This window comes from Adiantum capillus-veneris, chromosome 7 (assembly GCF_014529385.1).
Source record: "Adiantum capillus-veneris isolate H3 chromosome 7, ASM1452938v2, whole genome shotgun sequence".
Taxonomy (NCBI): domain Eukaryota; kingdom Viridiplantae; phylum Streptophyta; class Polypodiopsida; order Polypodiales; family Pteridaceae; genus Adiantum; species Adiantum capillus-veneris.
Window position 1 is genome coordinate 17,642,779 of NC_140937.1, and position 144,179 is coordinate 17,786,957.

Sequence of the window (144,179 nt, forward strand, 5' to 3'; positions counted from 1 at the left end):
CCAACATGGTGCTCCAGCCAGAGGAGACTTTTGTAGAACTCATGACTAAAACCAAGTCTCTGGTTGCCAAGCTTCCCAAGCAACCCGGTGAATTTATGGTTAAGAAGTGGGTGGAGAAGGCTCTTCCCAAAACTTCTCAGCAAAAACTCCGAGAGAGTCCCCAGACGCCACTCTGAAGGAGTTTGTCGCGGCTGCTAATAGGATAGAGGGAGCTAGAAAGCTGTTCACCAACTCTCCTCAGGTAGAGACCCCTTCACTGGTTTTGGAAAGTCCTTCTGATCCTTTAACTTCTTTATGCAGGGAACTGGAGGCCCTAAAGTTACAGCGAGCTCTTCAGGAGGAGAGGTCCTTCTCTTTTAGACAGGAGAAGCCTCCACATCACGAGGATTGGAATAGATCAAGCGCGAGCTAGAAGAGCTCAAGTCTCAGCAGGAGACTAAGGCTATGGTTTGGTGTAGTTCATGCCGCTCTCCTGGGCACCCTCCACAAGAATTCCCCCTTCGGGTTTACTGCCACTTCTCTGAAAAGTCTGGACACGAGGACAAGGATTGCTACTACCTCAAGGGATTGCGACAAATACAACAAAGTCTTGGTCCTACTCTTCAACAAGGGCCAGCACCTACATCCAACATGGTTTCTCCATGTGGCCATCCACACCATATGCTACCTTTGCTGATAGCCCTTCCTATACAAGGTATGAAAAGTACTTTTCCCTCTTAGAGATTTTATCATACCCATGCTCCCCCATCACCTCAAAACTTCTATGCCTCCACCTCCAACTCCATGCACCAGGAGCAAGGACCACCTCGCCCTTCGACTCGCCCATTGAATCGGCCCATTTTGTGCTACAGATGCGGGGAATATGGTCATTACCAAAGAAAATGCCCTCTGCCTGAAGGGTCCACTCCCTGTCGTCATTGCCCTGAAATGAAGGATCACTACAGTAAGGATTGCCCTAAAATTCGTGCATCCACAGCTTCGAACCCAAGTCAAATCCATAACGAGTTTGCCTTTCCCAAGCTCAATTTGATAGCAGTTAGCACCGTTCCTCAGTCGCCCCCTTCTACCCACCTGGTTACCCCTCAAAATAAGTTGCAATTGGTAGAGGAGCCATCACGTGTCCTCACTCGGGCCTAGAGAGCCGCTCTCGATCTTAGCATTCCAACAAGTTCAACTCCCCCACACATTCTCACACCAGTGGATACCCTGCCTTCAGCTTTTGACAAGCCATCCCCCAGTGCCATGAAAGAATCCAAATCTTTGCTCTTTGATAATGATGAAGCTTTCTAGGAAGCAGTTTCTGATCTACAGAAGATCAAGGTACCAGAGAAACCACTAGTAATACAAGAAAAGCTTAGAGCAGAGAGAGTCTTGAAGAACACCTTCCAACAAGTGTCCCTCTATGACATGCTGCGACTAGATGCGAGTTTTAGAAGCGACACCCTTGCTGTTATTCAGTCACTTTACCCCAGAGAAAGTCCTAGTGGCAGGCACCTCCCACTGCGACCACCAGAGTCCTATATGATATCCAATCCCGCTGCTCCCCTCACTGATTATAGAAGCCCTCACCTGACAGTGTCCGTCTTGGGGCAACAATTTTCAGGAGTAATTGTGGATGGTGGATCTGGCATCAATATGATGCCTAAGTTCACTATGACGGCTTTAGGCCTGCAGCCTACTCAACCTGCCCCTTCATAGCAACATTGGCCGACCAGAGGACAGTATACCTTGTGGGAATAGTGGAAAAGGTGCCTCTGTAGGCACAAGATTTCACTTTTAGTCTGGATTTTGTTGTGATTCGTCTTCCACAGGTGGAGGGCGGGTTTCCCTTTCTCCTTGGAAGACCATGGATGTGACACACTAAAGCACTTCATGATTGGGGAAACGATGCCATGTGGATGCATACTCCTGGCTCCCCTATGCAACCAATTCGCCTAGAAGGAGGCATGGATCCCATCGTGCAACATAGTTCTTTGTCCCTAGCAACCAGCCTTGAATTGGAACAGACTACTCCACCTGACGGGTCAGATGAGGATATGTTGGAGTGGTTGGATGCTACCAAATCTATGCCCAATTTTGGAGTTTCGAGTCACTCTTTGTCTGAAGGTACACCCTCTTCCAATGTTTCCACAATAACTAAACCTAATGAGCCACCTGAGCCAGCTCAAAATTCGGGGTCACAAAAGCTACTCCTGATGCGCCCTTGGTGGAAACCTTTGAATTTGGTGAGCCTATAAAGAATCATAGAAGCGGGAAGAAATCACCTCTACAAGGGTTCACCCCCCTTCAAACATCAGCCTCAACGGTGTCTGCTTCTCCGACCAGAACAAAGCTCTCCTCTGTGTCTAGCGAACTCCCTTCACAGAGCAGTCCTGCTGGATGAATTCCCTGCTCATGATAGTTCTCTTGCTCATGGTACCTCCTCATGCTCTCCATCAATTTCCGCGCTCTGTAGCATCTCCTCCTCAGCCAGTGGACCATGGAATTCATCTGCAATGGAACACGAAGTATTTCCGGCCACCCCCTCACACCCTCTTGCCCCCATCTACCCCCTACACCCTACACTCCCCCTCACACCACCTCACCCCACCGACCCCCTCCCTGACCCTATTCCCCCTACCCCCCTCGCCCCTACCCACCCCCTCCTTTCCCCCAGTCTCCCTACCTCCCTCGCCTCTACCCACCCCCTCTTTCCCTCGCCCCTATGCACCCCCTACTCGCCCCTACCCACCCCCTCCCTGCCCTCGCCCCCTACCCACCCCCTCTCTTGCCCTCACCCCCTCCCTTTACCCTCGCCCCTACCCAACTCCAACTCGCCCATACCAACCCCTCTCTTGCCCTCCCTACCCTTGCCCCTATCTAGTGCCAATTTGCACCCCCCCCCCCCCCCCCCCCCCCAACCCCCCAACCCCCACTGTCTATCCTCTTCTCTCTCTCCTGCGAGGAAATGGAGACCTCCTGTAATTTAAAATCAAGCGACCCTCTGGCTTTGTTTCCTTCTTCACGAGAGATGGGTAGAGACACAAAGGGGGAGAGCAATTTTTTGTAATCCTATCACAACAACAAGCTTAAGAGCCTTTTTGGTTGTTTCCTTATGGATTTCAAGCATTCACCTGGTTGCCATCACAATGTTGTTAATGATTTTTGTTCTGCCATCACGATGGAGCTTAACCTTTATTGCCGTATTATTCGAGCTTCTGGTCATCCCTCTTTTCGACAACTTCATCTGCAAGCGTGGACCAGGTCATTTTCCTCTCACTATGGTTATGAAGGATAAGGATGCGCTGGATCCAAACCGAGCATATCTCTTTGCTGTGGAGCCTCAGTCTGTTTTTCCAATTGGGATTCTTGGACTATGCAATCATATTGGGTTCTTGCCTATTCAAAGGCTTAAGGTGTTGCAAGCAGTGCAATGTTTTTTACTCCACTTTTGAGGCATGTAAGGTCATGGTTGGGCCTAGCACCTGCTTCAAGAAACGTACAAATGCAGTACCTAGTGGTTTTCTTCCAAGTTTTTTTAAGTATTTCCTCTCACTTGGATGGTGAGCGGTCTTGTGGCGGGCAACCTGTAGCAGGCTACAATGTCACTTTCACAAGACACATAGTTAGTACAGTTGGTCTGGTCTAGTTCACACTGGATGGACTCTTTGGGCTGGGCAGTGAAACACGTGGCAGGGATACTATGGTGGTTCTAGTGGACATCGTGGCCAGGTCACCACCACCACTCAGTCTAGAGATAGACTTAGATGGCTGACATTTATGAGCCGTTGGTGGCTCTTTATGGTGGGACATGAGTAGTAGTTGTTGGGTCATAGAGATCATCTTCTGCATATATGGTCCAGCGTCGTCATCTTGAGGAGCGAGTCTATATACACAGCACGTCTTCACCATCCCGGCACATCTGAGCCTCAACACCCCATTGTACTTGTGAGTCCTGGGCTGGAGCTGAGTGTGCTGCCACGCCAGAGTCTGTATCAGTTCTTTGAGATAGTAAAGTCATATGTTCTGGTCTGCTATTGTGTCTCTGTGAGCTCAGTTGTTCAGTTGTTGTCTATTGTTCCTTTGTTTTCAGTCTGTTTTGAGTGACATTGTCAGGCACATTGCACTGAGGAGCACCCACTGTCAAGAGCACGACACACTATCCGTGCTACATCGTAATAGTCCAACAGAAAGCACATTGTCTGTAAAGCGTGAGGGTGATGTACTTCTCATTGTCATTCTCTATGTGGATGCTTTGCTGGTCACTGGACCAAATGAAAGACATATTTCTGAATTCAAGCCTGATTAGAATGCTACTTTCAAGATGAAAAATTTGGGGCTATTGCATCATTACTTGGGCATATAGTTTAAGCAATGTGAGGGTGGCATTGGCTTGTGTCAGACAAGTTACATAGAGACATTGTTATGTTAGTTTGGTCTTAAGGATTGCAAACCTATTGCCTCCCATGGAAATAGGTTTGAGAATGAGTCTTCATGATGCTGGTGAAATTGTCGATGTCACTGTTTACCAAACTATTGTTGGATGCCGCATTTATGTATGCAACACGTGGCCAAATATTTAGTTTGCAGTCTCATAGATCAGTAGATTTATGCATAGACCAAGGTCTAAGCATTGGCAAACTATCAAGCAGATCTTTTGCTACTTGAGTGGCACTTTACATATTGTCTTGTTTTATCCCAAGGGGGGATCATTACGGCCAAATCTACATGCTTTTTCAGACTCAGATTGGGCTAGTTTTTTTGACGCACGAGTGTCCACAAGTGGTTTTTGTTTCATGCTTGGCAGTTCATGTATCTCATGGTTGAGCAAAAAGAAACCTAATGTGGCCACTTCTAGTTGTTGAGGCTGAGTACAAGATAGTCTTCATAGCTACGATTGAGTGTATATGGCTTAGACACCTTATGAATGATTCGAGTGTTGGACATGACATTGATAATACCATCTACACTAACACTCAGAGCGCATTGGCAGTTGCGAGGAACCCAGTTTTTCATGCTTACACAAAGCACATTGAGGTGCATTACCACTATGTCAAGGAGAGGCTCTCAGCAGGAGAGATCATCTTGGCTTATGTGCCAACACAAGATAACCTTGCAGATCTTTTCACAAAGGCATTGTCTCGTGAGAAGCTCAAAGCTTTCCACAAAGATTTGGGCTTACTCCCCTTTGTGGATTGATCATGTCCTTAGGGCAAAACACTTCCCTATACTCTATGTGCCAGCTCTCGTTCATCGCATCACTCCGAGGGGGGATTTGTTACCATATACATGTGGTAGTGATGTGTGTGAACACACTTAGAACTAACGGGGCATTTTTTCCCTCATTAGGAGGTTTTTTCCCTTGTGAATTGTATATACACCCATCACTTCAGGACTATAAATCTTTCCATTGCACGCTAAGTAAAATACTCTTTGTTGTGTGCCTTCAGCTTCCTTCATCTTCTCCAAGCTCTGTGGGCTTCCTTGCAACCCTAATTACAATAGGCAAAAGGGATTGTGATAGCTTCACTGATGCTTTGAAAAGAGATCTTGCTACAATTAATAGCATAGAGGGACCTGTAAAAAGACAAAAAATAGCATACTACATGCCATAAAACAATAGATCTCCATACCTGACAAATCCCACAAGCACATAACCGAAGCTCACGATTTGAGAGAGACAAAGAGTGGGAGAGAATAGGAGAGCATATGCAAGTGCACCACCTAGAGTGGAGTGCTGGGAAGGACACAAACATTGTGCGCAATGTTCCTCCGTGCAAGATTGAGCATTTTTTTGTTGCACATATTTATTGATATATTTCTTGAATGCTCAAATGAATACAAACTGTCCGCTCGGATATAAAATGGCCATAGCTCGAAAAGAGCACTTTAATAATAAAATGTCCAGAAATGTGGTATCCTTTTGCGTAGTTCAAAGCCCACTCATGCTTTTACCACGTAATCTACAATAAACAAATGAGTTTTTATTTCCATTACATACCTCCGTTAGAGAGCAATTGTTCTCAATTGCAAAGATACGAATCTGCAAACCATACTTGTTAGAAAGAATAATTACAATTATGTGTAAAAAATAAAATACTTAAATTCAAAGAAATGAATTTACTTATATCTATTGCCATCCACATACTGTATATTCTAGTATCCCATACCATGATAATAAGCAGTATATGTCATATCCTAATGTATCAGAATCATTGATCGCACTCATTGTTCAATAAATCAATTCTCATAGATGTCAAGTTTAATTCGAAACAGAGTTTCAACAATCAGTCATCATAAACCAAAGTCCAAATCCAAGTCCACTTTCATATCCAAAATCAATTCCATTATATACCGAGGTAAAAAAATTATACTAAAGATAGTGGTGGCTTTGCCACTACAGCATGCTTTTGTGATCGATGTTGCCTAAATCCTCAAATCAACACCAATGAGTTGTGATGCCTAAATCGACAAATCTACACTTGTGTTGTCTAGATCAACAAATTTGTACAAAATAATGTTTAAGAAAGTGAATCTATAGTTTTTTGGTGTGCTACGTAAATGAGAAAATTTGCATGCTTAATTAGTGTTTCTTAAATGGAAAAATCTACACCAAGATGAGCATTTACACACTACCTAAATCGGAAAATCTCTGTGCACGTGTGCACGTGATCAATGGACTAAACAAGGAATAAAAGATAAAACATTTATTAGCTATTTGACACCAAATTGGAGTAGGTTAGAGTTCTAAAGCATGTAAATATCTTCACGATCATCCCAAATCACTCGACCTCATGTAAGTGACTGCAGAACTTAATTATAAAGCTTCTCCATTAAAAATATCATTTAGAGAAAGTACAAGACATGATGATAGAATCGGTTGATTTCATAACAATCATGCAAATAAGTAAAAGAGCCATGCCTTGTCTGGCGGTATTCTATATTGTTGCAAAATTACTTGAGTGTAGCTTGCGAGGTGTATCTACAAAGAAATTAAATAAAATGAACATTTATCAGACAGGATATTAAAATGGAGGATTGTTGTATAATAATGTTGTAATAGGTGGTGCAAAATTTAGAGATCTTAAGATAAAGAAAGAAGTAGAATAAGCACTATAAAGTACATTATAGATGGCATGTAGGCCTATAGATACATAAACATCATGGATAATTCAAATGATCTTGGTAGATGTATATTATTAAAGTGCATCAAGAAATTTCATACCTAGAGGTTTGCTTATATAATAGCATTGTACTTAGCTTTATCTGCAAAAGTGATTCTCAAAGGCAAAAGCACTAAAGATGATTTCTTGTTAAATTCAATCGACAATTTAAAGACACACTAAATACATTAACACTTTGATAGCACTTAATGACAAGATTGGTGATAAGTTGGGGTTGTTTACTAGTAATAATAGTAATAATAATAATGAAAGTAAGAAAATTTGAGTACAGAAAAACGAATAATGAAGGTGCTATTATAAATTTACAAAATGGTTTGCAAAGCTAGAACAACCTGTGGATATCAATCTTGCATTAAAGCGATACTAGGCTAATCAATAATTCCAAATAAAAAACTAGTGTAAATACTCAATTTGACAACATAATTAAGTATGACTTTGCAAATTCATAATCTTATACTCGGTAAAGAGGCATAAGAGAGATAGCCAAAGCATGAAGCTAACCTACAAGGTTAACTAAGCTCAAGAAAAACACAAATATATAATGAGCAACTATTTGGATATGCTAAAGAATGGCTCTAGTTACAAAGGTTTTTTATATCCATTTATGGCATAAGAGTGAGTATTTACCGTGAGGTGTAATGGTGAAGCTAATGGCAGAGAAGAAGAACTATAAATCCCATTACACTGCATTACTAGTGATAGATATAACTATACATTATCGAGGCGATGGCTCCTGGAGAAAGGCTAGCAAAAAAATGAGTAGATGGAAATTTTTTTTCTTTTTTAGTAGGAAACAGCTTGCTAGTTGTATCTGCATTCTAGGAATCGAGATAACGATTATCATACATAGTAGGGAGAGTATAGAGATATTTTTTTTGGGTAGCACGAGCTTATGTCGTTATAGCCAATATGTTGGATTTGAAGTAGACATTCTCCTCGTGAAGAATAGAGGGAAGTTGGATGAGTTTTCTTAGCAATACATACCAATTGTAGATTCATGGCATGTCTAAAATACTATAATTACAGTGGAAGCGTTGGAAGATCTAGTTATGTACATGGTAATAAATGAAGGTGATATACCCTGAGAACCTGTGTGTTTTGCCTTGAAGTAGTGTCTCTAAACATGATTAAAACATGGTTATTATGGGCTATTTTAATTAGTTGATATTTCAACTTGTAAATGAGAATACAACTTTTAGTTTGTAAATGAGAATATTTCGTTTGTATTGTTATTATATAGATAGATTTGATTGTAGGTCGAAGGTTGGTGCCATATGAAATTCATCCTACTTTCACTATAGGTAGCAAGCTCTACAGTATGATAAAGATACTTTGTGGGTTACACTCCCAAGGGCGGTGCAGATTGTGTCATTACAGCTCTCTAAAATGAACCATCAAGATTTTGTAAGGGGAGAGAAAGCGAGAGATGACAAAAACTGCACATGTGCTAAAGGGGGAGAAAGAGGGGTAGAGAGATTGTCTCATTGAGAGGGACCTTCAAATTAGCACCATTTTCAAAAAGAAATGGAGAGAAAGGAAGGAATTCCATCAAGGAGCTGATCATCTCATATGTTGTTTTCTTATTCTTCTTTGTTGTAAGAGCTTCTCCTTACTTTTCTTGAAGGGATTCAATATCATGAGTTTGTGTGGGGCATGACACTACTCGCTAGGCATGGCTAGGGGCAATAGACTAAAGACTCCCTCCAACTACACATGTAGTTAGTAAGGTGGCAATGTGAGCTCATAGAAGCTCATGATATTTAACACTATAGGGAAAAACAAGAGACAAGGGACTTATTTACCATGAGGTGATATTGTCAAAAAACTTTCTAGCATTTTTTGAGAGTGGATGTTATGGTTGATAATGTAACCTCAAAGTGAAGACTTTGCAAGAAAATAAACATAAAAATGCATACTGATAAAGGATGCGGTGACCATTTTGAAAAGACCCACGAAATGCAAAGAAGAGGTATAGGGTGTTAAGATGAGAGACAAAGATGCAGAGGCATATGCAAGAAGGTGATATGAAACACTTGTGTTGATCTACAAGTGTAATTCTACATAGAACTTTAGGGGATGTTACAACTAGTTACAAGAGTCACATGACAATCAAGAAAATGCAATCTGTTTAGCATATACTGATGATGACATAGATGGATAAAATGGATTATCATTCCAACATGCCCTAGAGACACATCTTCCATACCGAGGCATGTGTATGTATGCAATGTCATATGAAATCTACATGCTTTGGGTAAATACAAACGTGCTTAGGGAATTAGGTTGTTTGTTGATAGTTTATAGGTGTGTTTAACAAGGTCTTGAACTGGAATCAAGGTTCTACTTAATGAAGAATGCAAGCAGCTCTTATCATTGCTCTACACAAGTTTTGAAAGACTTCAATGTCAAATTTGTGGCATACATGCTTTCATGAGGTTGAATACTACATATTCCCCCCTGCAAGAAAAATGATAGCACGCATCCTTCTTTAGGGGTTTGAAGTGTTGTCGAGGATAAGGTACACCAACCGTGGAATAGATTGTAGAGGCCTATTGTACCATAATGGGGATGGGTAGGACAAAGGTGGTGAGGCAAGCAAACCATTGTAGGTTGTAGAGTAGTGGTATTAGCAGCACGCGAACATGGTTAGGTGGAAGCCTCAAGGGAGTTGCCAATGAGAATTGGTATGCACTTGAAGCTTGCACAGAGAGGCTTCGCCACCAAGATCAAAGGGAGCACAAGCAAGTGTGAAAAGGTAGTGGATAGTTAGAGGTCAAGAGGAGAGAAGACAGTCAAATTGAAGAAAAAATGGTAAGATTGATGTAGATCTTCTAAGAACTTCTCATCCACTAGTACGAGAGCTGAGAGACCAATGAGCATCGGTTGATGTTGGACCAGCAAATGGGTTCTCAAAGGAGACTGTGTATTGTAACCTTTCTATGTCACCTAGACACACCAAGAGCACCAAGGGAAATGAAGAGTGGGTCGTAGTTATGAGAGAAGAGAGAGAGAGAGAGAGAGAGTGTTTGTGTGTGTGTTTGATCGGTCTGCATGCCCTCCGTGTGTGTGTGTGTGTGTGTGTGTGTGTGTGTGTGTGTGTGTGTGTGTGTGTGTGTGTGTGTGTGTGTGTGTGTGGCTGGTAAAAGAGGTGGGCAAGATAAGTCAGGTAAGTATGTATACATAGTGGACAATCAACATTGGATGTCTGGCCCTAGGAAAAAGGTGCAACGTCTTTATCCCAACAATCTCCCACTTAAAGAAGATGCACCGATGAGTGGGACATTCTAGCTAAAACTACTAGTATGTACAACAAAACAGATGAGAGACTCTCAACCTACGCCCACTAGTTCGCTCAGTCGATCTATATGCAACCGTATTGGCCTCGTATCGACTCTAGTGATAGGAGAGCGTGTGTATCCATGCTAGAGCTTCCATGCAAATCCTTTAGACAATTGTGTATGGTCTGCAAAACTCCACAATGCATCATGCTAGTGTCCATCATTGTATGGCTGACAATCCTTGCTGCAAATGCTTCCACTACAGCTGCTAGGTCGAGCCTTGACACCAATAGGTCATACAGGAGACGCCCAAACACTAACAAAATCTGTAAAAACCTGGTTGTACTAGCCTCTCCTGCGCTATTTGCATATCCTTCATCATCAAGACTATCCATCATGTATGGATGTGTCATCGTTGACACTGGGATGGCTAAGTCTCTCTCACCCATAGGCGGAACCATGTGTCTTGGCATCAACTCATCAGCTTGCAGCATGAGCATATCAAAGAACTCCATGCCCATCATCTTTGTGTGCGTCTCTAGGGAGCAAACGTGCTCCACCTCTGCCTGCACAAACTTCGATTGCACCTGCTATGTCTCACTAGAGCACTATCACTCTACCTCTATCTCTACAAAGTCTACTGGCATGTCCTACATAGTTGAATACTCTATCTCATGAGCATGGTGGAGAGACATGTCTCGTCTCTCCTTGAACGCATGCCAGCAAATCCATTGAGACTGCAACGTCTCGTATCTAATCCACATGCATAGGGTAAACCATGCCATCCCTGGCGCCTCTCGCAAGGACCAATGAACCCAAATGCATCATAAAAGATCTCTCTCAAAGCAAAGTATGGCATCCACAATCGTTGAGCTGACCAATTGAGATCAAACTCAATGTCATGTTTGTCACATGAGGCACATGTCTAAGAACATATGATGCGTCACTCGCTTATGAAAGTCTCACCTCTCCTGCACCAACTATGTCATGCATTGAACCATTAGTCAAGTGTACACTGCCAAGCATCTCCCTAGAATAGCTACAAAACCAGTCACGGTGTGGAGTGGCATGAAATGTAGCATCCACATCTAGAAACCATTTTGAAGGAAGTGCACAATTTATAGACATAAGAGCATCAAGAGAAAAAGATGAAGCAAATGTGACATCCTTGTCACTCATGTACTCAAACACTGCATCTACTCTTGCAACTGTCAAACCAACTGAGCTAACAGCATCAACAACGTCTTGAAGACAACCATGTCTGATGTGCTATCTCATATGAGGAAAATAACACCGTTTGACATGTCCTAAATGACCACAATGCCAACACATAACCTGTCAACGTGGACGTAAACGCCTCTGTCTCATTTTGGATTTATCAAGTGCACGATTCCCCCTACGGCTCAATTCCCATATCCCCCTTTTGCTCTCTACTATTCGCTCTTCTGTTGTCGATGCCGGGGTGTGTGAGTTTCCCCGAGCCGTTCTTTTGTGTGGTGCAAAGAGTGGACGAGAGAGAAGTGTGTGGTGTAGGTGTGTGCGATTGAAGTTGTGTGGGTGTTGTGTGGTTTGTGGTTCTCCAAAGTGCAAATAGGCTCGTTGATAGAGTAATGTAGAGATTGTGTGGTGGAAATTGTGTCATTTTTGAAGAGATTTTGAGTGGATGGGGGTGTTGTGATCATCGTGGGCATATAGAGAGGCAATCTGTTAGTGTTTTTGGGTGTGTTTGCATTCCCCTTTCCAATGTTCCATATGTTTTGCAAATTCCTATATATTCCAAAGATAAAGACACTTATCATATGCACTAGTTGTGAAATTATAGCCAGAGGAATATTGTACCATGTCTTCTTTCCAACCCTTTTGTCTATGTCTGATTGCATCTAACTGTATACAACGCATATGAGCTTATCCATTACGGCTTCTTTAAAAGCTAGACCCATTGTTCGCACCATCTACAACATGTCTGTGTATGAGGTTTCCATGCAGCCCATGTCGTTTAATCTACGATTGGGTGGATATTTTTTAAAAAAAGTCAAATTTACTTTCTTAATGGAAAAGAGTGCATCTACATTACTTGTTTATGTGCATCACAATACTCAGCATATATGTCTCATTTGTTGAGTCCACTATCACTAGCTCACCTCGAACTATGGAGTGTACATTAATGTTTGTCTCGTACGGTGTAGTGCAAGCGCTATTAGAGGATTTTATCGACTGACATTCTAATCATAAGGTATTGCAAAATACGAAAACATACTATCTTTCAAGACCCCCATTCAAGCAGCCAATTTGTGCTTTCAATCCTAGGTGTATAGCATTTTCCCAAAAAAATCGAACCATCAAGTCGTTGATGTCTGCGTTTCAAACTCATTATTCAATTCTTTCTATAAAAGGTCCCATTTCTGTGTGATCTCATCATCGACATCAATGGATGGATACCCTGGTGCATTTAGCAAACAAATAAAGGATTCCTTGGGCTCGTTATACCCTTCGAGCAAGAATGTGTCTACAAATGGTTTAGGGTTTTAGGGTTTAGGGTTTAGGGTTTAGGGTTTGGGGTCCCAATTCACTTGCCCTGTTTTCTCTAGCTTTGTCGATTGACATAGAGGAACCAAAGGCAATGGAGTATTTCCATCCTCCTACATGTTTTGCATTGTTCAATTGACAAATGGGATCAATTAAGGGGTTGCTATACATATGAGAGAGATTGATACTGCTATTCTTGCAAAATCGCATGACATCATTGGAGGACAAGCTACTTTGCTCTCTTATGAGGGGTGGTGGCCTCTCTTGGCACCTTCTGGACAGCCGATTGTCGCTTGCCATGAGACGCTTGTTTTTGAGGTTGCTCGGGTTGGTCATCATGGATGTCACGGGAGGCTTATCTTTCCAAGTGTACCACTTGATTAGCGTCTAGATGTTCACTGGTAGCCTAATCAAGTAGTGGGATCTCTCCAGAGGCGGCGTTGTGTTGATCCTATTTTCCCCACTGAAGAGGCAACACTCTAGAGACTAAGGATTTGGGAGGGCCGTCCCCTAGCAGAGGGATCTTGGTGAGTGGCATTGACCAACGGTGCAGACTAATGGGAAGCTCGTCTCTTTCTTCGAGTACATTGAAAGGCAGATCTTGATGAGGATGCAACAATGTTCACACCATCCACGTCAATCACATATTTGCCTGAGCAGCCCATCTCTCATGCCTCGACTTTAGTTTGGTCATGCCATCTCTCATGCCTCGGCTTTAGTTTGGAGCCTCATAGTCAACCGCCGGATATGTCATTTCATGGTAGACGATTGTACACGTAAGATTAACTGTAGAGACTTCAGCTAAATGCGATGTCCATGGACCAACATGTTAGTGATGCACTATAAAAAAGGAGTCCTTGTGCCATTGTTTTTGGGTTTGCCCTTCTGCAAAGATTTAGAGGGCGGTATGTTGTTTGCTTACCTCTTGGTGATTAGTACCGTGCATCCCCAAAGGTCTCTTGTACACAGTATGCAACACCTAGAGAGAGAGAGAGAGAGAGAGAGAGGAGCCTCTCTATCCTTTTTCAAGTACGTAGTCTCCCTTGGGAGGAAGCTTCTTTTGCGAACCTGACATCCACCTCACCATCCACAACAGTCAGAGGTGTGGCAGGATGAGCGCATCCTCCAAGATTTCCAGTGATAGTTTTGCTCATGCATTTGGACCCTCTGGAGCAGCCGCAAGATATGTTTTTTCATGTGGATGATAGCTCATGCTACTTTTCCTGTAGGCACTTGGTCAGCAGTCACTGGCCATGATCCAACTTGTCAAAAATGCACTTTGGAGCTCGAGTCTTGGAGGCACTATTTTTGGGTTTGTCCATATGCGCAGCCAATGTGGATGGCAGTTCGTTGTTTGTTGATTAGAGTAGGCATCCATGATGGGTTTGTGACATGGGGGTAGTTGCAAGGCTTTTGGAATTTTTGGGGTCTCACACCTTTTTTTCAGGACTTACCAACAGATCCGATCTTCCTGCTAACTCCCTTGGGATATAGACCAGGCACTCTATAGATGATGTAACAAGGGGGACGGGCATGTAACAAACTTGGACACTCCAAGTCAAGAATCAATCACGACAGCACCAAATAACCACTTCAAAACAATTCACAGATCACAATAGATTTGCGCTGGCCCGACGGAGTTCCGTACCTAGAGATATTGGCCCCAAAGACTGGCGCCCCTTTCGATATTTCTTTATGTATTTATCAATGTCAAAGTACAAGAGAGCGGTTAGGGTTTCACTCTCAAACTCTGCGTCCAGATGCTCTGCAGAGTGAGCCCAAAACCGCGTATTTAAAGTTTTACAAGGGATGCCAAAAGCAAAGCCCCAAAAGCTTCCAGTCAAAAGCAAACTGTTCCTCTCACAAGCCCTCTTTAATCAAAATAAAGCAATGGAGCTCTCTCTCTCTATCTCTCTGGCTCAAATTGCGTAGAAGAAAAACAGTCAAATTGCGTCGCTGAAAGGCTGAAAATCAACGCAAAATCCAAGTTGCTTTTTTTTCCGTACGGTGCCATGTCAGCATGCCAATGCATTATCCGAAAATTCTGTCCTGCTGCCTAGGGTTAGGGTTAGGGTTTAGGACAAGTTTTAGGGTTAGGGTTAGGGTTAGGGTTTCTGGTTGATTTTAGGGTTTGCAAGTTTTAGGGTTGGGATTTGCAGAATTAGGGTTTTTAGCAGCAGTCCCGCATGCTCTTGAGCAGACACGTCATCACTTTGTGACATACCGCCCTCTTGAAAGCGTTGTAATCGCCCTCGATTACGACTGCAAAACAGACAGATGCCATAAACCATCTTAGCAGACACTGATTGTTAGTACCTACGTACTAGGAACACACATCTAGCACATGTACCAAATCGACAGTCACATCACACGACATCACATGACATTCAACATTCATTCGGATGTTAGACCATGATCTATCGGCAATGTAGCTAGCAATCGCATCTAGATCCAATCGGGACCTCATCGATGTCCGATTGACTAACCCCTATTGCAACCATGTCTATTCGAGATCAATCAGACCAAAATGCTGCAGTCATTTCGTCTATCGGTTCATGCACTTAAAAGAAGTCAAGAACAAATCAGTATCATAATCAAGAATTCCATTTCATAAAGTCATACAGCGGAATACTGTCAGCTTTTAGTATTCCTGAAGCTCAAAGAGATATCAGTGACTAGTATCTAAATCAAGGCATCTATCTAAATCAAGACATCTGTTGACAAAGGAGCGGAGTGACTCCCCTCTTGTGCATCCCACTGCACCAGATCTCTGGCCAAGCTAAATTTTGGGTTCCATTTGGAGTAGACTATGCTAAACCAAAAGCGTTGAGGTAAAGTTTCACAATCTGAGGAGTATCTGCTAGGTCCTCCTCCTCCATCCACTTCGCATCCAATGCAGGATAGTTCTTGAACTTAACCAAGAACCGCCTTCGGACTTTACCTTTATTCTTTGTATCCTTATGTGTCAAAATCTGTTCAGGAACAAGGATCTCCTCGTTTTCTTCCACTTCGGGTTGCTCATCAGGCTCCCCATCATCAGGCACATAACCTTTAAAAGGTTTCAAGAGACTCGCATGAAATGCATTGTGAATTCTCCAAGTATCAGACAGTTTCAGTTGGAAGGAGACATCATTTATCTTTTCAGTGATCTGGAAAGGTCCGTAGTATCGCATACTAAGCTTTGGAAAAAGCCTCTCCTTTCTCTTTTTCTTTCTTAGGCGTGCCTTCTCAAAACGTAAGAGCACCCAATCATCCTCCTTCAATTTCAAGTCGCGACGATGACGATCCGCTGCCTTTTCTGTCGTTCTTGAGACTTCTGCAAAGTCTCGCGAACCTTGGCAAAAGCCGTAGCTAAGTCTCGCGTATATGCATCTGCTTCAAAGATCGTATCTTTCATGCTTAAGAAGAGTGGAACCTTCGCAACACCTTCAACAATCTCAAATGGCGCCTTCCCCGTCGAAGAGTGTATCATGTTATTGTAGGCAAATTCCACCAAAGGTAGGTACTATTCCCATTGAGTCTTCTGATATGAGATATAAGACTTCAATAAATCTAGAACCACTGAATTTGCAATCTCAGATTGCCCATCAGTCTGCAGGTGGAACAATGACGAGAACTGCAACCGCGTGCCAATGTTCTCCCAAATTGCCTTCCAAAACAAACTCGTAAATATGGGGTCTTGTCAGAGACAATCGTCTCAGGTATGCCATGTAATCTGAAGATCTGGGCCACAAACAGTCTCGCTAAGTGATCCGGCTTGACTGTCTTCTTCACTGGAATGAAATGAGCCTGTTTGCTAAATCTGTCAATAACAGTCCAGATACCATCGTGACCACTCTATGTTCTAGGGAGATCAAAAATGAAATCCATTGCAATACTTTCCCAGGGGCGGGTGGGTATGGGTAAAGGCTGTAACAATCCCTGTGCTTTATGCCTATCAAACTTGACCTTCTGGCATACTAAGCAACCGCGCACAAACTCTTCCACATCCTTTTTGAGTCTTGGCCAAAAGAAGTATCTCTCTACCCCTTTCATGGTGATAGCAATGCCGCGGTGACCCGTAAAAGGTGGACAGTGGCATTCAGTCATAACCTTTTCCCTCAACGGCTGTGTAACGCACAACATGGTTTTCTCATCAAGTAGCCTTCCCGAATGGAGTATCCCGCTATTGTCTCCCTATCCCGTATCCATGTGAAAACGTCTGCAAAATCTGTATCTGTGGCATACTGGTCAACCATATCCTCGAAGCTCCTATGATGTATCGCGGAAATAGCCAAAACCAACGGCTTCCGAGACAAAGCATCTGCCACCACATTCTTCCACCCCTGCACATGGACAATTTGGAAGTGAAACTGTGACAAGATGTTCGCCCACCGCATCTGTTTTTCCGAAAGCTGCTTCTGTGACAAGAAGTAGCGCAAACTCTGATGTTCTCTAAAGATAGTAAAATCCGCTCCGAGTAGGTAATGCGGCCACTGAGTAAGAGCATGGATAACCGCCAAAAGCTCTTTCTCATAAATCTGTGCTGTCATCTCCGGCCTTGAGAACAATCGGCTCTCATAAGCAATGACATGGCCTTCTTGCATTAAGACCGCACCCAGACTACGACCACAAGCATCACAATATACTTCAAATGACTAGTGCAAGTCCAGCAAAGTCAAAACTGGTCCTGTAGTCAATTTCTCTTTCAATGTCTGAAAGGCAATCACCTCTGTGGATCCCCACGAGAAAGGAACTCCTTTCTGTGTCAAGATATACAAAGGGGAAGCAACCTCTGCAAACTTTTGAATGAACCGCCTGTAGTACAAACACAGTCCCAAGAAGCTTCTAACTTCATGGACATTCTTCAAATCGGGCCAATCACGGATAGTTTGTATCTTGGCCAGATCCATTTGCACTCCTGCTGCTGACACAATGTGTCCCAAAAAGTGTATCTCTGCTAAAAAATTTCACTTTTCTTCGCATTAATCACTAATTTGTGATCTCGTATGCCTGAAAGACCTGAAGCATATGATCTCTGTGTTCTGCCTCATTCTTAGAGAAAACAATGATGTCGTCAAAGAAAGTGCCAACAAATAGCCTGTACTCTCAAAAAATCGTATCCATCATCTGGTTAAATGTCGCAGGAGCATTGGTTAAGCCAAAAGGCATCACCAAAAACTCAAGTAACCCAAAAGTCGTCTGAAAAGCCGTCTTGTAGACGTCTCCCGACGCGAATCTGATATGATGATATCCACTCTTCAGATCAATCCTGCTAAAGCACGAGGATCCCTATAATCTGTCGAGTATATCATCGATCCTAGGAATCGGAAATCTGTTCTTGATGGTGATTTTGTTGAGAGCTCTATAATCAATGCACATTCTCCAAGATCCATCTTTCTTCAAAACCAACAACACTGGAGAGCAATACGATGAAGTACTAGGCTCGACAAGACCCTTTTCCAAGAGCTCTTTCACTTGATTCATAATCTCTTCATTTTGTGCTCGGCTCACACGGTAAGGTGGCCGGTTCGGTGGTGTGCTTCTAGGTATAGATCAATGGTATGATCTTCAGGACGAGCAGGTGGTAACTCGCCTGGTAGACCCTCTGAGAAGCAATCGGCGTGAGAGTGGAGAAAATCTCGGCGTTCTTTATCAAGTTTAGACATATTTGTCCTATCCTTATCGCTCAATTATTTCATAAAGATCGACTAAACAAACAGACTGGATTTCATTAATTTAGAAATGGCCGAAGCCGATACAATAGGGACAAACTCGCTCTTCAGTTTAATATCAAGTACAATTTTTATGCCCTTCTCTGTAGTCAATGTCGCTTTCCTCGCCCGATAATCGACCACGGCGTTGTTCTTGTAGTACTAGGGAATCCCTAAGAGAACATCACAACCCTCCAAAGGCATTATGAAAAAGTCCTCATGCCCCAAATACCCCTAACAATGCAACCGAAGTTTGCCAATGACAGGTGTAATGGCTACGTCCCTATCGGGTGCCGCTAGAACTACCTCCGCAAGTGGTCCCATCCGATCGGGAGTGATCTCGAGCCGCGCCGCCAATTCCGGTGAAATGAAGTTGGCCTTGGCTCCTCCATCAAAGAAGATCAGGGCTCTTGATCTTTCACTTTGCCCCAAGCTCGGCAAAGCTGTGTACTCTCGTCCATGGTGTTGGGATCGGTACCCACACAATCTGGAACCAGTCCTCTCTTCATCTTGCCTTTTCGTCCACGTTCCTCAGCTACTCTCGAATTCTCAAGCCTGTCGTCGTCCTTATCATTCTGTTCTTTCTGTGCCTTTTTAGGGCACTTCCCGGAGATATGTCCATGTTCCCCGCATCCAAAGCACTTCCCCTCCCTGACAAAGCGAGGTTGCTCCTGAGGAGTAAGCTTGGGTCATGCATCCTTCTTCTCTGGGTTTCTCTCTCTCTTTCTACTTTCATTCTAGAAGTCTATTCAGCTCGTTGTGTCATGGCCTCATCGGTGGGCTAGGTCAGACTGCCAGAGTGAATGGCAAAGCCCCGCTTCACATGACTCGTCAACTCCTGAATAGAAGCTAACTTCTGCTCCAAGCAGTGATCTTGGATCTAGGTAGGTAGACCCAAGGTGAACCACTCAATCTGTTCTCTGAACGAGATCTTCTTGAATGAAGAGGCGGATAGAAAAGAGCTCCAGAATCTCTCACGGTAAGCATTCACTGTATCTCTCTCGGTCATCCGAAGATGGTTCCAAGCAGATCGTATATCGCGTTCATACTCTTGTCAACCAAGAAGAAATAAAAAGCTTCTTAAATTTCAGTCATTTAACTGGCGCAGTCTTGTTTAAAGAAACGTGGACCACCAAGTGCGAGCATTCCCCTTAAAGTAAGAGGCAGCTCTCCGAATCTTGGAGTGCTCTGAGTAGCGTCCTCCCGCGAAAGCAATGTCAAACTACTGTATAAAAGACAAAGCCTTCGAAGCATCTTGGTATGCTGTCAAATTTGATCGACTGCCCACCTTCCTTAAACTCTCGGACTTTCTTGCTTTTATCTTCCACAAAGTCATACTGGTTGGCTTTGTAAAAATTCTTCTTGTTCGCATAAAAGTTTCCGTCATCGGAGTCTGAACTGTCTGTAGACGAGTCCTCTGTAAAACTGTCAGTCACTGTGCGAGATTTAGACTTCTTTGCCTTTCTCTTGCCCTTTCCGAAGCGTTGTTTCTTGCTTCGCTTTTTGCCTTTTCTGTCTTCTTCGCTCGAATCTGAAGAGCTAGAAGAACTGTCAGAAGAAGAAGAAGAAGAAGAAGAAGAACTGGGTACTCCTTCAAATTGAACACGCTTCTTCTGTTTCTTTGCTTTGTCAAATGTCGACTGACGACCCAAATACCCCGAGAAGTCAGTGCCTTTCTTCTGCTTTTTGCCGTGCTTTTGTCTTTCTTCTGCGCGTCAAAAAGTTGAGCAATCCGTGCATCAACCACCTCTTCTAATTCCTTCTCTGAATATTGCTTGTGATCAGAAGGTTTCTTGAGAGCGGGTTTCGGGGGTGGTGTAGTGGTTTTCTGCCACTGCGCATGCACTTCCTGAAAAGAAGTCTCGCTCATATATTTTGCCAACTTCGGGTCCTTCGCAAAATTGAGCATCATCTTTGTTGCATCGCCGATCAATTGACGACGCTTCATCTCTCTTTGCTCCGCCTGAGTAGGCCGAGGCGGGCTATACTCTCTGCCGGAATCTTCGTTGTGATCCTTGTCCGCATCTCCAGATGCAGAGGGAGTCGACTGATCCTTGCGTGAAGCCATAGGTGCCGCGAAAAAATAAATTGGGGATCGGATTTCTCGTAGAAGAGAAATCGGTCGTGCTCTGATACCACTGTAACAGACTTGGACACTCCAAGTCAAGAATCAATCATGGCAGCACCAAATAACCACTTCAAAACAATTGACAGATCACAATAGATTTGCATTGGCCCGACGGAGTTCCGTGCCTAGAGATATTGGCCCCAAAGACTAGCGCCCCTTTCGGTATTTCTTTATGTATTAATCAATGTCAAAGTACAAGAGAGCGGTTAGGGTTTCACTCTCAGACTCTGTGTCCAGACGCTTTGCAGAGTGAGCCCAAAACCGCGTATTTAAAGTTTTACAAGGGATGCCAAAAGAAGAGCCCCAAAAGCTTCCAGTCAAAAGCAAATTGTTTCTCTCACAAGCCCTCTTTAGGACTTTAATCAAAATAAAGCAATGGAACTCTCTCTCTATCTCTCTAGCTCAAATTGCGTAGAAGGAAAAACAGTCAAATTGCGTCGCTGAAAGGTTGAAAATCAGTGCAAAATCCAGGTTGCTTTTTTTCCGTACGGTGCCACGTCAGCATGCCAGCGCATTATCCGAAAATTTTGTCCTTGTGCCTAGGGTTAGGGTTAGGGTCTAGGACAATTTTAGGGTTAGGGTTAGGGTTAGGTAGGGTTTCTGGCAGATTTTAGGGTTTGCAGGTTTTAGGGTTAGGGTTTGCAGAATTAGGGTTTTCAGCAGCAGTCCCGCATGCTCTCGGCAGACACGTCATCACTTCTCTCTCTCTCTCTCTCTCTCTCTCTCTCTCTCTCTCTCTCTCTCTCTCTCTCTCTCTCTCTCTCTCTCTCTCTCTCTCTCTCTCTCTCTCTCTCTCTCTCTCTCTCTCTCTCTCTCTCTTAAGAGCTGGCAAGAAAGGAATCGATGAGAAGGGAAGCGTTAAGAATAGGGCACTTATTCTCCGCTTCCCGAATATAGAAATAAGGAAAGAATTTCTAAAGAAGAGGCCAACTCTTAAGAAAACCAGTATTTTCCTGGGAGATGACCTTACATTGGCACAAGTGGCACACATGCAAGAGTTGATGCCAGAGATCAGGGCAACAAGAGAAAAGGGGAAAATCGCCTTTTATAGAGGAGGAAAAGTAGTGGTTCTGGAAAAGCGCTCAGCATGACGGTGCGAGACCTATGGGGCGACGCTTCGGATAGCCGCGTGGAATTGTAATGGATCATATAGGCTAGATGTAGGTGCCTTTGAAGACAGCTTTAGGGACAGAGACATAGTTTTCTACTTAGAGACACACCAGATACCAGGACAGCGTATGCCGCATGTGAAGGGTTATTTATGGGAAACAGCCGGTCGACCAGACAAGAGATCTCTACGGGGTAGCCGGGGTTCAGGAAGAGTAGCAGTCTTATTTAAAGAGGAGCTGAAACCACTACTACAGATTATCAGGAAAGATGAGCAAGCAAGGTATTTGTGGGTGAGAATGAGAACCGAGACAGGTAGATTTCTATATATCGTTATATGCTACTTCCCTCCAAGTACCTCAGTCTACTCCTCACCTAAAGGACAGTCCCCTTTCTCCATATTGAATAATGAAATATGGGAGCTCTCTAGAGATGGAGACATCGTTCTCTTAGGAGACTTTAATGCCAGAACGGCCAACTCTCAAGCAGTATTCTATGATACTTCTGAGGAAATGCTCAGAGAAGTGGATTTATCACAGAGGGGGCTTACTAGAAACTCACAGGATAAAGAACACACTGAATACGGGAGACATCTCATGGAGATGGCAACTATACATGGTTTGGCCATACTTAATGGTCTAGAGAATTTCCCTTCATCTGGGGGATTCACATGCTTCCCGCACAAGCATGGGGCCACTACAATGGATTATGTCATGACTTCACCAAGCTTTATTTCTAGTACCGAGGACTTTAAGGTGGGACCCAGACCGGTTGGGATTGCAGTGGATCATGCTCTCTTGACCTTATCAATCTCCTTCCAATCCAATGCCTCTCAAGTACAAAGGAAGAAGACACACACAAGATATACTTTCATGCCAGAGACTGATTCAGTCTATGTGGAAAAGATCTATAATAGGATGTGGGCAGCCGAGCCAGTATATACTGTAGAGGAGATTACTTCTCAGTTAACAAAGATACTACATGGAGCAGCACAAGAGGCATACCCACATACTCAACCTGATCAGAAGAGAGGAGCTGGGAACATGCCTCAAAACAGTTGGTATGACGAGGAATGCAGAGAGACGAGAACCCAGGTCTAGAAAGAGCTTACACTTGGGATCATCACATATAAGCAGTCTCGGATTGCTCTTCGATGTATAGTACGTCGCAAGAAAAGGGCATTTTTAGCCAAATTGGAGAAGGATTTATATCAGCTCTTCTTGAGTCAGGACTCACATGAGGCCTGACGCTTATTTCACGAGCACTCACCGCCTCCGACGATTACTTCTCCTAAGATTTGGGATCAATATGTAACATCATTATATATGGTATCTGGACAGCCTCCATTACCAGATCCGCTAGAGCCATGCCCTGCTACTAGTACTTTCTTTACTACGGAAATGGTGAAAACAGCCATTGATAAGATGAAGACAAGAAGAGCATATGATCAGGATGGTTTAGTAGCAGAACGTCTGATCCATGCCAGGGATCTACTTTCAGAAGTCCTTGCTCGTCTGTTTAATCGGGTCATGTGCGAAGGATTACCTGAATCTTGGAAATTATCTACTATCGTACCTATTTTCAAGTCAGGGGATCCTATGATACCCGGGAACTACCGTACCATTATGGTAGGTCACACATTGACCCGACTGTACGCATCCATTCTTGAACAAAAATTGAGTAGATGGGCAAAGAATGAGGGCATAAGGGCAACAGGACAAGCTGGATTCAGAAGGGGTTATTCCACTTTAGATCATATTCTTACGCTCAGAGCCATTATTGAGGAAGGAAGAGCAAACGGGAGAAGGATGTATTGTTGCTTTGTGGATTTTCGGAAAGCTTTCGATACAGTACTAAGGGCCAGATTGATGCGCAGGATGCAAGAGTTAGGGGTCCCCAAAGAGATTATTTGGGGGATCATGGCCTTATACGGTCAGTAACTGGTTATGTACGTACTCCAGAAGGGGATTCCGACATTGTTCATTCCACCGTTGGAGTAAAGCAGGGATGCCCACTGTCCCCTACTATGTACATAGATGAGGTATCAGATTACATTGATAGAGAGGGTGACAGAGGTGCTCAACTTGCAGGGTCATGGATCCCTTTGTTGTTGTATGCAGATGATATTGTATTGATAGCAGAATCACCAGATGGAATGCAGAGGCAGCTAGATGCATTACATAAATTCGCGGAGGACAGTGGACTGTCGATAAACTTGGGTAAAACCAAAGTTATGGTGTTTAACACCACACCGCAGTGGGTTAGGAGATCGGCACCTACATTTGCATATGGCCAAGATACAGTAGAGTACACAGATGCATACACATACCTTGGTGTGGTATTTGCAAGACCGAAGTTTACTCTTAAGAAAGCAGCGGATGCTAGATTATCCAGAGCCTCTGCGGCCTTGGGAGGGTTGGAGAGGATGTGTTCACAAGTGCAATTTCAGGAACCACGAACAAAACTTTGGCTCTTTGATACTGTGGTGGCTTCGGCTATGCTTTATGGGGTCCAGATTTGGGGACCATCTGTGGATCAGGATAATTGGAAGTCATGGAGAGACCTTTGGTATCTATGATTTCCCGAATGATTAGAGCCAAGGCCTCCGTACCACACGCGATTACCGCGTGGAACTAGCTGCCCCTCCGATAGAAATTGAAGCTCTTACCAGATCAGTGTCCTTTATACATGGTTTGTGGGATACAAATAATTGCCGATATGCTAGATTGGCCCTCGAATCCTCTCGACAATTAGCAATGAAAGGGGATACATCATGCTGGTATGCGCAACTGTCCTCATGGTTTCAGAGACCTGGGTTCAGTATGGAAAGATTAACCCCTTCCAATACTCTCTTGAGGCTCCATCACTGGCAATTACACGAACGGAGATTAATAAAATCATCCGACAGGATCTTATACAGTTGGATACTAAGAGGACATGGGTAGACCCTACACAAGAATTGGGCACGAAGATGGCCAACTACAAAGGAAACTTCCTACAGCTATCTGAAGATGGATTTGTGATTCGCCCGAGCTACATGGATACCCACCTGTCTCATGGTTTGAGATGTGCTATTGGTCAGATTCGTGCATCCTCACACCAGTTGGAAATTGAATTTGGCAGATTTAGGGGAATCCCACCCGAGAGCAGAATTTGCAAGTTATGCGGAATGGAGCCGGAGACAGAATTACACTACATATGCCACTGCACCGTATACTATGAGATACGTGGGCATTTCCATTGCCTATTTAAAGAAGGCTTTGGACCTCTAGATAGAATCATGCAATACCAAGATCAAAGATGCTTAGGCTTGTACCTACTGGAACTACATCGGCACAGGGATAATCTAATGAGAAGACAAAGAGCACTACAGCCTCAAAGGCAGATCACAGATTTCTTCGGATCGAGAGAAGCAGGAGTGGAAGGAGAAGCAAGAGGCCAGCAGCCAGCACAAAGGAGTACCCACATTCATACCAAAGGCACCCTAATTGACAGAGCGATTGAGCTTAGGAAATCGAGCCGACCATGACCAAGATGCAAAAGCACACTTCACCGGAGGAGACTACAACAAAGGATTAGAAGCATTCTAGCCAGACACCCAGAATGCTCCTAAGAAGTTTATTTAATACTTTCTATTTAGTTTTTCACATTTATTTTCACACTTTCACACTTTTCACACTTAGTACTTTAGTACTAAGGTACCCAGACATTGTAACAGATTCACCACTTTTGTATCAGTTTGGTCTCATAGGTCATTATGGCCTTTTGAAGACGTTAATATAACATTTCATTTCATTTCTCTCTCTCTCTCTCTCTCTCTCTCTCTCTCTCTCTCTCTCTCTCTCTCCATCCAGAGTGCAGATGAGGATGGATCCTCACCATTTCTTCCATCTTTGTTTCACACACTGTTACATCCAGTTTACCGGGTACCTATTGTATCAGCTGCTACACCCACGTAGTTTTAGATTGTAGTAGTAGTAGTAGTATTTTGTTCCACTTCTAGTTCTTTTCTAGTTCTTTTGTACCCAGACATGGTATTAGATTCACTATTTTGTAACTGATTGGTCTCATAGGTCATTTTGGCCTTTTGAAGACGTTAATATAACATTTCATTTCATTTCATTTCTCTCTCTCTCTCTCTCTCAGTTTAATTTATTTTGTTAATCTGACTTTATATCATGTAACTTCATGGTCTCATAGGTCACTTTGGCCGTTTGAAGATGTTAATATGACATTTCATTTCATTTCTCTCTCTCTCTCTCTCTCTCTCTCTCTCTCTCTCTCTCTCTCTCTCTCTCTCTCTCTCTCTCTCTCTCTCTCTCTCTCTCTCTCTCTCTCTCTCGCTCTAGTAGTAGTAGTAGTAGTATCATTGTTCTAGTTCGTTTTGCACCCTTCTTTTTTGTACCCAGACATGGTATCAGATTCACTATTTTGTAACAGTTTGGTCTCATAGGTCATTTTGGCCTTTTGAAGATGTTAATATAACATTCCATTTCATTTCATGTCTCTCTCTCTCTCTCAGGAGCCCTACTCGATGTCGCTGTATCTCCATCAAATATAGACCAAGGCATCTTTGGTCGCAAAATCACATGAGTCAAGATAGAGGCCCAAACCCCTCTCTGAAGAGGCAATGGAAGCGGCCACGAATCTCATAGTAGGCTGTACACTGGCATGTGTAATGAAGCTCTGTCTCTGGCTCTCTCTGACATAGCTGACAGAGTCTGTCTTCCGCTGGGATGCCTCTAAATCTACCTCTCTCGACCTCCAACTGATGAGATGATGTGTGGATCTTTTCAATCCCACACCGTAATCCATGTGACAAGTGGGAATCCATGTAATCTAGTTTGGTCAGAAATCCATCCTATGTGAGCTGTAGAAGATGCTCTCTGTAGAAAGCCATCTTTCTACCTAGCTCCTGTGTCGGCTGAATCCATGTCCTTTGAGTGTCGAGCTGGAATATATTCTTTTGTGTAACTCTGCTAATCTCCCGCTATGTCAAGGAGAGGGAGGAGGCATCCATGGAATCGTGAAAAGGAGGAAGCCTATCCATAGAGAAACCATGTAACGCAAACCATGATGCCATCTGTGCATACCAACATGATGTGTCTCCCCGAGTTGTGAGCTTTTGAGAGGACTCCAGAGCAAGCCAAGCGTAACGCTCCTGTGGTAGCTCCCATAGGCTATGTAAGAAAGATACTGATCTCGTGAGTGCCTCTACTACTAGTGGGGGTGCGGCCATCTCTGCTCTAATAATCTCATGTGGAACTGTGGCCTTAGCCCTAATCATCCTAGATATCATGGAGATGAGTGGCCTCTCCATGCCTCGTTATCCATCAGTGCGCCCATGCTGACGGCTCTTATGGTCCACCGAAGGTCCCCATATCTGTACTCCATAAAGCACGGTTTAGGCAACCAAAGTATCAAATAGCCATAGCTTGGTGCGAGGTTCCTGGAACTGAACCTGTGAACACATCCTCTCAAGTCCTCCCAAAGCTGCATATGCTCTAGTCAATTAAGTCTCTGCTGCTTGTCTCATAGAGGTCGGGCCACTAAAGACCACCCCAAGATAAGTGTACATGTCTGTATACTCTACCCTCTCCTGTCTATATGTAAAGATGGGTGTTGATCATCTGACGCATTGCTCTGTAGTATTAAATATCATAACCCTGGTCTTCCCAAGGTTAATAGACATACCAGTATCTTGCGCAAAAGTGTGTAAATCATCCAGATGGCCTCTGGTGAATCTGAAATGAGCACAATATCATCTGCATATTACAGTAAGGGTATCCATGTACCTGATAGCTGCCCACCTCTGTCACCCTCCCTCTCAACATAGTCTGAAACCTCATCTACATACATACCAAAAAGTATGAGAGATAATGACCAACCCTGTTTCACCCCAATGGTGGAGTAAATGGTGTTTGACATCCCCTGAGGTGTACATACTTGTCTTGTAACTCTCCTGTATAATGCCATGATGCCCCAAATGATCTCTATAGGCACTCCCAATCTCTACATAAGTCTACCTCTCAGCATTGTATCAAAATCTTTGCGGAAATCCACAAAGCTGCATTAGATCCTCCTCCCCTGGAATTTGCCCTCCTCAATAATAGCTCGAAGTGTGAGAATGTGATCAAGATGAGAGAAACCTCTCCTTAAAACCATCCTGGCCCAACGCACTAATGCCCTCCCTCTCAACCCATCTGCTAAGCTCATGCTCAATGAGGGATGCATATAATCTGGCTAGTGTATGTCCAATCATGATAGTACGATAATTCCCTGGCATTATAGGGTCTCCAAATTTGAAGATGGATACAATAGTCGGCATGCTCCAAGTATCAGGGAAGCCCTCACACATAGCTCTATTAAACATCCATGCAAGAAACTCAGCCAGCATACCTTTCGCATGTATAAAATGCTCAATGAGGGATGCATATAATGTAAGGTGCAGCGGAATGAATGTTGTATTTTCTCAAGATTAGTGATCTATATTTGCTCAAGGTTCCTTTTAGTTCTTAGGGAAGGAGAGAGCCTTCCATCTTTATGGAGAGTGCTATGATCACGAACAAAGGATATTGTGCGTGCAAGTGAATGAGACTGAGAGAAGGAGAGAAAAGAGATACGACACCCGAGAGGTTGTAAAACCCTCCTCCGAAGGCCCCACTCTCGTCGGCGAGAGTGATCTACTTTGATTGCACAAAGGTGTACAATGCGTATGCAATGGACTGATGCAAAGGGGTGACTATGTCGATGACGACGATGAAGACTTTAGGGCTGATTTGGGTCTTCTTGTATCTGCTGTCCACAAGGGCTTAAGGGTTGAGAATTGGGGTGATCTTGGTGGCTGAAAATCCCTGTTTTGTCGATGTTTCTAGGCTGAAATAAAACGCTGAGATCAATGGTCCAGGCTGCGTTTTTGAATACTGCTTCCGGCTGAAAACGCTGAGGAATTGCTGCGTTTTTCAAGGGCTGAGACTGATGGTAAAAACGCTGAGGTTGCTTCAGTCAAGGCTGTGTTTTAATGGCTGAAAAGCTGAGGCAAAAACGCTGCAGCCTGCTGATGGTTTAGCGATCCAGAAAAGGCTGGCTTTGGGAGGCTTTGAAGGGGGAAAACGCCAAGCAATGGTGTTGGGATGGCGATAGCTGAATCTGGAAAAACGCCAAGGGGATGGATCCTTATGGCGATGCTGAAAACACTGATGGCTGCAGGTGACGGGGCCTCACCAAGATGGCTTGGAGAGGGTCTCGCTGAGAGAGGGAGGGAACATCTGTTGCTTGGTAGCCTGCTATGCTCCTTGGCTCATCTGCCAATTTGTGCTAACTTGGGTTTGCTTATATATTAACTTACCCAATTTGCCCTACTGAGTACCCAAACAAAAGTCACTTAATAAATAAGTGAAAAATGTTAAATATAAGGAAAAATAGGCTAAAGTCACTTGAAAAAATCCCCAAACTGACTCTGATGGAATCTGATGGAAATGCTTATGCTTATGCGGTGTGCAACCAAAGGATATGCATCTACACTAAGTGATTGGGCATGCACGGTCTACGAATAGACTCACAAAAGTGCCAGATCACTTCTAATCTAAACTGACTGGACTGGCGAGAACCCTACTATGGTGTAGCTTGTCCACGGACACATAGGGTTGGATGTGTCACGTGACATATAATCTGGCTAGTGTATCATGATAATACGATAATTCCCCGGCATCATAGGGTCTCCAGATTTGAAGATGGGTACAATAGTCGACATGCTCCAAGTATCAAGCAAGCCCTGACACATAGCTCTATTAAACATCCATGCAAGAAACTCAGCCAGCATACCTCTTGCATGTATAAAATGCTCGGCTACTAAGCCATCATGATCACATGTACTCCCTGTCTTCATCTTGAAATGGCTTTCTTTACCCTCTCCTTAGTAAAGAAAGTCCTTAGTAAAGAAAGTACAAGGCTATGGGCATGCCTCCAATGGGTGCGGCAATGAACTCTGGTTAGGGACTTTATAAAAGCGAGGTAGCATACTCACTCCATGTATCTGTAGATGTAGTGGTTGGTGCCGGGGAGTGCTCATGAAACAATCTCCAAGCCTCACTTGAGTCATGACCCAAGAAAAGCTGGTATAAATCTCTCTCCAACTGGGCTAAGTAGGCTCGCTTCTTTTGTTGCACAAGGGGCCGAGAGGTGATGCGTGACTGCCTATGAGTTATAGCACCTATGAGCACCTCCCTATGTAGAGTAGCTCTCGTCTCTCTGCACTGTTCATCATACCAACTGTTCTGGGACATCCTCCTACTACGAGATCTCCATGAAGGGTGGCTATGTGGAAATGCCTGTACCACTACCAAATGTATGTCTCTTTGAAAATCTATGTTGCTACCTCAATCCATTCCTCCACCTCATCTACCTTCTTTTGTGTTTTCGTGACTACTTCAGCCTATGAAGACGTTTCCGACTTGTTATGTTCTTCCTCGGTTCTAATCGTCTTTACCTTCTCTTTGATGTTGTCAATTTCTTCCCTCAAAGGGGGCTGGAATTCCCCCTCTTCAAGTCCGCTTTTTGACCGTGGTTCCGCCACCTCTTTGTGGAGATCCAAAACGCTACTCTCCAATGTGGCAATCTTGTTAAGGAGGTGATCCTTCTCATCCTTCCACCTCTTCTCCTTTTTTTCATTCCCTTGGAGGAAAATAATTTTCGCATTCCTCCAATCCTCCATCTCTTTTCTCCATGCATTCATTTGCAATCCAATGGCGGAAATTCTTTTGGAGTGAAGCATATCTTTGAGTTTGCTTGCCATAGGTGAAGTTGGGGATGACATGAGAATAAAGCTCAAAACCTCTTTTTCCTCAGTTATGTACAGAGAAATGAAATGTTATATTAACGCCTTCTAAAGGCCATATTGAGACCAAAGAGTTACATCATGGTGAATTTGATACAAGAAAATGAAATGAAATGATATATTAACGTCTTTAAAAGGCCAAAATGACCTATGAGACCAATCCGTTACAAACTAGCAACAATACCATGTTTGAGTACAGAAAAAGAGATACTAAAATGAATCTAGAAGTGCTACTATCCACACATACACACACACACACACACACACACAAGAGGAGGAAGAAGAGAGTTTTACCGTCGTAGGAAACTATCCCAAGAAACCTTAAAGATCTAGCCAACGAGGAGAGTTGAACTCAAGACCTGTTATTCAAGAGGAAAATGGCATAACCAATCTACCACACTTGGGTGATAGAAAGGTTATACCAGTTTCCTCTTTTTATTAGCGCACACACACACACACACACACGAGAAGAAGAGAGTTTTAACGTCCTAGGAAACTATCCCAAGAGACCTTAAAGATCTAGCCGACGAAGAGAGTTGAACTCAAGACCTGTTATTCAAGAGGGAAATGGCATAACCAATCTACTACACTTGGGTGATAGAAAGGTTATACCAGTTTCCTCTTTATATTAGCGCACACACACCCGAGAAGAAGAGAGTTTTAATGTCGTAGGAGACTATCCCAAGAGACCTTAAAGATCTAGCCTACGAGGAGAGTCGAACTCAAGAACTGTTATTCAAGAGGGAAATGTCATAACCAATCTACCACACTTGGGTGATAGAAAGGTTATACCAGTTTCCTTTTTTTATTAGCACGCACACGCACACGCACACACACACACACACACACAAGAGAAGAACAGAGTTTTAACGTCGTAGGAAACATTCCCAAGAGACCTTAAAGATCTAGCCGACAAGGAGAGTTGAACTCAAGACCTGTTATTCAAGAGGGAAATGGCATAACCAATCTACCACACTTGAGTGATCGAAAGGTTATACCAGTATCCTCTTTTTATTAGCACGCGCGCACACACACACACACACGAAAAGAAAAGAGAGAGAGAGAGAAAGAGAGAGAGAGAGAGAGAGAGAGAGAGAGAGAGAGAGAGAGAGAGAGAGAGAGAGAGAGAGAAATGAAACGAAATGAAATGAAATGTTATATTAACAACTTCAAAAGGCCAAAGTGACCTATGAGACCAGAAAGTTACAATGCGGTGTATCTGATACAAAGTCAGATTAACAAAATAAATTAAACTAGGATAACAAGATATAAATACTGAGAGAGAGAGAGAGAGAGAAATGAAATGAAATGAAATGAAATGTTATATTAACGTCTTCAAAAGGCCAAAGTGACCTATGAGACCAGAAAGTTACAATGCGGTGTATCTGATACAAAGTCAAATTAACAAAATAAATTAAACTAGGATAACAAAATATAAATACTGCGGGATCCTAAACTAAGCAGTACAATGTGAAGACAATCTGGGAGGGGAGTAGAGATCCATCTTCATCTGCACTTTGGACGACGAAAGAGTATGGTTTGAATCCTTTGCCATAGCCTCCTTCGAAATTGTGTAGCTCCTCTCCTCCCTCGGGATCGTCTAGATCTCCCTAGCTCCAATGCTCGGTCTATGAGAATGCCAGTAGTGCGGGTAGACCTCTCCACCATCGCTGGTTGCTCCTGTCTGTTCTTCTGGGTGTACAGTATCTAGTGTAAAGAAATCTGTGATCTGTCTCTGGGAATGTCTCTCTTCACCTCTCCTCAGTAAGGTTTCTCTATGCTTGTGTAACTCAAGTAGATAAAGCCCAAGACATCTTTGATCCTCATGACTCATGACCCTAGATAGAGGCCCAAAACCTTCTCTGAATAGACAGTGAAAACGACCTCATATCTCATAGTACACTGTGCAATGACATATGTAATGTACTAATGTCTCTGGCTCTAGATGGCATAAGCGGCATATTCTGTTATTTGCTGGTGTCCCTCTGAATCTGCCAGTCTCAATCTCGAGCTGATGTGAGGACGTGCGTATCTGGCCAATGGCACAACGCAAACCATGCGAAAGATGTGTGTCCATATAGCTAGGTCGAATTACAAACCCATCCCCCGTGAGGTGGAGAAGATGCTCTCTATAGAAAGCCATCTTTGTTCCCAACTCCTGTAATGGCTCTATCCATGTCTTTCTCGTGTCCAGAGAGAGAGAGAGAGAGAGAGAGAGAGAGAGAGAGAGAGAGAGAGAGAAATGAAACGAAATGAAATGTTATATTAACGTCTTCAAAAGGCCAAAGTGACCTATGAGACCAGAAAGTTACAATGTGGTAGATCTAATACAAAGTCAGAGTAACAAGATGACAGAATGACAAAATAAAATACTATGGAATCCTAAACTGCTAGGTGTGAACTAAGCAGCTAGCTGGGATAGCTAGATCACAAGAGATCCAGCATCAGTCGCTAGCAGATCTCATCAATCTCCTCCATGGTCAGTAGTCTGACCGGGCGTCGTGCATGTCGAGCCAAAGTGATCTGAATCCTCTGATGCAGCCTCCGTCGATGTTGTGTAGTCGTGAGCGTCTGAATCTCCCCAACTCAGTCGCTCGGTCGATCAGTGTGCTTCTGGTGTGAGGCGACAAGCTCTGCTATAGTAGTAACTCCTCCGGGTGTTCGATGGCAGCTCTAAAGAAGTCTGTGATCTATCTCTGAGACTGGCTAGCCTCTCCTCTCATCAGGCTCTCTCTGTGTCTGCGCAGCTCGAGCAAAAACAAACCCAGGCATCTCTGATCCTCATACCGCATGACTCTGGAGAATGGCCCAAAGCCCTCTCTGAACAAGCAATGGAAGCGGCCTTGTATCTCGTAGTAGACGGGGCAGTGGCATGTGTAGTGCAACTCTATCTCAGGCTCGATGTCACACAGGGGGCATGTCCTAGCCTCTGCTGTATCTCCCAGTCTCGATCTGCAGCTTGTGTGAAGATGTGCGTATCTGGCCAATAGCACATCCTATCTCATGAGACAAGTGGGTGTCCATGTATCTGGGCCTCGTCACAAAACCATCCTCCGTAAGCTGGAGGAGATGCTCTCTGTAGAAAGCCATCTTCGTGCCCAGCTCTTGTGCTGGCTGTATCCATGTCCTCCTCCTGTCTAGCTGAGTCAAGTCCTGGCGGATGAGCCTGGTGATCTCGGACTGTGTAAGAGTCAGAGAGGGTGCATCTAGTGAGTACTGGAAGGGAGGCAATTTGTCTATGCTGAACCCATGCGCCTGAAACCATGATGTCATCTCCCCATACCAGCATGCTGTATCTCCCTGCATGGCTAACTCTCGAGAGGACTCAAGTGCAAGGTGGGCATATTCGTCTCTGGGAAGTTCCCACATGTGGTGTATGAAGGAGACAAATCTGGTGAGCACCTCAACCACTAGTGGGGGGGTGGCAAGCTAGCTCTTCTCAGACAATAACACGTGGTATGAAGCCCTGGCTCTAATGAGCCGCGAGATCATAGAGACCAGAGGCTTCTCTATGTCCCCCCATCCATCATTGCGGCCTGTCCTCCCGTGATGATCCAATGAAGGTCCCCAAATCTCAGTTCCATAAAGCAATGCAGAAGCCACCAAAGTGTCAAACTGCCAGAGCTTCATCAGAGGCTCCTAAAGCTGAACCTGCGAACACATCCTTTCCAATCTACCCAATGCTGCATGGGCTCTGGTCAATCTAGTCTCTGCTACCCTCCTCAATGAAAATGCTGGCCCACTAAAAACCACTCCAAGGTAAGTGTAAGCATCTGTATACTCCACTGTCTCCTGGCCGTATGTGAATGCGGGCACTGACCTCCTGATGCACTGTGGGGTGAGAGAGAGAGAGATGAAAATGAAATGTTATATTATGAAATGCTATATTAATGTCTACAAAAGGCCAAAATGACCTCTTGGACTCGTGCACGCGCGAGAGAGAGAAATGAAATGAAATGAAATGTTATATTAACGTCTTCAAAAGGCCAAAGTGACCTATGAGACCAGAAAGTTACAATGTGGTGGATCTGATACAAAGTCAGAGTAACAAGATGACAAAAATGACAAAATAAAATAAAATAGCTAGGTGTGAACTAAGCAGCTAAACAGCTAGCTGGGATAGCTAGATCACAGGAGATCCAGCATCGGTCGCTAGCGGATCTCATCAATCTTCTCCATGGTCAGTAGTCTGACCGGGCGTCGTGCATGTCGAGCCAAAGTGATCCGAATCCTCTGATGCAGCCTCCGTCGATGTTGTGTAGTTCTCCGCAGTCGTGGGCATCTGGATCTCCCCAGCTCAGTCGCTTGGTCGATCAGTGTGCCTCTGGTGCGAGGCACGAGCTCTACTGTGGTAGTAACTCCTCCGAGTGTCCAGTGGCAGCTCTAAAGAAGTCTGTGATCTGTCTCTGAGACTGGCTAGCCTCTCCTCTCATCAGGCTCTCTCTGTGTCTGCGCAGCTTGAGCAAAAACAAACCCAGGCATCTCTGATCCTCGTACCGCATGACTCTAGAGAATGGTCCAAAGCCCTCTCTGAACAAGCAATGGAAGAAACCTCGTATCTCATAGCAGACAGGGCAGTGGCATGTGTAGTGAAACTCTGTCTCAGGCTCGATGTCACACAGGAGGCATGTCCTGGCCTCTGCTGTATCTCCCAGTCTCGATCCGCAGCTGGTGAGAAATGCAATGAAATGATATATTAACGTCTACAAAAGGCCAAAATGACCTATGAGACCAACTGATTACAATGATGAGTCTAGTACCAAGTCTGGGTACAAACAAAGAAAACTACAAACAAAGAACTGATCTAGGAGTGCTACCGACTCCTATGGTATCATGCCACAATGGTACAGAATGGGGATAAGTGTCACCATGATATAATATGCAGTAGCATGAGGCCTATCCTGATCGACACTCTGGGTGTCGTGCTAGAATCCTATGGATCCTCTGTCGCAATCTCCGTCGGTGCTGCGTGGCTCCCCTCCTCAGTCACGGTCGTCTCAATCTCCCCAACTCTATAGCTCGGTCAATGAGAGTACCGTTGGTGTGTGTATGGGTGGGAACCGAGCTCTGTGATGGTGGTGTCCCCTCTAGCTCTGTGGTACTCAGACTGAAGAAATCTAAGAGAGAGAGAGAGACAGAGAGAAATGGAATGAAATGAAATGTTATATTAACGTCTTCAAAAGGCCAAAGTGACCTATGAGACCAGAAAGTTACAATGCGGTGTATCTGATACAAGGTCAGATTAACAAAATAAATTAAACTAGGATAACAAAATATAAATACTGCGGGATCCTAAACTAAGCAGTACAATGTAAAGACAAACTAAGAGAGAAATAAAATGAAATGAAATGTTATATTAACGTCTTCAAAAGGCCAAAGTGACCTATGAGACCAGAAAGTTACAATGCGGTGTATCTGATACAAAGTCAGATTAACTAAACTAGGATAACAAAATATAAATACTGCGGGATCCTAAACTAAGCAGTACAATGTGAAGACAATATGGGAGGGAAGTAGAGATCCATCTTCATCTGCACTCTGGATGACGAAAGAGTATGGCTTGAATCTTTTGCCATAGCCTCCTTCGAAATTGTGTAGCTCCTCTCCTCCCTCGGGGTCGTCTAGATCTCCCTAGCTCCAATGCTCGGTCTATGAGAATGCCAGTAGTGCAGGTAGACCTCTCCACCGTCGCTGGTTGCTCCTCTGTCTGTTCTTCCGGGTGTACAGTATCTAGTGTAAAGAAATCTGTGATCTGTCTCTGGGGATGTCTCTCTTCACCTCTCCTAAACTAAGCAGTACAATGTGAAGACAAACTAAGAGAGAAATGAAATGAAATGAAATGTTATATTAACGTCTTCAAAAGGCCAAAGTGACCTATGAGACCAGAAAGTTACAATGCGGTGTATCTGATACAAAGTCAGATTAACTAAACTAGGATAACAAAATATAAATATTGCGGGATCCTAAACTAAGCAGTACAATGTGAAGACAAGATGGGAGGGGAGTAGAGATCCATCTTCATCTGCACTCTGGACAACGAAAGAGTATGGCTTGAATCTTTTGCCATAGCCTCCTTCGAAACTGTGTAGCTCCTCTCCTCCCTCCGGGTCGTCTAGATCTCCCTAGCTCCAATGCTCGGTCTATGACAATGCCAGTAGTGCGGGTAGACCTCTCCATCGTCGCTGGTTGCTCCTCTGTCTGTTCTTCTGGGTGTACAGTATCTAGTGTAAAGAAATCTGTGATCTGTCTCTGGGGATGTCTCTCTTCACCTCTCCTCAGTAAGGTTTCTCTATGCTTGTGTAACTCAAGTAGATAAAGCCCAAGACATCTTTGATCCTCATATCTCATGACCCTAGATAGAGGCCCAAAACCTTCTCTGAATAGACTGTGAAAACGGCCTTGTATCTCATAGTACACTGTGCAATGACATATGTAATGTACTTCTGTCTCTGGCTCTAGATGGCATAAGCGGCATATTCTGTTATTTGCAGGTGTCCCTCTGAATCTACCAGTCTCAATCTCGAGCTGATGTGAGGACGTGCGTATCTGGCCAATGGCACAACGCAAACCATGCGAAAGATGTGTCCATATAGCTAGGTCGAATTACAAACCCATCCCCGGTGAGGTGGAGAAGATGCTCTCTATAGAAAGCCATCTTTGTGCCCAACTCTTGTAACGGCTCTATCCATGTCCTCCTCATGTCCAACTGGATCAAATCCTGACACGAGAGAGAGAGAGAGAGAGAGAGAGAGAGAGAGAGAGAGAGAAAATGAAATGAAATGTTATATTAACGTCTTCAAAAGGCCAAAATGACCTATGAGACCAATCAGTTACAAAATAGTGAATCTAATACCATGTCTGGGTACAAAAGAACTAGAAAAGAACTAGAAGTGGAACAAAATACTACTACTACTACTACAATCTAAAACTACGTGGGTGTAGCAGCTGATACAATAGGTACCCGGTAAACTGGATGTAACAGTGTGTGAAACAAAGATGGAAGAAATGGTGAGGATCCATCCTCATCTGCACTCTGGATGTCGAGAGAGTATGGCTCGAATCTTCTGTTGTAGTCTCCGTCGATGCTGTGTAGCTCCTCTCCTCAGCCGCGGTCGTCTGTATCTCTGTAGCTCCAATGCTCGGTCGATGAGAGTGCCAGTAGTGGTCGAATGAGTGTGGGACGAGCTCTGCAGTGGTGGCTGCTCCTCTGGCTGTCCCATATCTAGTGAAAAGAAATCTGTAATGTGTCTCTGGGACTGCCTCTCTCTAGCTCTCCCCAGTAAAGTGTCTCTATACCTGTGTAACTCAAGTAGATATAGTCCAAGACATCTCTGATCCTCATAACTCATGACCCTAGATAGAGGACCAAAACCCTCTCTGAATAAGCAGTGGAAACGCCCCCGTATCTCATAGAACACTGTGCAATGAGATATGTAGTGCAACTCTGTCTCTGGCTCTCTCTGGCATAATCGGCATATCCTGCTGTCTGCTGGTATCCCTCTGAATCTACCAGTCTCAATCTCGAGCTGATGTGAGGATGTGCGTATCTGACCAATGGCACAACGCAAACCATGAGACATATGTGTGTCCATGTAGCTGGGTCGAATCACAAACCCATCTCCTGTGAGGTGGAGAAGATGCTCTCTATAGAAAGCCATCTTCGTGCTCAACTCCTGAGGCGGCTCTATCCATGTCCTCCTGGTGTCGAGCTGGATCAGGTCCTGACGAATGAGTCTAGTGATCTCCACCCGTGTAAGAGACAGCGAGGGTGCCTGAAGAGAATACTGGAAAGGGGGCAACCTGTCCATGGTGAAGCCATGCGTCTGAAACCATGAAGTCATCTGTGCATACCAGCATGAAGTGTCCCCCTGTAGAGCTAACTGTCTGGAAGACTCAAGGGCCAGTCTAGCATATCTGTCTCTAGTAGTATCCCATAGGCTGTGCACAAAGGACACTGATCTGGTAAGCGCCTCAATCTCCATGGGGGGGGCAGCTAGCTCTGCTCGAATGATCGCGTGAGGTACGGAGGCCTTGGCTCTAATCAATCGGGAGATCATAGATACCAAGGGCCTCTCCATACGTCTCCAACCATCCTGGCCTACAGAAGGTCCCCATACCTGTACCCCATACATCATAGCTGAGGCTACTAAAGTATCAAAGAGCCATAACTTTGTCCGAGGTTCCTGGAACTGAACCTGCGAACACATCCTCTCCAAGCCTCCCAAGGCCGCATAAGCTCTGGTCAGTCTAGTCTCTGCTGCTCTCCCCAAAGAAAACCTCGGCCCAGTGAAGACTATCCCAAGGTAAGTGTATGCATCTGTATACTCCACAATCTCTTGACCATACGTGAAGGTCGGTGCCGATCTCCTGATCCACTGCGGTGTGGTGTTAAACACCATGACCTTGGTTTTACCAAGGTTTACAGACAATCCACTATCCTCTGCAAAACTGTGTAATGCATCCAACTGTCGCTGCATACCCTCTGGTGAGTCAGAGATCAAGACAATATCATCAGCATATAACAACAATGGGATCCATGTCCCTGCCAGCTGGGCACCTCTATCACCCTCTCTATCAATGTAATCAGACACCTCATCAACATACATACCAAATAGAGTAGGAGACAATGGGCAACCCTGTTTCACCCCGATAGTGGAGTGAACTAAGTCAGATATCCCCTCTGGGGTGCGTACATGTCCCATCACTGATCTGTATAAAGCCATAATCCCCCAAATCAACACTGTGGGCACCCCCATCTCCTGCAGTCTGCGCATCAGTCGAGCTCTCGGTACCATGTCAAATGCTTTGCGGAAATCCACAAAGCTACAATAAATCCGTCTCCCATGTGACCTGCCCTCCTCAATGATAGCTCTGAGTGTCAGAATATGGTCAAGAGTGGAGAAACCCCTCCTGAAACCTGCCTGTCCCTTTGCCCGTACACCCTCACCCTCTGCCCAGTTACTCAACTGCTGCTCAATAATGGATGCATACAATCGTGCCAGTGTGTGTCCAACCATAATAGTGCGGTAATTTCCAGGCTCTGTAGGAGAGAGAGAGAGAGAGAGAGAGAGAGAGAGAGAGAGAGAGAGAGAGCATTGAAACAAAAATGATGCCTTGGAAATTAACAAATCCTTGGCTTGAGCCAGGATTTCCAAACTCAATACACATGAAGTGTAATGTCAGTGAAAATGAACTTGAACTATGTATAGATACAAGGTTTCACTGATAGTTTCCATCTCAAGGTGTGATGGTTGTAACTGTGGCTTTTCTTGCGATAGATTGAAGAAATATCTGGAAACAACCTTGCAATCTTCACCTCAAGTTATGGTTAGTATACTCCATGGCTTCTTGAAATGGATTAAAGGAATGTTTGAAAATAAACTTGCATTCCAAGACTCCATCCTCAGGTAGATCAGTGCAATGAACACCATTTTTCACCTGCAAAGAAGCCAAAAACATGTGTCTCAAAAGACCCTTCCCACTTGAAACATTCATTTCTTTTCTCTTGTTCAAAAAGAACCACACCTTATTGATGCCAAATTTTGCCCTTAAGGTGTGAGGCCGGACGATACGGCATGCTTGTGAATCAGGTGGCCCGCAAAATTCTCGGAATGAAGTTACAGGATTCCCTTGAGCATCTTTATTGCATATCTCCATAGCTATGAAAGGACCTGAAGCTAGCTCATGTACCATGGCCTACAAAGACAGATTATTCTTGTTAAAATCTCGAAGAACCTAGCCAATCTGTTAAAGACGATACTTTGAGCAGACAATTGCTGAAAAAATGAAAGACGTTCAGGTTATATTACTCTCCGAGACCAGCAAGTGATATCATGTCTAAGGACACTAAGCAGGTAACAAACACAAACTTGCAAGAAGCCTTCCTGAAAACCTAATTGTGGGTCTGTCGGGCTGAGAGATGAGACTGACGTTGTTTTGTGAGAACATAGAAGGTGACAATTAAGGGACAAAGCATCAGCATGAAACCCCATTGTCAAGAAAAGGATAACCTGCTAATTTACACATAGAATATATCAGAGCAATACATGGAAATCTGGAAGAACTCCTTTGTAGATCTCGTAAAATTCAGCAGCATTTGGTTGACTGAAAACAACCATTTCCATTGCAGTTACGTCAAACTTTTTTCTAATGAGATCGATCACCTGTCCTGCTACTCCTGTTATTTGCTCAAACCAAAGTAAAATGATTCTCCATCAGCAAAAATTAAATTCATAACTTCAAACCAGACTCATTGTCATTGAAATGGAATGCAATGAGAATGAGTTCATGAACAGAAGTATGAGAGTGTCAGTTTAGCTTGAAGTTTGCAGCAGAGTTTTCAAAGGGCTAAGCAGACACGGAAAATGTGCTAGGAGAGAACTGTTTAGAGAAAAAGCAAGCTCGAGAAGACATCAAGTTTAGAGAGGAAATCGACACTTTTGAGTCTCAAAAAACAACTGTTAAAATTCAACTGAGCCAGTTAAAGCAACTCATTACAAAGCAGCTCACGTGGAGTTCTCAAAAAGCATCAGCATTGACAAATTCCCCCTCAAAAACAGTCTATGGACTGTCCACCCGTCTACCACACCAGCAGGCCATAGTGCCACACCATTCTATCCTTCCAGATTTTTCCGTGCTACATCATCAGCACCGTCGGAGCACATCTTACACACGAGTATCACCATCACTGCAGAGGGAGCTGCATTAGCTGGCACGGCCTGCCTGTCATTTTGCGATAGCTGGCTCACAGTTGTTTCGTGTCACTATGCGAGCATGGTCCTTACAGATTTTTCCGTGCTACATCATCCTGTTGCATTTGAGGCAGAGAAAACAGGTTCTTTCAAGGGAAGGGGATGCTGGGAATACCCAGCACCCGCTGCTCGCAGCCACAGCCTCGCCCTACCCTCGTGCATCTTCATTCTTCCGTGCATTCGCCTGCTGCCGCTAACCTCACCCTGCCCACAGCCGTTTTCTGTTTCTCAGCATCCACAGCCCCGCTGTCCAGCCCTAAGCCCTGTTTGAGCTGCTTCCCCTCCTCCCGCGCCACTTTACCCCTCGGCCAACCCTCACCTGCTCTCTCTGCCCTCCTTCCTTCATGCTGACCCTCGTCCTTGCCTCAGCCCACACTGCCACTTTGTCCCATTGCCGTACAGCCCGCCATCACTTACCCTCAGCCAGTACAACAAGCACCAATGACAGCCTTCCCGCCTATCCACAACCGGTTCGCTCACCGCCTTAGCCTTCCCAAGTAGCGATCCCTCCAAGGTGCCCTGTCTTCAGTACTATTAGGGCATGTCATTGTGATGCCAGAGCATTGCTGGAATTCCCCAAACTTGCAAAGCCCCGGCCCACGAATGTTAGGTGCAAAGGAGCTAATTGATGGTGATAGCTCAGGATGAGTGCTTAGTACGTACACAAGGTTCCTTTTACTTTAATGAGAGAGATGTGCAATAGACAAAGAGAGAAAGAAGAGAGAATGATACTCTGAGTGAAGGTTCTGTGAGTGATAGAGAGAGAAAGAAGACTTAACACTAGATGGGATCCCAAACCCCCCTCCAATTTCCTTTAGATGGCACAAATCCTGATACAACGGATCTGGATGCTGAGATGCCGATGTAAAAATGCAATGGATGCTTGGACTAGAGGGTACGGAGAGGCTAAGGGCTGAAATCTGAAAATGCTAGGGCTCATCTGGCTTCAATATGCAAGGAACTGAGAGGGCTACGTCTGAAATCTGAAAACGCTGATGGTCCTGACTTGGATCTACAACGGCGAGACGAGGTAATGGGTTGAAAATTGCTAACGCTAGAGGATTTGAAGGCTGGAATCTGCAACTGCTGATCTTATTCCAAAAACGCTAAGGGGACTACTAGCGATGAGGCTAGATCTGTAAACGTTCATGAGGGAAAGCTGTTGTAGGTGAAAACGCTAGAAGGGTTTTGCTGCTTTGAGGGCATTGTAAGCCCATGAAGATATCGACTTATGGATGAGGTGTGAGCCCCAAAGCCGACTTATATACTATACGTAGGGTACCCCACGACTTATAACCACAAGGTCCTTATTAGTAATGTCCACAGTATTTAGTAAGATGCGATTCATACGCTGATAACTACCTAGGCTAGATGTTAATTCTAGGGTCAACACTCCCCAGTGCCTACACCTAGCAGACACTGGCGGTGCTCATGTGCAATTATAGAGTATGCAACTAATCTAAAGTGCCTGGATATGCACATCCTACAAACAGACTCACAAGGGTGCCAAAACCTAGGTTTTTCTAAACCCTAGAAGTCAGGTTACAGCTTGTCAACATGCAGTTGTGCACGTGACATCCCCCCCTTCTTAAGATGTGGTACTCATACCGAGCTGCATGGCTTATTTGTAGTCCACCAACAACTCCGGGCAATCTGCAAAGAAATCTTCATTTATCTTTTTAATGACTGGAAATAGACCATACATGTTAAAAGACACTGGATAAAATGCAAATGAAAAATTTAGTTGAGTGCCCAAATTGTCAAAGAGTGCTTGCCAAAAATGTGATGTAAACTTAACTTCTCTATCTGACACAATTAACTTTGGCAAACCGCAAAGGGGATACCAATGCTTAATGAACAAACGTATACATCACGTGCTATGACTGTGGCATTCCAAGGAATGAGCATGCAAAACTTACTGACATGACCAACAACGGTGAAATGCTTTGTATTCCTAGAATGCAATCTTTCTACTTGTTCTAAAATAGTATTCATGCCTCTATACTCACCCATGAGTGCATCATGTGCATCGTGCAATATGGTATTCTATGAGAAGATAACACACACATAAACGGTGACAAAAATACAAGAGAGAATCACAAATGAGATAATTGTTGGGCCTTTGAGAAGCAAGAGCCTACAACCATTGCTTACCAAACTTCGAATCTAAATACTGATTTTTTATGCTATCAATAATACTTCTTTCAGGGAGATTGTGGACCTTGACTCGAGAGCCAAGATCTGTTTTCTGCGACTTAATGTATCTGCAACTACGCTAGCTTTTCCTAGAACATATTCAATCAAACCACCAAATTGCTCAACAAACTGGGGCTATCTAGCTTGACGGTCACTTGAAAAAGCACTAGGCATAGACTCAAGTCACTTGTGGGCTTGATGGTCAATACGAACAATAAAATCTCTACCATACAAAAAATGCATCGCATGATTTGGAGAATGAATGACAGAGTTATCATCCACCGATGATTCCGTTTTGCACTGTTTAACTTCCTGCTGAGAAATGCAACTGGACGGTGCGTCTTAACCCCTTCTAAAACATGACAAACTAGTGGCAAAGAAGAAATGCTCTACTCATTGCAAATGACCACGGAAGAGGCACCCTTGGGAAGAGAGTGAGCATATTATCTTTCCAACTGACTTATGGATCAAGCTCATGAAACCACTTAATGCCTAGAATCATGTCACAGGAGGCACAATAAATTTGGGATGAAAAGTTATATTTTAAGTTGAGGCTTGTAGATTAGGACATTTATGCGTGATTGAAAAGTGCATGCCAGGAGCAAATCTAGAGACCACAATGGGATCCGTTGGAATAGCTTCTAAACGTGCCTTCTTCACAAGCGAATCACTAATCACATCATGCACACTGCCAGAATCAAACAAGATCACAATGCACTAACCATTCACATGACCATAACATTCCACGAGAGATTTATCAAGATCATTAGAAACTTGGGGCATATTCCTTTGCTCATGCATGGCACTAACAAAAGATGTGGGTTCTGTAGGTTCTTTCTTAGGTGATTCTTTAGGACAATCTCTTTCATGTGACGTTTATGTGACACTTAAAACATCGTCCTTCTTTTTCATAAGAGGTTCTTTCTTCAAGACTTAATCATCCTCCAGCTATCCCTTTAGAAGATTTTTCATCAAGAGTCAACTCAGGGCTTTCCTAAGTTTTACCTTTTAACTTTTACTTTTAACTTGGATTTTGTTGTGGTTCGTCTTCCTCCTCAGGTTGAAGGCGGATTTCCCTTGCTCATTGGTAGACCATGGCTGCGACACACTGAAGCACTTCATGATTGGGGAAACAATGCCATATGGACACATGCTCCTGGCTCTCCGGTGCAACCCATAAGCTTAGAAGGAGGTAAGGATCCCTTGGTGCAGTAAGTTTCTTTGTCAATGGAAACCAACCCTGAACAACAACAGCCTACTACACCTGAAGGGTCAGAAGAAGATCTGCTAGAGTGGTTGGAAGCTACCAAGTCTACGCCTTGTTATGGGCTATCTATTCAACCTTTGCCTGAGGTCACACCCTTTTGCTGTGTTCCTACCGTAGCTAAGCCCAATGAGCCACTTAAGCCAACGACTAGTGTACAAGTCACAGAAGTTGATTGCGCAGTTGACACTTTACTAAAAGCATTCACACTGGGTAAGCTCGCAAAGGAGCGTAGTAGGAGGACCACTGCCAGTATAACTCAGGTGGTATCTGCTAGGTTAACGTTGAATCTGTATCTGCTTTTGATCTGCTGTTTCCCACCCATCTCTTATACACCTCCCCACACCCCCACCCTATACACTTCTCTATTGCCCTCGCCCTACCCACCCCCTCACACTCCCTCGCCCCTACCCACCATTTTTCCCTCTCTCCCCCTCATCCCTGCCCACTCACCCTCGTCCCCCTACCCACTCACCCTCGCCCCCCCTACTCATCCCTCGTCCCCTTACCCACCCACCCCTCACCCCCTTGCCCACTCACCCTCGTCTCCCTATCCACTCAACCTCGCCTCCCCCTACTCATCCCCCGTCCCCTTACCCACCCACCCCTCGCCCCTGCACTCTCTCCCTCGCCCCCCCTACCCAACCCTCGCCCCTACACACCCACCCCCTCTCTCTCCCTCGTCCCCCTACCCACCCCCTCTCTCTCCCTCGCCCCTACCTTCCCCTTCACACCCCCTCGCCCCCCCCCTCTACTAACTTTACCAGCCCCCCCCCCCCCCCCCCCCCCCCCCCCCCCCCCCACCCACCCACCCACCCACCCTTGCCCCCTACCCACCTGGCCTCGCCCCCTACCCAGGCCACGCCACCCCTCCCAGCCTCAGCCTCAGCCTCAACGTGATCTTCCCCAACCCCGCTGATCCGCATTGCTTGTGTTTTCTAACTCCGGCAAAACGAATGCAGGGCATCAGCTTGTTGCTTCTCAAGCATGCCCTTCCCAAGAATCAGCTCAGAAAGAACCAACTCCAAGTCTCTAAGATGAGTAGTCTGCATTCCAGGAACCTGCAATAGAACATCATTTGTATTTACATGGCCAGATGCCCTCTGCAACAGCAGATCTTTGCCTAAGGAGAAGGCATTTAGGTGCAAGCGGAGTTCTTCCATCTCTGAATTAGCCTGGGTCAGCAGTCTCTCAGAAGTTGCCTTTTCTTCATGCAAATGAGCAGTCTCTACCAACAACAATGCAAGTTTTTCTTTGAGGTGCGTTTCAGTATCTTCAAAAAGCTTGCATTGTGACTCAAGACGCTGGGAATCAGCAAGCTTTGCATTTGGATCCCCAGTTCATCTCTGTCTGTTTTCAAGCTTTGCTTTGTGTGCCTGAACAACCCTTGCAATCTCCTCTAACACCAAAACCTTCCCATTTATTTTTTTTGAGCCATCTGCTCAATTAACTGCTGCTTGCTGCCTTCAGTAGCCTCAAGCTCCCTTTGCAACCCAAGAATTCTCGACAAGAAGGTAGACCTCTCAAACTCGAGTGCATCTTTTGACTCCTTGCATATGACCAAGTCTTGCTCTAACTGTTTTTTGACATAAGCTACCTCTGTTCAATCTCTTGAACTTTCAAAGTCTGCGTTTCAATCTGCTTCTTGAACCCTTCATTCTCTTCCTCAACAACTACGACTCGCCTCTACAACTCCTTGAGGAGCCTCTCATATGCCTCCTTTAGAGCAACTACACTTCTTTGGTTTCAGCTCGAGAAGTGCCAAGAGTTTGCTGCAGCTCTTCACACTCTACTTGGAACTTCCTAGAATTCTCTTGAACTGTCATCATCTCTGCATGAGAATCCGCCATCCTGTGTTCGAGCAGAAAAACCTCCTCCTCCAAGTGTCGAATTCTCTCGCCTTGCAGTCCGTGGTCTCGAGCTTCAATGAGTTGATTTTTCTCTTCCTTGCAAGTAATCAATCCACTTTTGAGGCATGTAAGGTCATGTTGGGCCTAGAACCTGCTTCAAGAAATTTCAGATGCGGTACTTAGTGGTTTTCTTTCACAGTTTTTCACAATTTCCTCTCACCAAGACGGTGAGCGGTCTTGTGGCGGGCAACCTGTTAGCAGGCTACAGTGTCACTTTCATAGGACACACAGTTAGCACAGTTGGTCTGGTCTGGTTCACACTCGACGGACTCTCTGGGCTTGGCAGTGACACGTGGCAAGAATACAGATGGTGGTCTAGTGGACATCGTGGCCAGGTCACCACCACCACTCAGTTTGGAGATAGACATAGATGACTGACGTTAATTACACACAGCACGTCTGCACCTTCCCTACACATCTGAGCCTCGACACCCCCATTGTACCCGTGAGTTCTGGGTTGGAGCTGATTGTGCTGCCACGCCAAAGTCTGTATCGGTTCCTTTGAGATAGTCGAGTCCATATGTTCTGGTCTATTGGTGTGTCTCTGTGTTGATTTGCTATTTCTATTGTTTCCTGTGTTTTCATTCCGTTTGAGTGAGATGTCACGCACATTGCTGTCACGTGACACATCCCAACCCTATGTGTCCGTGGACAAGCTACACCACAGCAAGGTTCAATCAGTCCGACAAGTTAGATTAGCAGTGATCTGACACTTTTGTGAGTCTATTCGTAGACCGTGCATGCCCAGTCACTTAACATAGATGCATATCCTCCGGTTGCACACAGCATGATCATCGGAATTCCCATCAGAATCCATTAGCATCAGTTCGGGAAATTTTCCAGTGCATTCAGCCTATTTTCCTATTTATTGGTTATTTTCACTTATTATTTTTAAGTGACTTTCCAACAAAAGTAGGTAGGGCAATTTTGCTAAGTTAATATATAAGCAAACCCAAGTTAGCACTTTCTGGCAGAAGAGGCAGCAGGAGCACCTTGCTCAACAGGCAACTTCTCAGCAAGACCAACCCCCGCGACTACTCATGCGTTTTCTCCACAGAAGACCTAGCATTTTTGCATCAGATCAACCTTGGCGATTTGTGCACAGCAGATCAGCCCCGGCGTCATCACGACACAGCAGATCAGCCTAGCGTTTTTGCATTTGCAGAACCCCGGCGACAGAAGGACCAATTTCAGCCCCTGGCGTTTTTGGATTTCAACAGCAAATTAAGACCGGCATTATTCACCTAAAGTGTAGCAGATTCAGCCCGTAAAGACCATCAGTTTTCAGCCCTAAGAAACCTCATTTTTCAGCCAAGAAAACGCAGCCAAAACAGTCATTTTCAGCCACCGAAACAGTCCCGAAATTCAGCGATTAGAAGATCTCAGATTTCAGCCGTCATCGTCGTCGTCGTCGTCGTCGTCGTCGTCGTCATCGTCATCGTCGTCGTCATCGGCATAGACCAAGTTGCATAGTCCATTGCATACGCATTGTACACCTTTGTGCAATCAAAGAATAGACCACTCTCGCCGACGAGAGTGGGGCCTTCGGAGGAGGGTTTTTACAACCTCTCGGTGTCGTAACTTTCTCTCTCCTTCTCTCAGTCTCATTCACTTGCACGCACTAGATCCACTCACTTTGTTCGTGATCACCGCACTCTCTATAAGACGGAAAGCTCTCTCTTTCCCTAAGAACTAAAAGGAACCTTGAGTAGTAAAGATCACTAATCTTGAGAAAATACAACATTCATTCCGCTGCACCTAACATTGGTATCAGAGCTTTGGAAGTGTTCTGCATTACTCAAGGAAAGAACCACAAGAATTTTTTTTGCTTGTTGCGATCGCACGATCCCAAGTTTACTTGGGCGTGGCAATTCCTAATCGTGTATTGTTGAAGAGTGACAGGAATCCCAAGAAAGAAGGGCTTGTCTAGCCTCCCCTTGTGTCTCTTTTCACTCATTGAGAGCGGACCGTGCACTTAGCGGCCGGCCAATCGACGTGAGGTGGGAAAAAGCAACCTTAGTGTGAGTGCAAGGCCGCCAAGGGGTGCGCCCGCAGAAAGGAGTAGAACTCGGGTGAAGAGAAGATCCTTCTCCAACGCGACTTGCAAGCGAAAGAAAACCTCAAGAACCCCAAGAACCCAAGACCCTCAAGACTCAAGAACTCAAGAACCTCAAGAATCCTAGATTCTCACGAATCAAGGACCTCAAGAACCCAAGACCCCCAAGAACCCAAGTTCCTCGTGAACTTAAAAAACCACAAGAACCCGCAAGAACCCACGACTTCAGAATGATCATCACTCGAAGCGGAATGGATACTTCGCTTGGAGGTGATGAGCATGAGAGAGGCGAAGAAGAATTTTCCCCACCAAGAGGTTTTTCTGACCCTTCCCCATCTACGACAAGGATTGCACTAACTCCTATGGAGGCTTTCGACAAGAGGATGATAGACAGGAAGTTAGAAAGCGAAGAAAGAATAGCAACCATAGAGCGTAAGTACCAAGAAAGAATGGCAGTCATAGCCCGTGCGAGCGAGCAAGCCCGCTTGGAAGCCAAAGTAAGAAAAGCAGAAATGGATCGCAGACACGCAGAAGACAAAGCAGAAAGAAAAGCAATACAAGAACAGAGCGACCGACAAAACAAAGAGTTCTGGCGACTCTATTCTCAAGTTCAGGCACAGATGCAACAGATTTGGGGAAAGGAGAGTCTCTCAGTCTCTTCTTCTCCAACGCATGATACACAGGATTTGCATGATTGTGTGAAGCATGATGATGAATTGAATGACAACGATTTGCATGATGATTTGAATGACAAGCATGATGATTTGGATGACAAAGATAAGCATGATGATTTGAATGATATTGCTAAGCATGATGATTTGGATGCCAATGACAAGCATGATGATTTGCATGATCAAGATGTGATTTCTCACGAGCATGATGATTTGCATGATCAAGATGTGATTTCTCACGAGCATGATGAGTTGCATGAAGAAGATGTGATTGTTCACAAGGATGATGTGTTAGTTGATGCTTTTTCTAGCGAAGCTAACCTCGTTGTAGATTCGATCAATCACGAAAAAGCGATCTTGGCTTTCGAGTCGAGGTCCAAAGAACCCCCACAGGACGATTCGATCATTCAGGACGAACCGATCTTGGCTCTCGAGCCTTGGTCCAAAGAACCATCACAGGAAGTATTATGTGTTCGCATGATTGATATGCACGCATTGTTCGAGTGTTTCATTCGTGACAGTTTCCTGTATTTTAGTCAGCATCGTTATGTGATCCCTTTTACTAGGCATGACATATTGTATATTGAGCACGTTTCTCTCATGGATGAGCACGAATGTATGCGGATTGTTCATGAAAAGCTAAAAAGTTTGTATGTCAGGAAGTCACATTCCATGTTTCTTCCGTGGCATGACACAGTTTCCGAAAGAGCACATGATAGTATGAGCACCAAGCATGGGCATTTCCATTGGGATCTGCCACAGTTGATTGATTTCGATCAAACAGAAAAGATTCAAGCGCATTGTTTGCATGTGTTTGATGAACGGGTTGTCACTCCGTCTATATGTTCATCTACATTGCATCCACAGTCTTTCGAGAAGACACGGTTTTTTTCCTTCACTTTACATGGAATAGGTACGTTCATGGTTTTGTGTTGGAGATGGTTTCAAGAATTTTCAGCCATGGAGATTCTTGAAGACGAAAGATTCTTGAAGACGAAAGAAGCAGGACTCGAGACGAAGTTGAAGCATCAAAGGAGCCATAGAAGACTTTGAGTCGCTTTCGGCGCGGCCCAAAGAAGAAAGCGTTACAGACCTTTATGAAGTTCAAGTACCGCACGACCCACACATCAGAGTGGGCCAGCGAAGAGTCCCTTCCAGGATTCCGAATGCTGTTGGCGATCTCCTTCGACGCCATACAGTTCGGTACCAGTACCTCACTTTGAAAAGGAGGGGATGTCACGTGACACATCCCAACCCTATGTGTCCGTGGACAAGCTACACCACAGCAGGGTTCAATCAGTCCGATCAAGTTAGATTAGCAATGATCTGGCACTTTTGTGAGTCTATTCGTAGACCGTGCATGCCCAGTCACTTAGCATAGATGCATATCCTCCGGTTGCACACAGCATGATCATCGGAATTCCCATCAGAATCCATTAGCATCAGTTAGGGGAATTTTCCAGTGCATTTAGCCTATTTTCCTATTTATTGGTTATTTTCACTTATTATTTTTAAGTGACTTTCCAACAAAAGTAGGTAGGGCAATTTTGCTAAGTTAATATATAAGCAAACCCAAGTTAGCACTTTCTGACAGAAGAGGCAGCAGGAGCACCTTGCTCAACACATAGTAACAGGGAATGGCCATTTCCAGGTCTCCGTTCCCCGTTCCCATCCTATGTTCCCGTTCTGAATCCCTATTCCGTGTTTCAAACGTGAGTACCCGTAACAAGGAATGGTGTTTTGTGGCAGTTCCCGTTCCACGTTCCCCATTCCGGTTTCCCGTTCTTGGTAACTATGGCTCAACAGGCAACTTCTCAGCAAGACCAACCCCTGCGACTACTCTGGCGTTTTCTCCACAGAAGACCTAGCGTTTTTGCATCAGATCAGCCTTGGCGATTTGTGCACAGCAGATCAGCCCCGGCGTCATCACGACACAACAGATCAGCCTAGTGTTTTTGCATTTGTAGAACCCCGGCGACAGAAGGACCAATTTCAGCCCCTGGCGTTTTTGGATTTCAGCAGCAAATTAAGACCGGCATTATTCACCTAAAGTGTAGCAGATTCAGCCCGTAAAGACCATCAGTTTTCAGCCCTAAGAAACCTCATTTTTCAGCCAAGAAAACGCAGCCAAAACAGTCATTTTCAGCCACCGAAACAGTCCCGAAATTCAGCAATTAGAAGATCTCAGATTTCAGTCGTCATCGTCGTCGTCACCGTCGTCGTCATCGGCATAGACCAAGTTGCATAGTCCATTGCATACGCATTGTACACTTTTGTGCAATCAAAGAAAAGACCACTCTCGCTGACGAGAGTGGGGCCTTCAGAGGAGGGTTTTTACAACCTCTCGGCGTCGTAACTTTCTCTCTCCTTCTCTGTCTCATTCACTTGCACGCACTAGATCCACTCACTTTGTTCGTGATCACCGCACTCTCTATAAGACGGAAAGCTCTCTCTTTCCCTAAGAACTAAAAGGAACCTTGAGCAGTAAAGATCACTAATCTTGAGAAAATACAACATTCCTTTCGCTGCACCTAACAATTGCACTGAGGAGCACCCACTGTAGAGAGCACGACACACTATCTGCGCTATAGTGTGTGTGCAAGCTGATCCAGAGAGGTCCCAGATGGTAGCACTACTTGCTTATAAGGCCTAGCGTAGGATTTTTCCATGCCAGATGGCACCAGAGGGAGAGAGAAGGCTCGCAAACCTGCCAACGCTGGTCTTTTCTAAAAACTCGCGTTGTTTGCTGTATTACTTTAATGTTATTAAATTTGGCCGCGTTCAGATTGGCCCGACCACCCACTTTTAAAAATTTTAAACCTTACACTTAAAAAACGAGTGTTAAAACCCAGGTTTTTGACCAATCTTGAGCATTTATAACTCTATTGTTTTCATACCTCGCTCGACTCAATCTGCCGGCTCCCGCCGAGACGTATTTTCATTGTGTTCTGTTGGCCACTTTCTTCGGCGGCCACCGTAAAAATATTGAATTATAACTTTTATGAACGAACTGGGGACACCATCTTATTCGTGTGCTTGTTCTGAACTATTTTGCATTGCCTCCGGCTACTGTTCTACTTATCATACTATCCGGACACAGATAAATCTCCAAATGGCACATTGAACCGAAAAATTTACCCGTTCATTAAATTATTAATTAGTACCAACAAATTCATAAATCATTTGTGTGCACAAAAATCATTTTCATTTATATGTAGCCGCAGCTTAAAATATTACAGCTCTCTTTACATGCCAAGACAACATCAGGCAAGAAGCATCAAGACACAAATTACCACAGACCCATCCACCTTCGTCCTTCACAGAGAGCAAGGAGGGCATGGACACTCAAGGCCAGCAGGGAACAGAGAGCACTTTGGTGTTCGACACCTCTCTTGTTAGCGAGAGATGGCACATATCAGAGACCGACTCCACTCAGATTGCTAAGTGGCTCAACTCATATGAGATCCAAGCATATTCTTTCGGAGCTAGTATATCCCCCTCATTGATGTGTACCATACTACCCCCAGTAGGATACACGATGGAGCTAGCTAGATTGCATAGCATGCTTGTATACCCTATGCATATAGTCTTGCATTACCAGCCCTTAGCAATACAGGTCATCCCCCATCCATCATGGTCATCACCCACAGTACCATCCCACCACTCAATGTATTTTCTAGATTGAGTCCTAGCATCAGCTTATCTATTAGCCATAGTCTTTCATTCTGAGTTCAGCTTGTCCTTCTTTGGGATGACAGACGATGTATGACACATGTACCTTGATTTGTCTCATGTGCAAAGTTCAGCTTTTTGAAGATGTTAATAAATCTTTCTTTCTTTCTCTCTCTCCGATCTCCTCCGTACAGTGAGGTAGTACCACGTGACATCCTAACCCTCATGGTCGTCTCCAAGGTGAATCCTCTAATAGTCATTTATTAAAAACCCATCTCCACTGCCATAGTAGCTGGCGCTTGTGCGTGACCATGTAATCCTCCTCAAGCACAGTCGTAAGGATTGCAAGGGTCCCCTTGAAATCTTCTGTGAGGCTGTAAGATTGAGGCTGAGCTCACCATACAAAGCCTCCACTCCTCAACATCACAAGTCCTCTTGCAGTCCAAGGCCACAAACGGATGAAAAAGACTTGAGTCAACCAAGCATCATTGTACTGTATTTAAAACTCTTATGCAGAACCCCTAACACATACGAAAGCATCTCTACTGTTCAAACTTCTACTCATTCCAGCCCCCTTGCTCTCATTGACAAATCCTCTCTGATCCTGCAGGCCTGCCAATGTCCATCAAAAGCCTCTAAATCTCCTCCAATAATCCAAGCATCCATATCAAGCAAGGTACCTGTGATACATGCAGCCTTCCCATGTCCAATTCCCCTTTTGCAAGTTTCAAGTTATACAAGTTCTCTAGACTACAAAATAAACAATGAATGACAACAAGAATTGAATTGATTTAACTACTCAATCAAGCAACTCTAGAGACGTGCAAATAATATTACCAAAGAAAAAGAAACTAGAAAAAGGGATACTAAAACTAATTTTCTATATCCATCCTTGCGATTCGTTTATCTACTCCATGCCGCTTGCAAGCCTCCTTTCACCGTCGTTTAATGCAGCTTGCAAGCTGGCACCAGAATATAAGAACAAAGATACAAGTGCACACTGCTACAATGTATTTCACAGCCCACTTAACAAATTTTGGTATAAACATTACAACTTACAAGATACTTTTTTTGCATAAAGGAGAATAAAACGAGAGCTAAGAATACCATCAAAAACTAAATGAGGCTTGATTATGCAAAGCGTACAGTTTTCCAGTCGTGCACAGCTGCCAAAGTTCCGATCCCGAAAAAAAAAGGCAGATTCCTGAAACAAGACATCATGAAATTAACTCTCACAAGACTATGTTGCAAAACTCGGTGCATATTTTAAAGTGGGAATATTTGCAGCTAAAATCAAACCTGTATTGTTTGGTTCAAACACGTTTTAGGATGTGATAAATAATCCAATGTTCAGAAAGCTCCACTTGAGAATTGGTATAACTGGGAGTACTGACGGGAAAATTTATCACTACCAAAAAATATAGATACCTATGGAATAAGTCGGGCACAAGGGATGACGAACCTGACACAAGAACTAGTTATCACAATAAAACAAACACCACCTCTTGCTCGAATGTTTAGCTACTTCGTTCTTTTCCTACTTAGTGAGAGGAGAGAGATTGACACCACAATGGGGACTCAAGCAACCCTCTCAAGGGTCCCCAACCCCAAACCGGAGCGGTATTCCTTTGTATTGCAAAAACGAGGTGTATAAGGATCGTACCTTGACGCTCATGCAATGACGGTAACTTCGTGAAGATCTAACAAGTGGGTGACTTTGCTTCAAATGTCCGCTCCTTGAATGATCGAATTTATTTATTTTTTTTGGGCCACAAAAAGTGGCTTTATTCTGTGTACAAAGAGACCGCTGGGGATGCTCAAAGGCCTGTCACCCAAGGGATGTACAAGACGGAAAGTACAAAGAGAGTGCTACGTGTATATCAAGGTGGCATGTATGAAGAATGCAAAATGAACCACTCAAGAGGTGTGATGTGTCCATGGCCCAAACTGAAAAGAACTGAAAGATCTTCTCCATGTCCTGAGGAAAGAGTATCTATGCCTCTCCCCTGCGCTGGAGGAGGCCGCTGAAGTATCCCACTGGTTGCGAAGAATATGCAGCAACTCAACCTAAATAGCTGTCAAAGTGGTCGATGTTGAGGCAGACTGTGAGCCTAGAATGTGAGCACAACAAGCCTTCCACATGATCCATAAAGTGAATGTTACAGATCGTAGTAAAAATTGCATCCTTCTAAGAGTGGTCCTAGGCAGCAGTTCTTGGCAACTGAGATGCTGAGAGGCTGGGTGCTTATATTGAGGGAAGGCAGATCTGCCCTCTGCTGATGAAAATGCTGAGGCTGAGTGGGCTTCAGCTATGCAGGGCAATAGCAGATCTAGGAGGTTGGTAAGTAGTCTCCAAAAATGCTAGATCTGTCAGGTGAGAAGGGCCCCTGAGCTGATGCTACTACTTCTGAGCTGAATAATTAAGGAGTGACCGTAGAATCAATTATACAGAACTCTGAAGTGAAGTCACCCGAGACAATGACAGGTTGACTTTGAATTATCCATGTGATCAACCCAAAGGCTTTGTAAGTGAGGTTTGTTATGCACAATCAAGATAGAGGTGGAAGAAGAGAGATTGGAATGATCAAACCCCTTCGAATTTACTTGGCTGGCTGCAATTAGGTACTGGTACTATTGAACGTGTACTTACCAATGGAGTGTCCTTGAGAACACCTATCGAGTGTGTCTAAGGTTGCTTGTGAGGGACAAATATTGCAACATCACAAAGGACTGATTTGGTCTCATGCTGCAACTCTCTATCCTGCAAAGAAGACATAATGTGCGAGGTAGGTCCATAAATGCTTTTCGAATCACAATTGGCGCACGCAGAGGAGGGCTGGCAGCAGGTTCATGGTCAGCGTCGACAGGGGCCGGCACCTGTCAGCTTGGCCCACGGGGTGGTCGCCAGGCTCCAGGCCAATAGCAATGAGTTCCCATAGGGAACCATTTCGACCCTCTTTAGCAAGACGAGGTCCCAACTCCACCCTCCACCTCAGTCTCACCTTTAACAACCCCTCCTATAACCGGCCTGTACAACGTAGAGGGCGGTACTATTTCAATTACCTGTTAACTTTACACAGAGCACTGAGAAGGGAAGAGAACACAGTTGCGTCCAGCGACTAGAATGTCACTGCGCACACGAGACCGACACCCTGTAGGCCCCAAAGACTAGCACCCCTTTCGGTATTTCTTTATTCAAATTAAGGTAGACGATCCGACCACTTCGCACAAGCTTTCACAAAGCTGTCCAAACCTGGCGAGGGCTGAAAACGCAGGTTTTCGACCTGATTATGGCAACATAACGGCGCAAAAACCCCTGTAGGTCAAAAGCACTTGTCTAGGACGGATTCCCTCGCTATTTGGAAGCTTTCTGGTGAGCTGTCACAGAAATTCAGCGGACTGTAATTCCCTGTTTTTCACTGTCGGGTGTCCAAAAGCCTGTACACGCATCCCAAGGCTCTCACGAGGCTCCCCCGGTGTTCCCTTGCAGTTTAGGTGCGAAACCCTAAACCTGCAGAAAAACACAGCAGGCTGTAATTCACTGTTTCGGATCGGTTTTAGCGGAGCGAACACGCCTACGCGTGTCCCAAGGGCTCCCGCACGCAATGGGACAGTTCCCCTGTGAATTGGACGAGTTTTCACGCGAGAAAACTCTCCGAACTCGCAATCTTTCGCGATGGAACTTTGCGTACCTGTGGGGGATTAGCAATTAGCTAATCCGGTTCCTATTCAGAAGGCTCTTGCCTTGGCAAACGCGCATAAACCCCCAGAACTGTACATGTTCAACTGAGTAGCCCAACTAGTGGGGCATTACCATATGTGCCAAAGGGGAGAGAGAGATGCACGAGAGCAAATCATCGCGCTACATGAGACAGAGGAGAAGGCAAGCTTTCCATTAAAGCTGTAGACCTGCACCCACTACTCACACACACACTGTAGGTCACTTATGAGTCAAATCAGCCTCCTCTCTCAAATTGGGCCCCCCTCTTGCTGATGGAAGTGGAAAACTGCACCAGGAGCTGCCATGTGTCCAGTTTGCCCCTTTTGAGTTAATTCTCTAGTTCCCACTGACTTATAAAGTTGTAAGTGACTTTCCGAGTGGCCCAGATTTCATTTGGCGCACACAGGCTTCCGCACTCATCAGAGTTCAGTGCTAACTGGCCCGACCAGTCCCAGACTCCTGCTATGAGAAACCTATTCGGCCGCAGCCGTTTTACACTGGCCATGCAATGTCCACTTGCACCTTTTCAAGGGTTCCGGGGAAAACAAGTAAAAATAAAAATAAATAAAAATATCTAGTACTTATTTACGGAAGGCAACAGGAAAATACACCTCCTGGTGACACACCCCACCCTTGAAATACTGCAAGCGACCTCGCTTGCATGCCAATAATACATGCAATATCTCCTGATATCACATATATTCTATGATGGGAATCCAAGATATACATGCTTCCGGAAATGTAGCGTTGGACGATTAAACAATCCCACCAACCTGGCTACGACACATATATCAAGCATAGAAGCCTTCTAGTGTACTCTAAACACAAACTTCTCTAGCTAAATTCTGTATGGAAAGAGTAGATACAATTGCTTAACTAGTCTCTTGAGCATCATGAACCATGCTCTTGCCTTGCTCCGAAAAGGCTACATCAAGTCACTGTGGGTTCCATCTGAAAGGCTTCAAGATACAATTGCAATAGCTGAGGTGAATCAAGCAATTCAGACTCTTCCATCCATTTGGCATCCAATGATGGATAGTTCTTGAACTTCACCAAATAGCGTCTTGCAACCTTTCCTCTAACCTTTCTTTCTTTATGTGCCAATATTTGTTCAGGAACAAGGATTTCATCCAATTCTTCCACTTCGGGTTGTTCCTCATCAAGCATATTCTCTGGCACATCACCAACAAAGGGTCTTAGAAGGCTGACATGAAAAGCATTATGTATTTTCCAGCCTTCGAGTAGCTTCAACCTATAAGCTACATCGCTCATCTTTTCTGAAATCTGAAAAGGACCATAATATCGCATACTGAGCTTAGGAAACAAGCGTTCCTTGCCTTTCCTTTTCCTTAACCTGGCCTTTTCAAAGCGCAAAAGCACCCAATCACCAAGGGAAAATACAAGTTCACGACGGTGACGATCAGCAGCTTTCTTTTGCTTAGCCTGAGTCTTCTCAAGAGCAATCTTTATCTTCCTGTATGTTTCATCCATATCTTGCACATACTTGTCTGCCTCAAAAATCTTGTCCTTAGTCTGCAAAATGGGCGGGACTTTCTTCTCTCCTTCCACTATCTCAAATGGTGCCTTACCTGTTGACGTATGCACAGTGTTATTGTAAGCATATTCAACCAATGGAAGATGGTGTTCCCAAGTTGCCTTGTGCTCTGACACATAACATTTGAGCAGGTCCAAAACAGTAGAATTTCCTCTTCTGACTGTCCATCAGTTTGCGGATGAAACGAAGAAGAGAACTTTAGCGTAGTGCCATGTTCTCAAACAATGCCTTCCAAAAAAGACTCGTCATACGTGGATCCCTGTCACTGACAATTGACTGAGGCATCTTGTGGTATTTAAAGATATTGCTCATGAATATCTTGACCATGTGTTCTGGCTTTATCTTCTTCCTCACACGAATGAAATGGGCCTGCTTACTGAACCTACGAATAATAGTCTAAATCCCATCATTGCCAGTTTGCGTCCTTGGAAGATCAAAGATAAAGTCCATTGCTATGCTTTCCCATGGCCTATCTGGGATCGGCAATGGCTGCAACAATCCCGGTTGCTTTTGTCTGTCAAATTTGACTTTTTGGCATACTAAGCATGATCTTACAAATGTGTCAACATCTTGACGTAAAGTTGGCCAATAGAAGAATGCCTCAACCCCTTTCACTGTCGCATCAATTCCACGATGCCCAGCATAAGGTGGAGCGTGACTTTCCATCAAAATCTTTGGCCGTAACTGTTTAGTAACGCATAACTTTCCATGCATCATGAGAAAGTCATTCTTAAGCATATAGTGCTCATGATGTTGCCCATCAACAAGCTGGTCATAGATCCTTGCAAAATCTGAATCTTCAGCATATTGTGTCTTCATTTCGTCTAGTTCACAATGGTACGGAATTGACACTACTGAAATTTGGGGCTTTCGTAACAACGCATCAGCCACCACATTCTTTTTCCCTTGCACATGCACAATCTGAAAATGGAACATTGACAAGATGTTTGCCCATCGCATGTGCTTCTCAGACAACTTCGTCTGTATGAGAAAATATCGCAAGGTTTGATGATCCGTTTGGACAACAAAATCAGCCCCTAGCAGATAGTGTTTCCAACTAGTGAGAGCATGAATTACTGCCAGCAATTCTTTCTCATAGACTTCAAGTTCCTTTCAGTCTTCAAAAGAATTCTGCTCTCATATGCGACTACTCGGCCATTCTGCATTAGAACTGCACCAAGACTATGGCCACACGCATCACACTGAACCACAAAAGGTTTTGAAAGATCTGGCAAAATGATTACCGGATCTCAAGTCAGCTTCTCTTTCAAGTGTTTGAACGCTAAAATTTCCTTGGCTGTCCACTTGAAAGTAACTCCTTTTCCTTGTAGTGCATGGAGTGGAGAAGCAATCTCAGCAAAATTTCGGATGAACCTCCTGTAGTAGGAACATAAGCCTAGAAAGCTTCGAATGTCATGTACGGACTTCAAGTCTGGCCATGATCTAATTGCTTCCACTTTAGCAGGATCCATGCGTACCCCATCCTTTGAAACAATGTGCCCAAGGAAGTGAATTTCTTGCAAAAAGAATTCACTCTTCTTCGCATTAATGAGTAGCCTGTTCTTACGTAACTCATTGAAAACTGCAGTCAAGTGATCCCTATGCTCCTCTTCAGACTTCGAATAGACAATCATGTCATCAAAGAAGGTACCCACGAAGTTTCTATGTGGTCTAAAAATTATGTCTATCATTCTATTAAACGTGGCAGGAGCATTTGTGAGACCAAATGGCATGACAAGAAACTCATAGAGACCAAATGTTGTCCTGAACGCAGTCTTATGGACATCTTCTGGCCTAATGCGTATCTGATGGTACCCACTCTTTAGGTCTATTCTTGTAAACAATGACGTTCCCTCAAGCCGATCAAGAATGTCATCTATCCTCGGTATGGGGAACCTGTTCTTGATAGTATTCTTATTCAAGGCGCGATAGTCAATGCACATGCGCCATGAACCATCCTTCTTCTGCACTAAGAGTACAGGCGAACAAAAAGGGGATGAACTGGGCTAAATCAGCCCCTTCTCTGAAAGCTCGTTGACCTGACTCATAATCTCTTTCTGCTGGGCTACACTAACCCTGTATGGTGGTCTATTCGGTGGACTAGAACCTGGCACAAGATCTATAGTATGATCCTCAGGTCTCTCAGGAGGTAACTCCCCTGGCAAAGAGTCCGAAAAACAATCACTGAAACCACTCAAAAAATTTGACCTGTCTTTATCTAAGGTAGACAAATTAGATACAACTTGAGGTACTTCTTTTGCAAAGATCAAGTACGCAGAAAGATGATTCTTTATTACAGATGAAATAGCAGCAGCAGAAACAACTGGAACAGACTCGCCTTTAAGCTTTACATCAAGGACATGAGTCTTTCCTCTATGTACAAGGGTAATCTTTTTGTTGTAAGTATCCACCATAGCATGCAACCTGTAACACCATGGGATACCCAGTAACACATCACAGCCCTCAAGTGGCATAATATGAAATTCTTCCGCATCCACATAGCTCTGAATGTGCAGACGAAGCTTTCCCAAAATGGGAGTAACGGGCTCTGAATGACCTAGGCATGCCAAACCTGCTTCCCTTGTCATACCCATCTCCTCTGCACGAATGCCCAACTTTGATGCCAATTCTGGTGATATGAAATTTGCACGGGCTCCTGCATCAAAGAAAACCAGCACTGTCTAGTCTCTAACTTTGTCCCAAGCTCTGCACAGCTCCGTGGCATCTGTGTTTGGCTGGTCTCCAACCAAATCTGGAACAAGTCCTGCACTTGGCTTTGGATTCTTCCCTTTATGGTCTGACTTGTCATCCTTATCTTGTGACTTCTTCTGTGGGTATTCATTTGCAAAATGTCCTTCCTGTTCACAAATGTAGCATTTCTTGGCCTCCCTAAGAGCTTTCCTTTCTTCAAAGGTTTTGCCAGAAAAATGCCTTTTTTGTCCTTGTCCTCGTCCCGAAAAAGACTTAGACTGCTTCTTGGACGTATCACCTTCTTCAGTGGAGGGCTTCTTTGTGGGAGGCTCAGAAGGCTTTGCTGCAACATTGCCCTTGGCTGAAAACTGTTTGCCTTGGGACCCTTTCTTGTGGCTATTAAATCCCTCGGAATCTCCTTTCGACAGATTGCTGGCCACTCTTGCATTCTCTATCAACTGAAACATATTCATGACAGTAGTCTTTGTGCAGTAGTCCCTGATTTTCTTGGGCAATCCGCAACAGTACTTCTCAATCTGTTCTGACAATGGCACAAACCTGTTAAGAGGTGACTGGCAACAGCGCGGCCCAAAACTTTTTATTGTACTCTTCCAAGTTCGCACACTGTTTAGCATTCAACTCATGCCATTCTGTCATCACATCCACTTCAAAAGTGTTCGTCAACCATGCAGACGCAAAAAGCTGTTTGAATTGGACCCACGTTGTTGAGCTTGACCCTGGTTCAACAATGCGGTCCACCATTGAAGCGCATTCCCTTTCAAGAAAGTGGCAGCCTTGCGTATCTTTGAAGATTCCGTGAAGTTTCCTCCAGCATAAGCTGCATCGAACTGTTGTATGAAGGTCAAAGCCTTCAATTGATCCTCAGTTCCTCTGAAAGTTTTAAACTTCACTCCCTGCCCACCTTCCTTGTAATCCTTAAGCTGACTCAAAGGAGCCACATTATCATAAACGCGTGCCTCTAACAGGGGTGCTCCACGATTGTTCATTCCAGCACTCGCATCAACTGTTTTACCTATGGTATCTGCATTTGGTACGTATGGCTACGATAAACCAGCCATACCAAATTGTGTTCCAGGCACTCGAAACTGGCCATAGGCACCCTGAAAACCTGGTTGGACACCCATGTTCGCGTACATAGGATTACCCATGCCTGTTTGCATTGTCCCGAACACATTCCCTGGCATATAACCTGTGGAAGGTCCAGCCATAGCTTGAAACACTGAACCACCTCCAAAATAACCAGGATAAGTATTAGGTAATGGAAGTGTCTGACGCATAGCGTGTTCATTACTCCCTTGACCATTCACAAACGGTTCCTGTCCAGCTAAAGCAAGTTGCTTTGGATCATTGGACACCGCTAGTTGCTCAACCACATGGGCTTTCCCTGGAGCATTATGAGTCCTCTGCGCATTGGAAATCTCCATTTCCTGCAACGGCTCAGTCGTGCCCTGTGTAGGAGGCTGAAAACCCTGTGTTGGAGCCTGTAAGAACTCCTGCATCCTTGGGTTGTTAGCCAACTGCTAAAACATGTCCATGCAACAACGCAGTTGAGTTCTAAACAACCTGTCCTCTTCTTGAAGAGTTGAAGGAACTTTCTCCGTGCCATGTGAGGAAGATCCCTCTTCAGGTACTTGGTCTCTCTTCTCTGCCATATCGACAAGCTCTGTGTTGCTTTCACCCACAACAATCCACGCTGCACTTTTTGAAGAAAAAGTGACTATCCCGTCAATGGAACCATATAACCGGCCTGTACAACGTAGAGGGCAGTACTATTTCAATTACCTGTTAACTTTACACAGAGCACTGAGAAGGGAAGAGAACACAGTTGCGTCCAGCGACTAGAATGTCACTGCGCACACGAGACCGACACCCTGTAGGCCCCAAAGACTGGCGCCCCTTTTGGTATTTCTTTATTCAAATTAAGGTAGACGATCCGACCACTTCGCACAAGCTTTCACAAAGCTGTCCAAACCTGGCGAGGGCTGAAAACGCAGGTTTTCGACTTGATTATGGCAGCATAACGGCGCAAAAACCCCTATAGGTCAAAAGCACTTGTCTAGGACGGATTCCCTCGCTATCTAGAAGCTTTCTGGTGAGCTGTCACAGAAATTCAGCGGGCTGTAATTCCCTGTTTTTCACTGCCGGGTGTCCAAAAGCCTGTACACGCATCCCAAGGCTCTCACGAGGCTCCCCCGGTGTTCCCTTGCAGTTTAGGTGCGGAACCCTAAACCTGCAGAAAAACACAGCAGGCTGTAATTCGCTGTTTCGGATCGTTTTTAGCGGAGCGAACACGCCTACGCATGTCCCAAGGGTTCCCGCACGCAATGGGACAATTCCCCTGTGAATTGGACGAGTTTTCACGCGAGAAAACTCTCTGAACTCGCAATCTTTTGCGATGGAACTGTGCGTACCTGTGGGGGATTAGCAATTAGCTAATCCGGTTCCTGTTTAGAAGGCTCTTGCCTTGGCAAACGCGCATAAACCCCCAGAACTGTACATGTTCAACTGAGTAGCCCAACTAGTGGGACATTACCATATGTGCCAAAGGGAAGAGAGAGATGCACGAGAGCAAATCATCGCGCTACATGAGACAGAGGAGAAGGCAAGCTTTCCATTAAAGCTGTAGACCTGCACCCACTACTCACACACACACTGTAGGTCACTTATGAGTCAAATCAACCTCCTCTCTCAAATTGGGCGCCCCCTCTTGCTGATGGAAGTGGAAAACTGCACCAGGAGCCGCCATGTGTCCAGTCTGCCCCTTTTGAGTTAATTCTCTAGTTCCCATTGACTTATAAAGTTGTAAGTGACTTTCCGAGTGGCCCAGATTTCATTTGGCGCACACAGGCTTCCATACTCATCAGAATTCAATGCTAACTGGCCCGACCAGTCCCAGACTGACCAACCCAGACTCTCGCTGTGAGAAACCTATTCGGCCGCAGCCGTTTCACACTGGCCATGCAATGTCCACTAGCACCTTTTCAAGGGTTCCGGTGAAAACAAGTAAAAATTAAAAATAAATAAAAATATCTAGTTCTTATTTACGGAAGGCAACAGGAAAAATACACCGCCTGGTAACACCTCCTCCCCCCGAGTTCTCCTCCGCCCCTCCCCCCCACTCCTCCATCCCCCACTAGCCCCCCTACTTCCACATCTCCTCCCGTTCCTACCCCACTGCCGTCCCATGGGGGGGACCTTCCTCGGCTGCTAGGAGATCTCTTGGCAGCACTTTTGCCACGAGTCGAGAGAGGGAGTCTTTCTTGCGAGCCCCCCTTCTGGTGCAGACGTCTCCCTTTGCAACAGTTCCTTGTGGACTGACGAGCTTCGACATTTGTCGTAGGTGGGACTTCTTCACCTACAACACACACCGTTTCTCGGAGACCCTTCACCAGACTTTGAGACAGCTTGTTTCAGAGTTCATGTATTATTCCTTGCAGCTAGAGGGATAGAGGCCCTGAACACAGCGGTTGGCTTCTCTTTTCCCTTATGTGGCAGGGACCAGTGTGAGTGGACTCTGGACTCAGTGATGGAGTGGCTGCAGGCACACGCCCTCGAGTTCTCTCACCACACGGGAGACTTGGGGGTTACAGACCTGGTATAGACTTTGTGGCCGTTGGCCAAGTTCTCAGTGACACCTCCGAACTCAGCAGGATGTACACACATTGTGATACTCTTCTTTGCTGACACACAGAGCCGACCAAGCTATGTATACATACATGAGGTCCTGGACAAAGGAGGTTGCCCTGCGTACGGCACACTCTTCTTGGGCCTGGGCTAGACATTCTTTGCAGTCACGTCTATCTCAAGGACGCTCAGATACGGATTATTCCCCATCCAAGCCAGCCTCGAAGTTAGCACGGTTAGCTGCTGTTGCAACATCGGTTGTTTCTCGTTCTCCATGAGGATTGTCTCATGGAATGTGCACGGATTAATTGGGGCCCAGTTTCAGCGCCAGCAGGTTCGATTGCGTCAGGAGCTTCAGCGATGCCTTGTGGGCGGAGAGATTGATCTTCTATGCTGCAGGAGCATCATCTTTGTGAGAGCCGCATTAGACGATGTGGTAAGCTTTTGCGTCGTCGATATGAGACATTTTAGTCAGCTACATTTGGACCTCGTGGTATCCAGGGAGGGGTATGTATGACTATTGCGGACTCTTGGCAGCAGGCCATTGTGGGCAGAGGTATCATTGTGCCTGGCAAGGCTCAGTGGATTACTATGCAGGTTCAAGGCTGCCTTTTGGGCTTCCTGAACATCTATGCGCCCAATGTGGCAAGTGCACATGCAGAGTTTTGGTCTCACATTGTAGTCTCTCTGCCGCATGCAGAGCAATGGTGCATTGGGGGTGACTTCAACATGTTGGAGGACCCCTCTGACAGGATTGGAAGTAGCCATGCTACTGTGCACGGGGCTGAGTTGGCAGCTTGAGAGAGGCTATGTATGACTTTGAGGGTTTCAGATGTTTTGCATCATTCTAGCTTTTGAGGCCCCCAGACAGCTTGGCCTTCTCTCGCTCGAACCGCAGAGTGGGAGGAGTGAATCTATCTCAAATAGATCACTTCTATGCCAGTGACCACATCTGTGACTTGGGTGAGTCAGTTTGCATTTTGGCTGGGACATCTTTTTCAGACCATACAGTGATCCTCACTATGACAGATAGACATAGGAGGGGGAGACGCTACTACGCATCCCTGAGAGGATCTTGTTGCACTTAGAGCTCAGAGAGTGGGTGGTGTCTCTTTGGACAGAGGACTTGGACACGCAGGACTCCCCTGCTCACAAAGTGGCCTTTGGACTTGCTCAGCTTAGTCGCTTCTTTCTCCAGGAGTCTACAGCTTGGCCTGGCTGCCGTGAGGGAGGAGGAGCAACATCTCCGACGGGGCGTTGCTTTCTTGCAGAGGATGCAGGAGCAACACCCAGACAGTCCTTGGTTGGAGCAGTTGCAGCAGGCTCGCCAAGATCTTGCCAGCATAGAGGAGAGGCGCCATGAGTGACCCCGTCATGCACACACCAGTGTCATCCAGTTGAGAAGACCTGACGGGTCAGTTGCTTCAGAGCCAGAGGATATGCGGACAGTTGCTACTGTCTTTTACCGTGGCCTGCAGTCAGCAGAGCCTCAGTCAGAGCGTCAGGATGCATGCAAAGAGCAGGTTTGGGCACAAATGCCTTGTCTTGTGACTGAGGAGATGCGCCAGAGGCTTGAGCTGCCTCTTCAGCTAGAGGAGCTTCATGAGGCCCTCAGAGCACTTCCCCGAAGTAGTTGTCCCGATGAGGATGGTTTGACTCCCAGTTTTTTCTTGGAGTACTGGGACTTGCTTGGCTCAGACCTTTGCAGCACTTTTCAGTACATCTTGCACACAGGAGAGATGCCTGACAGCATGATACCAGCTGTGTAGCATCGCCCTTTGTGCTCATCCATCATCTAAGCCAGGCTCTCATCAAGAAGTTCTCTCAGGTATCATGATCATATGGCTCACCTCTCTTGCTCCCTCCTCAATAACAACAATCGACTTTGTAGTATCACCCTCTTTTCTCATCATTGCCTACCATATCTAGTCCAAGCTAAGCTCTTGTCAAACAGTATTCACTCACATTTCCTGAGCATCAAGCTCACCTCCCTCACCACCTCGTCGGTAACAAGCACAATCGATGTTGTACACATGATCTGAGGAGGAGCAACCTACTAAAATCGTGTGGAGCCGCTTCTGCCAAAGGAAGAATCATTCAATAGGGCGAAAGGTTGTTACCCTAAACATGATGACTGGATCGGACTCCGAAGTTTTGTGTTGGGTAATGCACAAAGTCTTAAGGTGCCAAACGTTGACATACATAATCTTGATTCTTTCCCAGGCTGCCAGCAGCTTAAAGGCAAGCAGAGTAATGTGGCTCCCACCAATCCTATCAGAGGGGTCCTCAAGCATGTTGACGTCACCCCCAACACATTATTGTTCAACCATGGGAAAGGCATACGCAGTCATAATCCAGAACTTTGCTCTCACACTTGGATGATTGGGGGCATAACATTCAACAAGCCAATACTCTATCCATGGAAATGCATCGCAAGCCATTGAGCCCATCCGGGGACAATGGCTCCTCTAACCACAATGGCATGCCACCAAGAGTCCACAATTGAAAAACATGAGCCACCTTGGGCTACAAAGCAACAGACCAGAAGTCTCATACCACTTGCCAAGCAAATTGACCACAATGCTCTCACAAAGATGATGCTCTTGTATCATCATAAGATCAATGCATCTCCCAACTACGCATCTCTAAATCTTGTGCTACAAATGACCCTGATATTGTGCAGATTAGGGGCTTGATGAGACGATCCTCATAAGAAACTCAAGAAAATAGACAGCAGAAAAACACACAATCTTCGCAAGCAGCTTAGATGGCGAATAGTCCGCATCCATAGCGGCTACGAGGCTGTGACGATAAGCTTCGAAGGCTACACAACCATAGCCCAAGTCCCCCATGCAACACTCGATGTCTATGCCTCTAGCCAAGAATCCTCATAAGCAAAGGAGACAACGTGTGTCCACAATCAACAATATAACTATATGCTGAAATTATGTGCCCTCCGCTACTAATAAACACAAGTGCGTTTCTTCAGCAAGTTTTTCAGACCCACATCACTCAGATGATGAGAGAAATCCAAAAACTCGGTTGATATGCACCCAACAACACTCCCAGTGGTCTAGTCCCGCTGGCTCGCCCCACATAATTGAAAAGAAGAGCACACAGATTTACCAACAGCCTCGTCAGACCTCACTGGTACCAAGAAGACGTGACCTCTCAAACAAGTTGTTGGAGCATCTGTATCTATATCCCGAATCCTCAAGATGTCTCATGAAAGCATAGTCAAAACATTGTCCTGGATGGCCAACATCAAAGCTAACCAGTGTTCCAAGCATAGTGAATCAGGGAGAGAGCAAAACCTTCACCACTAAGGGAGCCAGGTCTCACACTGGAGTGCTCTGCCTAAAATAATCAAATAGAATTGACACGAGTGACTGTAGTGGGAAAGGGTGTCGGAGCGGGATGCACATGTACACAAGTTGGTGGCCCTTAACTGGCAATATCAACACCCAAGTTGGGCATTTGTTTGTTGATTCAGAGATGGTTGGTACAATTGTTAAAGGTTTGCTCTCTAGAATCGGTGCTCATGCAACCCACCATACAAAGAAACCATGCTTGTATTCCCCAGAAGTAGAAACAAGGGGACCTTTATAGCTTTCCAGGGGATGGCCTAAATAGAGGTAAATTCCCTCTGTAAAGCAAAACACATGCACACATACTCCTGGCATAAGAAACAACCAACAAAGAAAAAAGCACACCCCCCTGCCCTTCGAAAACTTAAGTAAGATTTTAAGGTCTAAGATGGGTAGCTTTTTGTTAAAGATTTTAAAAGAGGGATTTTAGAAATCCATAAATTAAGACAATGACACTCAGTTTTAGAGAGAAAATTGCATCTTAAAGAGAGAAAATCATCTCTCTCTAGAGTGAGAAGAGAATTTAGAAAGAGAAACTCACTATGCTGCATTGGACCCTTGACCTTTCCTAAAAGTTGGGAATGGACCACCCTTCAAGAGAAAGAGTATCTACGACTGCGATACGGACACAACAATCAGTTCCATTTTTACCTCAACAATTTTGATGACGACTTAGGTCACTAGGACGCAGAGAAAGTCACTCTGAGGTGGATAGGCTGATCCTTTAGCCGTGTCTGCAGCGGCAGATGGAGAAGAGAGTGCAGAAGAGTGCTTACAATGCGAGTAAGGTAATGCATGTGTGTAAAGGTGCAAAGACCTGTGTGCAGGGGTGAAAGCCAGAGTGGGTGTGCGTCTATATGTAAAATAGCAGCTGAGCTGAGTGGACGAAGGGCAAGAGGCCGAAGCGGGTGGGGGGATAAAGCATTATAGCGCAATGAAGCTACAAAACATTGCACAATTTTGGAGCAGGAGCCTGCAAGAAGGGCGACAAGGGGACAACAGGCAATGAGCCTGTCCAATTCTTACACACTCTTGCAAAGATATTGTTTAATGATATGTTTCAACAGCTAGAAACTACAATCCAAGATAGCATGAAAGCGCTCTGAATTTCCTCTAATCAAGAAAAGCTTGCCCACTTCTTGTCTTCTTGATCAGCTTTTTGGTGAAGAATCCTGAGTTTGATTGTTCTAATACAATAGAGTACAAAGGCAATTCTGTTCTTTACAGATTTGGATATTTTTTATTGTACATGAGAAGACAATGTCGACTTACAAGAAAGTTAAGACTTGAAGATGATTACATTGAAGCATTCTCGATAACATTGAGGAAAATCTACCTTTTTAGCATTCTCTAGAGAATCAGAACCATGACAAGCATTATGTGTGTTGTTTGTTCCAAATAAAGCTCTTATTGAGCTAGGATCCCTGTCTCTTGCCTCTTCACTATTTGTAGGGCCTGGTAGCAGCAACATAGAAGACTAAGCTCTCTATCAACAAGATTTAAAATGCTTTACCAAAAAAATATTGTTTCTGAATAAATCAAGGACACAAGAATGCCACTTTAGAAATAAAGAGAGGTTACAAAATAAAGAGATAACTCTTCAAGATATTTTTTAAAACACCACTACGGGGTCATGTTTGACATTTTGTTTAGTAATTTGATAACATCAAAAGATTTCCTGAAGTTGGCAAAACTCATTCTTATATGCAAGCAACATGGTTAAATTTGAGTGTTAACTTGCTCAATGAGCTACAAAATTTTGAGCTAAGGGACAATGCCTTGGGGTAGTCACAGATTTCATGTCTTGGCTTAAACGTCTTCAACTGGTTTAATGTCAGGAGAATTTTGGCAAGTCGGTCAACCTAAACATAGTTCTAATTATTTAAACAAAAAACCCTCACGTTCAACCAACAATATCTTACTCTTGGTAAACCAAGATGAAGGCCCTACACTGACCAAATGCGTATACATTTGGCATGAAAAACGAAAAAAAATCGTAGTTACCTAAGAGTGTCCTCCACCTTTTGACTGCATTCTCAGCTACCAAATCCATTGCAACACATAATCCATTTGCCATAAACTGAGTCAGAGCTCTGTGACAAAGTATGAAACATAACTTACATTTCCAAAATCCAACAACTTGTACATGTTTCTTGGTTCAGGTTTCCTCATTAAGATTTTGTGATCGAAACCCTTGTGATTAAGAGAGGGCTGCATCAACTTTCCCATTTGACAAAATCTTTAACATATCTCTCTGTTTCTTGATAGATGAGGAATTGTGACAAACAATGTGTTGAAAACTTACTCGTAAAATGGTTTCCCTGCATGTGCTTTATAAAAATTTTGGGCGTCTTCAAGGCTCAGTTTACACATTCTGAGCTCCTTGATAAGGAATCCGTTTGCCAAAATCATGTCAATAATACGCCCCATATTTTTCAACCCATCAGGTTTGATCAACGCAAAAGTCCTGTTTCAGCACACCTATGACTTTGAAATCGTTTCAAGGTAAACGCTATCATATAATTTGTTAAGATGAAGCTAGAAAATCGAAAATTTGATGGTTTGCAAACTACCCAGTTAGGAACCTTGATGAAAAATGCAGTACTTTTCTTCCAAATCCCAAAGATGCATTGGGCTACTTTGATGGTACCCTTGACAAGTCTCAACATAAATTGTGTACATTTGATGAGAGAGCACTGTGCTATGCACACACACTCTAAGACATCGTTTTCAAGCTTCTCTGAACAAAGGACACCTACAGCTCTCATAATTTTTTGTCAGATAACCCAATACTCCTTATTGGCAAGGATAGTGACAAACAAGCACCATTTTTGATTGCGAGGATGGTGACCAAAAAGCATGTTCCTAAATAATTTCAAAAAACATGAGACAAAAGAGGACTACTGCCCAATTTCATACTTGACAGCCATTGTAATGTCACCATCCTCCCTGACTATGGTGAATGCCACATCAACTACAAAGTCAACACTAGCTGCTGGCTGCATTACAATACAGCCGGATGCCTACTACGCTAGCAACACCCCCAAAGTCCTACACTAACAGCAAGAGAGCACTCACATTGATGTACCTAATGCAGAAGCTTGGCCAAAATGAAAATACATGCTACAGTGCAACTCTTGGATAGGATAAGAGGCATCAAAATTGCCCCAGTGTCACCTACTTCCATCAAGCACGACCTTAATCAGAAAAGATTGCACGATTTGTTGCACCTGTACTGCAGAAACTTTACAACAAAGTATGAGGCAACGACAGCATACGTTTCCTGAAAGCCTTGAAGGTGCTTTTTTGTAAATTCATCACCATAAGACTCAATTATGAGCTGCCGAGAATACAAGCTTATTGAAGCTCCAATATATAGATGCTCCAAGTGTATCTCAGGATGGGAAACTCGTTTCAAAAAAATTCGTTGATTCTTGATGTCAAACTGCAAATCCATATGCTCTGTTAGCGATTATAGATTTTAAATCAACAAACATAATTCAAGAGTCATAGCAAGGTATCAGCGGCAGCCCACCATTTCTACAGACTGATCATGAGTGTAATAGAAAAGCTGATAATGCCATATCAAAAGTGTCTTTGGATCCAGCCATCGCACAATAAAGGCAAAGCGGCATCCTTCACCTGTTCTAGTATCCATGGACTCAAAATTTCTGCACAACACAAAAAAGTGGGTAGGGCATATGCACCACTGAAGATAGAAAGAATTGATTCAAGAACCTTGTTCCTTTGAATCTGATAGACACCTATTAGTGACTTTCTTTTCACCCTAGCCACATAGGAAAAAGGAAAAACATCTGATTAGAAAGGTCTCACCAGTCTGCTTAGACAAAAAGGAGAGAAGCTGCCCCTTGACAATTTCATGCTGCTTATCCCAAGAAGCATATATACCTAAATTGAATCCAAGATAAACTGAGATTGACCTTCAAAGAAATGTGCAAAGTATAGAATCATGGTAGTCGCCCATGTCACCCACAAGACAATATAACCATCAGCTCCATCATGTACATTTGAATTAACTACCAGGACATCCCCACTAACATCATTAATGTTCAATAGTTCGTGTAGGACTAGGGTACCTATGTACACACTTTTTTTTTTTTTTTGTAAATGTTGATTTAATTCACAAGTGAGAAACCATAATAAAGGACAGGTACGAAGGATGGAGCTTTGAGAGGCTCCAAGAACTAGAAACAATCAAAGAAAATCCTATAAGCTTCAAGAGGAATGTCTCCCACATCATAAGCAAAGTGTAGTGCTTGTCCAAGCGAAAACTTGAAGTACGGAAAAGGGTCAAATTCCAGTGCATGAAACATCTGAGAGTTACGTTGATGCTATATGGTCCACATAAACCAAAATCTGACCCAACTGAAGAAGACCTCGAACAGAGATTGTGGGGGTTGAAGGACTCCAAAAATCCAGAATCATCTATGAAAGATTCCGGATTGGAAACGAAGGCGCAGAGCAGAGGACACTTGCTTGATGAACGTCCGGAAGTAGCGGCAATCCCAAAGCAGATGCACAACAGACTCATCAGCCCCATGACATCGGACACAACGAGAGGATGCAATGCGTCACATGCAACAACGTACCAACCGGTAGAGCACCCACCATGCATCGCCATAAGAAAATGCCCTCTTTGAGAGGTAGGCGATTCTTCCATATGCGAGACGGCGTTCTTTGCCACCACATCTAAGACTTAGAGAGTGACACAACTAATTTCCATGAGACACAATCCATGCATCTGATTGTAGCAAAGCATAAACTGATCCAGCTGATATGCAGTCCATCCTAGTATGAGCAAGTTGCCAATCGGAAAGCCGAGAGTCCCCTAGTAGTGGAGGCACTCAAGAAACATCGGCAAGCAACTGTTGTGTGTGCTGCCACAAATGCCGATAATGAGGTCCCAGCTCATAACGAAGAGCGGCAGCAGGAAAAGAAAGAACCTGTCCTTAGTCATCCACCACTTGATCAACCTGGAAAATCCCTTTTTGCGAAAGTAAGTATGCTTGTGGAGGAGAGTGCTGAATCAGATTAAGAGAAAATGCTTTACTCCAGTGGATGCTCTCTAGCCAAGTGAGTTACCTTGAGGGATTGACGACCATGCTAGGATAAGTAGCAGGTAAGCTGTGAAAGCATATACTCCTCCAATTTCAAAGACCTCCACATTAACAATACATTGGACCACTATCCATCTTCCATTTGGGTCATTGTAAGCAACAGTTGATTGTAAATCATGTCGAACAAGCATAAGCACTCTTGAGTAATTGGCATTGCCTGCATAAGCTATCCAATATCCCGCAAAATAAGATGTATGACCAACGACGTGATGTTGATTGTGCTCTTGAAGAACTACCACATCTGCCTTACATGTATGTATATACTGCCAGGATAGCCTCCACTTGTCATGATTGCATAACCCATGCACATTATATGAAATGCATTTCAAATAACTATGCATACTATGAGGGACAAACGAGAAAGAGAATTAAGGATTGGTGCCCATCGGCACATCCACATCTGTTGCAGAAACAGTCGCAAATCCATCACAACTAGAGGCAGAAGAAAAAGCTTGAAGGTCACCCGGCAAGGAAGCCAGTTCTCCTGTAATCGCTTCCTTATACAAATTTATGTACACTGTGTTTAGGTACCATGGTATGCCACAGTCTATTGTCAGTGATCCTGTATGACGAGCCTCTTTTGGAGAGGCTTATTTGAAAACATGGGCACCAAGCTCAAGTTTTCCTCCTCATTTCATCCACTAATGGATAGTCAAAAGAGCTAATTCTACTGTCTTACATCTGGTGAAATGCTATGTGTCAGATAATAAGGGCAAGTGGGAATAGTATCTATCCATGCTTGAGTATCCATAGAACAATACGGTGCATTCGTCAACAGCCAAGGCACCTTTTGAGATTGTTGAGGGTGGCAAAAAGGTTCCTCCCATTTTGCACAACAAAAAACAAAAAGGGCTACTAATTGTCACCGACATGAATTGTTGTTTTCACTTGGTGATCGGGTACTCTTACAGTTTGAAAAGGCGAGGCTAAAGAAGATGAAGGGCAAGGAAAGGTTATTTCCCAAGCTCAGGATGCGTTACTATGGGCCTTTTTCAGTGCTTAACAAGATCAGTGATGTTGCTTATAGGCTGAAATTGCCTGACACTTGGAAGATTCATAATGTGTTTCACATGAGTCTTCTAAGACCCTTCGTGGGTGATGTGCCAAAAGATATGTCAGATGAGGATCGACCAGAAGTTGAGGAACTTGATGAGATCTTGGTTCCTGAGCAGATTTTGGCACATAAGGAAAGAAAAGTTAAGGGAAAAGTTGCACGACAGTATTTGGTGAACCCGACGGAAGTTCACGAACTATCCACCTACAGATACAAAGTGGATGGAAAAGTGTGAACTGCTAGAGTCACCGAATGTATTGCAACTTTACCTTGAGGCCTCTCGGTTAAGGGAAAAGTTGCACGACGGTATTTGGTGAAGTTCGGGAACTATCCACCTATGGATGCAAAGTGGATGGAAGAGTGTGAACTGCTAGAGTCATTGGATCTATTGCAACTTTACCTTTGGGTTACAACCTACGTATGCCCCAAATCAACATGTTCAAAAGCCGAGTGAAGATGAAGCTAGCACATCAAATGTACATACGGATTCAGTGCAATAGAAGTGTACATCGCTCTACAAGTGTTAAAGGTACAATGCTTACTTCTATGATAGATGACAATGACAAAAGTATGATGGTTTCATTGAGTCATTTGTATCGATATTTCATGACCTTTCTTGCGGATACATGTGATGATAAAAGGATGCTAACCACACTAAATCATCTATGGCATGTATATCTGGCATATATGGCATGAAATCGCAATCGAGGACGTTTGCGATTTCAAGAGGGAGGTATGTCACGAGGCTGTGACAACCACTAACTTTAGTTGCTAGTTTCTTTCCCTTGATTTTTATTTAATTTTTGGGACTCTTTTTGAAGTCACAAATGGCCGGACATTGTGTGGCTAGTGTGAAACAGCCGACGGCCAAGAGTTTCACCCACAGCAGTGAAGTGTAGGCTGCCACGAGATGGTCGGGCAGATCGGCACTGAGATCCAAGCGGTAAAAGGTTGGCTAGGCTCAGTTCAAAGTCATTTAGGCCCTATGCGACACTCATAAGTTGGTGGATACTAGGAAATTAACTCAAAAGAGGCAAACTGGACACATGGCCGTAGGAGAGCAACCTGCAGGCCACACACACTTCCAAAAGTGCTCATCCCAAGAGGGGGCACCAAAACTAAGAGAGGAGGCTGATTTTCTCATTGTGAACTATAGTGTGTGTGTGAGTAGTGGGTGCAGGTGATCATAGCTTTAATGGAAAGCTTTCCTTCTCCCTTGTCTCGTGTAGCATGACGATTTTCTCTCGCACATCTCTCTCTCCCCTCCACACATATGGTAATGCCCCACTAGTAGGGCTTCTCAGATGACCATGTACAGTTTTATGGGTTTTATACGCGTTTGCCAAGGCAAGAGCCTTCTGTACAGGAACCGGATTAGCTAATTGTTAATGCCCCCAGGTACGCACAATTTCATCGCGAACGATTGCAAAAATGAAAATTTTTCTCCCGTGAAAACTCGTCCGATTCAAAGGGGAACTGTCCCATAGCGTGCAGGAGCACTTGAGACATGCGTAGATGTGTTCGCTCCGCTCAAAACAATCCAAAACAGAAAATTACAGCCTATTGTGTTTTTCTACAAGTTTAGGGTTTCACACCTATTGTTAGCAGCGGCTAACACATGCTACACCAATTATGCACCAAGCTAGGGATGTGCTATGGATGTGCACAGTATTTCCTATTCACATTGTATAAGGTCTTGGGCTCATTTAGGAGTTCCAAATTGTATAAGCTAAAGGGCTCAACTTAATCCCATAGTAAAAAGGCTTGGAGGCCCTGCCTTTATAAGAAGCTCTTTTACCTCCTTACACCTATACTGCAAGTGGTCACCGAGGGAGCCTTGGGAAGGCCTTGGGATGCTTAAACAGGGCTTTGAAGTTTGGGCACCTGAGAGTGGCAAAATAGGGAATTACAGCATGCTGAAATTGACCTGCTACTCACCGAAAAGCTTCCAGAATGCAAGGGAAAGTGTCCTTGACACGTACCTTTGACCTACAGGGATTTTGTGCCATTATACTGGCAAAATTGGGTCAAAAACCTGCAATTACAGCCATGGACAGGTTTGGACAGCTTGGTGAGAGTTAGGTGAAAGCATACGGATCGTTTATTTGCAATAAGAATAAAGAAATACCGAAAGGGGCACCAATCTTTGGGGCCTACAGAGTGTCACTGTCTGCTTGGAAGCACTCCAGCTCCCAAGCCATGTTCCATTTGAAGTGTAATATCCAATCACAGGCTTATTCGTGAAGTTCCTCTGTGTCATAGAGTTTAACAGTGTAAAGATCGGGCGAAACCCTGTGAGACTACGAGCAGGTTTCAAGTTCTCTCAATTGAAGTAAAGTAGCCTTGTGTTTGTGCGAAGTACTAAATCTGAGTTTGAATCCTTAACCCTTCCGTTGCACGTAACAATCACAAAACGCTAGTGTTTTGAGGCATTTTTTTGTGGCAGCTCATAGCGCTTTTGGCTCCTTTCCGTGCCTTTAAAACGTTGTTAGACGGGGTGATCGGACGGCCTCTGTGAATTATTCGTGAAGTTCCTTTGTGTCATAAAGTTTAACAGTGTAAAGATCACGTGAAAGCTAAAGACTACCGCCCTCTAGCGAGACTATAGGCCGGTTTCAAGTTCTCTCAATTGAAGTAAAGTAGCCTTGTGTTTGTACAAGTACTAGATCTGAGTTAATATCCTTAAACCCTTCCGCTGCACATAATAATCACAAAATGCTAGCGTTTTGAAGCATTTTTTCGCGGCAGCTCATAGCGCTTTTGGCTCCCTTCTGTGCACTTTAAAACATTGTTAGACGGTGTGGTCGGACTATCTTTGTGTCGAGCATTTTAAAATGCTCAAGCCCTAGCCTCTCAAGGCCGCAGTGTTTTGAGACGCCAACAGCGCAAGGCATTTGTTAGGTCAGCATTTTGAAACGTTTTTCGATAGAGGGGCACCGGCCCGCATTACTAAACAAGGCTAGCTTGTGTGGGCGTTTTGAAAATTGCAACGGATTGGCTAGTTGACTTGGGAGCATCTTGAGAGGGCATCCAAGTTTGTCTTGAGCCCTAGAAGCTTTTTTTTACCCCTTGGGAAGGCAATGGAGAGCCTTTTGGTGCAACTTGAGGACACCTTTTGTAGTCTCTTTGGAGTGCAAGGAGGAAGTCTAAGGCTTGCTAAGGAACCCGGAAGACAGGACCCCCATGCTCGAGTATCGGCGACAGACTGACCAGCAACAACTATGCTCGTTGGAATTTGATCTTGTGGCTCTAGATTTCGTGAAAAGGCTTATGGGATACAATTGACAGCATGGAGGCGTGAACTAGGGATAGCAGCAATAAGTACACCCGACTTCAGGATGAGGAGTATCTCGGATCATGAGTTGATTGGGTGCAAGTAATGCAAAGGCGATGTCAAACATTGCGAAGTCTCTCACAAAGGTAATCTCTCCAGCAATACAAACCTTGAAAAATGCTAGTGGAATGTGGTCTAAGCTTGTTGGAATGTTTGATTAAGATTCTACGATGCAAGTGGTCATCCTCTGTCGCAAATTGATGACATGGCATGGCCTAAAGGACAAGAGCCCGGACAAAAGGGGCTTGAAAACACTCAAAAAGAAGCTGAAGAAGTTTAACCAACTTATGGAACCTATCCGAGTGGCCCAAGTTAAGGGGAACCAACCTAATAAGTTATACCAACTTATGGCACCTCGGCCGAAGGGCCTAAAACTTATTAAAAATAAAGCGTGGACCCAAATTGCATAAGAAATGTTGACGTGGCAACGTTGTGTAGCACGCTCGCATTTTCTACTAACTGCTGACTTGTACGGATGCTTGCGTTTTACGAAAGCTGCCAACAGCTCTAGCTTTTGGGATTGGGTTTTGGGGACTAGTGCTTTTCATGTAACTACTTTTATATTGGCCAAGGGCCTTTATAAGTGCGCCAGGGCCTCCTCTTCAAGCAGATTTGCTTGGGAGCACTACACAGAGAGAGAGAGAGAAAGAAAGAAAGAAAGAAAGATTTTTAACGTCTATGTCAGGCCGAAATCGGCCTATGAGACAAATCAAATGTACATGGTGTGTATGTCATCTGTCTATCGGAAAGACAAATGAAATGAAATGAAACAAAACTGATACAAAACTGAACTGAATGTAGGTAGTGGAGTATCTGAGGAGGGATGGAGTTCTATCTCTAGGGGTGTATGCAGAGAGAGAGAGAGAGAGAGAGAGAGAGAGAGGACCCTCTATCATTGTACTTGGTGAAGCATAATAATGAAGTAATACCGACGAGAGGCGCTAGTCTTTGGGGCCACTACATCTGGGCGTGGAACTCATCGTGCCGTGTAGTCTCTCTCACAGTTTTTATTCGGTTGTTTCACCTTCTCTCTAGTGTGTTGCACTAGATCTTTGGCTGGGGGTGTCCCAAATGGTTCTTCTTCTACGGAGGATCTGATCCCTTTACTTGCAGCACACATGGATTCAATCGACGAATCCCGCCAAGAGGAAAATATAGCACCCGATCGCTTGGGCGACAAAGAAACCACCGAGAATTCCAATAGGAGCCGACCCCTTTCCGAGGACTCGGAAGAGATGGAACTACGGGATTCCTAAGAGGACGTCACACCCTTCCAAAGGCATGATGCAGAAGTCCTCATGCCCATATCCTTGACAAATGGAACCGAAGTTTGCCTATTGCAGGTGTAATGGCAACATCCAGCTTTGATGCCACTAGAACTGCCTCTACTTGTGGTCCCATCTCTTTGGACGTAATCCCAAGTCGAGCCGCCAATTCAATCGAGATGAAGTTGGTCTTGGCTCCTCCGTCGAAGAAGATGAGGGCTTCTTGATCTCGTACTTTGCCCCATGCTCTGCAGAGCTCCGTACTTTCATCCATTTGTTTTGCCCCACAAAATCCGGTACCAATTCTGCCTTGGTCTTTCCTTTCTTTGCTCGCTCCTCGGCCGCTTGAAATTCTCTAGCTTGTTCTCAGCCTGATTCATTGAACGCTTTGTTGGGGCATTTGGCAAGCACATGCCCTTGTTTCCCGTATCCGTAACATTTGCCCTCTTTGTAGTAGTTGGCATGCTGCTCTGCTAACAATCAAGGGCTTGATGGTTTCTTTTTCTGTTGCTTTCCCTTCTTCCTGTTACCATTGGTCGGTTCTTGTCCCACCTGACTGCCACAAGTCTATTTGTAGGGTAGGTAAGTGTGCTATTTGGCATTTCCCATGAGATGTTGCATGGACTCGACCTTCTTTTGCAAATAATAACTCTGTATCTCTTTCGGGAGTCCACAACAAAACCGCTCAACTTGTTGCTTGAAGGTGATCTTCTTGAAGGAAGAAGTTGGTAGAAAAGTATCCCAAAATCTCTGGCAGTAAGTATCCAATGTGTCATCCTCAGATGATTCCAAGCGGTGATCACATCTTGTTCATATTCTTGAGTGAGCCATGAAAAGGTGAAAACTCGCTTGAATTTCAACCACTTAGTCGGTGCTTCCCTGCGTAACAGTAGGTAAATCACCATGTCTGGGCACTCCCTTTGAGATAAGACGCCGCTCTTCGTACTTTTGGAGTGCTCCGAGTAGCGCCCTCTTGAAAAAGCAATCAAACTCCTAGATAAAAGTGAGGGCTCTGTGGGTATCCTTAAAGCCTAAAAACGTATCAAACTTTAAAGCCTGCGCACCCACATTTCTTGCCCTTATCCTCAAGGTAGTCGTACCAGTTGGCTCGGTATAGATATTTTCTTTTCATCGTGTATATAGGCTCATCGGAATCTAAACTCTCAGAGGACGAGGAGTCCTCATCCGAACTGTTGAAATGCTTTCGAGATTTCCTGCGAGATCTGCTCTTCTTTGCCTTCTTCTTGCCTTTGTTGTTTTTCTAAGTCTTTTTTTGCTTCCTGTCTTTTTTGCTCTCGGACCATACTAGCGTTGTGGTCGATTACAATGCAAGGAAAGCGACATTGAAGAATGAAAAGGGTAGAGTTATAGTACTTGATGTAAAAGTAAAGGATGAGTCCATCCCACTTGTATCAGCTTCGACCATTTCAAAATTTATGAACTTCAGTCTCTTTGTTTACTCGATCTACTTGAACGAGTTAAATGACCATAAAACGTCAAATTTGTCTGACCTCAAGAAGGAACGACAAGATTTTCTACAAGCTCAAGCAGATTGTTTCTTTGAAGGCTTACCGGGAGAGTTACCTCCTCAACGACCCGAAGATCACACGATTGATTTGATTCCCGGTAGTACGCCACCGAACTGACTTACCAAGTTAGCAGGGCCCAGAATGAAGAAAATATGAACCAAGTAAAAGAGCTTCTGGAAGAGGGTTTAATTCAGCCCAGTACATCACCTTATTGTTCGCCAATGTTGCTGGTTACAAAGAAAGATAAATCTTGGAGAATGAGCATTGACTACAGAGCTCTCAATAAAATCACCATCAAGAACAGGTTTCCATTACCAAACATCGACAATATACTGGACACATTACAAAATTCTACATGCTTTAGCAGAATTCACCTAAAAAGTGGCTATCATGAGATCAGGATTGCTCTTGGAGATGTAAACAAGATTGCATTCAGGACATTCTTTGGAATGTACAAGTATTTGGTAATGCCTTCAATCTCACGAATGCTCCTGTAACGTTCAATAAGATGATGGTTAGGATTTTTAGGGAGTACCGGTCATTTGTGGGCACCTTTTTAGACGACATCATCGTATTCTTCAAGAGTGAAGCATAGCACACACACCATCTATTACAGGTTTTCCAAGCACTACGGCGACATCGATTGGTGATTAATTGGAAAAGGAGCGAGGTTTTCTTGCCCGAGATATGCTTTTTGGGACACATTGTCTCTGCGGAGGGTGTAAAGATGGACCAGGTTGAAACCATTAGAGATTGGCCAAATTTGAAAAAATGTACATAAAGTTTGTAGCCTTTTGGGCTAGTGTACGTATTACAAGCGGTTCATTCGAAAGTGGAGATTGCTTCTCTGTGGGGTTGCTTTTTCTTGGGGACCATCAAAGATTTCCGCATTCAAGACTCTAAAAGTAAAGTTGACGACTCATTCAATGTTGGTACTACCAGATTTGCAAAAGCCATTTGAGGTTTACTGCAATGCATGTGGTCGCAGTCTGGGAGCGGTCATAATGCAGGAGGGCCATGTTGTAGCTTACGAGAGTAGAATGTTTTCGCGACCAGAGCGGGCTGCACAAATTTGTGAAAAGGAGTTATTCGCGGTTACCCATGCTCTTACTCAGTGGCGCCATTTCCTACTCGGATTCGGAGCCGATTTTACAATGTTCACTCAATCACCAAAGTTTAAGATACTCCTTGTCTCAGAAACAGCTCTCGGACAAGCAGATGAGATGGGCAAATATTTTGTCGTAGTTTCATTTTCAGATCGTCCATGTTAAGGGAAAGAAGAACATGGTGGCGGACGCGTTGTCTCGCAAGCCACACATATCGGCTATTTCGGCGGTTCACCATCACAACTTCAAGGGTATGGTTGATCAGTGAATCTCCAAATAAGTGAATCTGTCACATGCATTCCAAATAAGTGGCTGCCCCTATACCTCCTCCAAACAACGAGGTGGGTGTGAATTCAAAGCAAGATGCATACCATCCATATCCTCGACAAGCAACGCATAAAGGGTGACAAATGAGACATATACAAGGGTGCATCTATAAAAATGAATCGGAAGGTTGAGCGCCAAGCGCCATCATTGTCCATAGACTCAAATCAAGGCCACCGTCAAGAAGACCAAACCCCTTAAGAATCTAAATATCTAGGGAGTCAACAACACATGGGAGGAAACACCAACTTCCCCGGATTCATGGCGGGAGTATCCACCTTCATTGGAATGGCGGGTCAAAAAAAATCCATGGTAAGGGCTTTTGAAACTAACTTGCCAGGGAACAATGGAGCCTTGTACAGGGTGATGCCAAGCATGCAAGGCAACTTCTTTGGTTCAATTTTCGGAGGAAAGCTGGGATACATAGAGCTGGTATGGCACCGTCATTTGGCTCTACCTTTGGAAGAGCAAGGAATATTCTACTACCACCCACTTATTATGATCAGCTTACACCATGGGGCGTCTAGAAAGATTACAAGAAAGGTAGACAGAGTGTCAAGTTTGACACCTTTCATAGTCCCAAGGATGAACAGAAGACCTTAGCCTTCATGCAACAGTTTGACAGATTTTTTTGGAAGGCTTCTCTATCTTGAGGCGGAATGCTCTTACTTGAAGGAGAATGCTTAGCAATGGTGGTTCACGCTCCTGCAAGGCAAAGCCCCGAAAACTTCGAGCAACTCTATGCATCCTTATGGTTATATACATATATCTAGATGCCCAAATTCACCTTTTAAGGAAAGTGCAGCTATAGATCCATGGTAGTCACCCATAAGACAATATAACCATCAACTTCATCATGCATAGCATCCCCATTAACATCATCAATACCCAATTGTGGGTGTAGAACTAGATACTAACATATGCTCCCAGCACAACACACGCTACATGCACATATGAGCAAACACAAAGTTCAATGTACTGAGTTTCTGTCATGACTCCGAAGATCAAGGGAAAACTCAGCCAGGATGAAGCCTCGCAATAGAAAAAAGCTTGGATGAAAGAATTAATGCAACAAAACAGATAGTTGATAGGACATAGGCACCTCTAAGAATAGGAAGAATTTCCACAATATCAACTAGTTGTAACTCCAACAAAAATTTCACAATGTGAAATCTGTACGTTGTCCGCTAATACGACTAAACATATACCTAGATGAATCCAAGAAGAGCCCAAATTTACCTATGAAAGAAAGTGCAACTGCCAACTATAGACTCATGGTAGTCACCCATAAAACAATATCACCATCAACTTCATCATGCATAGTATTGCCTAAATACTATGCACAGTATTGTCTAAATACTACAAGCTCCCCACTAACATTATTAGTGCCCAATCGTGGGTTAGAACTAGGTATTGACACCATCTTTTGAAACAGATGTTCTTTCAACAAGGAACGATTGAGGATACTTGTCAGGAATATAATCAAAAAAATTGGAAATTATCAGCCTGTAGCTTCTTTCCGGCCAGTTACAATGAAAGAGAAATTAAAAAAGTATTGTTGTGGGCTGCCTCAGGAGCTCAAATGTTAATGCTTGAAGCAAAACACAACCGTTCAAATAATGGCTCGTGCCCAAGACAGGTGTTGGGTACAATCTCCTTGTGGAAAAGATAACTTTGGCAAGAAAAAAAACCAAAGAGCAGTCAAAGAACAAGGAGCAGTAGCAGAAGCAAGACACCAAGCAGACTTCAAAGTTCAGAAATACCAAGGAGAGAGAGAGAGAGAGTGGTTCACGAAAGGCAAGAATTTCACATGTGGAGAGGTGGGATACAAATTTGTAGCGTGCCCTACTCGAGAGACTAGAGACTAGCTAGGGACTTCCAAGGCTATTGAGCAGTGAAAGGGAAAGAAAGTCAAAAACTACAGTAGCAGAGACAAAGGAAAAGACCTATTAAATGTTAAGTTCTATGGCTAGTCAGTCTCAGTTGCACTTGCATCAGCAGTTTCAAAGTTAATAAAAATATGTGCCAAGATACAACAAGAACTCTTTTCGATAATGTTCTTTTAACAAAGAAGCCACTTTTGGTGAAAGCAACAAAGGTATATTACTAAAGGATTCTTAGTTTGTTTTGAAAAGAAGGATCACAATAGATGCAGTAATTGGTTTTCATATACTTAGTGGTGATACACTTGGATAGTATCTGTAAGAGCGGAAAAATTTAAGACGGTAGAGATTCTCGGTTTGTTTGGAAAGAAGAATCACGACAGATCCAGTATCTGGTCTTGAGATACTTAGTGGTGATAGTTGGATATGTCAGGTGCAGCGGAAGTGTTCTAAGGATCTAGATCGGATCTAGTACTCCATACACAAACACAAGGTTACTTCACTTTACTTGAAAGAACTAAACTGAATTGAATGACAAAGAGACACACACACACACACACACAGAGAGAGAGAGAGAGAGAGAGAGAGAGAGAGAGAGAGAGAGAGAAAGAGACGACACGGTATGTCAGGTCCCAACCACCCTCAAGGGCCCCCTTGCTTTGTCGCCAGAGAAAGTACTTGCTCTATTACTTGCACAATGTTGATACAATGATGCTAAATGCTGAGATGCTGATGGGTATTTGATGCAAATGCTTGGTATAACTGAATACTGAAGGGTACTACGGGTACTTGGTACTTGGTATTGTGGGTTCTTGGTACTTGGTACTACAGGGTCAATGACGACGAGGCTCTGGGCTGGTCTGCTATCGCCAAGAGTGGCGATATCTGAAACTGAAAATCGCTGGTGCTGCTAATGGTTGAGGGTTGAGTCGGTGATGAGGCTAAGGGTTGAAATCGACGGCGAGGGTAGGGCTGAACGCTGGCTGAAAAACGCTGATGTAGCTGGCTGGAAAACGATTGGTACTGTTGGTCCTTGAGAGGCTTTGCTTCTCTGATCCTCTGCCGTCTACTAGTGCCAAGGGGCTTCATTTATAGGTCTTTTAGCCATTTGCCCTACCTACTTTTAATAAATGTCATGTCAAAGTCACTTATTAATAAATGACTGAAGTGATTGTTCATATGCTTATATGCTTGAGTGACTTAACTGTGCAAGTGAGGGTATGCAACTATGACAGGCCTGGACATGCACCTCCTGCTAGAGGCTCACAAGGGTGCCATGCTAGGTCCTAAGCTAAGGCTGACGCTACACTATAGCAAAAGCTTATCCACGTAGCGCAATTGCAATGCGCACGTGACATCCCCCCTGTTAAAGGTGAAGCACAACAGCCGCACTTCTATCTATACTTCTGATGATGAATGCTTATGATGCTCGTGGATGCATAAGCCGATGGAAACTCCTCCAAACTTGTGGATACAGTGGATGTAGGTACTGTTGCGATGTAAACACCGACCATACGAGTTGCTAGGTAGCCTTACTACAATCGCAGAATACCAGCCTTGATGCTGACTCTGCCTTGCAAGCAAGTACGACCACTCAAATAGTCCTGTCGTGAAAACATTGCGGGTGAAGATGAAGATAAGGGTGCTCGAAGGTATTTCCAAGGGTTCCATGTCGACGGAAGTGGATGCACGCTACATGCGAATGCGAATGCAGAAGAGAGTTAGGGTTCTTTTCTCCACCTCCTTGCATATCCGCATAGGAGGCAAGCAAATCTTATACTCAAGATCTGGATTTTCGTATATCCGATGTCGATTGTTAGGTGCAGCGGAATGATTGTTTGCGCTTTGCTCAAGATGAGTGCTCCGAACTGTGCTCAAGGATTCCTTTTGTTCTTATGGAAGGTAGAGCCTTCCGTTCTTAATGAGAGAATGCTATGATTACAAAGTGAATGAACACTGTGCGTGCAAGTGTATGAGACTGAGAGATAGAGAGAGAAGAGAGATACGACACCAGAGACGTTGTAAAACCCTCCTCCGAAGGCCCCACTCTTGTCGGCGAGAGTGGTCTACTTATGATTGCACAATCTGGTACAAATGGTATGCATGAGACTGATGCAAGTCTAGGCTATGTCGACAATGACGACGGTGATGGCGAAGTCGACTTAAGGGCTGAAATCTGCAATCTTTCTACTACTGTCCAAAAACGCTATGGGCTGAAATCTGCAAATCTTCTATTTGCTGAATTCTGACTCTATGTCAATGACGACGTCGATGGCGACGATGCGACGACCATAGTTACATGGGACGGCGGGTCGGGGTCGGGAACGGGGTCGGGAACGGGGTTGGGACGGCAAAAGTCAGGAAACGGGGACGGGGGTCGGAACGGCAAAAAAAAAAAGAGAGTTTTTTTGGCATTTTTTGACCTACACACATGCCACACACATAGAGCATCACTTTGACCATAAATTTACACTAAATAGACCAAAGAACACGAGTCATATAGGCTGAAATGTGCTAATAAAACATCGATGATCGATGGATACAAAATGAGAAGTGCATGCCACAAGGGCTCAAGAGTCAAAAAGCCTAAAGGACTTAGGACAAGCCTGAGGCCTCAAGGATAACAAAAAGTACAAAGGGCTATGTAGTAGGTAGAGTCGTAGACTCAAGAGTCTAGACTCGAGAGTCTAGACTCGAGAGTCTAGACTCGAGAGTCTAGACTCGAGAGTCGAGTGATCAATGATCATCAAACTCAAGAAGTGCTCGCCTGCTGAATCTCCACATCGTCGTCGTAGTCGAGGTCGTCAGCAACGTATGAGGGCTCCGGCTCGGGAGGCTCGCATTGAGGCTCGAAATCCTCCTCTAGCTCCTCCAAAAGAGTATCGGCCATAGATGGATTCTCTTGTGCCATCTCCCACTCAGTGAAAGGATCCGCCTTGTGTGTGATGCTCTTGGCAAGCATGCGCAAGTTAGCGCTCACAAACAACAAATCATTGGCCCTCTGAACGCCAAGGCGATTCCTCTTCTTAGAGGCAATGTGGCTGTACACACTCCATAGTTGCTCCAAGCAACTAGTGGTACATGCTTGGCTAAGGACACGAACAGCCAAGCGCTGCAAATGTGGGCCATCTCCTCCATAGTCCTCCCACCACAAAACCGAGCCAATCTTGTTGCGATCAAGCTGTGCATCTACACATCCATAGGAGCCCTTCTTTTGCCTGTAGTTGAGTAGCTCGTCTCTAATCTTGCGCCTAATGTCACTGCTAGGCTCAAGGCGCTCCAATGCAAGCCGCCATCCTTTGCTCACCTCCTTGTCGGTCTCTTGACGCCTTCCTTGAAACTCAGGGTCAAGCACATAAGCTGCCGCATGAAGTGGAGAGTAGTATCCATTCCACCTCGACTCACACAAGCCATGAATCTCCGCATACTGAACAGGGTCAGGCACAAGCTTCTCAAGTGCCTCTATCATCCGATCCATGGCTTCGTAGACTTTGCCAATGCATGGCTGCAAGCCATCCACCACTCGAAGTAGGTGTAGAATAGGCTTGACCATGGCGTCAAGAGTCTTCACCTCCTCCCACCAAGCGGCGTCGTCGGCCCATTCTCGGCATTTCAATCCTACTGCTGATGTAGACTCCGGCATGGCCTGGAACTCATCACTGAGAAAGAGGCCCCTTAAGGCTCCGCCACATGTAGACAAGCGGCCTAGCATAAGCCAATTGAATGCAAATCTTGTCTCTGAATATTTGAGCAAAGACAACTGGCTCCTCTTTGAGAATTCATGGCGCACTTTTTGATGGTTGAGCACAAAGGAGACAATTCGAGAGGCGTCACCAATGGTGGGTGAAATCCATGACAAGTTCCCTATGTCCTTGAGGAGGTTATTGAGGCAATGCGCCATGCAAAATGTGACATGGATGCTGGGATACATGCCCTCAATGATAGCTCCGGCTGCCCTATTTGACGCCTCTCCATCTGCAACCATACAAAGGACATTCTCCGGGCCGGTGATCTCTATGGTGCTTGTCCACTCCGCAGCAAGCATCTCGGCGGCCTTGCCACTATCGGATGCATCATGTGACTCCACAAAGTACATCTCCCCCCGAGAGTAGGCCACCACCCCGTGGATGGACCGCTTGCGGGTGTCGCTCCATCCATCTACAAGAAGAGAGACGCCATTGGTCTCCCACAAATCCTTTGTTGCTTGGGCCGCTTGCTCCACGGCAAGCTTCTCTTTGTCAAGAAGGGTGGTGCGAAGCCTCTCCGATGAAGGTGGCACATAAGAGGAGCCATATTCCCCTATTTTCGTAACCATGGTTCGAAAGTACGGAGACCTATCCACACAAAATAGAGCATGTTGCGTTAGTATGGAGAGTCGAGAAATTATAACCCATTATGAATACAAAATGGAAGATTGCAATGTGCATATGCCAAGGGAAACTCACCGCGAAGCATGGAAGGCAATGTGGTCGTGGAAGAAGAATCGGGCAACCGACCTATCTACCTCTTCCTTCAATTTAGGATTCCAATTTTCGTTGAGAGTGGTTTGGCGATGCGGAAGGGAAGAGGACGGTGTAGATCCATGGCTCTTGAAGGTTCGAGAGATGTCGTCAAGGTTGGCTTCCCTTTGCTCTCGCGGTGTCGCTGTGGCGGAGGGATCAACGGCAACAAAACGGCCCCTCTTGGCCGCTTCCGCAACCTCATACACCGTGAGTTTCTCAAGAAGATCCAACCTCTTCTCGGGAGCTACATGAGGGCAAAACTTCACCTCGTGACCGGGTTCATGAAGAAGATGGGCTCGCACTTTGTTTGAACCACCCGATCTCTTGTATGGACATAGCTTGCACGTCCATGGTCTTGCACCGCCACCTTTGCCACGCGAGCTAAAGTCGGCTTTATCCCACCACGACCACGTTTGCATGGCGGGCCTCCTTCGAGAAGAAGCGGCTTGAGAAGTGGAGTTGGCTTGAGATGACTGTATGGAAAGCACAGTTCTATGCAGCTTCTTGGTTACAGCGATTCAGATTGGGCTGGTGATTTTAACACACGACATTCCAATACAGAGAGAGAGACTACAGAGATCTCGTACACAAGCTCTGTGTCTTCTCCTTCTCCATCTTCTTCCTACTCTGAGTTGCTGTCTTCCTTATGTTTCCTGTTTCATCATCTTCAACAATTGGTATCAGAGCAAGGTGATTTCCAGAGCCTCTACTTGCGTTTTCGCGTCCGCGCACGCAATCGCAGTTTTCAGGCAGTTTTCGGAAAATTTGCTCGTGGGAGCATCCTCGACGTTCCGGGAGTATTCTAAGCAAGCGACCTGGGGTTTTACCCCCCTTTCGAAGCCGTTCGAGCCCTCAGAATTTTGTTCTGAGCAGCGTAGCAGAAGTTACTTTTCGGAGGCGTTTAGATCAAGAGGGTGTGCTTTTTGACAGATTTTCTTCAGGTAAACAGTTCTTTTGGGAAGCAGCTTGTCTTAGCTTTGTGCTGAGATTTTGTGTAGAGTTTTGCTTGGATTGGAGAGGAGATTTGTGAATCTCTTGGAGGTTCTTTTGCTCTCTTGTGTGCATCTACAGTATGGCTCAATCTACGGAGAAAGAGATTTTTGGTGCGTTTACATCCGAAGACAAATTGGATGGTACCAACTATTCTCTTTGGTCTTTTATGGCCAAAAATGTTTTGGTTGGTAAAGGATTGTGGGATTATGTATCTGGAGATGAAGTTCGTCCAGATAGCATTGCACCTGCCACGCCTGGTCGTGGTGCAGCTGTTGGTGCAGGACCCTCACAAGTCACTCCAGAGCAAAAGAGATGGGATACTAAAGATGCACAGGCTATGGCTGTGATTGCCTTAACCATAAAGAGGACAATCACACCACATATCAGATCTTGCAGAACTTCTGAGGATGCTTGGAACACTCTGCAAGCTATGTTTGGAGGAAGAAACGCTGCCAGAATAGAGTTTTTGAAGAAACAACTTGACAAAATACAGATGGACGAAGGTGACGATATTGTCGAGCATCTTACAAAAATCAGGGATCTTAAAGAGCAATTGCTTAGAATTGATGAAGTGATTCCAGAGAAGGACTTGGTTTCCAAAACACTCAATTCACTACCACCATCTTATTTGACTTTTCAGACTTCTTTGACTCTGTCTTTGCGAGCTAATCCTGACCCTCTTCATTTTGAAGAGTTAGTGGCTTTGCTATTGCAGGAGGATCAATCACGTAAGAACAAGTCTTTACAGGTGGATGGTATGGATCATGCTCTTGTTGTACAGAACAAAAACAGGGGTAAAGAGAGTGCTCATCACTCCAAGTCTAGTGCAGGACAATCTTCTGAGAAGTCTAAAGGTGATTACGACAAGTCCAAGAAGAAAGGTAAATGTCACTACTGCAAGAAACCTGGTCACTACATTAGTGAGTGTAAAAAGCGAATTGCTAAAGAAAAGAAGAAAGAGTCAAGTTTGGTTGTTTCAGCTTCTGGTGATTCTTCTACAGCTAAAGAAGAGTCTGCAAACTTTGTGCAGGATTCTTATGCTTTCGTAGTATGTTCAGATTTTTCTGCTTACAGTGTTGACAAGACACAAATGATTTGGTACTTTGATAGTGGTGCATCCAGGCATATTACTTCAAGGAAGGATTTGTTTTGTTCATTGGATGCAGCTCCAGCAGGAAAGAAGGTGACATGTGCAAATAATGCTTCTTATCCAATCAAAGGCGTTGGTAAGATTTTGATTACCATTTCAGATGGTTCAGATTTATGCTTGCCAGATGTCTTATATGTTCCAGGGATCAAGAAGAATTTGTTGTCTGTATCCTCTCTTGCAAAAAATGGTCTTCGGGTCATTTTTGAGGATGACAGATGTGTTGTACGAGATCGAGAGAATGGTTATTCTCTTATCACTACAGGTACGCTGGAAAATGGACTATTTGTGCTAGATCGTTATGAAAAGCAGATTCAGGTATGTATTGCAGAAACAAAGACTCAGGCCATGCAGGATGCTGAGTTGTGGCATGCTAGATTTGGGCATGTTAGTTATGGCAGTTTGATGACTTTACAACGTCATAATATGGTGCATGATTTGTCTTTATTGGAGATGCCACCAAGACATGTATGTGAAGGTTGCGTTCTTGGAAAGATGCACAGATTTGCATTTTCGCAAGATGGTTCAGTTAGAGCGACAAGAAAGTTGCAACTTGTACACAGTGATGTATGTGGTCCTATGAGGACGCCATCTATAGGAAACAGCCTTTATTTTGTGACCTTCATTGATGACTTTTCCAGGTTTTGTTGGGTGTATCCACTCAAAGCAAAGTCAGATGTGTTTGCAGTTTTTCAACATTATGTCTCCATGGTTGAAAATGAAACAGGTTGCAAAGTACAGACTCTTCGTACCGATCGAGCAGGTGAATACATGTCAGGTGCATTTAAGGATTTTTTGGGAAAGAAAGGCATTAAACACCAATGCACTATGCCATACACACCACAACAGAATGGTGTTGCAGAAAGGAAGAACAGGTCTTTAATGGAGACGGCTAGATGTATGCTCAAGGCTAAGAGTTTGCCTCATAAGCTATGGATGGAGGCAGTTGCTTGTGCAGCACATGTTTTGAACAGGTGTCCTACTCGTGCCTTGAAGACCATTACTGCATATGAAGCTTGGTATGACAAAAAACCTTCAGTCAGTTATCTTCGTGTTTTTGGTTGTCTTGCTTATGCTCACATCCCTCAGCAGTTACGTGGAAAGCTTGATGATAAGGCAATCAAATGTATATTTGTGGGGTACAGTAGTGGAAGTAAAGGTTATAGACTTTACAATCCTGCTACAAACAAGATTTTTGAAAGTCGTGATATAATTTTTGCAGAAACTACTGCTCAACCTATGGTTGCTTTTGATGTACCTCATATGCAGACACATGATGTATTTGAAGGTTTGCTTCCTTCTTTTGTGGAGAATCAAGAATCACAACAGGTTGATAATCTTGATCAATCTTTTGATCAGCATGTGACACCTCATGATGTAGAGGAAATTGTGCGTGAAGAGCAAGAAGTTCTCAGGGAAGAAAGAACCTTGCCTAAATGGGTTCAGAAAACTTTGCAGGATAGCAAGTTGGATGCACCGTTGCCACGAAAAACACGTGCTGGTACTACTTTTGGCAGAGAGCAAGTAGATTTGGCTTGCTTTAGCACTCTTTGTGATGCAAATGAGCCTGATTCATTTGAACAAGCTTTAGAGTGTGTTCAGTGGAAAGATGCTATGCAGCAAGAAATTGATTCTATTCATAAGAATCATACATGGGATCTAGTGGACTTGCCTACAAGTAAAAAGCCTATTGGTACAAAGTGGGTTTTTAAGGTAAAAAGGAAACAAGATGGTACTGTTGACAGGTACAAAGCAAGGCTTGTGGCAAAAGGCTATGCGCAACAGAAAGGCATAGATTATGATGAAACCTTTGCTCCTACTTCTCGTGCATCCACAGTTAGATCACTAGTTGCAATTGCTGCTCATCATGGTTGAAAAGTGCATCAGTTGGATATCAAAACTGCTTTTTTGAATGGTGATTTGCAGGAAGAAGTTTATGTAAGTCAACCAAGTGGTTTTGTTGTAAAAGGTCAAGAGCAAAAGGTATGTAGATTGCGTAAAGCTTTGTATGGTCTCAAACAGGCTCCAAGAGCATGGTATGAGAAGATACATACTTATTTGATTGGCCAGGGATTTCAAAATAGTCCAACAGAAAGTACTTTGTATGTCAAAAAGAGAGATGGAGTTCTCATTATGCTAACACTTTATGTGGATGATATGCTTCTTACAGGCAATAATGCAAATGAAATTGAAGCGTTTAAAGATGCTTTGAGACAAACCTTTGAGATGTCTGATCTTGGTTTGCTACATTATTACTTGGGTATTCAGTTTGTGCAATCAGAGGATGGCATATACATGTTGCAGGCAAAATATTTGCATAAAATTTTGGACAAGTTTGGTATGCAAAATTGTAAGCCAATCTCTACACCCGTAGAAACTGGATCAAAGTTGAGCATGCACGATGCTGGAGAACCTTTTGATGTACATACTTATGCAGCAGCGGTTGGTTGCTTGATATATTTGGCAGGCAACACTCGTCCAGACATTCAATTTGGGGTTTCACAAGCAAGCAGATTTATGCACAGCCCAGGTATGCATCATTGGCAAGCTGTGAAGCGCATACTTCGTTACCTTTCAGGTACCCCTAATCTTGCCATGTTCTTTCCAAGGGGGGATATGTATGGAAAGCACAGTTCTATGCAGCTTCTTGGTTACAGCGATTCAGATTGGGCTGGTGATTTTAACACACGACATTCCAATACAGAGAGAGAGACTACAGAGATCTCGTACACAAGCTCTGTGTCTTCTCCTTCTCCATCTTCTTCCTACTCTGAGTTGCTGTCTTCCTTCTGTTTCCTGTTTCATCATCTTCAACAATGACATGATGGTGGAGAGACTCGAGAGAGTAGAGCTTCGAAGTTAGAAGGGTTAGAGGAGAGCTTGTGTGGAGAGAGAGTAAAGGAGAGCTTCAAAGTGGGTAGAAGAGGGAGAGGAGAGCTTCAAAGTTCAAACTTGAGCCTTGAGCTTGAGGGAAATGGAATGAGCTTGAGCCTTGAGCTTGAGGGAAATGGAATGAGCATTGAGCATTGAGACTATGAGTATTAAGAGGCCCAAGGGAGCCTTTTATAGCCTCCCAAGGGCCAAGGCTTAAAAAATATGGCAGTTGGGGCTGCACAGAGCCGTTGCAAACGGTCAAAAACGGTCACTTTTTTGAATCCGACCCCTGCCGTCCCCGTCCGGTCCGTCCGACCCCGGTCCGTCCCCCCTGCGACCCGCCCGTCCGGCCCGTTTTCCGTCCGTCCCTTGGCGTTCCCAGCCGTTCCCCGGCCCTAGGGCCCGTCCCCCCCCGTCCCCTGTAACTATGGCGACGACGACACGCTGAAAACGCAGATGTTGAAATCTGCATTTTCCGGGCTGAAACTGTAAACCTTGCAGAAACTGACTTTGCGGCGAGGAACTATTGCGCGAAAGTGAGATCTACGAGGTTCGGGACTTGATCTGGGAAGTCTAACTGCTGAAAACTGAAAACGCTGGTCCTAGGGCTGATTCTGTCGTGATAGATCTGCAAAACGCTGAGGTTGCTGGCAGATGCAGAAACGCTAGGGTTGAAAATGGTGTTTCTATCGTCGAGGTTCTACAAATGCAAAAACGCTAGGCTGATCTGCTATGATCTTGTCGCCAGGGATCTGCAAGGGCAAAACGCTGGCTAATCTGCTGTGTCTTGTCCAAAAACGCTAGCCAAGCTGCTGAAGAGCAAAAACGCTAGAAGCCTTTGGGGTCCTGCTTGAGAAGGTGCCTGTTGAGTGATGCTCCTGCTACCTCTTCTGCCAAAAAGTGCTAACTTGGGTTTGCTTATATATTAATTTAGCAAAATTGCCCTACCTACTTTTGTTGGAAAGTCACTTAAAAATAATAAGTGAAAATACCAAAAATAGGAAAAATAGGCTAAATGCACTGGAAAATTCCCCTAACTGATTCTAATGGATCTGATGGGAATACTGATGATCATGCTGTGTGCAACCAGAGGATATGCATCTATACTAAGTGACTGGGCATGCACAGTCTACGAATAGATTCACAAAAAGTGCCAGATCACTTCTAATCTAAACTGACTGGACTGATTGAACCCTGATCATGTTGTAGCTTGTCCACGGACACATAGGGTTGGATGTGTCACATGACATTGATCTTCATTCAAAGACATAGCGATGAAGACATGTGCGCGCTCGATGCGCGATGAACTAAGGTGGGAGTCGCTAATAAGTCCGAGGTCGGGACACGAAGATTCTTTCAAGAAAAAAAAACTGGGAGAGATTCCTTGGGTTCTTGGTTCTTGGTTTTGCTTGGGTTCATTAGGTTCTTCCCTTGAGTTCGCGAAGCCGAAGCACGCACAAAGCTCTGATACCAATGTCAGGTGCAACGGAAGTGTTTAAGGATTTAGCTCGGATCTAGTACTCCGCACACAAACACAAGGTTACTTCACTTCACTTGAAAGAACTAAATTGAACAAGATGAAAGAGAGACGCAAAGAGAGAGAGAGAGAGAGAACGAGACGACAGGGCATGTCGGGACCACCCTCAAGGGTCCCCTTGCTCTGTTGCTAGAGCAAGTACTTGCTTTATTACTTGCACAATGCTGATACAATGATGCTAAATGTTGAGATGATAATGGGTACTTTATGTAGATGCTTGGTACTACTGAGATATTGAAGGGTATTGCTGATACTTGGTACTATGGGTTCTTGGTACTTGGTAGCGGGGTCAACGACGACAACGAGGCTCTGGGCTGATTTGCTATCGCCGAGAGGGGCGATGGCTGAAACTGAAAATCGTTGGTGCTGCAAATAGCTAAGGGTTGAGTCGGTGATGAGGCGAAGGGCTGAAATCAATGGCGAGGGTAGGGCTGAATGGTGGCTAAAAAACGTTGATGCTACTAAGTGAAAAACGTTGATGCAAGGCTGCAAAAATGTTGTTGGTCCTAGAGAGGCTTTGCTTCTTTGATCCTCTGTCTTCTACCTCTACCGGTGCCAAGGGGCTTCATTTATAGGTCTTTTAGCCATTTGCCCTACTACTTTTAATAAATGTCATGTCAAAGTCACTTATTAATAAATGATTTAAGTGACTATTCATATGCCTATATGCTTAAGTGACTTAACTGTGCAAGTGAGGGTATGCAACTATGACCGGCCTGGACATGCACGTCTTGCTAGAGGCTCACAAGGATGTCATGATAGGTCCTAAGCTAAGATTAACGCTAGACTATAGCAAGAGCTTGTGCACGTAGCGCAATTGCAATGCGCACTTGACAGGCTAGGTATCTGCATTAACAAGAAAAGTTAAAATGGTAGATCTTTATAAATTATTTGAAGGTGGACATAGAGTCACTTGGTGATCCAAAATAATTTAGATAGAATGGAGGGTGAATCGATAGTCAAGTTTGGGATCTGTACCTTGAGACCTTTGGTTTCAAGCTTCCAAGGAAAAAGCTTAGTGATGTCGTTTCAACAATTGATTTGATGCAATGCCTGTGACATAGTGGGAAGCACTCCACCCCCTTGTCAACAAATTGACCAATGTTTGGACATGGTAGTCATGGTTGTGTTCTTTAGCACACACAAGATACTAAGCTTATAGTACCCTATTGTGAGACTTTCATGAAAGGCGTATGTCTGCTATCTATGGCTAACTAGTCCATTGGAACGTCTAGATGAGTTTGATGTGATGTCTACCTATGGTGAGACTTCCATGAAAGGTGTATGTCTGCAACATATTATCTATGGCTAACTAGTCCATTGGAACGTCTCGATGAGTTTGATGTGATGTCTACCTATGGTGTGATGGCTAGCGATTGACCTTTGGATGAGTCTACCGCAAGATGTTGCACCAAGAGGAAAATTTAGGCTATCATTCTCAGGATCAGGAAAACTCGTAAGAAATCACGTTGAGAGAGAGAGAGAGAGAGAGAGAGAGAGAGAGAGAAGAAATAACAAAACTAAAACGAATCAAGAACTGATTTACCTTATTTGCGCTACTTAAACAAAGGTAACCGCAATGTGTGTGTGTGTGTGTGCGCGCGCGCGCGCGTGTGTGTGTGTGTGAGAGAGAGAGAGTTTGGCAAGGCAGTCAGCGTGGTGATCAAAGCAACAAAAATGTGTTGGCTTCCACCGTGCATGCGTGCATTACATATGCGCGCGCGCGCGCGAGAGAAAGAGAGAGAGAGAGAGAGAGAGTGCAACCTGGTTACCGCCGAGATAAGAACGAGGCAAAGTCGTTTCCGTTGATGGCCATTTTGAACATATGATTATAACCCATGTATAATCAATATATTTATCATATAATCATCATCTATATTATATTTATATTTTTACTATATATATATATATAATGGAGCTTAAATTTTTCAAGAAAAGAGAGGGCCTCCACATGTCACTTATTGTTTCACTTCAAAAAAAATCTTACAAAACATCTAATTTAAAATATAAAATATTTTTAAAAAAATCTTGCAAAACATCCAATCTGAAATATTAAAAAAAAGATAAGATTTAAAATGCAAAAGTGAAATGCAAGATTGTCAAAAATGACAAGCTTTTTCAAAATATAAAGTCAAAAGACTTTTTGGCCTGCTAAAGGCTTTAGTGCACTATGGATAATGGTCGTTCAAATTTCTTAGCTTGACAAGTGTCCAAGGGCCCTGAAAGTCTTGTAAATAAAAACACATCATAGTCTTTTAAATACTATTTTCAAATTTACATTCACTTTTTTGGATTTGAAAGTGTAATCATAGGTATTGATAAAAGATTCTTTCATTTAAAAAGTTCATTTCACTATCTTTTTTTTTTCTTATGTTTCTTATGGAAAAACACTAAAATATTTTTTGTGTTTTAAATTTAAATTTTATTGTTTTCATTTTACTTCTTTCTCATTTTATTTTATTTCAAAATGTTGATATGCAATGTGCACTTTTCACATTATTTAAGTGGAGCTTTTTGTAATATGTAAACTACTTGTGATTACATATGTGTAATAGAGCATAGGGAAAAGTACCAAAATATCTCTCTAATTTGTGGAAATTTCCAAAATATCCCTCAAATTTTAAAAATTCCCAAAATACCCTTGGTTGTGAGAGTAAATTTCTTCGAAAATATTTTTTTTTTTAGATCTTCATAAGAAAACTGATTGTTTATCATACAAGATGCTAAAACTACAATTTGAGTTGGTTATGTAGGCTTTGGAGATGAATTGCTTCATTATTGTTAGACATAATTGTCTTTTTTGCGAGGTAATTTGTGACAACTTACATGTAAATTGTCAAAAAAGAATAAAGATGAGAAAATCTCAACAATCCCAACCAAAATAGACACAAGGGTAGTTTGGAAATTTTTGAAATTTGAGGGGTATTTTGAAAATTTTCACAAATTAGAGGGGTATTTTGGTTATTCTTCCTGGATCATACAATTTTATGTTTAAACACTACAAGAGGTACTTCACATTAGCGACGCTCAAAAGTGAAAATCCACGGCGTCACTATGAGCGTCGCTATTTTATTTGTTACATAACAACGTCGATATGGATAAAAAATAAACCGAGAGCGTCGAAAACTCATATCTGAGTTTTCAGTGCTCAAGCAAAGAGGTAACCCGCGCTCTCCCTCTCTCTCTCTTTCTTCCCCGCACACACACACACACACACACATACACGAGGAGAGGAAGGAGAGCCAAGTATGCTCCTTCCCTCTCCTCTCTCTCATGTTCCCTTCCCCTCTTTCTCTCTCTCTCCCCTCTCTCTCTCTCTCTCTCTCTCTCTCTCTCTCTCTCACACACACACACACACATTGTGTCTTTGAGAGAGAGAGAGAGAGAGAGAGAGAGAGAGGGAGGGAGAGAGCACATGCATAAACAAAAAAACACACACACACACACATGTGCATAAACAAAGAATGCATACACACACATTGAGAGAGGAAAAGAGAGAGAGAGAGAGAGAGAGATAAAGTAAAGAGAGAAAGATATAAAACAAAGAGAGAGAGCGAGAGAGAGAAAATAAAAACCAAAGAGAGAGAGAGAGAGAGAGAGAGAGAGAGAGAGAGAGAGAGAAATTAGGTACGATAAGATTTAAATTACATTAGGTTAAATTACATTTAGATTTATGTTTATGTTGAGTTTAAGATTACGTTAGATTAAGATTAGGTTAAATTTAAAATTAGGACAGTATTAAAGATTAGATAGCTAAGTTAAATTACATTTGGGTTTAAGATTTAAGATTGGATTAAATTTAGGTTTATGTTGAGTTTAACATTAAATTAGATTTAAATTTAAGATTAAGACAAGATTTAAAATTAACTAGATTACATTTAGGTTTAGGTTAGATTTAAGTTTATTTTGAGTTTAAGATTAGATTAGATCTAGATTTATGTTCGATTTAAGGTTAGATTAGATTTATGTTACATATTATTGTATGTCAATGAAGGCACGCTTTGCCCAAAGAGCAAACACTAGTTACACAACAATATGTGTATTCCCATCAGATTCTGACACCTATTAACTCACACACTAACAATATTCAATTAGCCGCGAATCACCACATGTTCAATTAGGTTAGATTCAAGATTAGATTTTAAATTGAGTTTTTATATTAGAGTCTACCTTCGGGATTACGATAAAAAAAATTAGAGTTAAACGAACGGTGATCCCTCTCTTCCTCTCTACGGATGCGACCTTAAGTTGGAAAGCTTTCAATGGCATGATACTCAGATTGGAGGCCAACATGTAATGTGCTAAGTAATTCCTCGAACAAAGATCTAATGTGAAGAGATGTTAAGATGCTGTGAAATGCTACAGCTAGAGAAGAGGCAAAGGGGTTTTGTCCACTACATGCACTATCATGTAGACATTGATGTATAGATTTCTCGTACCCACAAATATAGGCGTTGACCAATAAAGACGAGATTGTAACCCGGTGGTTCTGATTTCCATGCACCTCTAGACCGAGGTGTGCGGGGATTGGACATGACTAGAGAATGTGAGGTAGTTTACGGTGTGAACAAAGAGAGAGAGAGAGAGAGAGAGAGAGAGAGAGAGAGAGAGAGAGAGAGGATGCCAATAGAAGATTAAATTTATGTCCATGTTATAAGGGTTTTACCCTCATTATGAGTAGTGATGAGGATGTGGGGCCGTCCAACCGAAACACCTATCTCTCAACAAGGATCTTATGTCCTTGTAATCAATGCAAGCATGATGGGCGACGGAAAAGATGCGTTTCTTTGCAGTATGTTCGCGAATTTGGCGAGTTCAATCCATCTAATGCATCTTCTTGTTCACATAGTTGATGAGGTGGAAATAGCTGGCACAGTACATTCCAGATGGATGTTCTTTTTAGAACGTTTCATGAAAACGCTCAAGGGATATGTGCGCCAGAAGGCACGTCCGGAGGGTAGCATGGCAGAAGGTTGGCTGGTATCAGAGTCCCTAGTTTACATTGGAGAGTGGCTAGACGGATTTGATAAAGCCTGGGACATGCTATGGCGAACCATAGATGATGAGCGCATATCTGGGATTGTCATGTGCACTCTCGGTGTTGAGAAGAAGATGATGGAAGATCTACAGGCTAAAATCAACCGATTTTGCATGCTTCACAATCCAGTGATGCAAAAGTGGATTTCACAATATGATGATGCAAAGTAAGAGAAACAAAGGGCACGAATCGAGTGGAGACGGGGAAGACGACCACCGATGTATTATTCGGCAGGTCTGGAGAGCCTACCAACATTCATGAGCTTAAGATGGTTGCACAATCAATTGAAAAGCGCACAACAGTGTGGTGAAGAAGTGACTGAGGAGGAGTGGGAGTACTCTCGGGGTTGCGCGACTAAGGTAAGTTTGCAATGTACGACTAGTGACGTTCTAGATGTTTGAACGGCCACTCATAATCTTTGTTGGTTGTAGTATAAGTCATACACAGCAGCATGGTGTAAAGGTTGACATTTTAGGGTGGAACGGATCGACAAAAAGTGTTTTACTCAAGATTGTGGAATCATGGCAAAAATTGAACAGTCTAGTCGACGACGGTCCTCTGATGTAGATCCTGTGGTGGCGGAACTCACTTACTTTGGCACGCTACAAGAGATTTTGAGGATCGATTATAGAGGAGTTTTTGTCGACTTGTTTGACCTGCAATGGTTCAAGATAATCATGGAGGGTCGCAACGCTACTATGAGTAGAGGAGAGTCTGGTTTGCTTGAAGTGGATTCAACTAAGAAATGGACTGACCTAAGAGACACTTTTGTACTACCCGAGCATTGTGAACAAGTAAATATGTAAATAGTTAACATCCAATTTTAAAAGTTATGTGCTTGGAAGCTCTCATGTAAGTTATGTGGCTTTGGCAGGTGATATTTCATGCTACAAAGTCTGCATCAAACTGGTGGTACGTCATAGAGGTAGCCCCTCGTAGTGCACAGACGTATGAGGGCTACCATGTGCCAATCACATAGGCATCAATGGAGGAAATCGGAGAAGATGCTCAGTCAGAAGCCGTTGAGGTGGTGCTAGACGAGCATCAAACTGCTACTCTCTATGGGGTGCATGCAAAGGATCTACAAAATGAAACGGAGGACATCTGTCTAAACGGAGAGCTCTATATAGATATAGGAAGTTATGTTGAGCTATGCGAAGATGAGAGAGAGACCTCTTAAAGCCATAAATATTGTATTTGAACAAATTTGCTCCATTTTATAATATGTATTGTATTCACATGGCTTTTTGTCCATTCATGTCTATATACGTCATTGTGTCATTGTATTTAATCATCATTGCGTCCACTCCAGGTATGTATGCTCTAGGTATGAACACAATCAAGCAGGGACGACGAGCACTGCGCTCCGAGTGCGATGGAGACTAAAGCTGCAATCGCGAAGGAAGTGATCTGTCTCTGCTCATATATGTTGCTCGTCCCACCGCTAGATCTAGTTCATCGGGTGAAAGAGACACTAAGAAGCACTAGCGTCTCTTTCACCCGATCAACTGGATCTAGCGGTGGGGCGAGCAGCATCTATGAGCAGAGACGGATCACCTTCGCGATTGCAGCTTCAGTCTCCATCGCACCCGGAGCGCAGTGCTTTTACAAATTCACAAGAACTTCAACGAAATCTCTCTACACAGGAATCCCTCCCCCTTTATGAGTCCTCTCTCTCTCTCTCTCTCTCTCTCTCTCTCTCTCTCTCTCTCTCTCTCTCTCCCCTTAATGTCCATGTTTTCTTCTCCATTCATTCAATATTAAGACTGAATGTTCGTGTGTTTAATGCAGGTATGGATGATGATGAGTTTCTTTCTTCTTTGTCATCCCAACAGAGAGTGGTACGAGGATCGTCATCGCTCTGGAGCACTATCACATCGTTCTACTCCTTTAGTATCTCCCTCTGTTTCGGAGCATTCAACATGCTCTGAAGCTTCGGTGTCGATGAGACGATCTTCACACTCATCTAGGCCCCAACGCTCTAGTGGTGGCGACGGCAGTTGTTGTGGGGATGCCGCCATTGATGCCTTGACATCGCCTCGTGTTTGACGAGGCTCTTTAACTTCCCCTTCTTTGCACGCTCCCCCACCAGCCACGACATCGTCATCTACGCTAGGTTTTGCGCGGGTGACAGCCGTTCCTAGCTATACACCAATATCTACTCCTCCGGGAGTCACCCTAGTCGACACTCCTCGCTTCAGGTCCGAGACTCCAGTGGAGACACCTGACATCTGTACCCCCATCGACACGCCGCTAGAGACCCCTGTCGAGACACCCAGGTTCACACGTCATCGGCGAGAGGGCTTGCCTTACTCTATCGACTTCAGCGGCGACATCATCTTGGATGATGAAGGCAAGAAGGTGATCTCGCGCATGCGCGGTCTTTTCTCTCAGGTCTTTAGACACTACATACTAAACACCTGGAGTGAAGTACCAAGTGAATTAAAAGACAGAGTCATCAGCATGCTGCATGACGAGTTTCCCGTGTCAACACGGGATGACCGCTTCAATGAAGACCTGATGAAGGTTCGAATGCGCGAATACTGCAAGCACAAGCGTTATGAAGTGCAAAAAGAAATAAAGCATGGGTGGAACATACCAGATTGAGCCACAGAAGATTGGAAGAATGTGAAGAAAGCAGAACACGAGAATCCTCACAAGTGGAAGCAACAAAAGGAGGTAGCCAAAGCGCGAGTAGAGGTAGGGAGCTCGCAACACTTGAGGAGCGGCGGGTGGGCATCATTTGAGGCCGATTTTGTAAGTGTTTTCGCATTGCTCTTTAGGTTTGATAGTTTAGGGGTTTTTAAATTCTAACATAATGGATTCTTTGTATGTTTCGAATAGTGGTTGATGATAGGACGTGACCCCACACCGTACGAGCGTGAGTACGCAAGCAGGAAGGGCTTAAACGCCCTGATGGACATTCTGAGTTCTCACGACGGCATGGTTAGTATTAGGGTTTACTCTTTTCTATTTGTTGTATTGTTTTGTAAATTATATGTTTATACTTACAGAAAGCTATCTTATTGTTTTTTTTTTTCAGAATTCGACAGATACGCCGCTTGGACGCGATGATACGTCTGATTAAACGACGTCAGTCTAGGCGTAATTAGATAGCATTAGTTTCCTTTTGTCATAGCATATGTATCATGAGATAACGTGTATACGTCTTTTTGAAACTATTGGAAAGCCATGTATATTTTCTCAATAATGACAATGGTGTTGTAACTATTACATTTGCAAAGCTTAACAATCAAGTGATTTTGCCTATGATGTGTACAATTGTCATTGATTTACTTTTTATCAATTTACTTTTGTCAATTTTGTATCTTTATTCTGCAAACAATACTATGGATGATGGAGTTAATGGTTATATTGTCTTGTGGGTGACTACTTTGGGTCTATACCTAACTTTGCACTTTCTTTCAAAGGTGAATCTTTGCTTATCTTGGATTCATTTAGGTTTACTCTATTATTGAAACATTCAATATGGTTGATGGGTGAAATGCTTTGCCACCAAATTTTTTTACTCTCGGGCGTCGCTATATAAGGCTCTGCAGCGTCGCTATGAACGTCGTTGTAGGTAGCCTGTAAGCGTCGCTATGGTCGTCGCTATATGCATCGCTATATAGCGACGACCATAGCGACGCATAAAGCAATGCTTATAGCGATTCTCATAGTGACGTTCCCGTATCGACGCTGTTAGCGACGGTCTTAGCGGCGTCGGGGTGTATAAAAACCCAATGTATTTCCGTCGCTAAAAACGTCACAAGTGCACACAACCTCTTGTAGTGAAACACAATAAAAATTCCATGTGATTATGGGCACGGGTTTAAACTTACTCTCCCTCATCTCCCCTTAACTTAGCAGGCCTTCGTGTCTCCTCACCTTGTTCTTTTAGTAGTAGAAAGTTTTTTTGACTTTGTACTCTATATAGAATAAATGTACCAGTCTAAATGCACATAACAAAAATGGATAAATTTAGTGGAGATTTATTATTTAATGAAAATTTAATTTTTCAAGATATATTTGGTTTTATCTTTCAAGTGATTGTTTTCAAGACCAATATTAAGATTTTTTTAGAATTTCTAAAAGTTTGTATTTCTTTAAAGAGATTTTTGTGAAAAACAAGCAAGCAAGGTGTACTTTAGTCCCTATAATCCCTCCAAGAAGATAGCAATTTCCTCTCTCTTTGTTATTAGGTCTTGAGTCAAGACTCGTTGAGCAGATCTTTGATATTTGTTTGAAATTGTTCTTATGTTAATAAAAATTCTCTTATTCCTCCTTCTTCCCTCCCCCCCCCCCCCCTCTCTCTCTCTCTCTCTCTCTCTCTCTCTCTCACACACACACACACACACACACACACACACACACACACACACACACACACACCAAGTTTTGAGTTCAATACTTGTTGGGTAGATCTTTGGGATCTCTCTCAATGAATAAGAAAAGGAAACTATAGTTACTTTTGAGTGTGGTGGATTGGTTATCATAGTTTCCTCTTAAATACCAGTCTTAAGCTCAACACTTGTCAGATAGAGCTTTGAGGTCTCTTGATGTGTTTCTATGACATAAAAGCTTCTCTCTCTCTCTCTCTCTCTCTCTCTCTCTCTCTCTCTCTCTCCCTCCAATTTCAAGTCTTGGCTAGATGGATCTTTGAATTTTTTGGAGTTCTTTTTTTTGTGGGTCGGAATTGTCTTTTTTTTCCTCTCTCTCTCTCTCTCTCTCTCTCTCACACACACACACACACACACACACACACACACACAATACACACACGGTGTTTAAACGCTCGATTATCCTTTCTATCTCCATCCATCAATATTTATTTTGCTATGGGCAAATGTAGGCCCGTAGGGAGCTATAATTATTTGTGTGTGTGTGTGTGTGTGTGCATGAACGCATAAGCGAGGAGGGTGGATTTTAGTCCCTATAATCACTCCACAAAGATGACATCTCTCTCTCTCTCTCTCTCTCTCTCTCTCTCTCTCTCTCTCTCTCTCTCCCCCCCAAACTTTGAGATCAAGACTCGTCAAGTAGATCTTCTGTATCTATTTGGGTTGTTCTTATGACAATAAAAATTCTCTTATTCTTCCACCTTTTCTCTCTTTCCGTGTTTCTCTTATGCTCTCTCTCTCTCTCTCTCTCTCTCTCTCTCTCTCTCTCTCAAACACACACACACATACACATGCATGTTCATACACACACAAAATTTTTTGAGTTCTAGACTTGTTGGCTAGATATTTGGGATCTCTCTCAATGAATAAGAAGAAGAAAGTATAATAACCTTTGAGTGTGGTAGATTGAATATCACATTATCCTCTTAAATACCAGGTCTTAAGTTCAAAACTTGTTAGATAGAGATTTGAGGTCTACGGTTGTGTTCCTTTGACATTAAAACCTCTCTCTCTCTCTCTCTCTATATCTATATATATATATATATATATATATATATATATATATATATATATATAGATATATATATATATATATATATATATATATATATATATATATATATATATATATATATATATATATATATATATATATACATATATTGGCCAAGTGGATCTTTGAAGTCTGTTGGAATTCTTTTTTTTGGTGGGTTGGAATTCTCTCTCTCTCTCTCTCTCTCTCTCTCTCTCTCTCTCTCTCTCTCGTGCGCACGTGATGCGACGTGGAAACGTGGAGCGCTCGAATTTCTTGAATCTCTTTAAGATAAAATATCAAAGTAGAGTCACCCATCACATTTGATGGTTAGAGTTTGTTTATGGCCTTCAAAAGGAAAGTAGAGTCACCCTTTAAATGACGCATGGATGCATCCAGGGCTCATCTCTCTCTCTCTCTCTCTCTCTCTCTCTCTCTCTCTCTCTCTCTCTCAAACACACACACACAGACACACACACACACATCGGTGCCCCATGCGAGGGTGTAACAAATTTTCAATAAGTGTGCCCCTCTTCTCTTGGCATAGCGTGTACTCGGAGTGGTGCGAAAGTGATCGTGGATGTACAAGGCATTTGGCTTTTCTACGTCCGTCATGTTCTTCCATTTTGGGGCTATTTAAGATTCCCAATGTTTGTAATAAACCAAGGTTTAGTGTATTTTTACCACTAAAGTTGTAATTTTCCAGCTAGATTCCTAGCTTGCCTTAAAGAAAGTCAACAAAAAATTTGCAAGTTTTAGTGCAAATATCATCAATTCTTTGAATTTCGACCTAAAATTCAAAAGAGTTTTATTTTGCCTTTATTTATTTTAGCATTTTTTCGATTGAAAAATTTATTTTTGGTAAGCCATATTCGAGACCTCTCTCTCTCTCTCTCTCACACACACACACACACACACACACACACACACACACACACACAACCTCAACACGCTCATGTTGTTCCACATTAGGTGTAGGTAGTGCCAATTTGACTTCAAAACCATCCGACGATGGCCCTTTGTGCAAAGCTACAACATGCAATGTGCAAATTCTCAGGGTAAAAACGACAATGATACATAAAGGACAATGATACATAAAGGTGCCAAGTGTAAGATTTTAGTTCAATGTTATATGATGCTTCAAAAGGTCAAAACTTTTTGAAGCTCAAGTATAAGTTTTAGGGCTAAGTGTGCATTTGTGTAGAAAGGAAAGGGGAGTTCTTTATGGTCTTCAAAATGCAAAGTAGAACTGCCACCCTTCAAATGGTTTTGTAAAACAAAAGTAGTCACCTTTCAAATTTGAGGGTTGGAGTGAAACTAGTTAGCATTTGGAGTATGCTAGTTAGCATGCCTTGGGTCCTAAATAGCATACAAAGCTAGTTGGTTAACACAATATGTATGCTAGTTAACATACCATGTATGCTAGTTAACATACCTAGTATGGTAGTTACATACCTAGTATGCTCAATTGCATGATAAGTACGTTGTCTAACAGAAAGTGATTATGCTAGTTAGCACATGGAGTTTGCTAGGTAGCATATGGAGTATGCTAGTTACCAGGCCTTGAGTTCTAAATAGCATATAGAGTTAGTTGGTCAACACAAAAAGTATGCAAGTTAACACCACTTATGCTAGTTAACAACTAGTATGCTCACTAGCATGATGGGTATGCTATTTAAGACAAGGGTTATGCTAGTTAGAACTATCAGTTGGGCTGGGTATGCTAGTTAGCATGCCTTGTGTTCTACCTAGCATACAAAGTTAGCTAGCCAGCACAAGATGTATGCTAATTAACATAATTTCTACTAGTTAACACCTAGTATGCTCAACAACATGATGGGTGTCCTAATGAGTATGCTAGTTAGCATATGGTTTGTGCCAGTTAGCATGCCTTGTGCTCTACCTAGCATACAGAGTTACCTGGTAAACACAAGATATATGCTAACTAACACTCTTTATGCTAGTTAACATACATTGTTGCATGCACATTAGGATGTTGATTGTGATATATAACACTATGATTTGTTTTCATGAAAATGTTGGATGTCCTAGTTAGCAATCTGAATATTGATCATCATTTGGATGTTGCAGGTTGAGCTCTTTCGTACATTCAAGGTAAAACATTCAGATTGCAAGATTGGCATGAGAATGTTTGAAATGTTGAAGCCATTCTTTTGTAGACGGCTGAAGGATAGATACACATGCTGTTGTGAATACCATGTACAAATGTCCTTTTGAAGGACACACTAAACCACATGTGCTCTTGTGCTTTTGGGCTGCATAGAGAAGGTTGTGACTGTCTATTCAATATTTGTGCCCCAGGTGAGAACATTACCAAGGGTTGCTTAGCTTCACATCACATGTTCAAAGGTGTCACACATATGTGGGAGTATGTTCTCTGTCGAAAGCCCGCAGATGCACTTTTCCATAGAAGGGAATGCCTGATGGGAGAGTGTTTGACATGTGGAGTGAATAGGTTGGAATTATGCTGCTTGGAGACAGCAAAGCTAGGTAATAATATTATTGTGAAAGTATTTACATATGTACAAGCTCAAGACAAGTAGGGAAATAGTAAGAAAAGAAAAGATCTTTTGCACAAAGAAATGCAGTGCTGGGAGTTTCTTCAACTTTTGAAGACCAAGTTGGAGCTCTTTATCACTCATAACTATGTGGCTCGATGGCAAGGACAACAATTCAAGGATTGCCTTCTTCGGTTTTTGGACGATGTCGTCATGTCAGTTGTTGATTTTCCAGAGAATTATGCCTTCAAGGAACAAAATGAGATTCAGTCAATGCATGGGCACTCTAGTCAAGTAACCACTTTTGTACACATAAGGTACTACCGCAAGGCACGGGAGGTAGTCAAAACCATCCACTTCTTCATATCAGATGACAAGGTGAATGACATGTTGTTGTGCAACACTGCTTCATGCTACACCGTGACTGGTTACAACAAGAGGGTGTCACTCCTAAGCAACATTGGGTGTGGTCTGATGGTGCTACTTCACAGTTCAAGGGAGCCATGCCTTTTTACTTCGTTGCAAGATATGGTGGACTCATAGAGATGAGGATGAGCTGGTTCTTCTTTGGATCAGGGCCCGACAAGGGAGAGCATGATGGTGCAGGCGTAGTTGTGAAAATAACCTTGACCCATGAACAACTAAAACCTAATGGAGTTATTTTGCTGTGTGCAGCTGATGTGGTTGCTTATTGCCAAGCCAACCTGTCGCTCGCAGGGATCACCTTCACACTATCCTTCAAAAGAAAGGGAATGTGCTCGTGTGTGTTCTGGGAGGTTAAAGAGGGGGAAGTGAATAGGGAGGTGAAGTGGAATTGTGCCACTGTGGGAAAAACTTGCTCTCTGCATGCTCTTTGTGGTCACAACCCTAGGGATCCAACTGCCCTTGCAACAAGAGCCTTGGCATGCTTCTATGATGCATGCATGCACGGAAGATGGAATCGCTGCGTCAATAAAGCTCACGTGCAGCCTTGGGATTATCATACTCTACTGCCGTTACCTGATGAGGCTGTGTCAGATTCTGAGCCAAAAGATGAAGCAGCCGCCTACGATGACTTAACGTATGAAGGTCATCATGATGTGTTGAGTAGCGCTCTATGACATTTGTTGTAAATCCAGATGCTTCGACCAACGTCAAGGATGTGGATTTCTACCTGGTCAAGTGTGTTGCAGCAAAGGAGAAGGTGGAGAAGGGGTACCTCGATGAGTGGGGCAATGCAATTGATAGAGGCTCATATGTTGTGCAAGGCCTGTATTGCGAGCAATTGGATGCATACACCTTCAAGCTAGACCATAAGCAGTCCATTGTCCACGTACTTTCACATCTGGTATGATGTATCAAAATACCAATGGAGCACATCTAATTACTGCATCTTCAATATACTTCTTGCTCGGAGATAATGCAGTTTTATCAAAAACTTCGGTATCTTCTGTCTCTTGTGTGCTTTGTGAATACATGAATTTGGTGTCTATCACAGAGGGGTCTCAGCTTAAGAGAGATCATTTGTACAACCTGTCTCATTAAACATAGAGGATCTGAGCTCATCAAGAAAATGTAGAACTCTAGAGAGGTGATCAAACAAGCTCAAAGTCCGCCTCCTTTGGTGTCTTACAATTTGCAGTTTTTACAGCAAGACTCCATATGGTTTGGGCAGGTAGCCCACAAATATAAATGGAAACTGTAAAAGAAGGCACACCAACATTATAAGAAAGGCATTAGGGTTTGGAAACATGTGTACAAAGAAGGCCAATGGCTTGCACAATATGATAATAAGAAGGTATGCTAATTGTGTTCTGTGGGTATGCTAGTTAGCATAATTAGTATGCTAATTAGCATACTATTTATGCTAGTTAGCATAAACAGTGTTCTAATTAGCATACCTTTTGCTGGTTTTCAAGGAGAAGAGATGGAAGCTTCCTGTATATCATGTATGCTAATGCTAATTAGCATACTGTTTATGCTGATTAGCATAAACTTATATATGCTAGTTAGCATAAATAGTATGCTAATTAGCATGACTTTGCTGGTTTTCAAAGAGAAGAGATGGCAGCTTTCTGTATACTATGCATGATGATTAATATACTATGCTGTGAGTGGAATGCTAATTAGCATACTCTTTATGCCAACTAGCATAAACAATATGCTAATTAGCATACCCTTGCTGGTTTAGGGGAGAAGATACGGTAGCTTTCTGTATACTATGTATGCTAACTAGCATACCTTTGCTGGTTTCAAGGAAAAGAGATATTGGCTTTTAGTTCACTGTGTATTCTAATTAGCATAATGTTTATGCCAGTTGGCATAAACAATATGCTAATTAGCATACCTTTGCTGGTTTGAAGGAGAAGAGATGACAGCTTTCTGTATACTGTGTGTTCTAATTAGCATACTATGTTGTGAGTGAAATTTAGCACAAACAAAAATGCACAGTATGCTAATTGAAGGTATGCTATTAGCATACTATGTATGCTAATAAGCATACTATTTTTGCCAGTTGGCATAAACAATATGCTAATAAGCATATCTTTGCTGGTTTCAAGGAGAAGAGATGACAGGTCTCTGCATCCTGTGTATGCTAATTAGCATACTGTTTATGTCAGTTGGCGTTCTGTGGGTATGCTAACTAACATAGTTAACTGGCCTAAATATTATGGTAATTAGCATAGTTTTGTTGGTTTCAAGGAGAAGGGATGGCAACTTTCTGTATACTATGTATGCTAATTAGCATACTATACTGAGTGGAAGTTAGCACAAACAAAAATGTATAATATGCCAATTGAAGGTATGCTAATTAGCATACTGTTTATGCCAACTGGCATAGACAGTATGCTGATTAGCATACCATTGCTGGTTTCAAGGAGAAAACATGGAAGCTTCCTGTATACTATATATGCTAATTAGCATACTATGGTATGCTGTGAGAGGAAGTTAGCACAAACAAAAATGTGCAGTATGCTAATTACAATGTATTCTAATTAGCTACTATGGGTATGCTAATTAGCATAAACAGTTTGCTAACTAGCATAAACATTGTGCTAATTAGCATACCTTCGCTGATTTCCAACGAGAATGTATACAAATTCAATGTTTATAAGACAAAAAAGAATGCCAACAATACACATAGTATTGTCTTCAAAAAAAGAATAGTACATGATCTGATCATTACTATCTGAAGTGAATGTCGGAATAGTTACAAACATTGGAGAGGCAATTTACAAATTTCCCTCATAATGTTACAAAACTACAGAGAGCCTCCTACTCTGGATAAGATTGTGGTTTAGCGCGCTTGTACACTCGCTTTTGCCCAGTGTCCGTTTGCTTCTTTGTTTACTGAGCTTTTGGGTCTTGCTCTCTTTCTCTTCTTGCCGAGCTTTTGGTTCTTGCAACTCTCTTTCTTCTTCTTCTTGTTGTTGCTTCTCTAATTTTTCCCTCTGTAGCCTCTCTCTCTCTTATGTCTTTCAGCTTCTTCATCAGCATCCCTTTGTCTCCTACGCAAGGCTGCATTACGCTGGGCCTCATTGCACCATTGCATTTTTTATTACAGCTTCCTGATCACTTGTTGTGAAAACAAATATGGGGCAGTATCAAATGCATTTTCAGCTAGATACGCTGCACAATTCTCTGATTGCAGTCATAGGAACAGCCAGCTACTCAAAGTATCTATCAGGAAGTTTTGCCGCTGTTCTTTGGTCTGGTCCTCTATCTTAGGAGTAACAAGCCAAATTCCTTCGGGGTTTTGGGGCCCAAAGTTGCAGTGCGTCCAAAACAATCTCAAATCCTTCAAGAATACAGGCTTATTATATATCTGCCAAGGCTGGCCACTACAATGATTCTGTGAAAAAACACCTCTCAGCTTAGCCTGCTGCTCTTTGAATATTGTTTCTAGTATTGCATTCACTTTAGGTGCCATGCTGGTGCTCCATATATACACATGGAAAAATTGGAGGCACCAATCCAAAAATTTGTGGCTATCTCTGCGACAAAATACATACCTCCTATCTTGCACATTGTACTTTATCATTTCCCCTGCATGCTTAGGGGGAATGTCACCGTGCATTGGCTCTACAACTTGAACAAGCAAGCCATTCAAATCAAGAACCAAAGCGCGCCCCTCGTCTGGCAACAGCTTTGGCACGCATATTGGGTCTGGTAGTGCATACCACTCAGCAAAAATAACTTCCCCCGAGGGATGAACATAATTGAAGTACTCATTAATTTTTGTTAAGCGTTTAAGATAGCTAGCCAAGCGCTTCTCAATCTTGGTTTTTTATTTTCGTAGTTGTCTAGCCTTGGCAATATGCCGCTTTCGTATGGTTTTGCATGCAATGACATAATTCATATCATGTAGGGCAACTAACTGCAGTTTCTCTTGCCTTGTGACACAGAAATGGTACCGAATAAAGACATCACAAAGGACATGCAGAAAACTACTAAATTGTTGCTCATAAAATAATATTGAAAAGAGTTTCTCCATTATAAATATCCAGAGAGATACATGACACAGGGTGTGGAGCTTGCTAACACTATATAACTTGGACACAACAGAGACACAACAGGGAACAGATTCAACATAATTTCTTGCAAGCACCTGAGCGAATGGTTTTCTTTTCACCTCACTGCGTTCGTTTATGTCATCCAGGGTGGTCGGAGGGGTAGCACATTTCTCGTCCCCAGGTTCTTCCAGAATCTGTTCCAGGCCACCTTTTCTCTTTAATTTCGCTTTGTTTACAAAACCCTGCAGGGGGCTGTCATCATGGGCGTCTTGCGCAGTCAGCCCACTGTCAGTCCTGAAACCTTTCTCTTGAGCACTCCTCCCTTCCTCTTGCACACTCTTAATTCTTTCCTCTGAGACGCTTGTTTGATCATCTGTAGGGGGCTTAAGTTTGAGATGAGTAATCATGATAAAGTATTCATCATCATCATCTATTTCTTTACCATCTACAACAGCCTCGTGCGCTGTCGCATGCTATGGCATTACATCTACCCTTTCATGTTGTCCGTCCAGCTCATCAGATTCATCATTATAGAGCTTCTCTTCTTTCCTTTGATTGATAGGTGTCTTGTCAGGTTCGCATCCTGCATCATTGATACCTGTGTATTTCATTCACCTGTTAATTTACATCGATACCATTATGATTGCTTGTATGCATAGTGTGACAAGTAGCATTCCATGTATGGTAGGCATCTATATCCTATAAACATTCATAATGTCTATGCTAACTAGTATACAAAGTGTGCTAACCATCATGATCAATATGCTAACTAGCATACAAAATATGCTAACAAGGAAGTGTGAATATAATGTGTATGTTACCTAGCATAGAATGTATGCTAATTAGCATACATAAAATGTTAATAGACAAAATTGTGTGTATGCTAATGGTATACTTATTACTGATGGTGTGCTAATTAGCATACACAGTTGTATGCTAATTAGCATACCATGTATGCTAGCATAGATGGTATGCTAACTAGAGGATAAGTTATGCTAATTAACTTAACGTCTCTGCTAATTAGCATACCATCTTTGCTGGTAAGCATACTGTGCATGCTAACTAAAATACACATTACGATAACTAGCAAAGAGGTATGCTAACTAGCATACACATTATGCTAACTAAACTTTGAATGCTTGTTAGCATGCACCAAATGCTAGCTAGCATACAAGGTATGCTAGTTAGCATACTGAGTATGCTAATTATTATATCTTGTTTTCTACTTATCATACTTGCATGCTAGCCATCATACACAATGTTCTAATTAGCATAAAAAGTATGCTTAGCATACTTTTTATGCTAATTAGAACATTGTGTATGATGCTAAGCATACTTTTTATGCTAATTAGAACATTGTGTATGATGGCTAGCATGCAAGTTTGCTAATTAGAAAAAAGGTATGCTAATTATACCTTTTTTCTAATGAGCAAACTTGCATGCTAGCCATCATACACATTGTTCTAATTAGCATAAAAAGTATGCTAATTAGTATATTAAATATGCTAATTAGCATACCCAGTATGTTAGTTAGCACACTGTGTTTGCTAACTAACATACAAGGTATGCTAATTAGCATAACTTGTTTGCTAGTTAGCACATTGTGCACTAATTAGCATATTTAATATGCTGATTAGCATACTTTGTTTCTAATTGGGAAACTCTCAATGCTAGTTAGCATGCATAGTTTGTTAAATAGCATAGAAGGTATGCTTATTAGCATACATAGTATGCTACCTGGCATACAAAAAATGCCAACTAGTATTCACAATATGTTAGCTAGGATAACGGGCATCAAGCATCTTCTATCCCTTAAAAATAGTCTTTTGTTGTATGGATCTAGGCTCTCTGGGTCTTTGACTCTTGTTGCCAAGGCATGAGCTGTGTACAACATTAAATAGGGGTCCCTGAGTGCTTGGCACCCATACCCGATGCCAAAAATGTGTAGACCAAACTGTTTCTCTATCAGGATTATCCTTTCTGTGTTCAGTGGCACAGGATACCTACCATACAATCTTGTAATAACTTTCATTTTTCAAACAAAGGGAACTTTACATTATCCTCATAGTATTCCTTGTGGTATATTATGATCTACAAAAAAATATCAAAACATTCATGGGTTATTATTGATATGCATACAAGGCATAGCAAAATTGGGAGCGCAATTTAGAGGCAAAGACCCTTCCTCATTTGGGCTTTCTTGATTGCTTCCAAGCTCTGCATTCATAAGAGAAGCAAGAGATAAGCCTGCATGAAATGTCTCCTTTAATACATCTACCCTCTCTTCTTCTGCGTCAAACTGTAACTCCACGTCCTCTACCTCTTCCTCCGGTACCAATGGAAAACTACCGGAATTTGACCAATGGGAAGTCTCTGACTCACCATCTGTCAACAGGTACAAGTAACATACAAACACGTGGTTGAATTCCACTAAAGCGACACTTATTAGAGTGCCTAGGACATCTTTCTTTGACAAGCAATGCATTGGAGGGACACTTTTCCACACAGTCATTCAACCTTCTTGCAGCATGCTTCTCAAGGTCAAAATTGGTTGGGTGCACAAATTGGTTGCTATCAATTGTCAGGGAGCTATAACAAATAATTGCTTCATACTGTGGCAAATGCATTTGTAGGTACTCCATTAAGCAATCAACAATCCGCTGGATACAAAACTCTGCATTAAACATTACTGATAGCTCTGGTGCATGGTCATGAGCACGAGGATTGTATAGGAATGTGAACAATTTTTCTTCACATGTATCCTCCTCTACATCGTCCTTCTCTAGTACTATGTTATTTATGTCTAAAAGAAATAGCAAGACAAAGCTACTATTATATAATGAATGTGACCAATGTGATCATCTCGATACTATTCATGTTGTACCCACACCCATTTGGGGTCAGAACCAAGCAAATAGAGGGCTTGAAGGATTCTTCAGGCCCTTGACCCAAGAGAATATATCAGTACAATTCATGGTATATTCGCGTCCATTCGGTCAGAACCAAGCTAAGGGGCCCTTGAAAAATTATTAAGGCCCTTATTTGCTTGGTTCTAACCCGTGCATTGAGAGGCCTGGTCAAAACCATGCAAGAGGTTTATTTATTCATTTAATACTCTAAAGGTCTTTATTCGCTTAGTTCTGACCCGCTTGTTTAGTAGAACTGATGACATGGTAAAAGTCAGAACCAAGCGAGTAAGGGCGTGAAGAATCCCCAGGGCCCATATTTGCTTGGTTCTAACCAGTGCACGCATATATGGGGTGAGAACCAAGCGAAGAGAGGGCTTGAAGGATTCTTTAGGCCCGTCTTCACTTGGTTTTGACCCAAGAGAAATATCAATACAATTCACGGTATATCCGCGTCCATTCGTCATAGAGGGTCATAACCAAGCGAAGGGGGCCCTTGGGAAATTATTAAGGCCCCTATTCACTTGGTTCTGACTCGTTTATTGAGAGGCCTGGTAAGAACCATGCAAGAGGCTTAGTTATTCATTTAATAATCTGTCTGGGAATAGCTGGCTTAGTTATCAATAATTGATAAGGAAGCCTCCTGTGACCATAGCCTATCTAAGCCCACTCACCCACGATGCCCAAATAGAGCATTAAATAAGCAACCATAGCCTTGCATGATCAGACAAGGGGTGATTATTCCACTATGCTTTGATGCATGGAGAATCTCAACCCATTGTTACAATTTGTAACTACAGAGATTTTGGCATTGCGTGACCATAAACAAAAATACTGTGCTTCGACCTTAACGACTACTACCCCGTGACGAAGGTGCACACAGACATGAAACACACAAGCAGAGGAGAGCTAGTCGGGGGGCAGAGAGAGAGAGAGAGAGAGAGAGAGAGAGAGAGAGAGAGAGAGAGAGAGAGAGAGAGAGAGAGAGAGAGAGAGAGAGGGGGAGAGAGAGAGAGAATCTGTCTCTGCAATATCCAATGGCACCGAGTGGATGGGAATGCGACAGGTAATATCAGACGCAAAGCTTTGGAGGTCAGTGAGAGCACGACCGCAAGAGGTGGCTGAGAGAAAGATCGTGAAAAGGCAAAGGCAAGGGTGATGGCAACGCGGCAGTGACAGACTCAAAGCCTTGGAGGTGGCCTCGGGGGGTGCACTATGTAATCATGTTAATGTATAACGTGAGTTCGAAAGGAGGGGTTTTAAAATACACAAATTTTAGGCAATTTAATCGAGATACATTAAAATAAGGGGTTTTTATATTCAATTTTGGAAAAATTTCCTAAAATAAGGGGTCATTTTATTCATTCAGACATGTTAAAAGAGGGGTTTTTTTAATACCCCACGAACGCACGTTATATAGGGGGGTACTGAACAGTGAACCCCCCGAGGAGGTGGCTAAGAGCAAGATTGAGAGAGGTGGTTGAGAGCAAGATCGAGAGAGGTGACTGAGAGCAAGATCACAAAAAAGGCAAGATCAATCTGTTTCTGCTATTTGGAGATGGTGATGTCGACCCCGACGACGATCGGTGTCTGAGGCCTAATGGCAACTCCAAAACGACACGTTGGTTGGCCTCACACAAGGACAACCAGTGTAAATGCAATAAACGGACTCAGATTCTCATGCAGTACGGTCCACCAAACGCCATGAAAACAGAAATTATGCTCATTAAGGAGGCGCATGGTCCAAAGTTTAGAGGTAGGTAACCCCGCCAGGGATTTAATATTTACGTAATTACAATAAATTTTGTGTGATCACAAGGTCTTATTGACACATTTACATGATTACACTAAACATAATCACACAGAATCCGGTTAAGGGCGAGCTGCAGACCCACTAAATTCCCATCGGGCTTTTCAGTTTCCTTGACGGGCCGGTCGGGTTTTTTTTTCCCCTGCGGGCCCGTCGGGAATACTAAAAAGCCCGGCGGCCTTGCAGAATTATATGTATGTGGCCCCGGTTGGGCCCGCTGGGTGTTATTTCTTGCTTTCATCTTGAGAGAGAGAGAGAGAGAGAGAGAGAGAGAGAGAGAGAGAGAGAGAGAGAGAGAGAGAGAGAGAGAGAGAGAGAGAGAGAGAGAGAGAGAGAGAGAGAGAGAGAGAGATCATTGACCACCTTTGCAGGTACGTCAAGAGGAGAGAGTGGGTCGTGTGGGAGCGTGCTCTGTGTTGCAGTGCACGGCAGCAACAGAGTACCTGACTACATGATCCGGGTATGTCTTGTGTGTGTGTATGCGTTGTGTGGTAGCGTGCCTTTTGTCGTATTGCACGGCAGTAATAAGGTACCTTACCACACAATGGGAGTGTGTGTAAGATTTCCTATGGAAGAGTGCTTGTCATGGTGGCATCACCTCGGTGACGCGGGGAAGATGGTGTCCTTGTGGTAAGTATTGGCTTACTATCTGGGTACTAGCTACATCGATAACGCGGCGAATCTAGTATCCTTATGGTAAGTCAACTTCCCTTCCCCTTACCCAAAAAACATTTGGGCATCGGTCGGTAGCACGGCTATATAATGTTTGTATGCAAGCCATTGTTTCTTCTTAGATTCAGGCGGCACTCGATCGATAACGCGGCTAATAGAGTGTCGCTTGTTAGAAGCATCTGTTTTTGCATAAGTGTGGCGTTCAGGTCGTTAACCCGGCCATACAAACGTCATATAATTTGTATGTGCATGTGCAGTTAATTTTTTAAGTATTAAGAATATGAAATACTTGGTCGGTAACGCGACTGTGAAGAGTATTTCATATACAAAATGTATGAATTGTTTGATTTTGATGTTTTTAATTGTCCATTTGAAATTATATACTAGCTAATCATATTCAAAAGAATACTTTATTCATCAATCATTGCTATTTTAAATGCTCCATTTATATAAATTATATGTAAAAAAGTATTTGCACACAAATTGCATGTTAAATATTCTTTTTTATCTTTTTAAAGGACTCTCAAGCATTATCGCTATTTTTGATGCTTCATTTACATAAATTCTCTGTAAAGAATCTAAATGCACACAATTTGCATGTTAAATATTATTTTGTATCTTTTTAAAGAGCATCAATTATCATCGCTTTTTTGATTGCTACATTTACATAAACTCTATGTAAAAAAGTGTGTGAACACAATTTGCTAGTCCAATTTGTATACTTTCAATGTTTTAAATGGTTTTGAAGTTTTTAAGTCGGTGTGTGCTTTGTTTCAATTAGTATGTGGGCACGGAGAAAAATATAAGTTAAAAATTCAATAAATGCTGAAATGTGCCAGACTGTTAACATGTATTGTTTGATCTCAATTAAGTTCTTATAAACCACTTGTTTGATCTGCATTTTACACGTGTAACAGATTGCAATTTTAGGTGAAGATTGTTTTCAATTTTTATCAATATTTCCTTGCACATTTCTTAAAGTCTTCAAGTGGTGGTTAAGGGTTTGCCTGAAATAGAGTGAGGGTGTTAGTGTCATTCGCAACCATGAATTTGTATTTGATATCTTTTTTTTTATTGTCCAATGCAAATATGACGCCAGATCAAAAGAAAAGTATTATGCATGCCATTCGTAAAGAATGCATTTTGGCAATCTCATCATGTGCAGATGATCGCGTACAACAGATTAGTGAAAGCGATGTCTACATCAAAGACCTCACTAGCACTATATGGGAGAACACAGAGGCAGGTTGCGACTTGAAGGCTAATATGAGTTGTTGATTCCAGCAGGGATTTGAGAATTTGACCCCCATCACAAGGTTAGAACAGTGTTGGGCAATATAAAAGTATGTTGCAGAGACTTAAAGGAAGATATCCCACCTGCCTGCGACATGTCAAAATTAGAGCTCTGGGATAAATTGTGGGAAGAACAGAAGGTAAAGATGAAGCGTGTGAAAGCGTAGGACCAAGCAGCCTTACCCAAGAGATTGAAGATGGCCTAAGATGCGCAAGTAGCTTTGGGAGATCGATCCGATGTCAGCAGCACCGACATAATCATGCGCACGGCTTTGAATGCAAAGTGCACTCATCTTGTCGGCATCCTCATGAAGCCTTGGTAGAAGGTATGAGGATTGGAGTAAGCTCCTTTGGTGTGTGCACATTGTACACCATCAAAGGAATGTCATTTTTTCCAGACCACATTACATATGTGGGAAAATGTTACAAGGGAGGGAGTGAGGCAAAATTTGACAGCTTTCAGATAGAGCAAGAAATGCAAACGCTTTACCCATCCATTGTAAGGTGTATTGGATTTACTACCGAAGCTCCTTGGATCACAATATTTCCATACTACAATGGGGGTACCGTGGGCAACATGATGTGCTGCTTACCATTCGCTCATGGATTGTTCAGACGACACATGCACATGCTACAACACGGCTGGAGGTCATTGCCTGTAGAAAATCTTCCTATAAGCGAGATAGACACGGTGCAGATCAAAGGAGTGATCGAGCAGATGCCAGCCACTTGTGACGCCTTAATCGACGGCATTGCGGCTGCCCACTCGGTCGGTATAGCACACAGTGACCTCCACTCGTTCAACATAATGTTGGACTTTACTCGCGCCAATAAACCCTGCATCGGCATCATTGATTGGGGTATGATGCTGAGAACACCAGCTAAGCGTGCATCAATTAATTATCTGCATCCAAGCGCACAGTCGGACTCTACAGTTTTGGATGCACAGAGAGCAGGGAATGCCGAGATGGCTAAGTGACCGTGGATTGCTCCCAAACTATACGATCCACAGTGCACATATGCATACACAAAAGCGAGCGACATTTATGCATTGGGCTACCTATTCGACATGCTGGCAGATTTTTGGAGTACAGCCAAAAAAGTTTATTTTCTAGAAGAAGTTTTTCACCACCCGGACGAAGATGTTATGATGGCTATTCGAATTAAAGTAGATTGTTGGATGAAGTTAAAAGAGAGGGAACAAAGCAGAAATGCTTCTGACGTGTTGATATTTTTCAAAGAACATTTAAAGAGAGACCCTGACCCTGTCCAACGTCCCCTTGTTGAACTTGCACCATCATTTTATCCGATTTAAACATTTCTATGATATACATATGTCTTGTCTAGGGTATTCTATTTTTTATTGAAGTGTATTATCTGGTTTGAAGTGGTTCACCTAATTTAGTCAATTATCTTTAGTCATTTCAAATTTTTCATTTAACTGTCAGTATTTCAAATTTGCCTTGTGGTTCAATTAGTCGCATTTGTTGTGGTTTGATTTAGTGGATTCCGCGGTCTTTTGTAGTGAATGAGAAGTTGCTATATTCTGCATCTGTGAGACTGTTGAATCGTGATAATATATATTTGCCAATGATATTGAATATTTGTATATTTGTTGATTGCAGCTCTAAGAGAAAATGGCCGATGAAGAACAAGATATTGGCACCCAATCACACTGCCCGATGATCAACAACAAGTGACTGTTAATGCATTTCAGCACATGAAGTCTCTGGCACATGGCATGTCGGCACAACAAGCGATGCGTACTACTTGACGACTCTCAAAATGGGCAAATCCAAGCCACATGCAATGGAAAGAGATCAATAAATAAGTGACAAAGGACATGATCAAGACAATATCGCCATGTGAGGACGCGGAGATCAAGGAAGGAAGGTGGAAGGTTTTGAAGTCAAACTAGGATGCAACCAAAGAAAACGTTGAGAGGATTTATTTGGAGGTTTATGGCCATCCCTTGCACAATGCAGATTGTGTGCTATATTTTGCAAAAATGTTATATGTTCACTTTGTGCAACAACAACCAGTAGAATTCTCATCAAAGGAGACAACTGTTGCCACTCATGATTTAAGCAAGAGTTGTGTCACTTTCACCCGAGATAAGCTGGCATTGATAGTGGAAGGCGTCGACCTATAGTTAAAGAGAGAGAGAAGGATATTTACACAACACAGCTGGTAGAGAAAGATGAAAAAATAACACGGATTTCTATATCCACCCAGACATCCCAACCCTCACAAGTTCGGATGGAGAAAAGTATTCACCGCTTAAGTTAGGACGTTCAAAATCTGACACAGCGAGTGAATCCAACACATGTACAAGGGACACGCACCAGCCACCTAGTCATGCATCCAGATTTGGTCCCCTCATCTACTTCAGATACATCCTCATCTTCCCAATGTCCAGTTTGCTACAATAATTTTGATGGATGGAGTGGATATTATACATTGACATGTGGTCATTATTATCATTTAGTTTGTCTTATTTGTTTAATGTTGATGTGCAATCTGTTCACAAGATATTCCACAAGGAATATATATTATGTTTGGCATGGCAAACGAGTATAAATTCAAGCAAGCCCGCCAAGATACCCCTAGCACAATTAGAAATCTATTTGATGAGCAAGATGCTGCTTCAGGGCAACACAATTGAGATCGACAAACTATGTACTATCACGAATATGGAGCATTGTAATTACTCAAAACACATTTGAATACAAGGTTTTTTACAATGGTTTTTGACATTTACTTGTGCCCCTCTCAAGCTATATTGAATCTGTTGAGTTGTTATCTAGTTCTAAGTATGAGTGTTGTGGTTCTCCTTGTAATTCAACCTCCACATCTATTATCAAATTCTCTTCTATTTTGTCTACAGTGCATTGAGATACACCAACATTGAACTCTTCTTCATCTCCGTTTTGACAATCATACAACCAGGTTGGCATTTCCTCCTCGTAGCCAACACTTTCGATGTGATTCAATATCTTTTCGTTGCAAAACATATACACTAATTTTTTTGCTATGTCTGCTAATAGTCTGTTGTGAATAGTGCTGTGAACATACTTGTGTGACATACTCCAGTTTCTCTCTGAACTTGAGTTTGCTGCACATTGTGCGAGTATTTTCATTGCAAGGGGACACAAGGTAGAGTAATGCTCTCCACCATTCATCATCCACCACTTCCATGCAGGGTGCTCTTTTGCCATTACCTGTGCAAAATCATTCGCAAAAGGACCTTCTTTTAATCTAAATGCACTCATTTCTTTGATGCAATCAATTCGGTCCTGAACGTTGGAGTAGAACGTGTTGACCACATGATAAAAATCGCTTACCATCTCTGTATTGGACATCACATCTAAATTCCAATACTCTTGATCGAGCATGTAAGCAACTCTATGGAGTGGACTATGAGCTCTCTTCCACCTTGAATTGAAAATACTTAGCCAAAATTTTTTGCTGTTTGCTAGAGAATGGTAATCGCCACTCCTTTTCTACTACAGACTCTTTCAGCTCTTTGGGATTTTCAAAACTCTGTTGGACTGACCACCATGTCATCCACACTTTGCCCAAGTTTGGCACCCCCTTTGATCAAGATTGCAGATCACAAACATAACGGGTATCATTACATAGTATGCATCCATTACACTCCTCCACCAAGAAACCTTGTTTACGTTGCCACATAGACATGTAATTTTACCTTTCACTTTTTCTTTCTGCTCAAGCTGCCATTCATCAAAGGCCCGCAATTGAATGTGTCAATCACAACGCATTTATTACAGAGAAGTGATTCCAAGGTATAAAAGTGTGTGCAGAACCGAGTTTCAATAGGAAGTTTCAACATCATTGACATGCGCATCCTATACAAATCAAGCACTCTTTGTCGTTTCAAGATAAATTTCACAACCTGACGTGCTGTATCAATTATTTTGGCGAACCATGTGGTTTCTTCGCTAGTGTACCAATCTTATCTTTCAGCACCAAGTTTAAGCTATGCATATTACAACCATTGGCAAAAATGTGTGGAAAGCACTTCTTTATTAATTTACTGGCATTTTTATAATTCTTTGCGTTGTCCATGACTACTTGAACGACATGTTCAACACCAATTTCTTTAATTACATTAATCAAGACCTCATAAACGTATTTGTCACTTTTAATTGCACCAAAACTATTAATCGCCTTTACAAACGTTTCTCCCCTTGGACAAACCAACATTACATTGATCAGCGGTCTTCTGTGAACATTTGACCAGCCATCACTCACAATCGTACATCCTGAAAGCAAAATATTTCCAAGTATTATTTTGCCAACACGCTCTTTGACTTCGATGTAACATTTGTCCAAGAAAACATTCCTTATCGTGTGATAAGAAGGAGCTGAAAATCCTGGACCAAACTCACCGATTTTCTTCCAAGCAGCCTTCCAATGATTACTGTCTACCATGACCAAAGCACTTTCAGTAAAGAATATTGCTTTGGCAAGTGCGAGACTGCACTCGAAAGCTTTGATGTAATGATTTTTGACGCATTTGACTAAGTCCACCTTCATTGTGACGTTTAAAAGGAACACTGCCTGTAATTTCCTCTCCTTGCCTAGGTTGTTCTCCAAGGTTAGTTGGTGTCACTACAAGATTTGCGGAGTTAATATTTGGCTCTGGGAACTCTTGACTTGAAGCCACAGAGCTATATATATGTTGTCTCTTGCCACCCTTTTTGGCGAGCTCTTCTCTCAAACGCTTTGCAACTGCAGGTGCCTGAGGATATTCACATTTCTTACAAATCTTTTTAGCGCTACCCAGAAAATGATCCCTAATACGTGGTGCACCGCCTGATTTTGTTGTGTGACAAAATTTACATTGCCCCTCCATATATCGGCCACATATGTTGTGAGCATAATCCCACTCTTTGCCAGAAGCTTTTTTATTCTTTGGCTTCTTCGTACCACTTGTGTCCACATTTTGCTCCATTGCTTTTAAATTAAAACTGAAGACAAAAGAACCAAATGTTCAATTTTTGAAACATTTTTCTTTTTTTCAATATATATTAAAATTTAAAAACCATTCAATATGAAAGTAACCATGATGCACAATATGAGATTTTCAATGCACGCTAGTCAATCCACATATTGATCACCTATATTGTGAGCAACCATACACATTGCAATGTAGTCTATGCATAGCATAATAGCTATAACAATGCTATGAATCTCTCTATGCAATTATTATTATAATGATTATTTATATGTCCACTTTGATTTGCAAACAATAAGACACATCTAATTTCAATTGCTATAAAAAAACAAACGAAAGCAATAAAATATATGATTGGTCATTTCATGCACTAATAATCTATCGTAATACATAATCCACTCTCTGTATAAACCAATGCATGAACAAACGCAAATAAATCTTCAATATAATCACTCAATCGAGGACTACTTGTACCCAGTGAAGGATTGTAGCCCACCCATGCAACCAATGCAATATATAAAAGCTATTTTAACCCAATTAAGGATTATAGCTCTTATATTGTGGAGTGAAAAGTGTAAATCAACTCAAATGCAAGACTTCAAGGATCTTTATATGGCCGGTACACTAGTATAGGACATCCGACCCTTGACTATCGACTCGTCATTTACATATGTTCATCTTCTAAAACCAATAACAGCCCTCATTTGGATCAATGGCTTCTTCGCAATGAGCATGACTCTCCAAGTTTTCAGTTGTTTTGGTTTCGTACCTTTAAGTCGGCAAACATATTAAAATTTTTTAGAAGTGGTTACTGAATTAAGAATCACGTTCGACCCAAAAAAAGGACCTGTGACTCTGTAACCTTAGGTCAATTCACAAGGAGATGACTATACCCGGCACTCGGATACACTCCCCAAGGATTTGCCTAGCTAAAAGACTGCGGTTAGCACACTGTTTACTATATATAATTATTCCTGCCGGGATTTTTCATTTTTCCGACGGGGCCGCTGGGTTATTACATATACCCAGCGGGCCCGCCGAAAAAATGGAAGAGCTCGGCGGGCCCCGCAGGGAAAAATGGAAAACCCGGAGGTCTAACCGGCTCTATAGGTTTTTGCAGGTCATAATCAAAGTTACGTTAATAATTAACGTGATCACGTGATTTTTTTGTGTAAATACTAAAGTTATTGACGTAATCACCCGATCGTGATTACGTTAATGAAATCCCTGAGTTACCCCACCTTCAAGCGTCAGCCTGCTCCCGGCTCGCATTTTAACTCTACCCCGCCCTAGCTGAGCCTTCGTGTAGTGTGTAAACAGTAAAAGGACAAGTTCTCCCGCCCACTTGCAATGCCCTCTTCTGCCTTGATTTGTTAACGCAAATCTATCTCTACATAGTGCTCAGGTATCCTATCATTCTTTTTTGCAATTCAAATTTGAAAGGTCAGTACCAAGCGAATATGGGCAGTAAAACTATGTTTCATGCTCTGATTCGCTTGGTACTGACCATATTCCTTGCAGTTGTGTTTTTGTCGTGCTATTTGTAAATCTTTTATTCTTTTCTGTAGTTCAAATTTAGCAAGGTCAATACCAAGCGAATAGGGGCGTCATTACTATATTTGGTGCTCTGGTTCACTTGATACTAACCATATTATTTGCAATTATGGTTGACACGTGGATCCCCTTATGTGAAAGTAACATTCGCTCACATAATGTGGTTGTTTCTTTGTTATGCTGTATGTAGAGATGGCTCGTGGAAGGCCACACCTAGAAGGGCGATATGTGATTCCTTGCATGCTCAAGCAAGCAGACGCCGATACAAGGCACATAGATGTGTCCTACAGGAGCTGGGTAGGATCGAAAGGCACATGCAACCGGCCATTCCAAGGCTTCCCTTTCAACGAGTGGTGCGAGAATTAAATGTTTTCTATACCCCTCAAATGATGGTGCATGAGTCCCTTTGCTACATGCCACTATACTTTGTTCATATCTTCTTCCACCATTGGGTGTGCCACTACATGTCATACTACATCCAAGAGTTCTTTGAATTTCCCACATAGCTTCATTGATATTCCATTCCAAAGCACAAACTCTTGCCTTAACCTTGGAATTCTGACTCCCGTCTCTGAATCCTACTTAAATTTTTTTTTTCTTGGCCTTCCATCGAATGTATAGTCTCGTATTTTTGCATTGTACTCTTGTCTATGAGTGGATTCATCCTCAACATCAATGACAGTCAATCACCCTTGCTTCTACCAAATGTTGTTGTCTTCTTGAAGGGGTATGCAATCTCTATACATAGGTTTTCTTGATGTAGCCTCATTGACTAATCTTATCACTTGTGCAGGTCTAAGAGAAAGTCGCTCTTTGAGTCTCTCCAAGGAGGGACCATTCCCAAAATTTTACCTTGAGAGTAGGAAAATGATTTTGTGCTTTTTATTATTGCATTTTTCATATGTCAAGTACATGCATCATATAATATGATTTTTCTCTTGACTCCCTTCCTTGCAACCCAGCTTCCATGCTTACTGTCAACTAGTTTGGTTCTTGGAGTGTTGTTCCATCTGATTTCTCTGCATTGTTTTCATGAAGAGAGATAATAAAAAGTTTCTAATTTCATTTTTGATATTCACTTTCAAAAAAACTCGGATATCAGATTTGGGAGGTACGTTTATTAAAACTCTCAAAAAGTGTTCAGACAATGATAACATACGACGGCTCCGAATTGAACGCCGATTATCTCAATCTTTTGAATTTTTAAAAACTAAGATTTGGTGCTCACCGAGGTGCATTGAATGCTATTCTTCTCCTCAGTTTCGCGTCTCTCTTGCTTTCCGCCTGCGCGCAGTCTCTTCCCTTGAGCTCTCTTCCATTTTCTCCACTCTTGCGATCTCTTATGTTTTGAGCTTTCTCATTCACCAAGTCGTCTCAATGTCATTATCATCTTCACACAGAACTCAGACGAGGAGTCAAAACGATGTGTATCATATGCATATCGAACTATCTAGAGAATATGAGCCCCTCCACAAGAAGAATAAGCGAGGCATCCTTTTCGAAGCTTCAAAAGATAACTTCAGATTTCAAGATAAAAAAAGCGTCAATCTTTGGGTGGATGGCAGGATATATCCTGAGCATCCTATCACCAACTCAACTCCAATGTTCAGAAACATAACGTCATTGCTGAACTACGTAGGAGACGGTTATTCTGGTTTATATGGCTACACCAAGCATTTGGCGGCCAAAAGTGATATTCTTAAGCTTGAGAGAGACCTTGCACACAAAGAAAACTTTTGCTTGAAGCAAACTGTGACAGAGTGCGCTCAGCAACTGAAAGGCAAGGACGAAAGAATCACGCAGCTCACGCAGGATCTCAGAGAAAAAAATACTGTCTTGGGTCCTCGGTTAAGAGAACGACGCTTACGAGACATTGAACAGCTGAAGGTTGATTCTGGGGGTTTGAAGAAGAGGGTTAAAGCAATCAAGTAAGATTATCATTCAAGCAGGTTTAATTCATCTTTACATTTGTAGTTTTATATCTTACTTTTCATATTTATGCTTAGATCGTTGCTACATCCTCAGTCAAATATTGACAGCAACACACCAACTTCTTCAATTCCTTATGGTCTCATACTAAAACGCAAAGATGTCACCGGACTTTTGGACGATAAGCGCTACTGCAAGATTGTTGCTAAGCAACTTGACACTCTTTTGAAATAGAATCAACTCCAAACACGTGATGTTCAGTCAATTCTAGATGAAGCCGGAATATCCAACAAAGGTTATTCTGCAACTTTTAGGTATGTCTGGTGTTTGAATCAATTGTCTTCACCTGTCAAATCAAATGTATGCAATTTTTAGGTATATTGGATATGTGTAGCATTTGAAAACTTGGAAATAGTCCATTTACTTAATTTTCTGCTTACAGAACTATGCAGCAACAAAGTAAGAAGTTCAGTCTCAAGCACACGTTGCTACCAAATCCTTTCTCCATTCGAAAGACAAGACTGGAGGTCAACCACGAAGTGCTTCGGACATTGGGCACTCGTTTTCACATTGAAGCAATGTACAGATCGCCATCAGTAGAGGAAGTGGTCTATGACAAATACAATAATATATTTTATGATTTAGTAGCTTTGCAGACATATATTGTTCAATTGTTCGAGGTTTCTCAAGAGGAATGCAATGGAGTTTTGAAGTTTGTGCTTAAACTGGATGAGTGCGAGCTAGTGAAAGAGACAAAGGTTGAGCGTGTCACAATAACACTTATGAATAGAGCATTAGATGAAAGCATTGCTTCAGACGACCCTAGAAACTTTAGTGTGCAATCCGAAAACAATATTTTCTTATTAGCCACATTCAAGGTTTGATATCAACAAGTTTTTGCTTAAAAAAATGGTTAGACATGTTTCATTTGATTGGTTTGGCTTTCCCATTTCAGGTGCCTGCAGAGAATTTCGATATTCTTAACTAGGTTTTCCATCAAACAAGTATTCCTGAAGTCATAAGCAAACAGAGAAATGGAAAGACATTCGATGTATTAAGCATGAGTTCATACACAGTAGAGTGGCATATGACTGGAGATCTCAAAACCCTAAAGTGTATGTACAACATCTCAAAAGGAGCAACAAGTAAAAGCCCTTGTTTGTATTGCATGGGAGGAGTCATTGGTCTTGACAAAAGAAATTGGAGGAGAGCACCGGACAGGCACTTGCAGGACCTTAACTTCCGCCCAGTGTTGGATATTCCACTATCCAGAGTACATATTTGCACGATGCATGCACTCTGCAGAATCATTGAGAAACTTATGTTTCTGTACATTTGTTTTGCTTGGACCACTTGACCAGCATCAGCAAAACAAAGGGCTGTATTATCATTGGAAACAGTTTTCTCAGATATGGGCTTGCATGGAGGACATGTGAAAATAGAGCAGGACGAGAAGAGGTCTAAGAATGGTTGAGATGTGCCAAAGAAGTTGTCTATTGGCGTTGTGAAAGCCCGTCTCTTCTTGTCGATGCCAAAAAGTGGCAGACAACGCAAAAGCCAAAGTGCTCAGGAAAGGTTGACATTGAGATACAACCGGTGGAGAAACCTTCACAATGCAGTGGTTGACCATGCAAACAATGGTGCAGCAAGGACTCGCAAAGTGAATGTGTGGAAAAGTTTGGATTCCATATTCAAGTTTTGTGAGCTCAATACTTGGAGAGATACTGACTATACATTGTTTCAAGACGCTCTGGAGACCTTCCACAGGTCTTTCATAGCTGCATGGACAAATCAACACATAACTCATTACATGGTATATTACTTTATTTGATAAAATTGTGATTATATATTTACATATAAACAATAGGCTGGTCTTTTTTGTAGCATATCATATGCAACCACATGCCTTGGTTTGCTAGGCAGTATGGTAGCTTGGCTATATGGTCTACATAAGGTATGGAGAAAACTCACTACCAAGCCCGTACTGGCTATTTCAGCCACACTCGTCTCACGGAGGTGGTGCAAACAAAGCCAACAGTTTGGAGGAACTACATCAATGGACTTATCAAAAACTTATGCATAGAACACAGCGGCATCGCGACATGCAGAGTGGCGACTTCAAAAAGAACGCATTGGAAAAACTTGGACAACTCCGACCCAAGTTGTTTGAGACTTCCTAAAGATAGCGCATTGTAACACAATATAATTTTTTGTGCCAAGAGAAGACAACCAATCACAAAAGTGAGAAACATAATGTACTCATTGTTTTGATAGAAAATGTACTATTTTTTGGCATCGACAATATACATTGGAGCTTCTCTATTCTTCATCTTCGTCAGTAAAAGTTACAAAATATTCTGGCCTTTTTGCCTGCTGTGTGTTATCGTCTTCTTCTTGCCTTGGTCTTTTGCAACCTAGTCCTACAGGTTCGTTTGTCGACAGTACATTTGTCTCCACAGCCACAAGAGACATTTCTTCAGTAGGCAGATGCGCAATTGGTTGTTTATTGCGAAACATAGCATGCTTGTCATACTCTAGTAATTGCACAGGGTCAGTGATTCCGCATGCCAAACCATATGCTACTTGGGTCAAAAAATAGCGACTACGCAAACCATACATTCCTGGCCCTTGGCCAAACATATACAATGCGGCCTGTTTTTCTAAAAGCATTATTTTATCTGTGTTCCACCTAATGACGACCCCTCCTAAATATCTTGAAAGTGTCTTCAACGTCATCAAGGGTAGCTCCGCGTTGTCATTGGAGAAGGACGAATGGAAGACCAAAAAACTCGGATACTTAAGATTCTTTAAGTATCGGCCAAGAGAGGAATTCTTCCCTAAATCTCCCATGCCTCGTCCACGAGGGCGAGGAATGAAGGTATCATCATAGACCACCAACTGCAACAAATTAAATTTATGAAATGAGATAAGTAGAAACCAAAAAGGTAAGGAAAATAAAAAAAGATTACCTTCTGGTTTTCATCTTTCTCAAGTAAGTCCTCATTCCATAGGTTGATGCCGCCCTGACCTCCAGTGGGCGCATTGGAGGTTGAGGCCAAAGATGATAAAGAAGTGCTTGCCTTACCCATTTCTTCAATCCCTAGCTTTTTTTGCACTTCCATGAACTCCTTTTTTGTTGGAAGCGTGCGCTTATACCTAGCAACATCATTGTAAATCATCACAAGTGCACTTGCGGGGTCAACAAACTCATCGTCATTTACATGGGCATCTATAACAGAATACTTGTCGTGCTCAGGGTCAATGACAGCATCATCCTCTTCAAGATTCTGTGCCACAATGGCAAGGCAATAGTCCTCTTGAAGGTCAAAAAGCTCCATAATGTCGTTAAGCATGACATACTGCAAATCACCAATAGGTATGGTAGGTAGAACACTAGTAGGAAAAGCACCCTCCTGAAGCTGGACTCCCTCTGAAACCTGCAAGGCAAGGCTTCCCCGAGACTTGGACTCTTGACTCTCCCCAGTCTGATCTTCTAGCGAGGCCTCTACAGCATCAACATGCTCATCCAAAATTAAATGCAAATATAAAATAAAACCTGCATAATATTAAACCACTCGACACTTGCGGTTATGAAGTGTACACTTGTAGTCTGTTATCCGCAAGTGCACTGGCAGCTTAAGGCAACTCCTAGAAAATATGTGTTTCTAGGAGGAGTCCGAATTGATATCCTTCATGTGAACAAAACGAACTCCTTGTATCTCGACAGTGCCACCGGATGTTTGCTACTTGTAGGTCTGCTCAAAACCTGATAGGTAATGTGCGTTGAGACAATCCACTCATGCAAAGAAAAAATCTGGATTGCACATCGGCCTGATCTCTGTCTCGCACTACTGAAGCCCAATGCGGTATAGAAAATGAGATAGTTTGTCTTGGGGGGCATCCTGAGAGCAAGGCACTTCCTCCTCTGCTTCAACATTGAAGGGGTCCATAACGGAAATTCAAAAGCGAAGATAGACGAGAGAGCACAACATCCAAACAAAGGGAAAATGGGGGAGCAAGTCATATTTATAGGACTCCCGAGGACATCGATGACATCGATTGACATGCATCATGGGGCCGCCGTCCATCATGCAGTCGCCGTGATGATTACGCCACGTGTCAGCCACCATGGAACGATCGCGCCACAACGCGAAACTGGTGCCGCCACTCCAGAAAAGCACCGCTAGCTTGTTGTCGCGTCATAATGCGATACGGCTAGTCCACTGTACTCAGGTCCGCCTCCTCGCGTTGTGCCACGACGCCTTTTTGTCGCGCCACCCGTGCATCACGCAGTCGCCGTGATGATTACGCCATGTGTCAGCCGCCGTGGAACGGTCGCGCCACAACGTGAAACTGGTGCCGCCGCTCCACAAAAGCACCGCTATCGTGTTTTGGCGCGACAGCTTGTTGTCGCGTCATAACGCGATACAGCCAGTCCAGAGTACTCAGGTCCGCCTCCTTGCATTGTGTCGCGACATACCATTGTTTCTAGGGCAACCCGTTGGGGCGCTTCTTTCCTCTTCGTGCCACACCGCGAATAGGCAGTGCCACTAATTTCGGCACCACCAATATCGCGTTGAGTCCCGATGTGCCACGTGGCACGTAATCATTATCCTCGCACGCTTCCCGTCATACCTCACAATATCATGATTAATGCAGCTGCCTCTTCTCATTATACTTATTCCGCTAATATAAACACCCCCCACCCTTTTTTTTTTCTCATCGTTTTTTCCGAAGTATCTCTAGTCATTGCGTTTTTACCCACATCCATATTTCCTTGCATTCTCCTCATTCAGGTCATGGCCCACACAAAGCAAACAGCAAGGAAGGTTTATCCTGGCCAGTCTGGTCCGCAGGGCCAGGCTAGCTCGTCTACAGTGCAACCGTCAACATCGCAGGTGATTCTGGGCAAGACCATGCCGCAGTTACGAGCAACAATGCGAAGAAGAAGATACGAGCAGAATAGGAGCGTTCTATTGGAACTTTGTAAGCTCCAAAAGCACATTTTATTGGCAATACCTAAACTGCCATTCCAGAGAGTTGTTCGCGAGATTTGCGAGCAACACAACGTGAATTTCCGGTGGTCTCGAAGTGCAATGGGGTGCTTGCACGAGGTCGCCGAGGATTTTTTTGTAGAGCTTTTCCAAGACAGCTACATTCTCTCGGCCCACGCCCATAGGACAACATTGATGCCGTGAGACATCAACACACTTCGCCTTCTCAGGTTCAGGTATGACAAAACAATACCGCCTGCCGATATTTCAAACCGAAAGATGGACAATATTCTTAGAATACCACCTATTGACAAGGTCAAAGTTCATGAAGTGTCTACACAAATGCATCGATACAGCACCCGTCTCAACACCGAGCGGGACACAACAGAAGACGATAGTGAAAGATTGGAGCAGTTACGCCTTGAGATGATGGAGGAACAAATGGCAGATGCCATCAGTGACGCCAACGCTGATGATTTGTCATTGCTGTTTCCCTATTTCAATGTTGGCCTTCCTGTGTGGGGACGCATTCTGTATTTTCCCTATCACCCCCACGAGATTGCAATTTTACTGAACCGAACGAGGGAACTCGCAGACTCAATCATCAATTGCTTGCTTTGGTGCATGCTATTCTTTTTTTCACAATAAATTCTTTTAATATATTCAATTTTGTATGACACGAATTTCTTTACAGTTGTGTAGTTTCAAATTTGCCTTGGAATATGCAAGATGATGTCGTCGTCCTTGACTCGAACCTCTCGGTCGTTTTGACGGCCGAGGATACATCTTTAGTGGAAGTAGTTGATTGGTTCCAGTCAGTGAGACGGCAAATTTTTTTGTTCTGGCTTATCATGAAGGGTACACAATGTTTTCAATAGTGAAATTATTTTATCTTGAACTCTAATTTTTTGTGATAACATATGTTTTGCTTATGTTTATTTGTAACAGCGCTCATTGGAGTCTTGTTCTCTTACAGCTTGAACGAAACCGGTGCTACCTTGCTAATTCATCCCATGGATTTCATGAAGTACATAGGTAAGAGGTTTTATATTTTGTTCGACATCGCATAGAATTTTGTTAAAAGTCGCTTATGAAATTTAATTTTATTTTGCGCAGATCTGTTCAGAAGCTTGTGTCTGCTCTTGAAGCTTTAACGCAAAAGCGGATATATGAGAATCTTACGATTATTAGTTGCAAAGTCCCTAAGCAGGACGATGCCTACTCTTGTGGATGGAGGGTCTTAATCAATTCATAAATTTTGTTAGGGGTCATGCTTGATGGAAGTCGTAGAAGTGTAAGCATTTGACACTCGTTTACAGATTTGTATCTTAATAAGTTAGTAGCTATGTTAATAAACATGATGTTCTTCACGTAGGTAAGAAATTTGGTAGATTATTCAAAGGTTGATGTTTCTTCGTTTAGAAACAGAATGATTGAAAACTTGATCAATTGCGCGACCATGCGTCCAGACGGAGCACGTGATGCTTTTATTCCGCCAGCACCAAGGCCCACGCCTAGGCCTCCGCCGACAAGATACACCTTGTTTGCCACACCAACACAAGAACATATCGATATCTCCCCAGATGCCTCCCCAACCCAAGCTCCCACCAGCTCTCGTCCTCAAGAAACAGCTCCAGAACCCTCAAACCCCCCACCCAACACCTCTCCTGCTCATGAAGCAGCTCCAGAGCCCCCAAACCCCCCACCCAGCACCTCTCCTACTCATGAAGCAGCTCCAGAGCCCCCAAACCCCCAAGCCACCACCTCTCCTCAACCTCAACCAACAGCCCCCACATCACCACACCCACAAGATTAGAAAGAGATTATGAAATGTACTTTTGACAAATTGATTACAAGCAGTGGATCGAAATTTTGACTTTTGTTTTGATTATGGTTCAAAGTTTACAAAATGTTGTGTACAGCTTTCCAAAAAAATGGGAGAGTGAGGATCCAATGGTGTTTGGTAATGTAGAGAGCTGCCTTTGTCGAGTAATCTTTGAGAATAGTATTTGAATCATTGTGTACAGTTAGTTCACTATTTCAAGTCTGTCGTTGGTAATCTGTGCACAGAGTCGTATTTTCTTGTCTGTGAGGTACCTGCAATGAAACGTACCCGATAAGACATTGGGATACATGAGCACGATAGAAACATCAACGTATAAAAGTAATACATGTAGCTTAGTACCTTTCGCATGTTACACTTGAAAACAAATTTTGAAGGCAAATTGAGATCGGACTCATTTAACAGATCCTCTCGAACCTGTCTTAAAGTGACATTTGATCTGACCACAACAATTGTAAGCAAATAATTTGAAAACCATATCTCGATGGACATCAAGGGATTAAAAGCATTGTCACTTAAATCTTGATCTATAGCTACCAACTGACCATTCACTCGATGCCACCTCATGTAGTAGAAAGAAACTATAAAATTCTGTGATGCTATCATACACTTGCACACAACCGAGCGCTTGTCAACTTTGCACAAAATGCCTTCAGAATCACTGACATCCCAATTATCATCCAAAAAATCAAGGAAAGTTTGGGATTTGCAGATGAACATGGTTTCTTTTTTTCTAACCTCCTCATCGTGGAAGAAATCTATAAAGACATGTAATGGCATAAATAGACTGACTTGTACTTGCCTGCTTGCAATGTTTGGTCGCAAACAATTCAAAATTTCTTGATGAAGCTTGAGTTTGAAACACTCAGAGGTTTCTGATTGGAACTGGCCACTTTGGGGAATCTTGTTGGGGAAGAGGGAAAGGTTTCAAAGTGCCAAATGCATGGACAGAGCAAGGGGCGTTGTAAAAGTAGTCGTAAAAGAAAACTCCCCTCTCTGCGAGAGCTCTTCTCGCACTACTTCTGTACATAAGTTCTCCCACCGAAGCATAAAAAGCATCAAAAATACCAATTTTGCACTCAACTGGTTGCCAGTCTTCTTTGTTAGAAGGATAAATATCTGCAAAAACAAAAGATAAGAGAATGGTCACAAGAAATAGTCAACAAAATAACTTGAAGGATCTTTACAGACTTTTTAGCAATATAGTAGTCACACAGTTTGGTCTATGAGCAGGAAACCCCAAAGGTGACTGTTGTAGTCGTAGTTCGGAGTGCATATATGCATGCTCAATGAGCACCTCTTTCACTGTCTTTCCCATTTGAGACAAGCGAAAATCTTTCACACGTCCTTTGTAGCTGTTGATAAATTAATTTGACATCCGTTTTCTTCTTCTTGTTTGAAGCAGAACCCAACTACCAATGGTGACTGTGGTAGACATCCAGCGACCATGGTCTAAGTCAAAGCTGTTGAATAGTTCCACAGATTTAACAGAGGCGGACGGTCTTCGTGGTTGTCTTCCTTCCATCTCTGCTTCTATTAGCTGCGAAGTGACACTACGCAAAAACGATAAAAGAAAAGAGGCTCACTAGTTTACACAAGAAGTAGTAGCTTGAAAAGTGTTCATCAAAAGGTGTGCCTCATTGAATGTGATTTATGGCACATTCGGCCTTCGTCGCCCATGGCAGGGGAATAATTTGCACAAATCGTGTCGTATCTTCTTATTCAGATCTTTTTAACAGAAAAAACTCTTTTTTGAAAACGCAAAAATTTGAGATAAAAATCAAATAATTGGAGCTACCGTTGTGGTGACTCAAACTCTATTGGTCGAACAACATTCTCTCTCTAACGCCAAAAAGTCCTTTTTTGAGTCCAAACTTTACCTAATGAGTGGTCAAAAAAGGTTTAGTCAAGGCTTTCCACTTGCATTGTGCACTTTATGGTTAGTGTGACTGTGACTTTTGACTAATCGACTGCATTTATGTTTTGTGCAAAAGTCGTGGGGCTGAATCAAAGGAAGTAATTATGCCTATCAAACCTATTGAGGGGGCTGACAGGAAGGATGAAAGCAAGAGGACAAGGATGAGAAGGAAACAAAAGTTGGAAAGTAGTGTGGCAAAGGTAGTTGCTCCTAAGAAGCAACCTCGTGCACAAAAGGAGCCTTCAATAGCAAAGGAATCTCAACAATCAAGCCTTTCTCTCTTGTAGGCATTGCGGATGATTCAAAAGGAGAAAAAGAGGAAGCACATGTGGTTTGCTTATCTTTTATGTTTTGTTTCTAATGATGTTTCGTTGAGAGAATGGGGAGATGGTGGCACAAAGCTGCTTATTTTTCACTACTCAAAAGGATGATAAGGTCTAAAAGGTATGTATGATGGTCAATGAGAAACCCAAGGAATTCACTCCTTATAGAAAAGGGAATAAAACCTCCAAGCAAAGAGTCTTAAAAAAACCCTTCTCTTTTTATGCTTATATGAAATGCAACAAAGGAAATTGAGATAACCCTAACTCATATATGAAATTTGTATGCTTGTTACTATTGCCGACCACTATCGATGTCTTAGACATGCAATAAATGTCTATCTATATAATACTATTAGACAATTATATGTTACCTATAAGGGCCCTTTAGGATTAAGGTTAATTAGAAGCCAACCAACATGAAGAGGGTGGTGGACACACTCTCGTTCGGATTGAAAAATACCCTAAAAAATTGATTTTTTTTGAAAATTTTCAAATTTCAAATTTCCCTTCCTTAAAGCCTCCTCCAACCTATTTGATGGTGAAAAGGCATAAATTAGGTTGATAGAGATAGAGACTACTTGTGCATTGTGTTGTTGGATTATCATCCACCACAAATGTCGCACTTCCTTGCTCGAGGATGTCTAACATTTTGTACATATGTAATGGGAATGGCCTATGAACTTTGAGAATAGCAGAATTAAGAGAATTAGAGTGAGCATTTTTTGTGAGATTACTTTGAGAACATAGAGGGTGAACTTAATTGATGATAGCAACATGAACATAGTACTTAATTAACTTGGCATGAACAATACTTTTGCAAGAGAGAGAGTATTAGAGAACATGACAATAGTTGAGGCCCAGATTTACTTGGAGCCGGCCCCCCCTCCAAAAGGCGTTTGTATTATAGATTCTCCTATCAAGAGAGAGACTTGGTACAATACAATCTTTGTGTTCCTTGTGACCTAGGTGATGCTATGAAGATGGAAAGCTCCATGTATCACGATCATAACATAAACTTTGCAAAAGGCGTTAACTATCCCAAGGCTCAATCCCAAGGCCTCAAACACCTTCAAAGGTGGAGAGAGCTAGCGGGAAATGAGGGTAGGGAAGAGGAGGAAGAATCATTCATAGGAGAAAGAAATAGTTCCTCACTTATCATCACTCTTCTTGCTTAGCATAGCATAATAGCATAGTAATGAAGATGAAGAAGATGACAAGATTAAGCATTGAAGCATGGCTCTTGGTTGGATTTGCATTCCATAGCCAAGAGTGTTGGTGTAGGATCTCCATTTCTCAACAAGCTTGGAGAAGGAGATGGAGATCGCACTTTTCACTCCACACAAGGAGAGAATGTGTGTATGTGTGTGTGGGAGAGTATACCCCCCTCTCATGCTTAGTCCACCTCTCTCTCTCTCTCTCTCTCTCTCTCTCTCTCTCTCTCGTATTATTTTATTATTTCATTTGGACATGTATCCTCTTTTTCCTCTTTGAGAGAAAGAACTTAATTATTTATTTTTATGTATCTAAATTCTCATTGGACCCCTTTAAAACCTAACCAATAGCATTCAAGCACATCATGAGGGCCACATGTGGAGGATCATTTGAACATGCGTCTTTTATGCTTATTAAGTCATTTGGTTGAATTGAATACTTAAGGACTTACTCAATCGAGCATGTGTCTTTTATGTTTCTTAACTCATTTGGTTTGAATTGAATACTTCAAGCCTTAGTCAATCAAGCATGGAAACGTTCATGCCTCTTGAGAATTTATCTTTGAATTTAACATTTCAAAAACCTTAGTCATTTAAGCATAAAAATCACCTCAAGCTTTGGGCAAGGTTCCCCACAACCACTTTTAAGCATCTTAGCACCTCATGCTTGGGTAGGATTCCCACCTCGAGGTTAGCCCTAGCTTGCGTAAGGTCAAAGGACTTTTTAACACTAGCTTTTGAGAGATCTTTAATGAAGCTAACCCTAAGGTCTTTTTATGTCCATTAGATGCATGTTGCTCTTTGATAGACTACCTCCTTTTGGACCCCTATTGAGATGTAAACATCTCTCCTCTTGGTCCCTTACTGAGGTAAATCTAGAAGCACTTATTGCACATTGCTCTTTGGTAGACCGTCTCCTTTTGGACCCCTATTGAGATGCAACATTTCTCCTTTTGGTCTCCTGTTGAGATAGGTCTAGAAGCACATATCTATATCCTAACTCTTGTTTTCCTTTTATCTTTCGATATTAAATGATTAGTTTAATATGAGAAAATCATTTGGTAAAGTTAAATATTATATTTTATAACATTACCTCTCTCTTGAAATCATAGTCGTCCTTGACTATGAGGTAGAGAAGATAAAGCCTAGTCATTAGTGCATGTTTCTTAGTGGGTAGAGGATCCCTTTGTACCCAACGACATCATTCCAGAATGGATGACTAATCCATTTGTTACTTGGGAGACTTAGATGCCACAAGCATGTCTACTCTTTAGTCCATATCATACTTCCAAAGTAGAGTGACAAGTTCTACTTGGTGTTTCGGAGATGTCGTCCCCACCACAAACATGATCCTAAGCATGCATACTTCTTAAATTTTGTGCACAATAAAAGAAAGATAATGAGTCTTATACGACAAAAACATTGTTCATTTAAAACGCATTTTCATTTTCTTACTCTAGTGTAGCATTGTAAGCATTGCGACAAGGTTCATATTATCCTTAAGCTAGGTTCCTCGCATTTATCTAGCATCTTTAAAAGGATAATTCTTAAACGGACTGCAACACCTCTTCTTGATCTTTGATCTCTGGTGGGTCCTTCATTATTGGTTCTTTTTGTGGCTCTCCTTGTAAGGCTTGAGTAGGCTCACATGGTTAGCATTGTGAATGAGCCAATGGTTGGTCAACTTAAACTACTAAGCTATCTCATTGATTGACTTAAGAATTTTAAAAGAAAGGACCATAGTATCTTTTTTGCTAGTTTAGCATAATACTCTTGGTGGCTCGTAGGATTCTTGCATGTAGTATGCCTTAGATGAGCCTTTAGAAACTTTAGCAAGACCCAATCATTTTTCTTAAAGGCTAAGGCTCTTGTGCTTATTAGCAGTAGCCCTTTTTGCCTTTGCTTTGAGATGGATATAACCTCTTTAATCTTTGGAAAAGATTCTTGTGAGTCTCGGCTATATTCATAAGCAATGAAGATCTTCCCATATACTTTAAGCAGTAAGGGACTTCTCTCATTGAGAATGTTGATCTACTTTCATGACATAGGCTTTTAGTAGATTTAACAATCATTAGATTAGTTATTTCACTTTGGTCATCCGCTTGTGGATGATAGTCCAAAAGAGAAATTTAATCTACTTCCTAGATTCTCAAAGAGACCCTTCTAAAAACTACTAGTCATTCTAGGATCTTTGTCCGACACTATGGATGTTGGCAAGCCGTGATACTTGAAAATTTGAGATCTAAAGAGGGTTGCCATTTGATGTGCCTTAATACTTTTTTTGACAGGCATAGAGTGTGTTTTCTTGCTAAGCCTGTCGAATGAAACAATCCAAGTTGCTTCTCTCTATCAGATTTCAATTTTTGGTCTACCACACATTTTAAAACATACACTTGTATGTTTACTTTTCATGATAGACCAACAAAAATACATTTCTACTTCTTGAAGAGTAGATTATGGAATCCCTCTTTGCTCCGCATAAGGAGAAGCATAGGATCCATACATGACTTTCTTATTGTATTGGTGAGTAACACATAGCCTATTGCCGTTCGGAAGATAACCATCCTTCAAGGTGAATGGTCCCTTTTTTTATAGTGATCCTATTTAGTGCTCTATAGTCGACACACATGTGATATGTGTCATCTTTCTTTTGCACTAAAAATACTGGTCACCAGAATGGAGAGGACTTAGGCCTCACCATCCCTTTTTCCACCAATTTATGCGCTTGCTTCATGATTTCCTCTTGTTGAGCTTGTGAAACTCAATAAGGAGGTTTATTAGGTGGTGAGCTTAGCTCTATTGCATGTCCATCATCCCCTCATTTTGGAGGTAGGTCACTAGGGATGTCATCAATGAAAACATCTTGGAATCCATTTGGAAAATTAGACAACTCTAATTCCTCTTGATTCCCTTTATTGCTTCTTGTGAAAACATTAGAATCATTTACAGATTCTCTAACAAAAATCATATATGCAAGTATAGAGCTTTTCATTGACTTATCAAAAGCAAGCGTATTTACCAGGGATATGGTGTTCCCCAGATCATTAGCATCTATATACATGCTCTTTTCCCTATAGGTGAAATAGATTGTCCTTTCAGGGAACTTCATATTGGCAGCCATGTGGTTGAACCATGGTGCCCCTAGGATAACATCCTCATGTTGGAGAGGAGAGATAAAACAAGTCTTCTTTGTCGACGTAGCTTTGGACATGAAGCCTCAACTTCCCAATCAAGGGAGTAATGGAGGCTTGTTATCCATTGAAAGCTATGTCACCAGTTACACTATCTCCCATCTCAAAAGCTTGAATGCCCAACCTGGTGGCCAAATCCATTGATATGAAGTTGTGAGTAGATCCAGCGTCAAACAAGATGAAGGTATCATGCTCCCTTACCTTTTCCCAAGCATAGGAGAGAGATGATTCTTTGCAATGAGCATCCTCTTTTGGAGCTTCGATGGTGGAAGCAGTCTCATTGCGATCAGTTTTCTTGGAGCAAGAACGATAGCCATCCTTTAAGCTCTTCATGAGAGAGTTTATTTTTACCTTTGTAAACTCCCTTCTCCTTGACCTATTGTTGTTGTTGTAGGAAGTGCCTTGGGGAGAATTTTGGGCATTGGTTTTCCCCTTCGCATCATTTTTGTCTTTGTTTTCCATGGGTTTGACATTCCATCTAGCCCCTTGTTGGAAATTGATGTGAGAAACAACCATGGTGTGGTGGATTACTTCGGTGATAGAACCATGCCGTTTTGGAGTTGACATACTCGGTCATTTCTTCAGGTAATCCTGCACAAAATTGTTGCTTTTGCTCGGCGAAGTCTATCTTGAGATGTATAGCCCAAAACTAATCCACATATTTATGAATAGACTCATGTGAGAGAAGCTTCAAATTGCACCATTCGGTAAGTACTTTGTCCTTTGCATGACTCGCAAGGAATTGCTTCATGATGGAAACTCGTAGAGTTTTCCATGTCTTTGGGGCTTCACCGTTGCCACGAAGGCTAGCCCACCATTGACGAGCCGATTTTTGGAAGTGCATAGATACATGGTGTAGCTTGGAGGACTCCATGAAGCCCTCGTCTCCAAAGGCCACATCATATTGTTGGATGAAGGCCAATACTTTGTTGGTGGCACCAAAAGTGCCATCATAGGTGAGAAAAGGGATACTCTTTCCTCCCTCTTTGAATTTCTTGAGCTTTTGGGACCTTTGCCATGCAATGTAAGTTTTGCAATGTCCTCTCATCTTGTATTCTCTAAGAGAATAACTATTGCTTTCGTCAGAATGGGAGGAAGGTGAAGAAGAAGGAGAAGAGGTGACCTCTTTCGTGCCTCTTTCCTCCCTCTTTGAATTTTTTGAGCTTTTGGGACCTTCACCATTCAATGTAAGTTTTGCGATGTCCTCTCATCTTGTATTCTCTAAGAGAATAACTATTTCTTTCGTCGGAAGAGGAGGAAGGTGAAGAAGAAGGAGAAGAGGGCGACCTCTTGCTTCCTTTGTTTCCTCTCTTCCCTTTCGGAGTGACGAGGAGAAGGACTATGGGTTGACCGTTTCCTCTTGAGAGGAGTTGGCGATAGTCTAGACTGCCATCTTCATGAAGACACATCTTTAGAGGAACTTAGGGATTTGCTTCTTTCTCGTTCTTTGGATTCCTCCTCTCTTATGGGAGAGATCTTCTTTTGGGAGTCTCATAAAGAGACCTCCTAAACTCTCTCTCTCCTCTTGGAGAGGAAGGGAAACCCCATAAGCACGAAGTTGTTGGGTAACTTCGGCTTGCAAAGCAGGGTTGCCCATAACTTGATGCAACATAGTAACAAGATAATTGATAAACATGGGGGCATCATCATTAGCACCTTCATGTACAAAATCAAAGTTATCAATGTTCATTCTACTCTCTTGGTTATTGTTAGCCATGCTAATTATACTTATGTGTTTACTTAGTGTATCCTTTGGCAATTCAAAACCTTAGTTACTACTCCTCTTAGCCTTTGAAAATAAGCACTTATCTACACCCACAGTTCGAATTGGTTAATTATAGAGAGTAGTGGAGTGGGTCTAACATAGCAGAATTGCCAAGGGATAGCTCCTTTCGGATTTCTTATGGCTCAATAATGGTAAAACCGTAGGCAAGTCTAAAAAGACCCCATTTTTAAAATCAAAGCTCCCAAGGTGTGCACCATATCCACATAGTGGGCTCACCAAAACCGATAATAGATCCCAGTCCCACTTACCCTAATATAATTAGCAAAATCATCCATTAATAGGCTAGCTACTTAAGGACCTCTCTTCTTAACCAAGAAAAGAGAAACCAAATGCTCTGATACCAATGTAATGAGAATGGCCTATGAACTTTGAGAATAGCAGAATTAAGAGAATTAGAGTGAGCATTTTTGTGAGATTACTTTGAGAACATAGAGGGTGAACTTAATTGATGATAGCAACATAAATATAGTACTTAATTAACTTGGCATGAACAATACTTTTTGCAAGAGAGAGAGTATTAGAGAACATGACAATAGTTGAGGACCGGATTTACTTAGAGCCCGTCCCCCCTCCAAAAGGCGTTTGTATTATAGATTCTCCCATCAAGAGAGAGACTTGGTACAATACAATCTTTGTGTTCCTTGTGACATTATTGATGCTATGAAGATGGAAAGCTTCATGCATCACGAGCATAGCATAAACTTTACAAAAAGATTTCCCAAGCCTCAATCCCAAGGCCTAAAACACCTTCGAAGGTGGAGAGAGCTAGCGAGAAATGAGGATAGGGAAGAGGAAGAAGAATCATTCATAGGAGAAAGAAATAGTTCCTCACTTATCATCACTCTTCTTGCTCAGCATAGTAGAATAGCATAGTAATGAAGATGAAGAAGATGGCAAGATTAAGCATTGAGACATGGATCTTGGTTGGATTTGCATTCCATACCCAAGAGTGTTGGTGTAGGCTCTCCATATCTTAACAAGTTTGGAGAAGGAGATGGAGCTCTTGTACTTTGCACTCCACACAATGAAAGAATATGTGTGTGTGTGGGAGAGTATACCCCTTCTCTTATGCTTAGTCCACACTTCTCTCTCTCTCTCTCTCTCTCTCTCTCATATTATTTTATTATTTCATTTGAACATGTGTCCTCTTTTTCCTCTTTGAGAGAAAGAACTTAATTTTTAATTTTTATGTATCTAAATTCTCATTGAACCCCTTTAAAACATAGCCAATAGCATTCAAGTACATCATGAGGGCCACATGTGGAGAATCATTTGAACATGTGTTTTTTATGCTTCTTAAGTCATTTGGTTTGAATTGAATATTTCAAGCCTTAATCAATCAAGCATGGAAACGTTCATGCCTCTTGA

At 43.0% G+C, this 144,179-nt stretch overlaps 1 protein-coding gene across 8 annotated transcripts; it reads right to left on the reverse strand.

Moving 5' to 3' along the window:
* Positions 1-39,841: 39,841 nt before the first annotated feature.
* LOC147453501 (uncharacterized) lies at positions 39,842-96,724 on the reverse strand. 8 transcript variants are annotated; one of them, XM_086515681.1, is made up of 11 exons: positions 96,682-96,724; positions 72,066-72,140; positions 71,767-71,902; positions 71,510-71,676; positions 70,537-70,698; positions 70,236-70,324; positions 69,568-69,686; positions 54,359-54,455; positions 40,778-40,908; positions 40,257-40,427; positions 39,842-40,169 (listed from the first exon to the last, which is right to left on the reverse strand). In XM_086515681.1, exons 3-11 carry the CDS (start codon positions 71,887-71,889, stop codon positions 40,044-40,046), a joined length of 1,185 nt encoding a protein of 394 aa, XP_086371807.1. In that variant the 5' UTR covers positions 71,890-71,902; positions 72,066-72,140; positions 96,682-96,724; the 3' UTR covers positions 39,842-40,043. The 8 variants fall into 8 exon arrangements, with proteins under 8 accessions (XP_086371807.1, XP_086371809.1, XP_086371805.1 ...); XM_086515683.1 differs by lacking the exon at positions 96,682-96,724 and adding an exon at positions 96,464-96,633 and having other exon boundaries at positions 71,970-72,140; XM_086515679.1 differs by lacking the exon at positions 96,682-96,724 and adding an exon at positions 96,464-96,632.
* Between the last annotated feature and the right edge of the window lie 47,455 nt (positions 96,725-144,179).

Excerpts from the sequence above, each read along its gene's own strand:
- LOC147453501 (XM_086515681.1), bottom strand. The coding sequence starts at position 71,889 with ATGGATACTAGAACAGGTGAAGGATGCCGCTTTGCCTTTATTGTGCGA. Across the intron at positions 71,677-71,766 it reads ATGATCAGTCTGTAGAAATG|TTTGACATCAAGAATCAACG; the intron begins GTGGGCTGCCGC and ends ATGGATTTGCAG. Across the intron at positions 70,325-70,536 it reads GCAGGGAAACCATTTTACGA|AGCTCTGACTCAGTTTATGG; the intron begins GTAAGTTTTCAA and ends ACTTTGTCACAG.